This window comes from Pteronotus mesoamericanus, unplaced genomic scaffold, assembly GCF_021234165.1.
Source record: "Pteronotus mesoamericanus isolate MK-2021 breed Mesoamerican mustached bat unplaced genomic scaffold, CSHL_Meso_final contig_57, whole genome shotgun sequence".
Lineage (NCBI taxonomy): Eukaryota > Metazoa > Chordata > Mammalia > Chiroptera > Mormoopidae > Pteronotus > Pteronotus mesoamericanus.
The window spans coordinates 991387-1116431 of NW_026555203.1; the positions used below are offsets into that span (position 1 = coordinate 991387).

At 41.2% G+C, this 125045-nt stretch overlaps 2 protein-coding genes, 1 non-coding gene and 2 pseudogenes across 3 annotated transcripts; 2 read left to right on the forward strand and 3 right to left on the reverse strand.

Moving 5' to 3' along the window:
- The first annotated feature begins 10912 nt into the window (after window positions 1-10912).
- Window positions 10913-11350, forward strand: LOC129076161 (40S ribosomal protein S15-like; annotated as a pseudogene).
- A 16310-nt stretch (window positions 11351-27660) lies between these two features.
- Window positions 27661-30317, reverse strand: ZCCHC12 (zinc finger CCHC-type containing 12). Its single transcript, XM_054580349.1, has 3 exons — window positions 30189-30317; window positions 29956-30013; window positions 27661-29224 (listed from the first exon to the last, which is right to left on the reverse strand). The coding sequence occupies exon 3, from the start codon at window positions 29129-29131 to the stop codon at window positions 27923-27925; it is 1209 nt and encodes a 402-aa protein (XP_054436324.1). The 5' UTR covers window positions 29132-29224; window positions 29956-30013; window positions 30189-30317; the 3' UTR covers window positions 27661-27922.
- A 29401-nt stretch (window positions 30318-59718) lies between these two features.
- LOC129076136 (60S ribosomal protein L34-like) lies at window positions 59719-60066 on the forward strand (annotated as a pseudogene).
- A 3304-nt stretch (window positions 60067-63370) lies between these two features.
- On the reverse strand, window positions 63371-118287 carry IL13RA1 (interleukin 13 receptor subunit alpha 1). Its single transcript, XM_054580326.1, has 11 exons — window positions 118157-118287; window positions 112882-113021; window positions 105179-105317; window positions 103001-103121; window positions 91753-91940; window positions 89380-89531; window positions 83033-83080; window positions 82599-82731; window positions 77513-77609; window positions 71950-72034; window positions 63371-64760 (listed from the first exon to the last, which is right to left on the reverse strand). The coding sequence occupies exons 1-11, from the start codon at window positions 118233-118235 to the stop codon at window positions 64668-64670; spliced, it is 1275 nt and encodes a 424-aa protein (XP_054436301.1). The 5' UTR covers window positions 118236-118287; the 3' UTR covers window positions 63371-64667.
- LOC129076170 (U6 spliceosomal RNA) lies at window positions 103418-103523 on the reverse strand. Its single transcript, XR_008529725.1, has one exon. It is a non-coding gene; the product is annotated as a U6 spliceosomal RNA (small nuclear RNA).
- Window positions 118288-125045: the final 6758 nt, after the last annotated feature.

The window sequence follows — 125045 nt, forward strand, 5'->3', positions numbered from 1 at the left end:
GGCCCTATTTCTTTGTCTCAGCACACCTGTTACATTGTAAGGGGTGGAGCCTTAGGTATTCACCAGGGTGGGGCAACCCACTTTGCTGCATTGAGGTGCTGTATGTGGGGGAGGAGTCAGAGAGGGAACAATGCTGCTTGCTAGCTTGCTTTCGCCCCTCTTTCCATCACTTCCCTCACTTCCCTCACTTCCCACAAGCGGATTGTGCCCTTCCAGGTGCTAATTCCCAGGTGGGTGAGCTTGTGTATGCTCTAGGATCCCATGGGCCTCTCCAATGGACTCTCCTATGAGACAGGGAGTTTCTCCTGCCACTGCAATCCCCACAGATTTTTACAACCAGACGTTTTGAGGTTTTATTTCCCTGTGCTGAAACCCTGGGTTAGGTGGTTCATCTCGCTCCCTAGTTGTTCCTCCTGGCTTATCTGCATGCGAATATGAGACCATCTGGTCCGCCAGCCACCACCTCACCTACCCCGGTCCACCAGCCACCGCCTTGCAGCACGTCCTCTCTGCCCCATCTACCCGTCTCCACCCCTCTTACCAGTCTGGATGAATGTTTCTTCTTTAACTCCTTGGTTGTTGGACTTCCATGCAGTTTGACTTTCTGGCAGCTCTGGTTGTTTTTTGTTTTTAAATTTATTGTTATCCTTTTGGTTGTGCAAGGAAGTGAAGTATATCTACTTATGCCTCCATCTTGGCTGGAACCAGCCCAAACTGTGGATCAGCTATTTTGTACCCATTACCTTAGAGAGAACTTCACAGCAAAAGAGTAGACTTCTGGCCCTGGGGAGGGACAGACCTGATGTTTGATTCCAGCTCCATCTCTTATTAGCTGCATGATCTTAGGCAAGTTACTATTACCTTGTGTGACTCAGCATCCTGGTCTGTAAAATAGTGATAGTGAAATGGCACATATTAGTGGGAGCAGTTGTGAAAGACCATAATAAGTTGTGAGTTCTAGTCTGAGATGAAATGTTACAGCTGGGGATCCCTATATCCATCTCTTCAGGATGAGGTGTGAGATCCAGCCCCACTCTCTCTGCCCCTTGTTATCCTTCACCTGAAGTCCCTGGTAGTGACAGGATTTCAGAGTTACCTGGATTGTAAAGGACCCCTCAGACCTCAGTCCCACCTCCTTCGAACTACACACTTGGGAGTCTCTGTGTCCTTCTGAGATCAACTTCCCTTGCCCTTAGCTCCTAAATGTTGCTCAGGGAAGTGGTTTGGGAGGGGGTTGATTGACTGGTACTAAACTATCTGAAAGCATAAGGGTGTCTTTGACAAGCGGGGCAAGAAGACAGTCCCTGGGGACACACAAAACCAGGAGATATCCACCTCAGCATTCTATAAGTGCTCCCTTATCATTTCATAATTGTCACCATCATCACTGTTAAACTCTCAGGTATTTTTGAATTCGCTCCTGTTCCTGTCAAGGGCCAGTCTTGATGTAACTCCTAGAGCCAGACTGTCACATCATCAGATAAACACTAAATAAGCACTTTCTGAATGACATAAACAACACTTAATTTTTCCCCACCCTCTGTAGCAGAGTAATGCATCCTAGCAGAGTAATACTAGCTACCATTTCTTCAGAGCCTGCAATGGACCAGACCTGTGCTAATCACTCATACACGGAGCACATCTGGGAGAAGCAGATGTGAATTCACATGCCTCAGTTTCCTCATATGTCATATGTGGATAATAATGCCTACATCATAGAGTGCTGTAAACATATGAGAACTAAGATGTGTAAGAAGCCTCAGCTTCTCACCATGGAGTCTGACCTCTGGCTCCACCACTAACTAGCTACATCCTCATCTGAAATATGTGCTAATAGTAATACCTATCTTATAGGGTTGATATGATTAAATTAGCTAATGCAATTAAAGGAGTTGGTACAGGATGCCTGGTTGTAATTTTTATTTTTATTACTATTATTGGAGGATCAGGAAAAGGAAGAAGATTCAGCAAAAGAGACTGAGAAGTGGGCACCAAAAAGGTCAGGGAGTAGGTTATATGAGAGAACAGTGTCATGGAAACAAAGGGAAAAGAATTTCAGAAAGGAGAGAGATGGAATGTAAGAGGGCACTTAGAAGCCAGATTTTCCTGGCAAAAGAATAGTGTTCATGTTAATAACCAATGAAGATGAAAGCAGAAAGGAAAAAAAAATAAACACATAGTTTGAAATGAAGCCTTTTTTAGGCTAACCCCATTAGTCTGACCTGAATGCCCAGGTATTGCTTCCATGTCTTCTAATTAGGGAGAACACATATTTCTTGAGTAAGGGAAAAGCCTGTGCCACATACAAAAAAAATAAAATGTCAGGTTACATCAGGTTGGTGAAAAAAAAATTTAGACTCTCAAATTCACACAACAGGGAGGATGATGAGGAGGGAAGAAACGTGGTGAATCACAGAACAGGTTTTCCAAGGAGTGATTTATACTGGAGCTCCAGGCTAACACCAGTAAAAAGAAGGGCAGTGGTATGGACAGAAATTCTTTATTTTTTAAATTTTATCTTTCTATTCTACCTGGTGCCAGAAACAGAATAAACCATGTCTTTGGGCAAATACTCAACAAGTATTTATAGAGTAAAATTGAGAAAAGATGAGCAGGAAGTGGAATGATATTCAAATCTGGACTAGATGAGGGATGTGGATACCTGCAAAGGGTAGATTAAGGGAGGGAAAGAGAGAAATTAGGGGTTAAATCTTATGTGAGCTGGGAAGTGTTGGGGGCCCAGGTGGCAGCCAGAGTGCACCTGCCTCTTGCTTAGGGATCATGGAGGGATCTCCTTTGGCTATGGAGAGATAGAGGTTGCTGCCAAGGTCCCAGAGGTGCCCCAAGACATGCAAGGAGTGGCCTTCTCAATTCTTTGCTGTTGGCTAGTTCTCAGCTCAAGGGTCCAATGCAGAAGGGCCCTACCAGCCTCCTTCTGACATTGAGGATTAAGGAGCCTGAAGCTTAAGGCAAACAGGGAATGTTGGGGCAGGGAGGTGTGATGGCAGAGCACAGAGGCAGAGCATCCACCCCCCTCCACCAATAGATGAGTGAGGCTGGGGGTGGGGAGGGAGGAAGAAGTAGTAAGGTCAGATCGTGGGGTCACTGATGGAGCAGAAGCAAGAAGCCAGGGAGGAGCTGAGGAGCTGTTTCTGGAAAGAAAAACTCAAGGCAGTTTCTGGGCATGGCAGCCCAGATAAGCCTGCACCGGCTTCTGCCCTGGCTGGGTGGTTCAGCTGGGTCAAGCATTGTTCCCATGCACCAAGGTTGTGGATTTGATCCCAGGTAGGGGCACATACAGGAATACAGGTGGGTGTGTGGATAAGTGGAGGAATAAATCGGTTTCTCTTTCTATCTTTCTCTGTTTATCTCCCTCTCTTCCTCTCCCTTCCTCCCTCTTTCCCGTTCTCTGTCTCTCTCAAATCAATAAAATAAAATTATTTCAAGAAAGCCTGCACTGGCTTCTTAAAGTGCCTGTGCATGGCCCATCAGCTGCTAGCATAATTAGAACGCCAATACTTCTTCCTGGGCCTCTCAACTTGTGCCATTCATGATAAATATAGTCCATAGTTCTGTTTGAAACCCTGGAATCTTCAGTTCCTACGAAGCTTCCTGGCCCTGTCAATCTACATGTGATTTTTGCAGGTCATTGTGACCTTAACTGCTCTCCCCTTACCCACACAGTGCTGTGCTTCTCCTGTGAGGCATCATCTCCCACTGCTGCACACTCTGTCCTCTCAGCTCTGTGGAGCACTGATTTCCTGCCTGACAAACTCCTTCAGATCCTCAGGTTAGTACATTCAATTTCTTCATACTCTGTGCCTTAAATGCAATCATCCCACACCCTCCAGCTTTGTACTGCTCACTGAAAAGGGACTTGCACACCTACAAGAGATATAGGAACCCTTGGGGCCTGAGGTCACATATGTCCTTTTTGTTAGACATCAGGAGAGGGAACAGGGCAGGTTGTGGAATGTTCTCTCTCTTCCCTCTTCCCCCATGAATGCCCTCCACTCTGCTCAAATGATTTGGCTTACTGGGTTTTCAAGATGGTGGAGGAGTGAATGGAAGTCACATTGACCTCCTCTCAGGCCAATCTGGAATTACACCTAAATTGTGGAGAAATCACCCAGAACATCAACTGAACAATAGCAAGGGAAAAGCCTTATAACCTCAGACAGACAGAAGAATCAGCTTTAGCACAACCTGACTGATCAGGCTGGCTTGTGAAGGCTGGCTGGGCACCCATGGGTGGCAGCCCAGAGGGATATTTAAACAGCAAGTTATATCCCCCTGAGAAGAGTGGGGTCTAAACCATAAGCAAAGATCCCCAGCCTACAGCACAAGAGCCCAAAAAGTACATAGATAACAGCCAGCTGTGAAAAGCAACAGGGCTGTTCTCTGTCAGAGATGAGCAGCTAGAGACGAAGAGAGCTTTTTAAAAGCCCAATGCATACATTTTTATTTGCATCCACTTACCCTAGGCCCCAACAAAGGCAGGGGCAGAGTGGGCTAGAGATGCCTGAGGAGAAACTGGGGAAGGAAGCTTTGGGGAGAGAACTGAGGGAATAGCCAGTGGGATAATGGTGCTGACTCATCCCCCATGCAGCAGCAGCCATCTTGCTCTGGCAGAACACTCCCCTGAGCAGCAACAACATAAGAGGAAACAGAAGCCCTGCCCCCAGGAAGGACTCTGTTCTGGCCCTGAGGTGTTTCGGCCTGACTGCTGAGTGCAGAGTAGCAGCCACAGATAGTAGATCCCTAGATAAAAGCAGCAAAGAGTGAACTACAGACATTTGAGGAGAAACTGGAGATGGAGGCTTTGGGGAGAGAACTGAGAAAGTAGCCGACGGGATCCCAGCAGTGAGTCATCCCCCATACGGTAGCAGCCATCTGACTCAGGCAGACAGCTCCCCTGAGCAGCAGCAGAGTGAGAGAAAACAACAACCCTGACACAAGCTGGGACTCTGCTCTGGTCCTGTGGTCCCTAAGGCTGACTGCTGAGTACAGAATGACTAGATTAATAACTGAAGGAGACAGCTACAGACAATAGATTCCTGGAAGTATCAAACAGACTGCCTAAGGTCAGATGGGGTCAATATCTGACATCATCAGAGGCAGATCCAGAAACCAAAAACAGTGGTAAATACTAGAGGCTACTGAGACGAAGTCCACTGTGGTCTTCTCCATGATTTGCAATATTTTCTTTACTACATAGCTTTTTAACATCCATTTTGAGTTCATCAAGTTTGTGCATATTAAGTCATTAGATTTTATAGTAATAGTTTATTTCTCTCCTTTTTTATACTAGTCTTAATCTCTCTACAGCCTTGCTAATACTGGTTCATTTGATAGTGGGATTGCAGGGGAGTTATTTTTGTGGATGTGGGTTTGTTTCCTGGGCTTTGTAGTTTTGTTCTGGCAGCACCAGCACAAAAACACACAAGACGTGGTGGACCGAGTGACCCTCAGTCTACCAGCTGGAGGGTAGGATCCACCAAAGAATGACCAAAAAAACAATCAAAACCCAATTACTTCCAGAGAGCCAACATAAATGTCATAAAAGGCACCCAAAGAGCAGCAAGTTCAGGAGATGCAGGAGACCGCACCACTTAATCTCACAGGTCTTCTACCATAGAAGTTCACACCACAAAGTAAGGAAGGCAAGCCAGATCAATTTAAGAAGCAGAATCAAAAAAGAATTCTCCCAAATATTGGGAAGACAAAGAAACACCCCCCAATCAAAGGGAAAGTAAGAAAACCCAGAAAGAGAACTAAATGAAATAGAGGCAAGTAAGCTTTCAGATAATGAGTTTAAAACAACAGTTATAAGGAAACTCACTGAGCTCAGGGAGCTCAGAAACAATTACCAAAAACTACAGGGAAACTACAAGGAACTTACTGCAAACTATATCAGCATTAAAAAGGACATAGAAACTGTCAAGAAGAGAAAAGAGGAAATGTGGAATACAATTTCTGAATTGAAGAATATAGCTGAAGGAATCAAAAGCAGGCTAGATGAAGCTGAGCACCAAATCAGCAAGCTGGTGGACAAGGTAGAAAAAAGCTCCCAGAAAGAGCAAGAAAATGAAAAAAGACTAAAAAATAATGAAGGAGCATTTAGGGAAATGCAGGACACGCTGAAACATAAAAATATATGTATAATAGGGATACAAGAAGGAGAAGAAGGAGAACAACCGATAGAGAACCTGTTTGAAAAGGGATTGTTGGAAAACTTCCCTAATTGGAGGACAGAAAAAGACACACATAGTCCAGGAAACACAGAGGGTCCCATTCAAGAGGAACCCCATGAGGTCCACTCCAAGACACATCATCATTAAAATGGCAAATATCAAAGACAAAAAGAGAATCTTAAAGACAGCAAGGGAGAAACAGGTAGTAACATACAAGGAAGCCCTGATACAGTTAGCATCTGACTTCTGAACAGAAACACTACAAGACAGAAGGGAATGGCTAGAAATAGTCTACGAAATGAAAAGCAAAGGCCTGCAACCAAGACTGCTCTACCCAGCAAGGCTCTCAATTAAAATGGAAGGCTAAATAAGGAGTTTCCCAGACAAAAGAAGGCTAAAAAATACACCTCCACCAAATCAGCACTGCGAGATATACTAAAGGGACTGCTTTGAGAAGATAAAGAAAAAAAGTAAGAAACAGAGGAACACAGGTACAAAGGGAAAAAATGGATAAGTAACTATGAATAATAACTTTAAACATAAATGGATTAAATGCTCCAATGAAAAGACATAAGGTAGCTGAATGGATTAGAAAATATAACCTGTACATATGCTGCCTACAAGAGACCCACCTCAGAAAAAGGACCTACACAGACTGAAAGTAAAGGGATGGAAAGTAATATTCCAAGAAAATGGACCAAAAAAACATACTTTTTTTTTGGACAGCAATACTTATACCAGACAAAATAGATTTCAAAGCAAAGGCCATAAAAAGGAACACAGAATGACACTTCATAATATTCAAAGGGAAAATCCATCAAGAAGACATTAACATTGTAAACTTATATGGACCCAACATAGGCGCACCCAAGTATATAAGGAAAATCTTGGAGGACTTCATGAAAGATAGACAGCAATGCACTGATAGTAGGGGATTTTAACACCCTACTGTCAAAAATGGATAGATCTTCCAAACAAAGTATCAACCGGGATACTGTGGAACTGAACGATGCATTAGATCAAATGGACTTAACTGATGTATATAGAACATTTCATCCCAAAGAAGCAAAATACACATTCTTTTCAAGTGCACATGGAACATTTTAAAAGACAGACCACATGATAGGACACAAAACAAGCCTCAAAAAACTTAAGAAAATTGAAAACATGTCAAGCATTTTCTAGGACTACAACAGCTTGAAACTAGAAACCAACCTCAAGAGAAAAACGCAAAATCATTCATGGAGGAGAGAAAGTCCATCAGCTGCTCATAGGACATGTCAAGCAGCTGGTCGAGGTCCACCCCGCAGTAGGTGAACTTGCAGAAGGTCTGCTGCTTCTTCTGCTCCACTTCTGCCATCCTGTCGGTTCTTCGGAAAGGACCTATTCATAATTTTTTATCTTTTCCTTAGGTAAGTCCCTTTAAAATTTCATTTAATGAGGGCTTGGTGATGATGAACTCCTTTAACTTTACCTTATCTGGGAAGCACTTTATCTGCTCTTCCATTATAAATAATAGCTTTGCTGGATAGAGTAATCTTGGATGTAGGTCCTTGCCTTTCATGACTTTGAATACTTCTTTCCAGCCCTTTCTTGCCTACAAGGTTTCTTTTGAGAAATCAGCTGGTAGTCTTATGGATACTCCTTTGTAGGTAACTCCTGTCAAAATGGATCAGATCAAATGGAGTTTGACCTGGTTTTATCCACATGCAAATATGGGAACGCCCAGTCTGCCAGCTGCCGCCTTGCCTGCCTGGTACTCCAGCCACCACCTTGCTGCACATCCTCTCTACCTTGGCTTCCCATCTCTGACCCTTCTACCAGTCCGGATGAGCATTTTTCTTTAACTCCTTGGTTGTCAGACTTCCAAATATCCTCCTGAACTTGCTGCTCTTTGGGTGCCTTTTATGCCACTTATGTTGGCTCTCTGGAAGTAATTGGGTTTTGATTGTTGTTTGGTCATTATTTGGTGGGTCCTACCCTCCAGCTGGTTTGATCCAGGGCTCCCTTGTATGTTACTTCATGGACTCATGAAGACCGAATAGCATGCTATTAAACAATGAATAGGTCAATAATGAAATCAAGGAAGAAATCAAAAACTTACTGGAAACAAATGAAAAGAGACACACAACAGTCCAAAACCTATTGGACACAGTGAAGGCAGTCTTGAGAGGGAAATTCATAGTAATACAGGCCTACCTAAAAAAGATAGAAACAGTTCAAATAAACGCCCTAACCCTACATCTTCAAAAGCTGGAGAAACAACAACAAACAAAGCCGAGAAAAAGTAGAAGAAAGGAAATAATCAAGGTCAGAACAGAATTAACCAACATAGAGACGAAAAGAACAATTCAAAGGATCAACCAATCCAGGAGCTTATTCTTTGAAAAGATAAATAAAATTGACAAGCCTTTAAGCAGACTCATCAAGAAAAAAAGGGAGAGGACCTGAATGAATAACATCAGAAATGAAAGAAAAGAAATTCCAACTGATACCACAGAAATACAAAGGATTGTAAGAATTTACTATGAACAATTATATGCCAAGAAATTTGAAACCCTGAGTGAAATGGACAAATTTCTAGAACAATAAAACCTTCCAACACTGAATGAAGAAGAAGCAGAAAGCCTGAACAGACCAATAATAGCTGGTGAAATGAAATCCGTAATCAAAAAACTCCAGAACACAAATGCCCTTGAACAGATGGTTTCACAGGAGAATTTTACAAAACATTTAACTAAGAGCTAGTTCCCTCCCCTGTCCTTCTCAGATATTCCAAGAAATCCAAGAAAAGGGAAGACTCCCAAACTCTTTTTATGAGGCCAGCATCATCCTAATCCCAAGACCACATAAAGACACAACAGAAAAGGAAACTACAGGACAATATCACTGATGAACATAGACGCTAAAATCCTCAGCAAAATATTGGCAAACTACATCCAGCAATACATTAGAAAGATAATCCATCATGACCAAGTGGGATTCATCCCAGGGATGCAAGGATAGTTCAATATTCACAAATCAATAAGCGTAATACTTTACATAAACAAAAGGAAAGACAAAAATTATCAATAGATGCGGAAAAAGCATTTGATAAGGTAAAGCATCCAGTTATGATATAAACATTCAGTAAAGGGGGAGTAAAGAGGGCATACCTCAGGAACTTCTGGCCAAGACAGAGGCATAGTTAGATACACTTTGTCTCCTTGCACAAGCAAAAGAAAGAAATTTAAAGAAAAAAAAAGGACTGCCAGAAAATGGAATTGCATGGAAGTCTGACAACCAAGGAGTTAAAGAAAAATGCCCATCCAGACTGGTAGAAGGGTCAGAGATGGGAAGCCAAGGTAGAGAAGACGTGCAGCAAGGTGGTGGCTGGAGTACCAGGCAGGCAAGGCGGCTGCTGGCAGACTGGGCATTCCCATATTTGCATGTGGATAAACTGGAGGAACAGCTGGAGATTCAGATAGAACGTGCAACCCAGGGTTCCAGTGCAGGAAAAGAAAGCCTCAAAACCTCTAGAGGTAAAAACAGGTGGGGGATGCAGTAGCACCAGAAACTCCCAGCCTCACAGGAGAGTCCACTGAAGAGACCCACAGGGTCCTGGAATGTACACAAACCCACCCACCCATGAATCAGCACTAGAAGTGCCCAATTTGCTTGCAGGTATCAGGGGAAGTGACTCAAAGCTGACCAAGAGCCAAGCAAATGGCATTGCTCCCTCTTGGACCTCTGCCCTACATACAATGTCACAATGCAACGACCTGGGTTGCCCCACCCTGGCGAATACCTAAGGCTCCACCCATTCCAACATAAGAGGTGCTCTGAGACAAAGATATATGGCCCAAGTGAAAGAACAGATCAAACTCCAAGAAAAGAACTAAGTGATGAACAGATAAGCAACATATCAGATGCATTATTCAAAACACTGGTAATCTGAATGCTCACTAAATTGGTTGAGCATGGTCCCAAAATGGAGGAAAAGGTGAAGGCTATGCAAAGTGAAATAAAGAAAAATATACAGAGAACCAACAGTAAGGGAAGGAAACCAGAATTCAAATCAACAATTGGGAGCCGAAGGAAGAAATAAACATTCAACTAAAATAGAATGAAGAAACAAGAATTCAAAAAAATGAGGAGAGGCTTAAGAACCTCTGGGACAACTTTAAACAATCCAATACCTGAATCACAGCGGTGCCAGAAGGAGAAGAGGAAGAGCAAGAAATTGAAAACTTATTTAAAAAATTATGAAGGAGAACTTCCCTAATCTGGCGAAGGAAATGGACTTCCAAGAGATCCAGGAAGCTCAGAGAGTCCCAAAGAAGTCGAACCCAAGGAAGCACACACCAAGGCACATCATCATTAGGTTACCCAAGAATAAAGATAAGGAGAGAATCTTAAAAGCAGGAAGAGGAAAAGAGACAGTTACCTACAAAGGAGTTCCCATAAGACTACCAGCTGATTTCTCAAAAGAAACCTTGTAGGCAAGAAGGGGCTGGAAAGAAGTATTCAAAGTCATGAAAGGCAAGGACCTACATCCAAGATTACTCTATCCAGCAAAGCTATTATTTATAATGGAAGGGCAGATAAAGTGCTTCCCAGATAAGGTAAAGTTAAAGGAGTTCATCATCACCAAGCCCTTATTAAATGAAATTTTAAAGGGACTTACCAAAGAAAAAGATAAAAAATTATGAATAGGTCCTTTCCAAAGAACCGACAGGATGGCAGAAGTGGAGCAGCAGAAGAAGCAGACCTTCTGCAAGTTCACCTACTGCGGGGTGGACCTTGACCAGCTGCTTGACATGTTCTATGAGCAGCTGATGCAGCTCTACAGTGCCAGGCAGCAGCAGCAGCTGAACCGCGACCTGCAGAGGAAGCAGCACTTGCTGCTAAAGCGTCTGCGCAAGGCCAAGAAGGAGGCACAGCCCATCTGCAGACGCATCTGCAGGACATGATCATTCTGCCGGAGATGGTGGGCAACATGGTGAGCGTGTACAATGGCAAGACCTTCAACCAGGTGGAGATCAAGCCCGAGATGATTGGCCACTACCTGGGGGAGTTCTCCATCACCTACAAGCCAGTGAAGCATGGCCGGTCGGGCATTGGGGCCACCCACTCCTCCCCCTTCATCTCTCTCAAGTAGCCAATAAAAGCACATACTGACTTAGTTTGAAAAAAAATTATGAATAGTAAAATAACAACAAACTCACAACTATCAACAAATGAACCTAAAAAAAACAGAAACAAAAACAAACTAAGCAAACAACTCAAACAGGAACAGAATTATAGAAACAGAGATCAGAGGGGAAGGAGAGGGGTAAGAATGGGGAAAAACATACAGGAAATAAGCAGCATAAACGGTAGCTTCAAAACAGGCAGGGGGAGGTTAAGAATAGTATATGAAATAGAAAAGCCAAAGAACTTATATGTATGACCCATGGATATGAACTAAGTAGGAGGAATGCTGGTGGGTGGGGCAGTGCAGGGTGGAGCAAAATAAAGGGGAGAAAAAATGGGACAACTGTAATAGTACAATCAATAAAATATATATTTTTTTAAAACAGGGGCATACCTCAACATAGTACAGGCCATATATGAAAAACCTACAGCCAACATCATACTCAATGGGCAAACACTAAAAGCTTCCCCACTAAGATCAGGAACAAGACAAGGTTGTCCGCTTTCACCACTTCTATTCAACATAGAATTGGAAGTCCTAGCCACAGCGATCAGATAAGGAAAAGAAATAAAGGCACCCAAATTGAAAGGAGGAAATAAAACTGTCATTATTTGCAGATGACATAATATCATACACAGAAAGCCCTATAGACACCACCAATAAACTGCTCGACCTAATAACGGAATTTGGGAAAACAGTGGAAAACAAAGTCAGTATTCAGAAATCAAAGACATTTTTGTACATTAATAATGAAATATCAGAAACAGAAATTGAAAAGTAAATCCCACTTACTACAGCAACAAGAAAAACAAAGTACCTAGGAATAAACTTAACCAAGGAGGCAAAAGACCTGTACACAGAAAACTATACAACACTGAAGAAAGAAATTAAGGAAGACACAAATAAATAGAAGCATATGCTGTGTTCATGGATTGGAAGAATTAACATCATCAAAATGTCCATACTACCCCAAGCAATTTACAGATTTAACACAATCCCTATTAATATACCAATGACGTATTTCACAGATATAGATCAAACATTTCAAAAATTTATATGGAACTATAAATGACCCTGAATAGTTGCAGCAATTTTGAGAAAGAAGAACAAAGTAGGAGGGATCACAGTACCTGACATCAAACTATATTACAGGGCCATTGTAATAAAAACAGTCCGGTACTGGCATAAGAACAGACACATAGATCATAGAACAGAATAGAGAGCCCAGAAATAAACCCATGTCTCTATTGTCACTTAATATTCAACAAAGGGGGCAGAAGCATAAAATGGAATAAAAATAGGTTCTACAACAAATGGTTCTGGGAGAGCTGGAGAGCTACATGCAAAAAAATGAAATTTGAGCACCAACTTACACCATACACAAAAATAAACGAGATGAATAAAAGACTTAAATATAAATCGTGACACCATAAAAGTCCTAGAGGAGAACATAGGCAGGAAACTCTCAGATATTCCATGCAGCAATATTTTTACTGATATGTTCCCTAGGGCAAGGGACATAAAGGAAAGAATAAAGAAATGGGGCTTCATCAAAATAAGAAGCTTCTGCATGGCTAAAGAAAACATCAGCAAAATGAAAAGGGAGCCAACCATATAGGAAAGTATATTTGCCAATGATACCTTGTACAAGGGTTTGATCTCCAAAATATATAAAGAACTCACCTGACTCCACTCCAAGAATAGAAACAATCCAATTAAAAAATGGGCAAAGGACCTGAACACTTCTCCAAGGAGGACATACACAGGGCCCAGAGACATATGAAAAGATGCTCATCATCACTAGCCATCAGAGAAATGCAAATTAAAACCACAGTGAGATGACCACTTCACACTTGTCAGAATGGCCACCATAAACAAATCAAGAAACAAGTGCTGGTGAGGTTGTGGAGAAAAGGGAACCCTAATGCTCTGTTGGTGGGAATGCAGACTGGCGCAGCCACTGTGGGCAACAGTTTGGGTTTTCCTCTGAAAGCTAAAAATAGAACTGCCTTTTGACCCAGCAATTCCACTGCTGGGATTATACCCAACGAATCCCAAAACACCCATTCAAAAGAACCTATGCATCTCAATGTTCATAGCAGCACAATTTACAATAGCCGAGTGCTGGAAGCTACCTAAGTGCCCATCAATTAATGAGTGGATCAAAAACCTATGGTACATTTACACAATGGAATACTATGCAGCAGAAAGAAAGAACTACTACCCTTCACAACAACATGGATGGAACTGGAGAGCATTATGCTAAGCGAAATAAGCCAGGAGGTGAAAGACAAATACCATATGATCTCACCTATAAGTGGAACTTAATCAAGAAAACAAGCAAACAGGAAAAATATAACCAGCAACATTGAAAGAAAAAACAAACCGACAGTATTGAGAGGGGAGATGGGAGGAGGTAACAGGGAAAAGAAGGAGAATGGTCAAGTTATGGAACATGTATAAAGGAACTATAGACAAAGGCAAAATGGGAAAGGATTGAGGGTCAGAGATGGAGGTGGGTGGGGCAGGGGAAAGTGTTGGTGGGAAAATAGAGACAAATGTATTTGCACAATTAAAAAAAAGGTTTTTTAAATAAAAAAAGAATGCTCAAGTTAGAGGTCTACTGGCTTGAACAAAACTCCTGTAGTCTGACTGCTAAAATAAAACTCACAATTTATTTTTTTTAAATGATGTGGCTTTCTTGTGTTCTTTTATGCATCCTGGCCACTAGTTTGCTATTCATCCCTCCCCAACTATTCTCAATTTTCAGATTGGTGTGGGTTTGAATTGGATTCCTTAGCTGTCTATGTCCTCTGTGGAAGAAAAGGGGCCACATGCTAAACTTGACAAGCTCTGAGGAGTCCTGCATGGCAGCCATACAAACTCAGGGACCTAAAGTAACCACACAGGATGGTCTGAAATTAAAAATTTTCTAACTAAAAGCAGGTCATGGTGGACAGTCATTGTCCTAGGCTAGACTCTTCCCTGACAAGTCAATTTTTACCTTAATTGAGCCTGTCTATTGTCCTTTGCAGCTAAGAGAGCACATCTTTGGAATGTCAAGGTGACTTCCCTTTTGCAGACCCCTCCAGACACAACAATCACAGCAGAGCAGAGACCACAAATCCTCTTATCATTACCATCATGTTAATTGTTGACTGTTAACTATCTTGTACCCACATGTGTAACAAGTATGTGTCTAGCCAATCTCAGATGTTTCCCTGCTTTGCTTGCTCCCACCTCCCTAATCTATCACTAATAGACTTCATGTAACCCCCTTATGCCTCCTCTTTTGATTGTAATGTATAAAATAAGGTGCTAAAGTACCATTTTCTGGAGCATTTTCTCATTCTGAAAAGGTTTTGCTTTCTGGGAATTATTGTCCTTTTTACTCAAATAAACTCATAAAAATTCTTACAGGTCTGGACCTTTCTTATGTTCACACCAGTAGCACGTTGTAGGATCGTGCTTGAAAGGACAAAGTCAGCCCCATTTGCTATTGTGGCACCATTTTCCTAACAGGTCAATGGCCTTGTTAACATGACTGTCATTTTACTCTTCTGAGCTTATGCCCCCAGGTCTGGAAACTGCTAGAAATCAAGAACAGAACTAACTACTCCTTACAGCCGCAGGTGAAAGATAACATTGGAACAAAGTGCAGCCTCCTGTTACAATACCCCAACTGCCCAGGGGACACACAACAGCAACCCCCCACCTTTTTAAAAATCCAATTATAATCCAATAAAAACCCAAAGCCCTAACCCCTCGGGGCTGGTGCTTCTCTCCACACCTATTGTTTCTCTCCCTTGGGAAAATAAAAATAAAAACCCTTTACTCTCTGCATTTTTATCTCTTTGTGAATTTTTTAAAGGTTTTACTTATTTTTAGAGGGAGAGTAAAGGAATGAGAAAGAGAGGAAAAGAAACATCAATGTGTGGTTGCCTCTCTATGCCCCCAAGTGGGGACCTGGCCTGAAATCCAGGCATGTGCCCTGACTAGAAATCGAACTGGTGACCTTTTGGTTCACAGGCGAGCGTTCAATCCACTGAGCCACACCAGCCAGGGCTCTTTGTGAATTCTTTCACAGCCCACATCACTGACCACCCTAATATTTTGGTGGCCTATACGGGGACATTCTCTATTTCTCCCTCTCCCCACACCTCCTGAGACTTGTGACTAGGGGAGCAGTGAGCAGCGGAAGCTCAACTCAGGTTAACCCCCTAACTCTGTGTCTTTGAGGTTCAGAGAGAGGATTCTAATCCTTCTCTATCTCTCCAGACTCTGTGGGCAGCCTCCTCCTCACCCATCTTCACAGCCAGCCATCAGTAAGTCTCTCTGAATCTCAGGATGAAAATTTGCTATCGAAAGTGATAGCTTATCCCCTTGTCTCATTGTCGTAAACCCCAGTACTGGGTCTATCACTTCTGCAGGATTTAAGCTGGGAGGGACACCTCCAACCATCTCCTTGTTTGTTCAGCCTGCCCTCGGGGCCTGGTGACGCCTGGCTCTGAGGAAGAACCTTGTGTTGAGACTGCTCTCAGGCCCAAGGATGCTCAGCTCTGGCCACAAATCTCTAGGTTGTTTGAGTTGGTGGCTCCACCTAAAACTACCCCCCTCAGTTCTCATCCCTGAGATACCCTTCCCTTTTCTTTTTCATAGTTCTCACAATGGGCAATTCCTTCTCTTCTCCCTACTTCTCCTCAGATCTCCCTCCCTGCCCCTTGTTCAGATTGGGTTTCTCCCGGCCATACTCATTCAAGCTGTCTCTTTCAAGAACCTCTTAAGCCTGCGACCCAGTTCCTTCTTTGTGAGGTTGCTTGATCAGAGGGCATTATTCAGGTCCAGGCTCCATTTTCAATGTCAGACCTCTCCCAAATTGAGGTCAGACATGGCATTTTTTTTCTGCACAACCAGGTAAGTTTACAAAAGAGTTTGAATATCTTTCTCCTATGACCTCTCCTGGAGAGATAATCATATTATCTTTTATATGTGTACCAATGCAAGAGAGGCCGTATTTGGGCCAAGGCACAGGAGTATGGGGACAACCTAAGTCAGAAGCAGCCTAATACTTATGCCCCTAGCACCACAGCCTTCCCTGACCAGGACCCCAATTGGAATTACCAAACTAATTCCCCTGACCACAGTAAACAGCATCACATGCTCTCCTGCCTCATAGAGGGAATGAAGTGATCCACTACTAAGCCTGTTAACTAGGGCAAGGTTAAAGAAATCACTCAGGGGCCAGGTCAGAATCCTGCTATTTCCTTTCTAGGCTCTTTGAGGCTTTTCGCCTCTACATTAACCTAGACCCCGATTCTAGGAAGGGTCAGTCTATCCTAGTGATGCGCTTCATCTCCCAGTCAGCCCTGGACATTTGGTGCAAACTCCAAAAGCTAGAAAACAGCCCTCAGACCTCACAATCAGAGCTAGTTGATCTGGCTCTCCAAGTCTTTAACAATTGTAATAAGGACAGACAAGAGGAGAAAAGGGAGCAGGATCGACAAGGATCCCAAGAGCAAAAATAGGTTTTCCAAATGGTAGCCTCAGCAATTGAGGAGGTTCTACAAGGAGGGACTTATCCAGAGCCCCCGATGCAGCACTAAGGACAGCCATTAGTGGCACCAGGGCCTGGAATCTGCTTCAACTATGAACAAAATTGTCACTGGAGCAGAGTGGCCTGAGAAAAAGCAGCAGCCATGGGAACCATGCCCACGTTGCAAAAATGTGGGGCACTGGAAGAAGGATCGCCCTCTCCTCAAGGAAGGAGATCAAACTCCCCTTCCAGAACCAGCAGGTGCTCCTAGAGGGGCTCCCTCCATACACACAGACCTCCTGGGCCTCCTCCAGACATCAGACTAACGGGTCCCAGCACTGAACCAGGCTCCACTTCGCACCATCAAATTGGTTGAGCCTCAAGTGACTCTCTCCATTGCAGCAAAACTCTCAGGACTTCCATCGCGCATACATCTCTCCAGACTCAAACCCACTGACCCTCTAAGAACTCTCCAGAGGAAGAACTGCCTGAGGACTCCATACTTCCCTCCTATGCCTGCCAGCCAATTTCGGACACCAAGCTCCAATTCACCAAAGTCCAGCTGGTGGACACATGAGCACCAGAAATTATCTGACATGATCAGATACTACTGGGTAATTCCCCTTCTTTTACAACTCAGTGCCAGTTCCAGTAAGAGATCTGTGTCCTTGCTTGGAATCCTAGCTTTACTTCTCCTGATTATCTCTTCCTTGGGAAATGCTCTCTTGCAGCATCCTTACCTACTTACAGTCCAGGAGACTGTAGTGTTTTTAAACAATAAGACTACTCAGCCCTACAAGAACTGTTGAATCTATGCCAACACCTCTCCTAAAGCAGGACTAGTAGCAATTCTTATCCCTCCTCCAGCATGTAACCAATTAGAGACCCACCCAGTCCTCACCTATTTCAGTAGACCCAGATGCACTGTAATGAAAAAGTCAAGCCCATGGTAGACCACATACTTCTCAATCACCTACACCAACAGGCCCATTATAATCTCTGAGGACCAATATTCTCCTCTGTAGATCTCTTTAGCCAAGCACCCCTCTGCCTAACAGAGGAGACTAGACTAGGACCATCCGTTGGTCAGATCTCCTTCTAACATATCTAAGAGCTGCGGTCACTCCTTTACCCTATCTTCTTCTTGGACATGGGTCTCCTTAGATTCTACTTCCTCAAATAGCCTTACCTATTACTCTGCCCCTCACTTTTACAAAATCTATATTCCCAAACCCCCTAATATAACTACCACAAGGAGACAAGCTAGTTATTTTGGGACTACTATTTGCCTGGACCCCCAGAACAACTGCCCCTGCAAATACCATAACTCCTGGTTCCAACCACACAGCAAAGGACAAACTGATAACTGTAAAAAGTTGTTTTGCTATTGGCTGGGACTCCACTATCCTTCCTTCAACTGAGCCTTCAATTTCTCTTCTATTTCAATTCACACTGCATGCTTACCCCCACTGGTGGGAACGGCTCTAGCTACCACCTATGAGGGCATTGAGGCATCCAGGAAAGGATTACCCAAGCCCTACTTCAATATCACAATTGATACTTGCCTAAACTCAAAAATCACACCTACTACTTCTGCAGGGATAAAGCCGATCTCTGCTTACCTGCTAATTGGACAGGCACTTGCACTCTCGCTTATATTATTCCCAAGCTCACCCTTATTAACTACAGCGTACCTCTCCCCTTATACTCCCAAACCACAAGAGTCAAAAGAGGGGCCTTAGCTATAATCATCATAATTGGCATTCTAGCTGGAGTAAGAACTGGCATTGGAGGCCTTTTAAACTCCATTTGTATGGCCCAGTGACTATCCTTAGAAATAACTCAACAGGTTATTGATGTAGCCAACCAAATTAATACCCTATAAGAACAAATCACTTCCCTAGCAAGAGTAGTCCTATAGAATAAGTGGGCCCTAGACTTCCTATCAGCTAACTGGGGAGGGACCTGTGCTATGCTTAATGAGGATTGTTTGTTTGTTTGTTTGTTTGTTTGTTTTTTGTTAACCAATCTGGAAAAATACAAAATAATCTAAGAAATATCATTGACAAAGCCAATACATTCTATAAAGAAGGGAGCAGAGGACAATTTGACTGATGGGACTGTAAAACCAACATCTGGTCCCAGTTTTCTTGGTTGACTCCTTTCCTAAGTCCTCTCACAACTTTTCTCTTTATTGTCACTATCGGGCCTTGTCTCCTAAGATATCTTATGTGTTTCATCCAACAAAGCATCCAAGCTATAGGAGACTTCTTTCGCAAATGACACCCGGCTACAGCTCTTGCCTTTTGGGCTGTCCAGTCCAACCCTCTCCCTCTTAATGACCCACACCCAGAGCCACAGGCAGGGACAACTCTACATCCATAATCCTCAGGAAGTAGTTCCAGAAGAGGAGACCTTTGTCCTTACTCCTAAGAACAAGAATGGGTCCAGGTCATTAAGAATAAATCCATTTTAAAACCAGAAGGGATAATGAAAGGACAAAGCCAACCCCATTTGCTATCGTGGCACCATTTGCCAAGCAGGCCTATGACCTTGTTTATCATGACTGCCATTTTACTCTTCTGAGTTTATGCCCCCAGGTCTGGAAATTACTGGAAAGCAAGAACAGAACTAACCACTCCCTACAGCCACAGGCAAAAGATAACATTGGAACAAACTGTAGCCTCTGTTACAATGCCTCCAACAGCCCAGGGGCCACACAACAACAACCCCCACTTTTTTTAAATCCAGTTATAATCCAATAAACACCCAAAGCCGTAACCCCTTGGGGCTGGTGTTTCTCTCCACACTTATCCCTTTCCCTCCCTTGGGAAAGCAAAAATAAAAACCCTTACTCTCTGCACTTTCTTGTCTTCGTGAATCCCTTCACAGCCCATGTCAGTAACCACACTAACAGTGCTGGACATGGCTCCTTCAACCCCTAAAATGGAAGGCTGTCCGGAGAGCCCCTGATGAGAAGGAATGTGTTTTGTTTTGGAAATAGATTGTAATTCCCTCCTTATCCCCTTTTGGGAGAGGCTTCTTGTCCTGTGTGACTGCTTCTTGACCTTTCCTCTCTGCATGTACACAATAAGGTAATGTAGTTTAGAGTCATATGGAAGACATGTGCCCCCTTTTTCCGGGACCCCTTAAAACAAGTCTCGGACTCAGGGAGGTGCAGTCCTGTTTTGCCAATCTGCCACCAGCGGTGCTCCCTGTAGTGTAAGTCATAAAGCTTATGTCTACTCTATCCAGTCCTCCTTGTGGTTTTTTTCAGCTTATCCAAATGAGCAGTTGAGATCCCTGGACTGACTCAACATCTTGTGTTACCATTGGCTTAGTCAGCAGGACTCAGATACCCTGAAAACTCCCCAAGTTGTGTTGACTGTGGGCAATGTTATGCTTAGTAGGGGAATGCTGGGAAGAATCCCAGGCTGGCCAGCAAATTCAATGTGGCACGAGGTGGCAAACTTTCTTGATTCATGGGGACCACCACAGGATTTGGGGGATGCCCCTGAAACTCCTGGTTGCCTCCTACAAGCCTCACAGCATGTGGGAGAGTGATGTGCCCTAGGGGAAAAAAAAAAGACTTCCACCATGTTGCCGCTGCTGTGGACTGGTTAATGTTGGCAGTCCTACAGACAGAGGCAGAGGCGCATGCTGTCCATTTAGAAGAACCAAAACTGGAAAGGGACATGCATCTCCTACTGACGGACAATAAGGACACCCTAGGGAGACAATTAGAACACGCCAGTGAGCAATTACAGGACCTGGCATGGCATTTTGCCTGGGCACAGGGACAGTGACCAGCACTCATCCGTATACGGGTGATCATGGCACAGTCTGACTGGAATCCTCACAAGTGGGATCTTACAGCTGAAAGTGAAAGTGACTCAGATGAGGAGATCATAGTAGATGAGGGCAGGGAAGCCATAGAAGTAGAAGAAGAGAAACTTATAGCTCATCCAATTATGATTCAGAAGGTTAAGACCCAACAACTACGGGCACTGCAGGGCTCTCCAGTAACACCTCCCCAGCAGACCTCGCACACTACAATGTGTCCCTACATCCCTGCCAAGCTAGTAGAACTGCCTGTTAAGTTCAGAGATAAATGGTCCAAATCCATCATGGGGTGGCTGTTGTGGCTGTGGGATATAGGGGCTGATGGCATTTTGCTTACGGGAGATGAATTAAAACATATGTCTTCTGTCACCACCCATCCCTCTTTGGGATAAAGAATTCACAGGGCTGGATCCCAAGCCAGTCACAGAATTACCCTCTTTAAGTGGCTAATGGATGGTTGCAGGGCAGCATGGCCTAATGAGGGGGATCTACCCTCCTCTAACCCACGCTGGACCAGTTTACTGGAATTCCAGCAGTTCATCCAGGACCAAGGCATGTGACACAACATCTATAACCCATGGTCCAATGAGCCAGATATGGAAAGAGTTACCACAGGAATGAGGGACTGGATTGTGCAAACAGCACTCCCAGCTTACATCGGCACCCTGATACCTATTTTGTCCCCCAAGGTGGGAAATTTTGTACAAGAATTGGCACACAGAGTGGCCAGCCTAGGGGAAGTAGCTACTGAGACAAAAGAAATAAGACAGGTAGAAAAGGACAGTGAAGGAAAAAAGGGAGAGAATCTAACTGTGAAATAAATGTAAGAAGAAAAGTCCAGTGAAAGTAACCCACAAACAACTATGGAATGATCTCATAAAGGCTGGGGTAGATAAAGATAAGATAGACAAGAAGCCTAACCACATTCTTGTAAGCCTGGGGCAGCAACTGAAACCTGAGCAACAGTTCCAGCCCATATCATCAACTCTCTGAACATTGGAATGGGCAGTGCCAACTAGACTGGTCCCATTGGCGACCCCAGCGCTGACTCTCTGTTTGGCTGACTTTATGGCAGCCCTGTTTGTGGAGTTGCTTTTGGCCCATCCAGAGGCCAAATCCATAGGGAGGGGTCTTTGCATAGAGGGATGGCTGAGGGATCTGCTTATAGAGGCCCAGTGGGGACCAGAGGCCACATGTAGAACTTGCTATTTACTGGTCCCCAAAGAAGGTATAAAGAGTGTTGGCTTTAGTTGATACTGGTGCAGAATGTTCTCTTATTTATGGTAACCCAGAGAGATTTAGGGGGCCCATAACTGCCATTGATGGCTACAGAGGACAGTCCATTCAAGTGAGGGCTATAACACTGGGTCTTGGAATAGGGCATTTACCACCATGCCCCTATGAGATGTACATTTCCCCCATCACTGAGTGTATCCTAGGAATTGATATTCTAGCTGGTATGCACCTACAGACTACCATGGGGGAGTTTCGCCTCTGAATATGGGTTGTGAAGGCTGTTTTGAGGGGACATGCCAGATACCCCCATGTCATGTCCCACTCCCCATGGAATAGTGGCCACCAAACAATACCACCCTCTGGGTGGCTATAAGGAGATTTGGGAGACCATAGAAGAATTGGCTAAGGTGAACATCATCAGGCTGTCCCACAGCCCCTACAGCTCACCTGTGTGGCCCGTCCAAAGCAGGATGGAACTTGGTGCATGACTGTAGATAATAGAGAACTAAATAAGGTGATTCCCCTCTCTTTGCAGCTGTGCCAAACATAGCCTGCTAGACCAGCTCAGCCATGAGCTGGGCACATATACTATTATGTATTATATTTAACTGATGGCTTTTTCTCCATTGATGTTGATCCTGAAAGCTAGAACCAGTTTGCCTTCACCTGGGAAGGCCACCAGTGGACGTTTACTGTTCTTCCTCAGGGTTACCTGCACAGCCCTACTGTTTGCCACAGCCTTGTAGCTGAAGACTTAGCTGTATGGACTGTACCATTCTCTGTGAAATTGTACCATTACATCAACGATATGCTGACCTCTGATCCTCTTACAGACTTAGAGCATGCCATGCCTCAGCTGTTGGTTCACCTCCAAGGTCAAGGATGGGGAGTCAATTCCAACAAAATCCATGGACCTGGATTGTCTTTCAAATTCTTGGGTGCTGTTTGATCGGGTAAGACAAAGGTGATGTCTACTGCCATGACAGATAATATCCAGGATCTCCCCATCCCACAGAAGCTGAAGCAATTACAAGAATTTTTAGGATTGTTGGGGGTAATGGAAGGTTCTTATATCACACTTAGATCAGCCAGTGCAGCCTCTTGATCACCTCACACACAAAGGAACCACCTGGGATTGGGGGGGGGAAAGCATGACCAGGCCTTTAAGGCTGCTAAGCAAGTGGTGAAGACCGTACAAGCAGCGGGGGTCATAGATCAACCTCAGTCATGTGATTTAGATGTCCACGTCACCCCTGAGGGCTATGTCTGTGGTCTCTTGCAAGACAAGGGCCTGCCAAGGTGTCAATTGGCCTCTGGCCCCAGCTCTGGAAGGGCGCAGAGGCTCAATACAGCCCAATAGAACAAGTGCATGCTGTTTACCAGGCTATCCTGGCTACTGAAACCATTACCAGGTCAGCTGAGGTTCCAGTACATACCACCTATCCCATTGCTGGGTGGGTATAGGACATGGTAAACTAATCCAGAGTGGCCACTCTGACTAAATAGAGTGCATATCTCCAACAAGGAAGCAAACTAGCCGTGAGCCCTCTGAGACAAGGATTGCCACAGCTCCTGGGTCCAGTTACTTACCAAGACATGGTCATGGAGGTCCCCGCTCCTCTTCCCAGGCCTGGGCCTACTATTAAAGAGGGACAAGCCCTTGTGCCTGAGGATGGCTCCTGGTAGGACCAGCCACCCACCTGGAGGGCGGTGGCCTACCAGCTCAGCACGGACAGCATATGGATGGAAGACAGCTCAGGACAAAGTAGTCAATGGGCTGAATTGAAAGCTTTCTGAATAGTCATAACCCAAGAACCTGGGCTGGTAACCATCTGCACAGGCAGCTGGGCAGTACAAGTGGACCGACCTTGTGGCTGCCCTGTTGGCAGCAAGATAATTAGCAAGTGGCTCAAAAACCCCTGTGGGAACAGGACTGATGGAAGGACATTTGTGAACATAGACTGGAAAAAGCAATAATGCTTTATTATGTCAACAGACACCAACCTCTCCACAGCCCTGGCAATGCCGAGGCCAATGACCTGGCACACATCTGCTGTTCGGAAGAGGCTCCAGCAGAAGACACAGCTGAGTGGCTCCACCAAAAGATGCACCATGTGGGACAGAAGACTTTATGGGAAGTGGTAAAAGCTTGGGGCCCACCGCTCCGTTACTCTGATGTAGTCACGGCCTGTCAGCAATGCACCGTCTGTGCAGAGAAGCACCGTCGCTGGCTGCCCCAAGATATGGGTGGCCTGTGATGGGGCAACACCCCACTGGCAGGGCAACTACACTGGCCCCCTGCCACTATCTGAAAGTTCACGCTATTCCCTGATGTGTGTGCACAAGACTACTGGCTTACTGCAAGCATGACCATGCCAGCGGGCCACACAATGAGCCGCCACCTGAGCCCTAAAACAGTTCTGTGCTGCCAATGGGACCCCAGATGTCATTGAAAGTGACCAAGACACACATTTCACAGGACATCAAGTACAAGAAAGGGCAGATGCCCTCAATATAGATTATAGAGTCCATCTGCCATACACCCCCACTGGAGCTGGCCTCACTGAAAGGTACAACGGCCTCTTGAAAGGTGCCCTAAAGACTGACTCTGGCTCATTCCCGGGGTAGACAACTCGCCTGTCCGACTGTCTGTGGACCTTGAACAAATGGCCTAGGGTAAGACAAGCATCTCCTGTCACCCTGCTCACTAAACCTTGGGTGGCACCTATCCACCTACAATTAAGTACACAGGAGCCTCTGCTTTGCCCTGGGCTGGGAAGACAAAATAACATGCTCTTGCCAGCACCCCATGACACACCCCCAGGGAAATGCACCCTCACATGGCCCTGGCAAGCACAGGTAGAGTCCCGCTGGTGTTCCTTGGTGGCCCCTTGCGGGGAGGGACTTGTCATGGGGTTGCTGCTGGAACCCATGGTAACTGCCTCTTGGCCCCTTTCCCTTGTTTGTTACAACACACAGCAGACCTCAGTTCCTAAGGGAACTTATATAGCCTCAGTCTGGCAGGTACACATACCTCCCTTGGCCCTTCAAGTGCAGGAGGCCCTTAGCCTAGGGCCAAATAGGGCATGGTACCAACAGCAGAGCATCCTCCGGTCAGTGTAACTATATTAACTAAAAGCTGGACTGTGGCATGTGTGTTGCCAGACCACCCAGACCTACCTTTATCAGTTCCTATTAAACATCTCTCTTATTACCCTTAGACTCCACTCTGGAAACTCCTTTCTCAGTGGGCCAATATGCTAGCAGCCGTCAACAACCATTCTGATTGTTGGGTCTGCACTGAATGTCCCACTGCTGCCTCTGCCAGCCTCCCATGGTGGATCCACCCTGCGAACCAGGCACGCTGGGACTGGCTGCAAAGCTGGAAAGCTCCTGAGCCCCTCTTTGAGCAGATGCATGAGGTGTTCTCCCTCATGAAAGAACAGGCCAACCACACCAAACCATGGCTTTCGTATGCAGTTTGGGATGGTGTGGGGTGGCTGTCAGCATTACAGGCAGAGGTGCGACAACCCATGTCCATATGCATTTAACGCAGAAATGGTACTGTAAATGGGGCTGTTCAGCTCATGGGGGTGGATGCCAGCAGCCCTATGCAAGAATATAATGGTAATGACAGGTACAGACCACTGGGGATGGTCTACTAGCCTCCTCTGGCCTGTCCCATGGGGAGCCCTGTGGGCCTGTGGCCAATATGGTTGGCCTTACCTCCCATTTAATAGGACTGAGCATTGCACCTGGGGAGAACCATACATCCCAGGGCGAGTGTTAAATACTCTTCCAAGTGTCCCTTGAAACTGGGACTCATTTCAGGTGCGCTATCAAGTCAAGTGCTCTGACTGGTGCTTCTACCCCCTAGCCATTGTGTCCCCCTGCAGGTACTATTCTAACCCATGAAGCCATTAAGGACTTAGCAAATCACACTGCAATAGCCATTAATCATACCAGACACACTATAGCCCTGGTTTCTGATGAGGTAACTCAAATGAGGAAAGCTGTGCCACAGAATAGAATGGCATTAGACTTACTCACCGCTGCCCAGGGGGGTACCTGTGCCATTCTGCACACTGAGTGTTGCGTATCCCTGATAATTCTCAGAGTGTATCCCAAGCCTTAGCATTCCTGGGAGCTGAGATTAATCATATACCTGCCATGACCTCTGACCCTCTTATAACTTGACAGTATTCTCTAGGTTCTTGGTGGTGTTCCCTTCCCCTAGGTTTCTTTAGGTTTTGTCTTGTATTGCTGGTCTTGGGCTGTAGCCTTTACTGCATTTGTGGTATGTGGATACAGTATGAAAACATGCTCACCACACAGGTTCCCTATCAGAAGAATGTAACATGAAGAATGTGAAGTGGAGGAGCAATGTTGGGGTGGGGTGTGGGATCATGCTAGACATGGCTCCCCCAACTCCCATAACGGAAGGCTGGCCAGAAGGCCCGTGACCAGAAGGAAAGTGTATTCCTTTGGAAATGGATTGTAATTCCCCTCCTTATCTCCTTTTGGGAGAGGTTTCTTATCCTATGTGACTGCTTCTTGACCCTTTCTCTCTGCACGTACACACTGAGGTCATGTAGTTTAGAGTCATATGGAAGACACATGCCTCTCTTTTTGTCTGGGACCCCTTAAAACAAGTCTCAGACTCAAGGAGGTGTGGTCCTGCTTTTTCGATCTGCGGCCATCTGTGCTCCTTGTGAGTAATAAAGGCTATGTCGGCTCCATCCAGTCTTCTTTGTGGGGTTTTTTTGCTTATCCAAATGAGGAGTCGAGATCCCTGGACTCGGCTTCCTGTGTTACACATGTAGCTTTAGGGCTTATGGGGTGAGGCTCCAGTGCTGTTGGCTGAGCCTCTGGTGCTGGGCTCCTATGAGCAGTTGCTCTCTATTTTCTTTAACTGGGGATTGGGGAGAGGGTAGTTTCAGCCCACAAGAAATATTCCTGGTTGTGATCACAATGTTATCTAGAAGCAGCAACAATAATCTAAGAAATCGACCAAAAGGAGAGAGTTGCTCCTCCCCAAAAGGACCAGGAATGGAGCCTCTGGACTCACCATATTGAGCTGTGACCGCAGCACCAGGGTCCCCAGCCATTAGACCCCTCTGGATATATTACAGAAGAAAGCACTGAGCATTGTCAACTAGTGTGTGCCATAGCTTAGTTCATAGTTTGGGTGACCTAAGTGACAAGTCAGCTGTAGTATGGGGCTCTGTCCATTTTACTTAGGGAAATATTTCAGCCTGTTTCTTCTTCACTTTTCCTCACCTGCAAAATCAGATTGCTAAAAACCCCACCTCTGGGCACAATACCACCCTTTTATAGGTTTTTTTAAACCATATTTCTTATTCCCTTTTCCTTTATTTCTTAAAATAATGCCACAGAGACATTAAAATAGATGCTGATATATATTTATTAGCATAGAAAGAAGCCCACAACATAAATTGTTTGGTGAAAAAATACAGACTATAGAACAGCACTTATATTTGAACATTTTTATCTATACATATATATCTATTTGAGTACATCAGTATAGGGAAACATCTAGAAGGATATTCATCAAAGGGTTAACAATGGTCATATAAGGGTGGAAAGTTTGGAGTAATTTGTACTGTACTTTTTGTATATTTTTATTGTTTGAAGATTTAACAATGAATTATACCACTTTCACACAGAGAATAAAGCCATCAAGGAAATGTGCACACACGAAAAATAGACCCTTAGGCAGCAGAGGTGGGGAGCAAGAAAAGACAGAGGACAGGCCATCTTCCTCCACTGTGCTGGTATCCAAGACCTTTGCTCCTCCACCCTAAAAGAAAGCTACTTTGTGGATTAATTCATGCAATTAGAGGCACTGCCTCCCCCAGTTCTGCCATCACTGGACTCTGAATATAGCTAAGAGTTCATTTAAAGCTGGGGTCAAGCACCTCACTGCAACTCAGAAGGGTCATCGTGTTCATCAGGAGCCTCTCTTGACCCCTCCTGCTCTGTATGTGTCAGCTCCTGCAGGGTGATTATCAGATTCTCAAACATCTGGGCCTTGTTACTCTCATTGTCACAGGTTTCCTTCGAGTGACCCTCCTCACCACAACATGAACAACAGATTGTGTATTTTCGCTTCCTGGCTCTACGCACATCCCCAGGACCATCATTCTTATGCCCAGAACCACCACTGGTGGAAGGAGATTGAGCCTGGGAACTGTTGGGGGAATCAATGACTAGCACTTGATCCCGAGGTTTGGCCCTGCCTCTGGGGGGAGGAGAACCTGAGAATGAAAGTGGAGGGTCCTGAGACTCAACCAGGATCACATCCTCATCTGAGTCATCCAGGGTGTCATCTATCTCTATCACGTTGCAGTCAGCACTGCCAATCACTATCCGTAGGGAGCCCTGAAATGCCACTGGGCTCGTTGCCCTCTCCACCATTGACTCAGATCTCCTGGCCCGCTTCCGTTTAATAAAAGTGTCATCCCAATCCTCTTCTTCCCTTATCATTCTGATTAACTCCAGGAAATTGGGAAGATGCTCCTGATCATTTGCATACATCCTGAGAAGATGCTTCAGCCTGTAGCGCAGGTCCCCATTCAGCTCAGCTCCTAAAAGGAACTGGTGCAGGCGAGTCTGGTTTGCATCTTTCTCAGCTATGATCCCTGCTTGAATAGCGTTCTGGAGCTGCACCTCTAAACGGATCACATAAAGAGAGGCTTTCTCCCCTTGTGCCTGCAGAGTGTTTAAAAATTTACCATGAGCAGTCACACTGTTTTCAGACTCCCCAAACACTAATTTCATTGCGTGCAAGAAATCTGCCACACTTAGGTTGGGGTTGGCTGCCTGGAGCAAACGCATGACTTCCCTGGCTGGGCCCCTAAGAGTTTTCAGCAAGCGCTTGAGCTTTTCCTCCTCAGACATATTCCAATCTGGCAGGACCCCATTGACCTGGTTGAGCCAGTTTTCAAAGGTTTCTTCCCCCTGGGCTGGTACCACCCTCCCCGAGAACAACTTCATGTTTCTCTCTGCCATGTTGTCCATCAAAGGACCAAGACTCGTCCTCAGGGACCTCAGCATAGTGTGAGCCCACGGTGGCAAGGGTGTGTTCTGCCGCCGGGTATTACCCATGCGTGCAAAGATGCTAGTCATGACGAACGATGATCGGGTATCTGAATATTAACAAGATGTGCTTTGTGCAAAAGCCTAATCTGCAGGCGTGCCTTCCTCCTATCTCAGTAAGAACTGTAAAAAAGAAAAAATAACGAGGGGGGATTAAGGAACTAATAAGTCTGCAGCTTTTTTCTCTCCCTTCCTGAATATTCTGCAGTACATTTTATATCTGCCTACTACCCTAAAAATACCCTCCAGGAGACTAGCAGTTACAATCTCATGGAGCCAACCCGTGTCTCCTTGTTAGCAGGGAGCTTTTGACAGCCACATCCATCCTTCCAGTCCTTCAAGAGGAACAGCAATTGTTGCTTCTAATTCTAAGTGTAATAGTGTATAGACCTTATGCTGAGCTCTCAAAATAGAGCACAGTGGTCACAGATTTGTGGGAGTAAATAAGATCTCATTAACCTCATGGTCTCTGATCTCGACCACCCCCCTTCTTAAAGTATCTCTCTGCCACCCGCCCCCCATCTCTTAGCTCTCAGATTCTTATATGAGCTCAGGGACAAGCGCACCCCTTTATTTCACTACCAGCCTCTGCAACTGGTGGCCGCCGTGAGAAAGTTGTCCACCGGGGGTCATTGATCCCGGACCTCCGGGCGTCAAGACTGCGCCACCGCGGAGGGTGGGGCAGGGAAAGGAAGGGTCAGAAAAATTCCCATCTTTCATCCTGTTCCCTCGCTCCCTCCCCACCCCTCGCTGCCCTCGTTGTAGCCAAACGGAAAATCCCCTCTCCCACCTTATGAATACAAGCCAAAGCGACCCTGTCCCATCACATTTCCCCCAGAAAATCGTCAGCCTACCTGCTCTGCAATCAGCCGCACAGAATTCAGGTTCGCATTTGGCTTTGATGGCTTGCCACTGAGAAAAGGAATAGGAGTTGGACACGCACACCTACATATTCCTCCCCAGGAAGAGATGAGGGGATGCAAAGGGGTTCAAGACAGACAGCTTGTGATTCTCTCCCAGCTCCAGCCCCTTGCCTCCCCCGCCCCGCAAAGGAACTCCCTTCTCAATCCAGGCAAATCCTACTCACTCAGCAGCATCCAGTGGCACCCCACCTCCTCACTCAGCGCAGCCGGGCCACAGGAGTGCTTCTTGCCCCCTGCCTCGGAGTTCTCGATTTTCCAAGCGGGGAGCCGCCCAGTCCTGGTGGGGCCTCCCCTCCTCTCTCCACGCCGGGCAATCGCACACTCTTTCTTTACCTATGTTCCGCGGGTGGGCAGCAGACGCTCCCACGTGACATCTGTGTGTGCCGCCTTCGGCCTACGCGACCCCAAAGGGAAAATGATGGGCACCTCCTCCGCCACTAAGCGACCCGGGGTTGCAGGGACTGAGCTGCTCTGCACCGCAGCCCAGCTAGGGGGAGCCGAATCCAAGCAGCAAGGTTCCCACGGCAGCCTGGCTGCTTTTATCCTCTGTCCACTGAGACAAAAGAGCGTGACGCCCGGCCCGGCGTGGCCAATGAAAGAGGCTGGGGCGGGGTGGCTCCTCGTACAGCCTCAGGCCGAGGCAAATTATACACGAGGATCTGGATGGGGGGGGGGGGCAGTTCTACAGGACGTCAAGTGCAGCTTGGTTGAACCACCTGGGAGATTTTGCAACTCTTCCCTTCTCCTTCTCCTTCTCTCTTGGCTCAGCTCCACACCTTTGAGGTCAAGTGTTTTAAGCACGTGGGTGGGATCGAAAGCAAATAAATTATAAAAGTACTTCCCCTTTGTATAGTGGAAAGAGAGGGGAATAAATAATATGAGCACTGTCTTTGTGCAAATAGGTTTGTACAGACATTTCTCACTGTGAAGAAGGTGACAGTATGTCCATTTAACAGAGAAGGGACTTAGGCACCCAGGCTGTTGATTACTCACTAAACTGCAAGAATTCTAAGCAAGTTCTGTGCAAGGCTGGTTGCTTCAGAATCATTTTGGGGAGCCTGTAGGAAATGTAGATTCCTGGGCCCTGGCCAGTGTGCCTCAGTTGGTTGGGTATCCTCAGGCAAAGCAAAAGGTCACTGGTTTGATTCCCAGTCAGAGTCCATGCCTCAGTTGCAGGCCTGGTCCCCGGTTGGGCCGTGTGCAATTTGTTTCTCACATCAATATTTCTTTCACTCTCTTTTTCCTTACCTTCCTCTCTTTCTAAATAAATAAATAAAACCTTTTTTAAAAGAAGAAATGCAGATTCTTGGGCCTGGCCTCTGAAGCATCCTGATTTAGGAATAGGGCTGAGACTGTGATTTTAGATTTTAGATTTTTAACCAGCACTATAGTTGATCTTGATGTGTAGAGAAGATGGTAAGTAAATGTACCTGCCTCCGATGTATCTGTTCAGAGCATATCTGTAGTGAAATGCATCTCCAGAGCAGATGTTCTTACCTGGGTCCATGATCTTCCTGATATTGTATGGAAAAAGTTTGTACTATGTAGGAGGCTAACTAATGGCCACCCAAATATATCAAGTCCTAAATCTTGGAACCTGCAGATGTTATCTTATAAAGTAAAACAGTCTTAGCAGATGTGGTTATACTAAGGATCTTGACATGGGGAGATCATCCTGCATTATCTAAGTGGGCCCTAAATCCAATCATAAGTGTCATAAGAGAGCTGAAAATAGAAAACTGACATGCAGAAAAGGAGAAAGGAATATGAAGACAGAAGCAGAGATTGGAGTGTGTGACCACAAGCACAGGAATACTGGCAGTCACTGGAAACTGAGAGGCAAGGAACAAAGTACAGCCCTCTTCACACCTTGAATTCAACCCAGAGAATCTAGTATTGAACTTCTGGTCTCTATAACTATGAAAGAATAATTTTTTCTTGTTTTCAGCCAGCAAGTTTGTGGTAATTTGTCACTGCAGCCATAGAAAACTAATACAGACTGTATTTTTCTGAATCCATAGATTTGTAGGGTTTTTTTGGTAAAGATTTTCTTTATTTATTTTTAGAAAGAGGAGAAGGGATGGAGAAAGAGAGGGAGAGAAACAGTGATGTACAAGAGATACATCGATCAGTTGCCTCTTGTGTGCCCCCAACTGGGGACCTGGCCTGCAACCCAGGCATGTGCCCTGACTGGGAATTGAACTGATGACTTTTCAGTTCACAGGTCAGCACTCAATCCACTGAGCCACGCCAGCCAGGGCAGGTTTGTAGATTTTTAAGTGGGCCAGTGGCCCAGCAATGGTTAAAAACCACTCCCCTAAAATCTTTCTTCATTAATATCTTCCTCCTTCAATTTGTACTTGAGTGTGAGAAATGAAACACAATTTGACTAGAGCTCTGAACCACAGCTCTCTGCCATGACATAGCACTTCCATTTCCTGGTTCAAGGGTAAGTTGCTAAGGGGGTTCTTCTTTGAGCTATGGGAGGGACTTCACCTGTGCTGGACTTGGCATTATTGGCCCCGGAGAAGGAGCAACTCCATGAAAACAGTATGGAGAGCTAACTAGAGTGAATGGAGAGTGAAGCCAGTGGTTCCTTGTTTTAGCTCGGGCTACCATGACAAAGTGCCACGAAAAGGGTGGCTTAAACAACAGGAATGACTTTTCTCACAGTTTTGGAGGCTAGAAGTCCAGTTAAAGGTGCCTACAGGATTGGTTTCTCCTGAAGCCTCTCTCCTTGGCTTGCAGATGGCCACACTCTTGCTGCCTCTTCACAGGGTCATTCCTCTGTGTGCCCACTCTTGATATCTAAATTTCCTCTTCTTACACAGACCCCAGTCACATTGGATTAGGACTCACCCCAACAGCCTCATTTTCACTTAGTCAACTCTTAAAAGGCCCTATTCCCAAATACAGTCACATTTTTAGGTAGTGGGTGTTAAGGCTTCCACATACGAGCTTTGAGGGACACGGTTCATCCCATAACACTCAATTTTCCCTTACTTCTGATTCTGGGAAAGAATCTCTTCTTTCCCTCGTGTGGAGTATGGCTAGGGGGTTCTGTGGCTTTGGGGTGGGGCAACGAGTCAGGGTGGTAGTGTCATGCACTTGACAAGTGGATTGCCCAAGTGCAAAGTTGTTGCTGTTACCTATCCTTGAATGCTGGTGCTCAGAAACAAGTGAACAATCTGATGCCCTTCAGCCTGCCAAATAGATCGCTTGATCCTTTCTGCTTTATTTCCAACACCAGTACTTAGAACCCTTAGTTGATCCAAACTTGAAGATGAATCACCTCCCACCTCATGATTATTAATGGAACAGTGTGGTGGTGGTGGTGGTAGTGGAGGATGGAAGATGGTAGAGGCAGAGAAAAGCCAGTTTAGTCATCTTGGCTAAGTTTAGTCAGGGGTGATGCTGGCAGTGGCTTAAGGGTTACTTTCAGACTCTTCCTTCGACTGGCCAGTACTATGACATCTGACCCTGGCCTCTAAGCAGATTCTTGTTCCGAATTTATATGGCTTCATCACCAAATCAGGTGATCTGCAGTTGGACCAGGTAGCATTAAAAACAAAACAAACAAAAAAAAAAAACAAAGACTAACCCTGTCATCTGTGGCTCAGTGGGTTGGGAATCATCCCACAAAGTGAAAGGCCACAAGTTCAATTACCAGTCAGGTCACATGCATGGGTCTCAGGCCAGGACCCCAGTTGGGGGTGTGTGAGAGGCAACCAACTGATCTTTCTCTTGCACAATCAATGTTTTTCTCCATTTCTTTCTCCCTCCCTTCCCCTATTTCTAAAACAAAATAAATAAAATCTTTAAAAAACAAACAAACAAAGACTAGACTGTAGAGCTCTGACAAAAAAAAAAAGATTTTTGTATCGAGTGCCTGGATTGGGTCATTAGGTCAAAGGGAGGGTCTCTCCATGCAAGGCTGGGAGCAACATTTGCTAAGCTGGCTCCAGTTGGATATTGAGAATCCCTTATCTCTTGCCTCATGTGTAAGAGTGTAGGGGGACACTTCCGATTGCAAAGATTCAGGCACTGGTGGTTCTAAGGAGAACCACATTTTATTTTCCAATTGCAAAAGCATAAACCTTAAAAACCTAAAGTTTAGGAGCTAAAGCTTTCAGTGGAAAAACAAATAGCTACCTTTAGTTGGCTTCCTCCAATGTGCCAGGAATTTTCCATTTGTTATCTCATTTAAGCATCTCCAGAATCCCTAATAAAATAAATACTGTTCTCTTACCAATGGAGCTGAGGGCATTCAGGCACTTCATATTATGGCTTTGGCTCATCGGAAGTCAGAGCCTGGATGGGCATGCTTACAGGAGACCCTGCCCACACAAAGCTGAGATCACAAGGGTGACATCTTTTATGAAAATATTCAACAGGAGAGTGAGATACAGATATTTTAGACAAACAAAATTAAGAGGATTTGCCATCAACAGAGTGAACTAATGGAAATTCTAAAGGATGTGCCTCAGGAGGAAAATGATCTTAGAAGAACGAAAAGCTGAAAGGAAAGGAGCAAGGAAGGTAATGGTACATGAGCAATGTAAGTGAACATTGATGGAAGAAGGAATGATAAAAACATACATTCTGGGCTTTTTTAAAAGATTTTATTTATTTATTTTTAGAGAGGGGAATGTAGGAAGAGAGAGAGAGAAATATCAGCGTGTTGTTGCCTCTCAAGCACCCCCTACTGGGGACCTGGCCCACAACCCAGGCATGTGTCCTGACTGGGAATCGAACCAGCAGCCCTTTGGTTCACAGGCTGGCACTCAATCCACTGAGCCATACCAACCATTGTCATATTTCTGTTTTTAAAAAATAAGAGTAAGGTATTGTACAATAAGAAAAGACTTTAGGAACGGTGTGAATGGAGTTGAACTTTTCTAAGGGCTTTCTATCATATCTAAAGTAATCTGGGTATTTATTAAATTTACACTTTGATAAGGAGGATACAGATGAGTCGATGGTATAAAGGTGAAGAGAGGTAAATCAGACAAATATTATATGTGATAGAAAACTTGTACAGCTGTATTCATATCAGACAACATACACTAAAAAGCAAAAGCATTATTAGAGATATAGAAGGTCATTTCATAATGATAAAAGGTTCAATTTCCAGAAATAACTTTATACTTATAACATTACCTCAAAATATATAAAGGAAAAATTAACTTATTAAAAGAAGAAATAAACAAACATGTAATCAGAATGGGAAGTCTTAAGCACATCTCTTTCAGTAGCTGATCTGAAATGTCTCTAAGGATACAGAATTTTTGAACAATATGATTAATAACTTGAGCTAACACCCAATGTATAGAACACTGCAACCAACAACTACAGAATACATGTACCGAACATTTATAAAATTTGACCATGTACTAGGTCAAAAAGCAAGTCTCAACATTTTTAAAAAATTGAAATCTAATCACAATGCAAATAAGTTACAGATCAATAACAAAAAAAAAAAAAAGCTCTTGCTGGTGTGGCTCAGTTGGTTGGAGCATTGTTCTTGTACACTGAAAGGCTGGGAGTTTAATTCCCGATCAGGGCATATACCTAGGTTTTGGGTTCAATCCTTGGCAGGACACAATGAGAGGCAGCTGATCGATGTTTCTCCTCACATCTCTCTCTCTTTCTCTCTAAAATCAATAAACATTTTTTAAAATTTTAAGAAGACAAACAACAAGATAAACACAAGGAAATTAGGAAAACAGGAAATCATAAAGATAGGAACAGAAATTAATGAAATAGAAAACAATAAAAATAAGTCAAGAACTTCTTCTCTTGACATTTTTATTCAAAATTATTGGTACATTTACACAATGGAATACTACGCAGCAGAAACAAAAAAAAGAACTACTACACGTCGGGACAGCATGGATGGAACTAGAGAGCACTATGCTAAGCGAAATAAGCCAGGGGGAGAAAGACAAATACCAAGTGATCTCACCTATAAGCGGAACCTAACCAACAATACAAAGTTGCAAGGAAAATAAGACCAGCAACACGGAAAGGAAAAGAAACCAACAGAGACAAGAGGGAAGGAAGGAGGGGTGGGTGGGGGGAAAAGGAAGGGAAGGGGCAAGTCGAGGAACATATAGCAAGGATTCAAGGACAAAACCAAAATGGGGAAGGATTGAGGGAGGGAGAGGAGGTAGGGGGAAGGGGAAAGTGGTGGGGGGAAGGCAGAGACATAAGTATTTGGAAAAATAAATTAATTAATTTTTAAAAAAAGAAAAATAAAAAAATTATGTTGGGGACTCTAACCAGGGAAATTAAGCAAGAAAAATAAACAAACAGTATCTAGGTTGGAAAGAGAGAAGTAAAACTATCTCTATTTGTAGATGACATGATTTTGCATACAGAAAATTCTAAGAAAATCACTACAAAGTGCTAGAATGAATAAATTTGTTCAGTATGATTGTAAGGTACAAGATTTATATACAAAAATCCAAAATTGAAACAATCCAAAAATGAAATTAAGAAAACAATTCCACTTACAAAAGCATCAAAAAATAAAGTATGTATGAATAAATTTTTAAAAAGAAGTACAAGACTCCTACATTGAATACCATCAAAAATTGTTGAAAGAAATTAAAGATCTAAATAAGTGGAAAGATATTTCATCATCCTGGATTGGAAGACATAGTATTTCTAAGATAGTGATCTACAGATTGAGTTTATGAATGCAGTGTAATCCCTATCATAATCTCAATTGGCTTCTTAGTAAAAATTGACAAAATGGTGTAAAGTTCATGTGGAAATACAGGGGATCAAGAATAGCCAAAACAATCTTGAAAAATAACAAAGTTTGAAGAGTCACACTTCCCACTTTCAAAACATAAAAGACGACAGAATCAATACCGGTATTGGTTGGAATAGAATAGAATTAAGAGTCCAGAAATAAACCCATACATTTATGGTCAGTTGATTTTTGCCAGGGTGACAAGATCATTTAATGGGGAGAAAGTATAATTTATGCAACAAATGGGGCAGGGGCAACTGTATATCCACATACAAAATAATGAAGCTAGATTCCCCACCTCATACAAAAATGAGTACAAAATAGATTGTAGACCTAAATCTAAGAACTAAAATTATAAAACTCTTAGAAGAAATTATAGAAGTAAATATTTGTGACCTTGAGGTAGGCAGAGCCTCCTATGGCACCAAAGCACAAGCAACAAAAGAAAACATAGGTAAATTATACTTTAAAGTTTAAAACTTTTGTGCATCAAAGAACACTGTCAAGAAAGGGAATGAACACTGTCAATCCACAGAATGAGAGAAAATATGTGCAAGTCATTTATCTTGCAAGAAATTTGCATGTAGAATATATAAAGTATTTTACAACTCTCTAATAAAAAGACATATAACCCAATTTACAAATGGGCAAAGGATCTGAACAGGCATTTCTCCAGGGAAGATATGCAAATGAACAATAAACACATGATAAGATGCACAACATCATTAACCATCAGAGAAATGCAAAACAAAACATGAGATACCACTTTATACCTACTAAGATGTCTATAATTTAAAAAAAAACAGACAATAACAAGTGTTGGAAAGGATATGGAGAAATTGGAATCTCAAATATTGCTGATGGGAGTATAAAAAGTTGCAACTGCTTTGGAAAACAGTCTGAAATTTTCTCAAACGGTTAAATACAGAATTACCATATCATATAATAATCCCAATCCTAAATGAATACCCAGGATAATGAAAACAAATATCCATGCAAAAACTTGTACACAAATGTTTATAGCAGCATTATTAGAAATAGCCAAAAAGTAGAAACAACCTAAATGTCCATCAACTGATGGACAGATAAAAGGAAGTACTGATTTGTGCTACAGCATGGATGAACCTTGGAAACATTATGCTAAGTGAAAGAATCTAGTTACAAAAGACTGCATATTGTATGAGTCTGTTTATATAAAATGTTAAAACTAGTCAAATCCACAGAGACAGAAAGTGGATTAATGGTTGCCAGGGGCTGGGGAAAAGGGGATGACTGCTAATGAGTACAAGATTTCTTCTTGAGGTAATAAAAATGTTCTAAAATTAATTGTGATGATGATTGTACAACTTGGAATATATTTTAAAATCCACCGAATTGTATGCCTTAAAAAGATGAATTTTATGGATGTATATTGTATCACAATAAAGTTGTTTTTTAAAAAAATACTTCTGATATAGACCCATTTATATAAAGCTCAAATATAGTTGAGATTATACTACATTGTTCAAACATGCATACAAAGTTGATAAAGCTAAAAGAAAACAAGGAAATATTACCATAAAAGTCAGGAGACTGGTTATCCTGAAGGTGAGGGAGGAGTTTGGACTGAAAGAGACCTACGCAGGGCTTTCATGGTGCCCCAGTGTTTTATTTCTGATCATGACTAATGGTAACATGGGTGTTTTTTTTCTAGTATTTGTTAAAATGTACATACATGCTTTATGCACATTTCTATACATATGTTCTGTTTTCACGAAGTGAAAAAATTTAATAGTGGAAAGCAGGGGAAGGGACTAGTCAGAGAACATGTATGAATGACCCATGGACATGGACAATGGTGTGGGGATTGACCATGGGAGTGGGGGGATGGGCTGAGGGGGGACAAAGGAGGAAAAATTGAGACAACTGTAATAGAATAACAATTTAAAAAGAAATGATGAAGTAAACTCACTCACTTGAGTTTATGTAGACTACACTGCATTGGAAAAATGTTGGAGTGAGCCAGGCTATTTATTCCAGATATTTTAAAAAGAGAGTTGCTAAATTAAGTGTCCATGAGATTAAAAGAGGGAGTAGGGTTGGAGAGGGAGAAGGGTAGACAGGGATGGAGATTTGACTTTCCTAAAAGTAGTACTTCTTTGGTTGGTTTACCAAAGCACTAAAAATGGGATAATATTAGAGACAATATGAGGTTATAATATTTTTCTTTGCATTTTTTAGCAAGACAAATTTATTCTTCAAAAATGGTATACTGTTAGAACTAATAACTTTGTATCAGTGCAGTATATTTTGTATTAAAATAAAATATTATAGTTGAAATCATTTAATATATAGTTATGTTGCTTTAAATATTCTTATTATTCAGAGGGACCTTACCATGGAGTTCCAAAATAGTACCACTTAACAAAAATTGTTTTTTAAAAAATAATTATAATTAAAATAAATTGCCCAATTTTTATATCTTACTAAAAACCTCTTTGGAAAATATTACTTTTGGACTGGTGTGTAAGATTATAAGTAGTTGTTCACTTAATGTTGTGTTAGCATTACTTAATTTCTTTAAAAATGTTTATGTGGCCTTTTTTTGCTGGTTATACATTTCATAAAGTATGTTTGATATTTGGCCCTGTCAACCAATATTAAGAGTAACCACTTCTGCTTCTGACCAAGATGGAGGCATAGGTAGATAAGCTTTGCTTCCTCGCAGATCCAAAAAAGAAGGATAATAGCCAATTTAAAAACAAAAAGCAACCAGAACTGCCAGAAAATCAAACTGTATGGAAGTCCAACAAAAAGAGTTAAATAAGAAATATTCATCCAGACTGGTTGGAGGGGCGGAGACAGGAATCTGGTGGGGTGAGGACATGTAACAAGGTGGCAGCTGGCAGACCAGGGCAGGCAAGGTGGTGGCTGGTAGACTGGGTAGTCCCACATTCATGTGTGGATAAGCCTGGAGGAACAATTGGGGAACAAGTGAAACCATGCAACTCAGGGCTCCGCTGCAGGGAAACTGAAGCCTCAAAACCTTTGGCTGTAAAATTCTGTGGGGATTGTGGCAGTGGGAGAAACTCCCAGTCTCATAAGATAGCCTGCTGGAGGGACCCACAGGATTCTAGAACATACACAAACCCACCCTCCCAGGAATCAACACCAGAAGGGTACAATCTCCTTGTGGGAAGTGAGGGAAGTGATGGAAAGTGGGGCAAGAGCAAAGCATGTGGCACTGTTCCCTCTCTGACCCCTCCCCCATATACAGCACCACAATGCAGCAACGTGGGTTGCCCTGCCCTGGCAAATACCTAAGGCTCCGCCCCTTACAATGTAACAGGTGCACCGAGACAAAGAAATACGGACCAAATGAAAGAACAGATCAAAACTCCAGATAAAGAACTAAGCGATGAGGAGATAGCCAACCTATCAGATGCAGAGTTCAAAACACTGGTAATCTGGATGCTCACAGAAATGATTGAGTATGATCTCAAAATAGAGGAAGAAATGAAGACTATGCAAAATGAAATAAGAATAATATACAGGGAACCAACGGTGAAGGGAAAGAAATTGGGACTCAAATCAATGATTTGGAGCAGAAGGAAGAAATAAACATTCAACCAGAATAGAATGAAGAAACAAGAATTTAAAAACATGAAGAGAGGTTTAGGAGCCCCTGGGACAACTTTAAACGTTCCAACATCTGAATCGTAGGGATTCCAGAAGGAGAAGAGGAAGAGCAAGAAATTGAAAACTTATTTGAAAAAATAATGAAGGAGAACTTTCCCAATCTGATGAAGGAACTAGACATGCAAGTCCAGGAAGCTCAGAGTGTCTCAAAGAAGTTGGACACAAGGAGGAACACACCAACACACATCATAATTACATTACCTAAGAATAAAGATAAGGGGAGAATCTTAAAAGCAGCAAGAGAAAAGGAGACAGTTACCTATAAACTAGTTCCTATAAGACTATCAGCTGATTTCTCAACAGAAACCCTACAGGCAAGAAGGGGCTGGAAAGAAGTATTCAAAGTCATGAAAAGCAGGGACCTACAACCTAGACTACTCTATCCAGCAGAGCTATCGTTTAGAATGGGAGGGCAGATAAAGTGCTTCCCAGACAAGGTAAAGCTAAAGGAGTTCATCGTCATCAAGCCCTTATTATATGAAATGTTAAAGGCACTTATCTAAGAAAGAGAAGATTAAAAATATGAACAGTAAAATGACAACAAAGTCACAACTATCGATAACTGAATATAAAAAAACAAAAACAAACTAAGCAAACAAGCAGAACAGGAACAGAATCATAGATATGGAGATCACATGGAGGGTATCAGCAGGGATGGGGAGGCGCGAGAATAAGGGTAAAGGTACAGGGAATAAGAAGCATAATTGGTAGGCACAAAGTAGACAGGGAGGGTGAAGAATAATATAGGAAATAGAGAAGCAAAAGAACTTATTTGTACGGCCTATGGACATGAACTAAGGAGGAGGGGATGCTGCGGGGAGAGGGGTGCAGAGCGGAGAGTATAAAGGGGAGAAAAAATGGGACAACTGTAACCACATAATCAATAAAATATACTTTAAAAAAGAAAAAAAAACGAGTAACCACTTCCATATGTGTCATCGGTATTTGACTCTTTGATAATATAAATTCACACTTTGACTCTCTGGGAGAGATGAATAAATGTTGGATCCCTAGTCAAAATTATAGTTGCCACATTCTTCTGCCTCAGTATTGCACTCATTAGAACTAAATGAAAATGATGTGTTTTATAATTAAAAGCTATGTTTTATACTTTTAAAAAGATGGAGTAATAGTGGTGAAGTACACAGGCTTGGCAGCCCAACCAAGCAGGTTTGAATTCTGCATCCACCAATTAGTTCTTAGTTTCTTAATCCTCCTGTGCCTCAGTTTCCTCATCTTTAAACAGAGTTTATAATCACATCTAGCTCAAATGTTATTGTGAAGATTAAAAGAAACAATCCTTGTAAAGTCTTGAGAATCATTTTTGACACATAAGTGCTAAATAACTATCATCTGTTATTATTTCTCCCTACAGCTTTTTATAAGGTACATCAAATTAATTTTCAGTCCCTCTTTTATGTCTGTTATTGCCCTATTTTCCATTTGTGTAGGTACAAGTAAATATTAAAATAGCATTTTTAAGCATCTACATTTTTCATTTTTCACTCTTTCAGACTGGTTCTGTCTCCTCAGTTAGCTTGAAGAAGGTTGAAAGAGATAAACACTCATTGAATGTTCCATGTGCTAGGCATTGTCAGATGCTTTACATATGCCAACTCCCTTAATTCCCAAACCTATCCTGTGGATTGCTACATTTAACAGAAAGTGAGATTCAGAGAGGTTAAGTAAGAAGCCTAAAGTTGCACAGCTTGGAAGAAGTGAGGTGATGTTTGACTAAAGGTCCATCTAAATCCAAAGCCCTTGCACTTCCCACTGCACTGTGTTGGCATGGAGCTGAACATAACCATTAATCCACAGGGGTTCAAAATAATTTTGAAAACAAACACTGTTTTATTAAGTCATTTATGTCTTAAGATGGAAAAACATATCCAAAAGCCTGGGTACTTTGTATCCTGGTTAAGTTCATGCAGTGCAAGTGTACCATTACAGAGCAAACCTAAATCTCTTGTGGTCTTTAAATAGATGTCCCTAGAAGTTGCTTTAATTGCAACAATCTAGCAGTCTGGTGAAATCTCCAGAATATAGTAGTAGGATTTTTAGGGAAATGTTTTACCAACAGGAGAGCACAGGCCACCAAATCAGTGTCAAACTTCTTATGAGAGACTTGGCAGCCAATATAGGTATTTCACCAGTTCTTCTTGCTCTGCCCCAGGTCTCCAAACATAGGAGAGCACTCACCCAGACCACCATCATAGAGCAGCCCAGCTAAATGTGCAACCACACCTGCACAGCTGCAACACCTCAGGAAATAAAGACTAGTCCCTCCCTGCTAGTCTGAATTGACTGAGGTGACTGAGGCCCGAGTAGCCCTTCGGGATATATTTACTGTGAAATCACAGGGCTGAGCGCTTGGAAAAATCCCTGCTGACTGGCTGATTGATTGGACTACTGCAGCAGAAACCGTATCTAGAAGGAGGAGGGTGGAGTACAGAGGCAGAAAGCAGGTCCACTTGGCAGCAATCATGAAAAGGATAGCTGCCATTCATGGAGTGCTTACTTACTACGTTCTCAGAACTAGGCCTTTACATGCACACATTCAGCTTGATCTTCAAAGATTTAATGGCTATTTTTCTTGGGAAAAAAATACATGTTGATGGCTCTGAACCTTAAGATTTCTCATCTAGGCTGTAAGGCAAATCCTCCTACAGAAACTGGCATGGTTCTTGTTAGAGTTTCTGTTCCCAGGATTATTCTAGGTCCCACTCAAACCCAACCTCAAAACTGTGTGGCAAGGGGCCCGACTGCCATAGCCGTGCCATCAGGCATGGCTGTGATTGATGTGGGCAGGAGTGCGGGCAGGTGAGAAGCTGTGGTCTGGTTCCTAAGGCAGTCCTGAACATTCTGAGAGGTCAGCTAAGGACTCCTACTGCTGATTGATTCTAACCTGCATGCACCAAGGCACTGAGGCTATTCTATTTCTTTCACAATTACATTGCTGGGACACAGCAGCTGTCATTAAAATCCAGGTAATCTCTTTTCAATGCTCTGTGATATTAAGGGAGCAGATGGAACAATTTGTCAAATGCTTGTCCAAAGCTGCCCACCTGGGGCCCACGAATCCTTCCCCTCAGCCAACACGTTTTCCATAAAATATTGGTAATGTCTCTGGCTCACTGCCCTATGCATCCTTACAACCTTAGATGCTGGGGTCTTTTGCTGGATTTAGAATCTTATGGCAGGCTTTCTCATACCACCCACCCCCATTCTTTCATTGTAATTCCACCGCAGAAAGAACTATTTGTGGAATAATTTGATGACTTCTGGTCTACATGCCCCCAAGTTCCATGAAAGCAGATGGAATGGACTTACTATCTTCTCTGCAGATATTGATATATTCTCAATGCCTGGCACGAAGCATATGCTCAATAAATATTTCCAAGGAATGAAAGAATGAATGAACGTATGAATGAGTGAAAGGGAAAAATAGAATCAGATAAATGTGGTAATTGTTCTCAAGCCTTTGAAAAGTTGTCATATGAAAGAGAAGATTTTGTAATTACTTTTTTATTTTGAAATAATTTCAGTTTTTTTTAAAGATTTAATTTATTTACTTTTTGGAGAGAGGGAAAGGGAGCTGGAAAGAGAAGCAGAGAAACACCAATGTGTGAGCAATACATAGATCAGTTGCCTCTTGCATGCCCCCAGGGGGGAACCTGGCCCGCAACCCAGACATATGCCCTGACTGGAATCAAACCGGTGACTTTTCAGTTCGTAGGCCTGTGCTCAATCCACTGAGCCATACCAACCAGGGCTGAAATAATTTCAAATTTACAGAATAGTTACAAGAATTCTACAAAGAATTCTCATATACCATTTATCCAGATCCCACCAATTTTAAATATTTTGGCATTTGTGTTATCACTGTCTCTGTCACTACTTACATATTAATGTTCACTTTTTTCTGAACTATGTGTAGGTATCTTGCCTACATCATGACACTTTTCTCTTTAATATTTCACACATAATTTCCAAGGACAAGGTCAATCTCATGGATAACCACAGTACAATTATAAAATTAAGGAAGTTTGACAGTGATACACTAGTGTAGTCTACAGTCCTTATTCCAATTTTGCCAATTGTAAGGGAAGACTTTTTTGTTCTCTTTGGTTTCTCAGGGCAGACAGAAGATCAATAGGTGATCCACAGATGCCACATATGAGGAATATGATTTTGAGCTATACGATGTAAAGGTTGTTCTAAAAATTAGAATTTTCTACCAATGAATGAAATGACCTTTCTCCAAAAATAGAGAACTCCCTGTTTCTGGAGGTATTTGGGTAGAGACTAGATTACCTGTTAAGAATGAAGGAAGAGGAAGTCCCTTGGACATGAGCTATTATGAACATGAGCTACATAATAACCTTTTCTCTGTGTGTACTTCTGCAAACCAGGTGACTTAACTGCAATGTACTGAGCTTAATTCTTTTTCACTTACCATTTCTAATGTCAGAGTCGGCCCTTTGTGTAGTTGGAGTAACCAGCCTCTTCCCTGGCATGGAATTGAAGCAACCTCAATGTTCCATCAGCCTGTAAGTATTTCCTCTGACATGTTTTAGAAACAGGTCAGCCCTGAAATAATACTAACTGTTTTATGTACTTATTATGGGCCAGGAACTGATTTAAATGCTTTGCAAGTGTTAACTCACTATGTCTTCAAAAACCCTAGGATGTAGTTATTATTATTATCCTTATTTTACCAATGAGGAATCTGAAGATTTTGATATGTTGATTTGGTTCAGGTCCAACTTGTTAGGATATTTAAGACATTATGTTCCAGTTGAAGTGAATGTATATGAAGATTTTAAAAACTGATTCAATTCTTAAAAAGGAAAATAAAGAGTAAGGAAACCAAAACCTAGTATTTCAAGGCTTTAAGAAAATTAGTATTTCTTTCTCTATTTATATCTATTCTTTCCAAAAAGGGCAGTCTGATCTGGAGTTATTTTTCAGTTCTGTATTTCTACGCATTCTGATTTTTTATTGTTATTGTAGTAATTGTTATTTTTATTTAAGATACATACTTTTATCCCTGGCTGAGTAGCTCATTTGGGTACAGAGTGTCATCCTGATACACCAAGGTTGCAATTTCAATCCCCGGTCAGGGCACATACAAGAATCAACCCATGAATGTATCAATAATAAGTGGAACACCAAATAGATGGAAGAGATGGAAGCTCACTCTTTCTTCCTCTCTCTCTCTCTTTCTCTCTTTCTTTTTTCTTTCTCTCTCTCTATCTCATATCAATATTTTTTTTTAAAGACACATAGTTTTCACTTTAATGGATGTGCCAATTCAGGATTAAGTATTCTCCTACAGGCAGGCTGTGTAAAGCTGTTGAATCTCACTACTACACTGTCAGTGTAGAAGACAAAGAAACCTGGAGGATGGATCCTTTTTTCTCCAACCTTGTGGCTTTCATAATTTTCAGAGCAGTTAATTCCTAGCTAATTCCTACAAATCCTTCAAATTTGAGCTTAAATGCCACATCCTCAGAAAAGTTTTTGCTACCCTTCAAGACTAAGTCAGATTACCCTGTTAACCTGCTCTCACTGAGTCATACATAACCTTTACTTCATTGCAAGTATCACATTTCATATGATTGTTATTGTCTTTACAGTTAGACTATAATACATTTTTGAGGGGTCCCCATCTGTTTTTGCTCCCCAATATGTCCTTAGTATGTACTTAGCACACTGTAGCCACTCAATACATATTTGTTGAGTGAACAAAAATATGAAGATACAGTTCCTTTCCAGAAAAAGAGATTGACAAAGAAAATAGCAATGTGCTCTGGCTGGTGTGGTTCAGTGGATTGAGTGCTGGCCTGTGAACTAAAGGGTCGGTTTGATTCCCAGTCTAGGGCACATGCCTGGGTTGCAGGCCAGGTCCCCAGGAGGGGGCATGTAAGAGGCAACCACACATTGATGTTTCTCTCCCTCTCTTCAACTCTCTCTGAACAATAAATTTAAAAAATCTTTCTTAAAAAAGAAAGAAAACATCAGTAAGTGGTGCCTCTGGAAGCAAAGTGTAGGATATTATAATTTCAAAAGTCTGAGCTATCCAGTGACTAAGTCAAAATGAGGGATTGGTGCATCCAGCAGGGAGTTGTGCTTCAGGTCCGACCCATGCTCAGTAGCTGAAGGGCAACATGAGTAGCATGAAAGATCTCAATTCAGCACTATGATGTAGAGCTGACCAGAAGTTGTCTCTGTCAAGAGTTAAACTGTTCTAGAAAGAAAGGATACTACAGAATATGTGCACCCATGGTTTCCTTCATTGGGGAGAGAAAAATAGAGCTAGGCTAAAAAGAGTTCAAGGAAGAACTATAAAAGGCTTTTGAGAGGAGGGATCTTGTTAACTCCAAAATAATGTGTCATCTCACTAAGTGGATTTAACAATGTTGCCATTACATTTTTTACATGCAGCCCCCAGGTGGCAGCAGTGCATTACTCTTGAGTTGGAAGTTCCTAGTAAGTGCTTCACCTTGACAATGTCTCTCTTGCCACCCCATAACTGCCCTATAGTCAGCTTAGATTTGGGGGCTTCTTCACCCTGTGGTGAAGGCTTGTAATGGATCTTCTTCTGGGAGTGACTCCATTTGTCTTTTCCTGGTAGCTGGCTCCCACAACCCTGACTCTTGAAATTGCCCTTCTCTCATTATCATCCAAGTGCCTCCCAGTCCTATTGGAAATCATGACCCCAATGGTTCCCTTCAACAATCCATGGTTGACATATCCAAAACAGAATTCATATTTCTCATCCACCTCATCCCCACCTACCACTCAAACTTTGCTTCTCTATATCATCTTAAACATCTCCTACCCATTCATCAAGTCAAGGTGAAGCTACCTCTGAAATATTTCAGATCTGCACCATTCTCTCCAATTTGTCTGGCACAGGAGTTCCTTACCACCTCCTGACTAAGTTTCTGACCCCTCTGCTTAACTCCATCATCTTCCTTTCACAGTCCATCTTGCCACCACAATCTGCAGTTTTACTCAAACTCCTCCAAGGACAACAATGTTCCCTTCTGTTAATCTAGTCAGATTCTGCTCATACTTCAAGGTGCAGGTCCACTAGCACCATCTTCAAGAAAATTTTCTGGATCTCCCCTCAGCCCCAACACCCCTATCATTCTTTCCACTGCCTGTCTACAGCACTTTATTTGGATCTTTCACAAATCTAATTTTTGACATTCTGCCTTGCAGATTATTGATTATTTATAGGCATGAATATCTCCCTCTATCCCTCAGGTCAGGATGGCAATGTGTGGCACAAATGCTTGAAGTCATCTCCACCAGCACCCAATGAGAGACATCACTAATAGATCTTAGCTGTTTTCCTACTGAGCCCAAACTCAATCACAATTTCCTGTTTTTTAGGTTTTATTTATTTATCTTTAGAGAAGGGGAAGGTAGGGAAAAAGAGATGTAAAGAAATGTCGATGTGTGAGAGAAACATCGATCAGTTGCCTCTTGTATGCCTCCAACCAAGGACGTAGCCCATACCCCAGGTATGTGTCCTGACCAGGAATCGAACCGGCAACTTCTCAATTCTCATGCTGGCACTCAACCCACTGAGCCACACACAACAGTCAAGGCTCAAAATCCTTCATGAAAGAGTATGCCAGGCAGACCTAGTCCACAAGATGAAACAACTTTTTCATTCCTGCTCTGGACTACAAGAAACAATAAGACAGAAAACATGTCCTATCTTCTTTGAATCCATCACAGCTTCTTGCACATAATCTATACTCATTTAAAGGCTTCTTGAATGAATACATTAAAAAAGTAAAGTGCAATAGAGCAGATCCTGGCAGTACAAATGCCACTCCCAGACTCCAGTATATCCACTATATCTTGCTGGTGACAATCACATGGTGTATATCAATATTTCCCAATGGTATTATTCAAGGCAGCAACTTACCAAAAGCTGCATGACTAAGTGTATACTCAAGCAGGCTTAAGGAGCATATGTTTAACCTCACATAATATTTCTCAACCTAACATTCAGACTCATAAGCCCATTTTTTGGCCCTGTTTTCAAATTTTTAGTGCATTTGAAAATATCATAAAGGGGTTGCACCATTTGGGATTATTTAACAAATGGTGAAGTGCTCTGTCAGTTTCACATTTGCAATGTGCTAATGTTGATCTTTATCGTGAGGGGGGAAATGATATGACATAAAAATGCTTTGTACTACCATTTGCAAAAACATTCATAGACATATTAAAAGTTGACATCTGATTGTGTGTGTGTGCATGCGCAGGGCATTTTTCCCTAGGAAAACAATGTATTGTTTGTGTAAGAATTTTCAAATTTCAAGGCTAAACTTGACTTTTCACTTCTTCCAAAGTTGTCTTACTGTTCTTATAAAGAATTTCCTCAGTCCAATGAAATAATAAACTAATGTTTACCCAGAGCAATCTAGAAGAGTGGAAAAGCTGCTTTGTGGCAACAGGGTCATATTCATTAGCAATGTGGTGTGGTTTTCAGGGCCAAACAATTGTTTACTTCCAAGTCCTTGACCCTTTATATCACAAAGTATCAGTATCTAAAAATCTACCATGAGCCTCGCTAGATCCTAATTCCAACAAATTATAGAAGAAAAGCATTTATGAGACAATTGGGGAAATATGAACACTGGATTTTGATAATATTAAGTAATTATGTCAATTTTTAAAAGCGTGATATGGTATTGCAGTGTTTTTAAATAAAAAGGGCTCTTAGTTTTTAGCGATATATATTGAAGCATTTGTAGGTGAAATGATACAATGTTTGGTATTTGCTTCAAAATCATTCATTGTTTAGGGGGTAGAGAATGGGTGAAGATATAAATGAAACAAGACTGACCACATCTATAACATTGAAGCTGGATAATGGGTATGTGGTCAGTCATTCATTGCACAGTCTCTCTACTTTTATGTTTGAACTTTTCCATAATAAAATATTTTCCAAAGTCTACTACAAAAGTGGTTGCATGGTTTGGGGAAGCTTCTTGTAACGTGAATCTTATCCAAGTATAATAATCCACCAACATCATAGCTTTCTTTGGCCACGTTAGCAATGCTGAACTTGTCAAATGTGTCATGAGGAGGCCGAGGCCAAAGGGAAGAAGAAATGAGCCAGAGAAGTCCGAGAAGAGAGGGAGTCCAGAAAGTTCTGGAACATGGTCTCTGGCCAGAGTGGATAAGCCACTGCCAATCACTGAAAGAGCGTGCCTGGGGTTTGGTAGCAGCTAAAAGAAAGTGGTAGATTAGCAAGGGGGAAGGCATCGTGTGTGCACACATTGGTAGGGGGTAACAGGGATGCAGCTTGAATGGCAAAGCTGTTAAAGAAATTCATCTTTACCTCCTCTAAAGAGACATCATGGAGAGAAGACATCTAGAATTCATTCTTAGTCCAATTCTCAAGTCAATTAACTCATAAATCATTTTCTGTTTTGTCCGTATTTTCAAATCTACAAATCTTGGGTCAGCAGCTGTTTTTCTATATCTGCTTTCATTATCTATTTCACAACAAAAATTACCATTTTATTGATTGTCACTGTTAGACCTGAAGGGCCCTCTGTAGAGCACATAGTCATTTTTTCACAGGTGAGAAAAATGAAACTAAGGGGAAGGAATTGACTTGCCCAGCATCATACAGTGCAGACATATGGTAGGCACTTAAGGAATATTTGTTGAAAAACAAACAAGCAAGCAAGCAAAATATAACCAGAGACATGGAAATAAAGAACAAACTGACAGTAACCCCAGGGGTAGGGGGAGGGGGATAACAGTGGAAAGAATGGGGTCATCAAGGAACATGCGTAAAGGACCCATGGACAAAGCCAAAGGAGGGTAGGATTGAGGGTGGGAGGTGGGGTGGGTGGGACAGGGGGAAGTGGGGGCGGGAAAATGGAGACAACTGTACTTGAACAATTTTAAAAAATGACAAGAAACCCCACAAAATAAATAAAATAAAATAAAATTTGGAAAAAAAGAAAAGAAATACCTGTTGAATCCAGGATCGATACATGCTAGTATGACCCTACCAAGAAATTATAGCTGATATTAGATCTGATTGGTTGGTGCCCATGTTGTACAGTTTTAATATCACTCCTGGCTGGGGAAAAAAAAACAAATAGTGCTTGCTTTAGCAGCACATATACTAAAAAAAAAGAACAAATAAATAGAGACCTTCTTCCTCTATAATTCTAGTTCTGGTTTCCAAGGGGCCCTATGTGCAGGCAGAGCAGCTCTTGGCTTTGAAGCTCACAGCTAATCCAGGCCTCCTCTTGGGACTAAGATTTATCCATTAGTCTGTTCGCCTCCTCAGTGGCTCCACATACTTGCCAGCCTTATTTTGGGCTACATGGCATAATGTACATTAATCCTCATAAGTTAAAGTTTCACACTGCTCTCTTATCCTGAAAAGGAGCAGCTTACCAGCATTATTTTTCCATGAGTGAGGGAAGAGAGTGGATCTGTGTGTGTGTGTGTGTGTGTGTGTGTGTGTGTGTGTTTTATCCTGAAAACTAAAAAAAAAAAGAAAGAAAGAAAAAAATGACTTTGATTTTAAGTTTTTAGATGCATAAATAAAAGTTGCGATTCACATTCTAACATTCTAATATTGCTATCTCAATTTATACCATAACATTTTTACCTAAAAACAGTGCAATTGAAAATTATCATTTCCTTACAAATTCAGTACAAAGAAAGTTAATAGTATAATATAATATTGTAAAAGCTAGGTATACTGCTGCCACCAAGATTATTATTTTCACATAAGAAGGAAGAAGGAATTGTGTACAATTGCAGCTATCATTTATTTTTATTTTATTTTTAAAGACTTTATTTATTTTTAGAGAGCAGGGAAGGGAGGGAGAAAGAGAGGGAGAGAAACATCGATGTGCAAAAGAAACTTCACACTGATCGGTTGCCTTTAGCAGGCCCGCAGCCCAGACCTGTGCCCCGACTGGGAATCGAACTGGTGACCTTTTGGTTTATAGGACAGCACCCAATCTACTGAGTCACACCAGTCAGAGCCACAGCTATTATTTATTGAAGTTCACTTTACATGGTTTATTTCTATGATATCACACAATAACGCTATGAGGTAGGTCTTTTTATTACCATTTTACAGATAAGACTTGAGGCTCAAGTTAAGGAAAGTTAAGATCAAGTTAAGGAAACCTCCCACAAAGTAGAATCAAAAGAGAATGAAATGGAACATGAGAGAAAGATATGAAAATTAGAGAATCAGTCCAGGATATCCAGTATTCAGCTAATAGGAATTTGAAAATTAGAGAAAATAGAGAGGATAATATTATGTAAGAAATAATATAATGTCTTGAAAATAAAGGATGAGTTTTTAGTTTGAAAGATCTCACAAAAGCTCAGCACAGTAAATGGAAGAAAATGCACAAGACGGCATATCATTGTTAAATTTTAAAACACTATAGACCAAAAGAAAATCTTTAAAGCTGGCAGGAAAAAAAAAAGCTACATGCAGAAAACTGGAAATCAATAAGGAATCAGCCTTCTCACAAAGCAACACTAAAAGCAAGAACATATTGGAATAGTGTCTTCAAAATACTGAATGAAAATTATTGCTAGTTAGGAATTCTTCACCTAGTGAAAATTTAAACCATATGCGAAGATATATTTAGACACAGATGGTTTCATTAAAATTATCTCCAATTCAATCTTTCTAAGGAAGTTAGTGCAGGGCATCATCAAGCAAAACTACCGCATTAAAACAAGAAAGAGGAAAACATGAGATCTAGGAAAGAGAACCTAACACAGAAGAGAAGCAAGGGGAATTCCCAGGAAGACAGCTGGGTGGCAGGTCAAGCGGGCAATAATTTCAGAATGGATCAGGAGGGTGAGGGTTGTCTCCAAGGCAAAGAAATGGAACTCATAGTTTAACTCGTATATTTGACCATACTGAATGGAGTTTTATGGTTCTGTCAGAAAGTTTGGGGCTGATCTCATGACAGGTACATAGAAGAACAAATCAGGGAATATCAAGATGGCACAGGAGTGAGTGGAAGTCACACTGACCTCCTCCCAGGACCAACCTGGAATTCCAACTAAATTGGGGAGAAATCACCTGGAACACACAACTGAACAATAGCGAGGGAGGAGCCTTGTAGCCTTGGAGACAGAAGAATCGGCTTCAGTGCAATCTAACTGGTAAGGAGTGCGGTACAGACCTGAGAAGTTGGGGGGGGGCACCCACAGACGGAAGCACCAGAAGGATATTGAAATGGACAGTGGGATCCCCCTGAGAAGAGCGGGGTCTAAACCAAAAGCAGGGGATCTCTAGCCCACAGCACCAGAGCCCAAAAGGTACACAGAAAACAGCCAGCTGCAAAAAGCGGCAGGGTTGCTCTCTGCCAGAGACAGGCGGCTGGAGATGCAGAGAGCCGCTTAAAGGGCCAACGCATAAATTTTTATTTGCAGCCACTTACCCTGGTCTCCGGCAAAGGCGGGAGCACAGTGGGCTAGAGACGCCCGAGGAGAGACTGGGGAAGGAGGCTTTGGGGAGAGACCTGAGAGAGTAGCCGGTGGGATCTCGGTGCTGACTCATCCCCCATGTGGCAGCAGCCCTCATGCTCAGGCAGAGACCACTCCCCCTGAGTAGCACTAGCATCAAAGGACCCCATAGCTCCATCCCCAGGTGGGATTCCACCCAATCCTATGCCATCTAAGCTGCCTGCTGAGTGCAGAGTGGCAGCCACAGACTGTAGATCCCTTACTTAAGGAGGCACAGAGACGTCTAGCGACACTTGAGGAGAGACTGGGGACGGAGGCTGTGGGGCGAGAACGGAGAGAGTAGTCAGCAGGATCCCAGTGTGGACTCCTCCCCCATACGGCAACAGTGGGAGAGGACCCAATAACCCTGCCCCCAGGATGGACTCTGCCCTGCCCTGAGATGTCTAAGGTGGCCTGCTGAGTGCAGAGTGAATAGATTAACAGCTGAAGGAGACAGCCACAAACAGTAGATTCCTGGAAGTCTGGAACAGACTGTCTAAGTTCAGACAGTGTCAACATCTGACATTATCAGAGGCAGATCCAAAAAGTAAAAACAGCGGTCTCCAACCATAGAAGTTCACATCACAAAGTCAGGAAATCAAGACAGATCAATTCAAGAAGGAGAAGCAAAACAAAAGAGTCTCACAAATAATGGGAAGACAAAGAAATACGCCCCACTCGAAGCGAAAGGAGGAATCCCCACAAAGAGAACTAAATGAAATAGAGGCAAGTAAACTATCAGATACTGAGTTCCAAACAACGGTTCTAAGGAAGCTCAAGGAACTCAGTGAGCTCAGAGAGAATTACCAAAAACTACAGGGAAACTATGAGGAACTTACTGCAAACTATATCAGCATGAAAAAGGACCTAGAAACTATCAACAAAAGACAAGAGGAAATGAAGAATACCATTTCTGAATTGAAGGACACAGTAGAAGGAATCAAAAGCAGGCTAGATGAAGCTGAGGACCGAATCAGTGAGCTGGAGGACAAAGTAGAAGAAAGCTCCCAGAAAGAGCAAGAAAATGAAAACAGACTCAAGAAGAATGAAGAGGCATTGAGGGAAATGCAGAACAACCTGAAACGCTGAAATGTAATAATATCCATATAATAGGGATACCAGAAGGAGAAAAGGATGAGGAAGGGATACAGAACCTGTTTGAAAAAGTCATGATGGAAAACTTCCCCAACTGGAGGAGAGAAAAACTCACACAAGACCAGGAAGCACAGAGGGTCCCATTCAAGAGGAACCCCATGAGGCCCACTCCAAGACACATCATCATTAAAATGGCAAGTATCAAAGACAGAGAATCTTAAGGGCGGCAAGGGAGAAAGAGGTAGTAACATACAAGGGAGCCCCGATATGGCTAGCAGCTGACTTCTCAACAGAAACTCTGTAAGCCAGAAGAGACTGGCAAGAAATATTCCAAGGAATGAAAAGCAAAGGCCTGCAACCAAGACTACTCTACCCAGCAAGGCTCTCAATTAAAATGGAAGGTGAAATAAGGAGTTTCCCAGACAAAGGAAGGCTAAAAGACTACACCTCCACCAAACCAACACTGCAAAATATGTTAAAAGGACTGCTTTAAGATGAAGAAAAAGTTTCTATGAATACCCAGTTCCTTTCAGAGTTGCCAATACTTGATATTACCAATATTTTTAATACTCATTAATCTGATTGTGACAACGATGTTATTTTAATTGTTCCTTTACTATTTGTTGAAACTAAAGCTGTTTTAGTATATTTCTTGCCTATTTCTATTTTTTTAAAGGTTTAAATGACTTTTTGATATTCTTTATCCATTTATTGATTTAAGGTTTGTAGAACTCCGCCCCCCCCCAAAAAACCCTATTAACCATGTTTTAGATGTGTTGCAAATATTTTTCTATTCTATTCCTTGTCCTTTAACTTTTTTTGTATGTATATTACTATATAGTTAAATGTTTAATATAGTCATACTGTCAATATTTACTTTATAACTTCTGGGTTTGAATATTTTACTTCAGGTCATAAAAATTATTAGTTCTATTTTCTTCTAAAACTCCTTAGATTCTGCATATTGGTTTTTAACTCATCTGAATATTTCTTTTATAATGTGTGAAATTGGGCTCTATATGTGTTTTATTTCAAGTAATAGTGGTCCATGCACCTTATTTGTTGAATAAGCCTTATTTTACCCATTGATTTGAGATATCAACATAATCATATATTATATTGTTAGATACATACGTTTGTCTCTAGAATGCTCATTATATTTCGTTCATCTACTTGGTTATTTCTGTGCTGATGTCATGTTGCTGAGACTTTATAGCAGTTTTAAATTTTTTAAATATTTTATGATTAACTTTGACATCTAAAAAAATAAATAAAATCAATCTGCATTTAAGAAAGAAAGAGAGAGATGGAACTCCTACCTTTTGTGACAACATGGCTGGAACTGGAGAATATTAAGCTAAGTGAAATAAGCCAGTTGATCAAAGAAAAATACCATATGATCTCACATATTAATGGACTGTATTCAACAAAATAAACTAACGAGCAAAATAAACCACAGTCACAGAAACATGGAGCAGATCGAAAGTGTCCAGAGGGGATGGGGAAAGAGGACAATGGTGTAAAGAAGGGGAAGGGACTAGACAAAGAACACGTATGAATGACCCATGGACATGGAAAACAGAGTGGGAATTGACTGTGGGAGTAGGGGGTGGGGTGGGGTGGGTGGGAGGGTAAAGGTAAAAATTGATACAACTGTAATAAAAAAACATGATTTATAAATTAAAAAAATAAAATAAAAAATTTTTAAAAACAAAAAAAATTTCAATTTTAAAAAAGAGACTTCTGGTCAAGATGGTGGTATAGGTAAACATGGCTCACCTCCATGTGCAACCACATCAAAATTACAACTTAAATATAGATCAACCACCACTCAGAACCATCAGAAATCAAGTTGAATGAACATCTGACAACTACAGAATTAAAGAAGCCACATCCATCCAGGCTGGTAGGAGGGGCGGAGACATGGAATAGGCTGGTCCCACATCCACATGTGGTGGATAAAAATTCAGGAAGGATATCTTGGGAGCGAGAAGTCCCAGCCACACACCAGTCTCCCCAGCCCAGGGTTCCAGTGCCAGGAAGGTAAGTCCCCATAAACCAGCAAGGATTGAGTTAGTGGAAGAAACTTATGGAGTCCCAAGAAGTTCTTCTTAAAGAATCCACACAACTTAGACTCACTCCCTCTGAGCTCCAGCACCATGGTAGCAGCTTGATAACCACCAGTGCCATACAGGGAGAAGCTGAAGTGTCTGGCATTAGGAGAGAGCTGGGGACAGGTTTCTCCAAGACAAAGACCATTGTCCCTTTTCTGAACCCTCCACCCACAGAGCCACAGAGCCACAGAGCGTGCAGGCAGGTGCCATATCTGAGACTCCATCAACTTGGAGATACCTAGACTGGAGCAAACCTAACACTGTTTGCTCCACCCTGCAGATACCCAGGGACTCCATGACATCTGACATGGACCCACCCAAGCTGCTTTTCCATATGAATGGCTGGTCTTGGTTCATGCTTCACAACTTTCTAAATCCTCTCAAACCAGCAACAGCCAGCCTCAGTGAGCCCCAAGCCCCTGTACCTCTTGCAAAGTGGTCCCAGGCCCAGCACTTGCAGTGGCCATCTCAGATTGTTTTATTTTATAGCTCAGGGAGGGTGACCCCAGGCAAAATACAGGTGGGGATGACCTTGGCCTGCACCACCAGGGAAACTCCAGAGCCTGTGCACCCAGGGGACAGCTATAGACCAACTTGCCCCTACACAGCTGATTCTCCACAGAGGGCAGAGGTTGGTGGTCAGTGGTCACAGCCAGTCCATGAAGTTGACTGGCCTGGGTAAATCCCTCCCATTGATCTGGCAACAGCAACCAAGTCTCAACAACAAGAGGAGGGTATAATCAGCCCACACAAAGGATGCACCTCAAGTACCCAGCTTGGGTGATAGGGGAGGCTGTGCCACTGGACCCTACATAAACCACACTACCAAGATACAGAATCAAAGCAGCTTCTATATAATACATAGAAACAAACACAGGGAGGCTGCTAAAAAGAGGAGACAAAGAAACACGGCCCAAATGAAAGAACAGATCAAAACTCCAGAAAAAGAGCTAAACAAAATGGAGATAAGCAATCAATTAGATACAGAGTTCAAAACACTATTTATAAGGATGCTCAAGGAACTTAGTGAGGACCTCAACAACCTAAAAAAGACCCAGTCAGAAATGAGGGATACACTAATTGAAATAAAGAACAATTTACAGGGAAATAACAGTAGAGTGGATGAAGCCAAGAATCAAATCAATGATTTGGAACATAAGGAAGTGAAAAAACAAAAACAAAAACAACCAATCAGAACAAGAAGAAGAAAAAAAGAGTAACAACAACAACCAAAAAAAAAAGAAAAAAACAACAATGAGGATAATATAAGCAGCCTCTGGGTCAACTTCAAGAGGTCTGACACTCGCATCATATGGGTGCCAGAAGAAGAGAAAGAGGAAGAAATTGGAAATCTGTTTGAAAAAATAACGAAAGAAAACTTCCCTAATTTGGTGAAGGAAATAGACATGAAAGCCCAGGAAGCACAGAGTCCCAAACAAGAGGGATGCAAAGAAGCCGACTCCAAGACACATCATAATTAAAATGCCAAAGGTTAAAGATAAAGAGAAAATCTTCAAAGCAGCAAGAGAGAAGCAGTTAGTTACCTACAGAGGAATTCCTGTAAGATTGTCAGCTGATTTCTCAAAAGAAACTTTGCAGACTAGAAGGTATTGGCAAGAAATATACAAGGTCATGAAAAGCTGGGACTTACAGCCAAGATTGCTCTATCCAGCAAGCTAACATTTAGAATGGAAGGGCAGATAAAGAGCTTCCCATACAAGAAAAAACTAAAGGAGTTCATCATTACCAAACCACTATCATATGAAATGTTTGAGGGACTTACTAAAAAAAAGATAAAAACTATGAACAATAAAATGGCAATAAATACATATCTATCAACAATTGACTAACAGAAAATAAACTAAGCAAACAAGAGGAGCAGAGACAGAATCATGGATATGGAGAGCGTTTTGATGGTTGCCAGATGGGAGGGGGTGGGGGGGAATTGGGTGAAGAGGTGAGCGGATTAAGAAGCACAAACAGGTAGTTACAGAATAGCCATGGGGATGTAAAGTACAGTATAAGAAATGGAGTAGCCAAAGAACCTACACATGGCCCATGGACACGAACAATAATGTTGGGATTGTCTGAGGGAGTGGGTATGCTGGGTGGTGGGGGGCAAAGGGGAAAATTTTGGGACAACTGTAATAGCATAATCAATAAAATATATATTTTTTTTAAAAAGATCCTCTAAGAAAATAAAAGAAGTCTAGCACAGCATGATTGAATTTTCTGCTCAGGTTTTTATTAGGCCAAAATCATGGGGTTGGCAAGCTTGGGCTCCTGTCTAGAGGTATTGGACAAGTTCTGCTTCCAGGTTCAACTTTGTTGTTAGCAGGATCCAGTTCCTTCTAACACTTACTGCATGGCCTCATCTGTCCTTAAGCCAGCAACAGGACTTTAGCCCCTTTCCAAACTTGGACTCTGTCCTCCTCTTCTGCTTCCAGCCAGAGAAATTGCTTTGCTATTATGAACTCAAGTGATTAGATTGGGCCCACCCAGATAATTCAGGATAATCTCTCCATTTTAAGGACTGTAAACACTTGTAGCTCTGTAATATAGCTCTGATTGGTGTGGCTCAGTTGGTTGAGCATTGTCCACAAAGTAAAAGTTTGCAGGTTCAATTTCCACTCAGGCCACATGGTTTGCAGGTTCGGTCACATATGAGAAGGCATGTTTCTCAATCAATGTTTCTCTCCCTCTCTTCCCCTTTCCCTAAAAATAAATAAAATCTTTTTGGGGGAAAAAAAGGTCTGTAATACTAATCACACCTGCAAAGTCCCTTTTGCCATGTAGAGATATTATCACAGGTCCCAGGAATTAGAGTGAGGGCATCTTTTCTGGGAGAAGGGATCAGGGATAAGGAGGGGACAGCTGTTTTTATAAGACCTGTGGTACTGACTTTTTAAATTATGTACATGTTTTATTTTGATCAAAGAAAAACAAAAACATCAAATTCAATGAGCAAATTTGCAAGCATTGAAATCAAATGAAGTGTATTTTAGGTAATGTATCAAATGTAGTCATTATACACACAATCTACATAATACAAAGTCCTTTCTTGTGTTTCTAGGCAAAATGACCTAAAGTCTGCAAAGCTTGCTAAAAAAAATATTTTTTAGGTTCCACCCTGGCTGGGTCCTTGAGGAAATTCTGATTTGGATGGACCATAGCATTCATTCAGTGTATCAATTCCTTTTACTAAAGGACCTACTCTGGTTATTTTTGGCAGTTACTAATAGCTAGCTCCTTCCTGTATCAAGAATAGATAACTGTAAATAACATCTTGATTTTTTTTTGTATGTCAGAACAGAGCTAATCTAGTCCAACCTCCTCATTTTATAGATGCCCCAAGAGACGAAAGGAATTGCCCATTGTATTGCTATTATTTATAGCAAAGATCCTCACTTATACATGAGTTCCACAACTTATGGCCTTTGTTATGAGCCTTGGATAGGATAAGAAATCACTAAGTCTCAGGAATGGTGTCATTAGGTTTTCACAATGGTCCACCGTTTGACATACCTCTGGAGGCGGTCTTAAACACAGCCTCTAACAAAACCAGGCTGTCTCGAACCCCTGGCAATAGAATTATTTACCTTTATACCAAAAAGATCAGGAAAGCACCAAAATCTGCACATGTAGTGTGAACAGGCCAATTTCACAGAGTTCGTGCCATGAGGCCTAAAGTTCTAACGAGGTTGTCTAAAACAAAAACACATGTCAGCCAGGGCCTATGGTGGGCCCACAGGTACTAAATGTGTGCGTGACAGGATCAAGCGTGCTATCCTTATTGAGAAGCAGAAAATTGTTGTGAAAATATTGAAGTCACAAGCACAGTCAGAAAGCTAAATTTAAAAAAATGAAGCTCTTTTGAGCAATAAAAATAATTAAAGGCAAAAAAAATCACTAAGCCTAACATCTATCTGTATTTTACAGATGGGAAAGTGGACAGACAAGAAATACCTGCTCAAGGTCATTTGGAACGCCTAAATTCTAATCTACATTTCTTTCCTCTGAACAAAGTAGCCTTCTACTGACTAACCACCTCATACTAAGCCAAATCTTACTCATTTCTAAATTCCTAGTACCTAGCACATTGCCTGGCACATGAATGAACGAATGCACAAATGAATCTTAAGACACTGTAAAAAGCTCACTTTGTAATTAAATAATTTAAATTCCCAGTCTTCCAGTTGATAAGCAATAATGTGCAATGTTTATTCTTTAGGTAGTTGCCTCTTTAGGACAAACAAATGCATCACTGGCTGTGTTATGTAAGCTCTAAAGTTGGGGTGACTTGTTTTCCAATTGCGTCTCAATCGATTACTAGCTGTGTGATCTTGCATACATACACTGAACATCTTAGTCTGCTTCTTCACCTATAAAATGAATGTAATAATGCAACCTATCTCCTGGGACTCACATGAGGATTTAGTGAAATAACACATGTAACGGCACACAGTAGCCACTCAATAATTAGTAATCTTCTCTTTTTATATATTGGTCTATCTAATAAATGTTGAAAAGTAGAAGTGAAATATGTTCCTATTGCAATTGCTGATAAACTCAAAGTGTGGCCATTAGGAAAGAGGCCAAAGAACCTTCAGAATGAAATCATTTGGGGGATATAAAAATAGCTAGCACATCCAAATGTCAGCAAAACTCCTCCCTTGAAATAAAAGCATGGCAAGATTTAGCTGCAGTATTTATCCAAAAAATTTTTGTTGCTTGATCTAATCATTAGGGTTTCAAAGAGACAAGACTCTGGAAATCAATGTGCTTAGATCATTCTGGCTCTTTCCCCCTGAGATAAGGTGACCCTGTTTGTGGCTACAGGAATTTGTTTTCCATAGACCTCATACAGCTACACAACCCAAGGGTCTTCAGTTAAATGTTTTCTGTCATAATACTCAATGTGTTGACATGATAAAGGGCAAGATGACTTAAGAGGAGCAGCCTAGCCAGAGACCCCTCCCAGGTTAACTGTTAATCATTGCTTATCTGTTCCTGTAGCCCGTTTTCACATCCCTTCCCCCGCCTGGGTAGCACATCAATCTCATCAATCTCCCACCTGAATGCTAATCCCTTCCCCCACCTGGGAAGCCCATCCGTTTCCCGCCGGAATGCTAGGGCTTATAAACCCCTATCTAACCCCGATTCGGGGCTCAGAATTTGGAGACTGCCTCCTCTGAGCCCGCGCGTGTGAATAAAGGCTTACTCCGTTCCCTGAATCGTGTCTTGAGTCTGGCTTTCCGTAACAGACATACTAAGAATTAAAAGGTTTCCTGTTAAAAAACAAAACTATACTTACCTGGAAGTAGATTTCCAGAATCTTCTTGGATCATTCTAGATAATTAACAGGACTAACCTAACCAAGATCAGTACCCTCTGCACACATCCTGGGGTTTGGATCCTGTGAAGACGCAGAACCATTAACAAATGTGGTCTGACTCAACACAAATGAGAAAAAACCTGTAACATTCAAAACATTTTGCTGTCATTATAGAAAATATGAAGCTCTATCACCATCTCTTAAGAGGACAGGTATTGAGAACTGATTTTGTTAGTTTCAAATCTAACCTGGTAAATGTGATTAACTTATAACGAGGGGTTCCCCTTCATGTATACCATGACAGCTTCCTTAAGTATATTGTACTCTATTTTAAACAATATTAGAGAGGACTAGTTTTCTATTTCCCTTAATTAACACACTACAATGTATCAAATACTAACATTCCTTAGTGCATGGCCTTATCAGAAAACATAGCCATATTGAGAACATCAGGGAAGCTTATGATAAATGATTGATTATAAAATAGCTATCTTGGAACTTTTCACATTTATTCTTTTAATTCCCATTTTTTATGCCACCCATTCCTCACAGTGCTTTCCCCAAAATAAAACCAGAAGAAAACATTTGGGTGACATATAAAAAGACAATATTTATTTTATTCAAACTTTCCTATAAGAAGTCAAACACAATGATCCTTAGTTGAAGATACTACCAAAAATGTTAACATTGTTTCACATATCCCTTTAGTGCCCAGATGAAGAAAGACTTAACTCAATGCAAGAATAAGAATGAACTTTCTTACAGTAGGTTTACTTAGGTATACGGAGAAAAAAATTCTGTATAGGTTAGACATAAAATAGTAAATGAACCTACTAGTTTCCTACAGGTGATGAGACTCCCACTGATGTGCAGGGTGCGGGAAAAAGTAGGTTTGCAGTTGTGAGTATGAGAAACAGAATTTATTCTTGTATTATTTATTAATTATTGTATTGTTTTCCATATGGACAACTGTAAACCAACTTTCGCTCTACCCAGTACTAAAGCCTCCAAGAGCTCCCAAGACTTGGAGATCACTTTTCAACAATTGTAAAACAGCCATTGCTAGTTACTCCCATAACTCACTGCCCCCTTTTCCCTCAGCTATTTTACTGCTAAAAGAGGATGGAAACAAAATACAATCTCTCCACTGCCAGGATGCTTGAGAGTCAGCATCAGTAGTTCCTTGGGTAATAAGAATATCAAAGCACTCCTACCACTACAATTTAAATAAGGTAACAGGGAAAATGGCTTTGGGTGAGGTATTTCAGTGTTTTGCTTCCCAGAATTATAAACGACCTGGCAAGGAAGGAGTCTCATTCCTACAAAGGAAAAGTACTTTTTTTTTTTTTTTAGAGAACAGTAGAACAAAGTGGAACACCCATGTCTGTCTCCCAGCCTCAATCTGACCTCAAAATTAAAAGGCACAGGGAGGTAACACCTTGGCATCTACTCTTGCTCTGAACCTAAATTTTCTCAGAAAAGCCGGGGACACAGTGCTCCTCCTCTGCAGTGCAAGCAGGTTGCCACTTTTTCACAAACCTGTGAAGAGCAGGGATCTCTCATCTCCCTTCCCCTAACAGCAGGAATTATAATTAGTGCTATCTGATTAATACAAATGTGTGAATGTTTAGAGAACTGGTGATAACAAATTTGTCACGTTCCTACCAGTAATTTGAGTCCATGTGTATAAGGAGAGAAACACGGTGTGGAAGGGAGGGCATTATCATTTCCATACTATAAATTTGGAGCAAGTAGGAGTAGAGGGAATATATATGTTGTGGAGATGAGTGAGAATGGAACCCTAACATATGCAAAAAAAAATGCATACAAACGTTGGAGACTTGGATGCTGGTTATCTATATAAGACATAAAACCTACTAATAACTATTTGTGACAGTAAGGAAAAAGAGGAAAACAAAACTCCTTTTCTTATCAAGCAAAGAGCAAAGTTCTAAGTGAAGATAATATCTCCTTTGTATTTAGAACATACGTAAAGAAATAGTAAATGCTGAAAACCTTCAAATGAATGCAGACACATAGAAGTTACAAAATATGCAAGAAGTTGTCACTGTTTCTCAGTCTGCTCTCATTTTACCTGAGCTACAAATCACTCTCTGCTCCTCTAGGTGTTTTCAGCAGATTTCTATTCCAATATCTTTTGAAAGGTGTAAGACTACAATGAGGGAAAAGGCAAAGGGGAAATCAGGTGTGGGAACAAGGGAGTTGAAGGGTCTGAAAAATGACTGGTGGAAAAAAAAGAAAGTGGTTAAGAACTGAGGAGTCCCAACCAGATTGTCAACCTTTTGAGGGAGATGCCTCACTCCTGGGGACCTAGCACAATCTGGACACATAGTTAATACTTGATTTGAGTAGAGGAGGTGAAGAAAAAAACAATATATCATTACAGAATGCAGTGCTTCAAACTCTAATACCCAATACGTCATTCTGTCTCTGCGGCCCTTAAAAGCCTGCAATGGCTTTGAAAGGTCCTGGTAACAGAAGCTGCCTCTGCTTTGTCTGTGGGTGCCATCATTGTGGCCAACACTGATGTCTGGGCCTTTCAAAGCAGAGGAAAATGCTGCTGGAGGGATGATGATTCCAGACTCTTAAGTTTTAATAGCCACAAACATTACTTACTGGGATTCCAAACAATAGATAAGATTTTTTTTTTTCAATTCTGTTTGCTAGATCATCTCTGTGAATCAAGTTTGGCACTAACAGTTGCACCCAAAAATGAGTTCTCCCACAAATAAAATTTGCTGGTATTGTTTGACACAAGGGATACAAAGCAGGCACAGATCCCTCAGGCAGTTGTCACAATTCTTGATAAGATCAACTCTACTGTCATCACTTTTTTGCTCTGTCCATTAGTTTGTAACCTTCACAAAAGATGCCTGCTTTTATAATTCAATGAGAATAATTCCACTCTCTTCTCCAAAAGGCCCATTAGTTTTAGTTTTTCGGTGCATGACAACATAAAACCTGTGGCTCTTATGAGCTGCCTGTTCTTAAAGAGTCCAGTAGTTTCGTTTTCCATTTAACAAGTCCCCAGAAAACAAATGGAGAACAGGATGAATCTTTACAAAGTCAGGATGAAGGTTGAAATAAATTATCCCCATCACTGAGAGGTTCTCTTCAGGTTTTCTATTAGCACTACAGAGTCAGTTTCTTCTTTGGTTTGCTTCTCATAGATGTCATACTTCTTCCAGTGCTGAAGAAAGGGAAAAAAAAAAAACATACACAATGACTTTTCTAAATCATGTTCTTTCCCTGAGTACACAGAATCAATGCTTATTTTTAGCTTTGCGTGCATGGAACCATGAGTGTGTGTTGACTGTTACTTTTTTTTTTAAACCTAAGAATCTTCATCTATTTGAACAATTAATGAAACAAAACAATCAGGAATGAAACTTAAAGAGGGAAAAAGTATGGGATTGTTACGTGACATTGAATGGCTATCTTAAAAGATATACAAATTTGGCCCTGGCTGCTGAGGCTCAGCGGACTGAGTGCTGTCCTGTAAACCAAAGGGTCGCAGGTTCAATTCCCAGTCAGGGCACATGCCCGGGTTGCGGGCCAGGTCCTTAGTAGGGGGCGTGCGAGAGGCAACCACACATTGATGTTTCTCTCTTTCTCCCTCTCTTCCCCTCTCTCTAAAAATAAATAAAATCTTTTTAAAAAACCTAAAAGGATATACAAATTTGGACATCTCCAAACTTAAAAACAAAGTCTTCTGAAGAAGAATAAAAGGGTGGCATACATTTTTTACTTCAATTATTTTGACCTTTATTTTCTTACCATTCAAATTTGACCATTGCTCCACAGATATAATAGGTTCAAAAAGTCAGCTAGCATCTTAGTAAACTGTAACATTAAATGTCCCAAAAGTCATAGTGCAGTTAAAACTTTTGAAAGACCCTGTATTAACAATTTCATGTAACACCATTTGCTAGAACTGGGAATTATGCATAAGTTAAGCTCGCTTTGACCTCAATTTAAGTGTGTCTCTTACGGTGAGAGCAAATATCCTGGTCCTTGCGATCTCTACTTATTAATGAAGAAAAAGGGTAAAATCTGAGCTCAGTCCCCTCATCTGTACAAGAAAGTTGTTAGACTAAACCAAGGGTCAGCAAACTATGGTCTAAGGGCCAAAGCCCGCAGGTCACTTGTTTTTGTTAACAGTTTTATTGGAACACAGCCACACACACTTGTTTCTGTATTGTCTACAGCTGATTTCATGCTACAATAGCAAAGTTGCGTTGCTGTGACAGAAAATCACCTCAGAAATGAACACTAAGCTAGAAGGAATACAAGAGCAAATAAACACAAAAGATAATACCTTAAAAGAAACACAGGATGAAAAGGAGGACTTTTTCCCTCCTTTTCAAAAAGAAATGGTAGGCGATAAAAATTATTCAAGAGGATATGGCAAATATCAAAGACAGGCAAAGAAAACAAGAGAACAGAATAACTAAAATCAGTAAGTGAAGAAATTTTTACTGAACAATTTTTTAAAAATCTGAAACTACATACTGAAAGGGCACAATATAATACCTTGGAAAATTAACTCAGAATGACCAACAGCATTAAGACATATACCGGTAAAATGATTGGACTTTGAAAAATTGTTTTTTAAAAAGATCTTATTTATTTTTATAGAAAGGGGAAAGGAGGGAGAAAGAGAGAGATAAAAACATTAATGTGAGAGAGAAACATCTATTGGTCGCCTCTCATAGGCGACCAATACCAGGGACGGAGACTAAAACCCAGGCATATGCCCTGACCGGGAATCAAACCAGCGACTTCTCACTTCATGGGACAATGCCAACCAACTGAGCCACATTGGTCAAAGCAAAAAAAAAAAAAAATCTTCTGACAACCAGGCAAAAAACACCAAGTGTTTTAATATGGAAACAAAATTATATTGTCAGCAGACTTTGGCAACATTTTATGCTAGAAGAAAATGGAGGACACATTTAGGATACCCAAGGCAAGAATGTGTGAACATCAGATTTTATATCTAGCTAAAATGATTTCCAATTATTAATACAGTGAACTCCAACAATGTGTAACATTGTAGGAAATGTTGGCCCCATGAATGCTTCCTGAGAAAACTTTTAGAGCTTCAAACAACCAAAATGACCAGAGAGACATAAAAGACAGCTAGTAAGCATCAAATTCATATCCATGCAAATGAGGGCTGTAAGGGACACAATATATAATGGCCTTCTGCACTGACAATGTAGATACTGGAACTTTTAAAACAGTGAGAGGATGGTGGAGAACATAATGGAAAAATTACTCTTTTCAATAATCATTAAATATTACTTTATAGTTTGTCAGAAGTTCAAAAATTCCTTTAGTTTCACCTATTTGTTTCCCACCTGTTAAATTCAAATAAAATGAAATATGATTTATTCTTAGGTATTTTATTTTTCTTGTTGCTATAGCAAATAGGATTTTCCCCCTGATTTCTGTTTCTGACATTTTCTTGTTGACGTACAAAAATTCCTTCAATTTCTGAATACTGACTTTGTATTCTGATGCTTTGCCAAATTCACTTATTAGGTAGATGAAACACCAATTCAGAAGAACCTATGCACCCCAATGTTCACAGCAGCACAATTCCCAGTTTACAAGTGCTAGAAGCAACCTAAGTGCCCATCAGTAAATGAGTGGATTAAAAAACTATGGTACATTCACACAATGGAATACTACGCAGCAGAAAGAAAGAAAGAGCTGCTACCCTTCGCAGCAGCATGGATGGAACTGGAGAGCATCATGCTAAGCGAAATAAGCCAGGGGGCGAAAGACACATACCATGTGATCTCACCTATAAGTGGAACCTAAACAACAAAACAAACAAGCAAGCAAAATAGAACCAGGAACATTGAAATAAAGAACAAACTGACACTAACCAGAGGGGAGAGGAATAATGGGGGAAAGGAGGAAAAGGGTTGGGAAGGAACATGTATAAAGGACCCATGGACAAAGCCAAAGGACGGGTAGGATTGAGGGTGGGAGGTGGGGGTAGGTGGGGTGTGAGAAAGTGGTGGTGGGAAGATGGATACAATTGTACTTGAACAACAATTAAAAAAAGAAATATGAGCATTTTCTTAAAACATTTGATGTGATTGGTTAAAAGTGTAGAGAATCAGGATGCCTGGGTTCAGATCCCAGCTCTGACACTTGTTGATTAAGTTCGGATTCTCCCATTGCTATGTACTAGCAGTATTATACGTAATCCCCCTGGTGCCTCATTTTCTTCATCTGTATAATGGAGATAACACCTACTGCAGATGGAGACCAATTAATGAGTGAAGTGCCTCGAAAAGTGCCTAATACCTACTAAAAGTTCATTAAGTATGAACTATTACCATTATTGTCGGTATTACTATTATTCCATTTACCAATAAAAGTATTTTCATTTCTCTATGTTGTTCACCTAACATTAAATATGGTTATATCTGAGTGGTAGGATTAAGAGTGACTTTTATTTTTCTCTTTTGATTATCTGTATTTCTAATTTCTCAATAATAAATATATATTATTTTAAAAGAAAATGTCCTCTTTTTAAAAAATGTACCCTAAGCATTATACTTTCATTGGTTTCTGGTCATGCGACCTAGTGCTTAGCTGTGTCAGACAGGAAAAAGCAATCTGTTTCAGTGAGGTGAACACTGCAGCAGCAAAGGCTTGGGAGGATACATTCGTCTTCTTCAATTGCCTTTTTTCATTTCTAAAACTTGGATTCCTCTCATTTTCACTCTGATCAGCATCATGGCCTTTTCCTGAACACGGCTTCTATGACTACGGCTATGTGAGGTAAAAGGGACAAACGGAAAGGCTCTGACCTATTCTTCAATTTTGTAAATTATATGTCAGTCTAATTTTAAAGTTAGTTGCAGAAAAAAATAAATCCACAAAATTACGAGTTCACAATTCAATTCTCACACTGCTCATTCTTTAAACAAGGTAATCAACAATAGAATAATGGCCCAAGATGAAAAATATTACAGGTGAAAAAAAATCAGTGTTTAGGAGGCTAACACAACTGATTTTAGTTGTAAGTAATCTAAACCTAGAAAAATAGTGTGTTATATAGGCTTTTATATTGTAAAGAAATAAATTTCATAGTATAATGGAAGGAACATCAATTCTCAATTGAAGAATACTTTCAAGATTTTGTTATTTCTCACAGTGAATTTTCTATAGAAGTGTAGTGGGTTTCATGTACCTAAGCACCACGCAAAACACTGGTCAACTGATTACATGTCCCAGTCTTCTTCAGATCAACATGCACAATAAAAATTTGTACAATATAAATTGTAGGTCCCAATTCCTTAAAATCATTGAAGCTTCAAAAAAGAACTGCTGAATATGGTATCGAGGGGACTAATTTAGTATCATTTGATGTGGCTGATAATGCAACCCTTCACTTGAGGGAAAGAATAAAACATGTCTTCTATCTTTCTAGCAGAAACTATATTTCAGAACCAAAGAGTCCAGTTGATACCTGGAACCAGGGCTTTATAGAAAGTGCCAGCTTATAAATGTAGATTAAATGATAGATGAGAAAGAAAAATCATCATTACACAATCCCTAATGAAATTAGTGATTCAAGCAAGAATACCAACTGGCGTAAAAACATTAGCTGAAGAGTTGACAGGGCACTAACCTAACACCACACAAATTATTGTCAGGTGGCAAGGGGAAAAATAAGCATAGATGGCAGGAGGGTTCGATCTTAGCCTCACTAATAGTGGGACAGCTAGATATTATCTGTCTCTTGACAATTGGAAAAAGTTTAAATATGGACTAAGTATTAGATGATACTAAGAAATGAGTAATTCTTAAAGTGTGATCATGCTCTTTTGACCATATGGTATAACATTCTTAGTTTTTAAAGAGACATATTGAATTTTTAAAAATCAGCAATATTTGAAGTCAACTGCAAGCTAAAAAGCTGCTTTCCAATTAAGAATGCAAAACTGGCACAGTACTGAAAATAAAATTGGTTTCCAAGAAGCAGGGGAAGAATAGATAAATATTTTGTGGATGCAAAGGAGACGCAATCCCCTGTGTGTCCCCCTCCCCCGATATGGCCAGCAGCCCAATTACTCACAGAGAAAAGGCAGACAGCAAAGTAACAGGAAGAAATACTGTTGGCCAAAGTGTTACTACAGTGATGAACAAAACACTGTCAAAACACTAGAAACTTTAAGGAAAATTATGAAGAAGACTCAATTTATTTGTGGCCACACCTAAATAAGTTTTTTTAAGCTTGTATTTATTTTTAGAGAGGAGAAGGGAGGGAGAAAGAGAGGGAGAGAAACATCAATGTGTGGTTGCCTCTTGCGCGCCCCCTACTGGGGACCTGGCCCACAACCCCGACATGTGCCCAGACTGCGAATTGAACCAGCGAACCAGCAAGAGGCAATGCAACATAGTGGAAAGAGAGAACTCTGGAATTAGACAGTCCTGGGTCAAATCCCAACTACTAGCCTTACTGAGGCTCCATTTCCTTATCTGTAAAATGGTACTAACAGCACCTACACCACAGGGTGTTTGTGAGCATTCAGTAAGGGAATATAAGAAAAGCACTTAGTACACTGCCTGGTACATAGTAGACCTTTAATAGCTGGTTAGAGTTGTTTTTAGTGTACTTGCACAATCCCCAACCTCTGTGATCTATCACAGTAGCTGGTGAAATGAAGAAAGAGATGGGGGAGTAATCTGAAGGCAAATATCTATAACAATGATTTTCAAAGTCTGGTCCACATACCATCTTCCCAAGATTGGAATCATCTGTGGGCTCCTGACAAATATGCAGACTCCTGGGCCCCATCCCAGACTTGCTAAATCAGAATTTCTAGAGCTAAGGCCCAGGATTCTACGTTCTTACAAACATTCTAGGTGATAGCAACTCAACTAAAATTGAAGAACCACTGGTTGCCATATTCACCTCCGTTACCATGTACAATCTCCTCCTCAGACAGCTGACTTCTGGAGCTACCTTTACCTACCTGCCTAGCAGTGCCCTATCCCCTAGAGTCTGGCAAAGTTATTCACTGTCTGTCAGCATGACTTGGTGAAAAAGTGATCCAAATGAAGCGTCCTTGGCTAGCACATCAGCCTACCTGGCCTCCTTCCCTACCTACATATCATCTTTGCCATTGTGAATCACTCTTCATTACAAGAATTGTTTGGGGACTAAAGATAAATGGAAAATATTATCAGTAATAATGCAAATCACTAATACTTACTAAGGATTTATAATGTGCCAAGCACACTAAGTGGTTTTTACGTGTTAAAGAAATTTAATCCACATAACAACACTATGAGGCAAGTGTTACCATTACCTCTCATTTTACAAATGGGAAAACCGACGCACAAAAGGTTAAGGAAATTTCTTCAGGTCAAAGAGATAGTAAATGACACAGTAGAGATTTGAATCCAGATAATCTGACTCCAGAGCCCAGACTACTATGCTAAACTACTTCCCTTATTAACTGCTCTATGCCTGATATTAATAATTTGAGATATATAAAATAGTATTGAGATTTATTTTATTTAATGTCTTCTTTGTGTTTTTTGGGCCAATGTATTTATTAGAGAAACTTCAAACTCCTTTGTTCCCATAAGGTTTTAGGTTTTCCAGCCACAAATTCTGACATCAGAGATTGCAGCAAACCAACTATAACTGGAGTTCAGCTGTTATACATTCAGAGGCCAGCTTTCCAAGCAATAGCATGAACAAAATCTATTTCAATTGTTTACCCTATCTTTATAGCTCCCCAAATCAAGCTGTAAAAATTATTCCAAGAGTCATACACCTTGCCTATTCAGCTAGTTCCATATCAGAGGCTCTTCCCCCATATGTTAGGATCAAACATGTCCCCGACTCCAGAGAGAGAATGAAGCCAAGGGCTACGACAAAGTGTTCTGGAGACATTTCCAATCGGCTCTTCATTAATTTTTTAGATAAAATGTAATTCCAAATAAGCAATTTTGAAGTGTAATTCTGACACATGCTACAACATGAATGAACCTTGAAAACATGCTAAGTGGAAAAAGCCAGATACAAAAGGGCACACATATTGAAGGATTCCACTTATATGATGCACCTAGAATAGGCAAATTTAGAGAGACAGAAAGTAGAATAGTGGTTACCAGGGACTGGGGGTTATTGTTTAATAGGCACAGTTTCTGTTTGGGATGATGTAAAGTTCAAGAAAGAGTGATGACAGTTACACAACATTATAAATATACTTAATGCCATTGAACTGCACCCTTAAAATGGTAAATTCTATGTTATGTATATTTTACCAAACTTAAAACAGATCCCATAGTTAAAAAAAAAAACAAACAATTTTGAATCTCATGGAGTCAGTGCTCACCAGAGTATCATCATTCTGGTCTCCGAACATTTCTTTAAAAATCTTGCCAGGATCAGGAATTGGAGGGAATATAATGATCTTGAGCCTTTAAGAAAACAGAGACATTTTTGATCAAATCTTTCACTGCATAGAATGTCATACTTAAATATAGTCATGTTAAAAGAAGGCTTGGACAAAAGTTATGGTAAACAATACATCTTTTGTGATACAGCAGCTGTAAAAAAATTCCTTTTTTTAAAAAAATTCATTTATTGATTTTTTTTTGGAGAGAGAGGAAAGAGGGGAGAGAAAGAAAAAACATAGATTTGTTGTTACGTTTATTGATGAATTTGTTGGTTGCTTCTTGTATACACCCTCACTGGGATCGAACCTGCAACCTTGATGTATTGGGACAACACTCTAACCAACTGAGCTACTCTGTCAGGGCAAGAAATTTCTAAAACAAACTGAGAAATCAGTGTCCAAAGAGGATCAAGTGTGGGTGGAATAAAGGGACCTTCAGGATAAGCAGACTACCTACAACCTACTATTGAAAATTGTTTCCTGCTTTGAGATTTAATTGACAAATAAAAATAGTACATATTTGGGAGACTCAAGATGGCGGAAGAGTGAGTGGAAGTTGCACTGATCTCCCAGGACCAACCTGGAATTACAACTAAACTGGGGAGAAATCACCTGGAACAAAAAAACTGAACAAAAGTGAGGGAGGAGCCTTATAACCTCGGACAGACAGAAGAATCAGCTTTAGCACAACCTGACTGGTAATGAGTGTGGTAGAGACTTGAGAAAGCGGGCAGGGCGCACACGGGCAGCAGCTACAGAAGGACACTGAAACGACCAGCTGGACCCCCCCTGAGAAGAGCAGGGTCTAAATCATAAGCGGGGACTTCCAGCCTACAGCACTAGAGCCCAAAAAGTACACAGAGGTCAACCAACTGCAAAAAGTGGCAGGGTTGCTCTCTGCCACAGAGAGGCAGCTAGAGACACAAAGAGCCATTTAAAGGGCCAACACATAAATTTTTATTTGCAGCCACTTACCCTGGTCTCTGGCAAAAGTGGGGGCAGAACGGGCTAGAGACACTGGAGGAGAGATTGGGGAAAGAGACTTTGGGGAAAGAACTGAGAGAGTAGCTGGCCAGATCCCGGTGCTGACTCACCCCCATGCAGCAGCAGCCATCTTGCTCAGGCAGACCACTCCCCTGAGCAGCAACAGGGTGAGAGGACACAATACCCTACCCCCAGGAGGAACTCGGCCCTGGCCCGGTAGTGCTAAAGCCTGACTGCTGAGTACAGAGTGGCAGCCACAGATACTAGATCCCTGGCTAAAGGGGGTGCAGAGTGCTCTAGAGACACTTGAGGAGTGGCTGGAGATGGAGACTCTGGGGAGAGAACAAAGAGAGTAGCCAGCGGGATCCCGGTGCTGACTCGTCCCCATGCAGCAGCAGTCATCTGGCTCTGGCATACCACTCCCCTGAGCGGGAGCAGCGTGAGAGGACCTCATAACCCCACCCCCAGGAGGGACTCTGCCCACCCTGTGGTGTCTAAATTGGCCTGAAGAGTACAGAGTAACTAGATTAACAGCTGAAGGAGGCAGCCACAGACAATAGATTCCTGGAAGTCTTGAAGAGACTGCCTAAGATCAGACAGGGTCAACATCTGACAACATCAGAGGCAGATCCAGAAAGAAAAAACAGCAGCATCCTGCCATAGAAGTGCACACCACAAAGTCAGGAAGTAAAGACAGATCAATTTAAGAAGCAGAAGCAAAACAGAAGACTCTCACAAAAAATGGGAAGACAAAGAAACATCCCCCAATCAAAAGGAAAGGAGGAATCCCCAGAAAGAGACCTAAATGAAGTAGACGCAAGTCAACTATCAGATATTGAGTTCAAAACAACGATTCTAAGGAAGCTCAATGAGCTCAGTGAGCTCAGAGAGAATTACCAAAAACTACAGGGAAACTATGAGGAACTTACTGCAAACTATATCACCATGAAAAAGGACATAGAAACTATCAAAAAGACACAAGAGGAAATGAAGAATACAATTTCTGAACTGAAGAACACAGAAGAAAGAATCAAATGCAGGCTTGATGAAGCAGAGGGTCGGATCGGCGAGCTGGAGAATAAGGTATAAAAAACCTCCCAGAATGAGCAAGAAAATGAAAAAAGTCTCAAAAAGAATGAAAGGCATTTAGGGAAATGCAGGACAACCTGAAACGTAATAATATCCGGATAATAGGGATACCAGAAGGAGAAGAAGAGGAGCAAGGGATAGAGAACCTGTTTGAAAAAGTAATGATGGAAAACTTCCCTAGTTGGAGGAGAGAAAAAGTCTCACCCGTCCAGGAAGCATAAAGGGGGTCCCATTCAGGAGGAACCCCATGAGGCCCACTCCAGGACACATCATCATTAAAATGGCAAATTATCAAAGACAAACAGAGAATTCTAAATGCAGCAAGGGAGAAAGAGGTAGTAACATATAAGGGAGGCCCGATACAGCTAACAGCTGACTTCTCAACAGAAACACTACAAGCAAAAGGGAATGGCAAGAAATATTTCAAGGAATGAAAAGCAAAGACCCGCAATGAAGACTGCTCGACCCAGCAAGGCTCTCATTTACAATGGAAGGCAAAATAAGGCGTTTCCCAGACAAAAGGAGGCTAAAGGAATGCACCTCCAGCAAACCAACATTGCAAAACATGCTAAAGGGACTGCTTTAAGAAGATGAGGAAAAAGAGTCTATGAATACCCAGTTCTTTTCACAGTCACCAATACTTGATATTACCAATATTTTTAATACTTATTAATCTGATTGTGACAATGATGTGCTATTTTAATTGTTACTTGATAATTTGTTGAAACTAAACCTGTTTTTGTATATTCCTTGCCTATTTCTATTATTTTTTAAAAAGCTTTAAATGACTTTTTGGTATTCCTTTATCAATTTTTGACTAAATGTTTGTAGAATTTTTTCCCTAAAAACCCCCCAAAAAACTATTAACCCTTTCTTAGATGCGTGGCAAATACATTCCTATTCTATTACTTGTCCTTTAACTATTTTATATGTATATTACTGCATTGTCTCAAATGTTTAATATAGTCATATTGTCCATATTTTTGCTTTATAGCTTCTGGGTTTGAAAATATTATTTCGTATTTTCTCCTAAAACTCCTTAGATTTTACATATTGAGTTTTAACTCCCCTGAATATTTTGTGTATAATGTGAGAAATAGGGCTCTGTATTTGTTTTATTTCAAATACTAGTGGTCCATGCACTTTATTTGTTGATAAGCCTTATTTTCTCCATTGATTTGAAATATTAATTTAATCATATATTACATTGTTAGACAGATATATATGTTTGTCTCTAGAATGCTCACTTTATTTCACTGATCTACTTGATTATTTCTGTGCTGGTGTCATGTTGTTTTAATCACTGAGCTTTATAATGGATTTAAATTTTTTAATATTTTATAATGGATTTGACATTTAAAAAAATAAATAAATAAAATCAATCTGGTTTAAAAAGAGAAAGAAAGAAAAAAAATAGTACATATTGGCCCTGGCCAGCATGGCTCAGTTGGTTGGACGTCATCCCACAAAGCAAAAGGTCACTGGTTCGATTCCCTGTCAGGACACATGCCTTGGTTATGGGTTTGGTCCCTGGTTGTGGCGCATACAATAGGCAACAGATCAATGTTTCTCTGTCACTCTTTCTCTCGCTCCCTTCACCTCTCTCTAAAAATAAATAAAATCTTTTTAAAAATTGTACCTATTTGAAGTGCATGTACAATGCGATGTTTTGATATACATATACATTATGAAATGATCACCAGAATCAAACTAATTAACACATGCATCATCTCACATAGTTATGCTTGTGTGTGTGATACCCTATCATTTGATAATAATGCTTTAGTTACCATAGACCAGATGGGAGCTTGCTGTTTATAATTTTGAAAAAACTAATCTGAGAACATGGTACATTCCTCTTTTATTTTTCTTTTTGTCACTTCGCTCCTCTATTTTTACTCCACTTTGGTGGACTACACCATCTCCTAGGTCTCTGCACATTGGTATGCCCCTGGGTTCAGCCTTTTTCCTCTTTATCTCACTCTCTTCATGAGCACTTTCTTCCAGTCTTAGGGCTTTAAATACATTTACATGCCAAGGACTTCCAAAATTTTATCTCCATCCCAGACCTCTCTTAATCTCCAGATTCATGTATACAACAACCTATTTAACATTGCTACTTGAATATCTAATAGGTGTCTCACCTTTATATTTAAACCAGCTCTCCTCACAAATTTCTCTACCACAGTAAATAGCTCCAGCATTCACTCAGTTTGCTGAAGCCAAAAATCTAAGTTATGTTTGAATCCTCAATTTCCCCCACACATCCAGAGAAGCAGCCATCAGCTAGTACTACCAACTTTATCTTCAAAATCTATCTCACACTGGACCAGTTCTTACTACCTCCATTGCCAACCATCTAGTTCGGCTACTCTCATCTTTCCCCTCAAACACTGCAATACCTCCCCTTCTAAACTAATCTGCCTGCTTCCGTTCTTGCCTATTCTTCACTCAGCAACTATAGTGATCTTTCGTGACAGTAAACCAGATCACGTTCCTCTCCTGCTTAAAACTCTCCAATGTTTCCCCCTTATGCTTAGGATAAAATCTCAATCCCTGCCATGGCCTATATGATCCAACCCTGCCAATCTCTCCAGCCTCATCTCCTGTTGCTTTCTCTCTTGCACACTCTACTCCAACAAGACACATGAAGTTCACCCAGCCTCGGACACTTTGCACTTACTGTTCCCTTGCCCTAGAATACTCTTTCTCTGAATATCTAGCCTTTCTCCCTACTACCCCCACCAGTTTATACTCACTATGTGAAGTTGTATTTATGACTTGTTTTATATACACATATAATTTGTTTTATATATATGCGTATCCCTCCCACTACAATGTAGATAGGGACTTTTTACTGTTCACTGCTGTAATGCCAGCAATGAGGATGGTGGCTGGCACACAGATAGGCACTCAATAAAGGTAAGTATTTACTGAAGGAGCAAACGATAGTACCAGACAAGTCTCTATGGTGAGATAGAGAAAGGAAAACATTCTCAAGGAATAAATACTGTATATTATGGACAACTTGGTGAAGCTCTCATTCCTACAGCATTAAGTAGCAACCTGATTTGCATTCATACCAGACAGGTCATTTGGTGAGTAATGGTCTCCATTTCTAAAACTTCATTCCAACAGCTATCAACTAACTGTCAATAAATTAGGCATTTGAAAGAGTAGAGTGAACATAGGTCTTATCAATAATTTTAATCCCATGCAAAGGGAGCGGTGCATGAGCAGAGCCCTGGGAAACTAGTCTAACACTTCCCTTGCCAGAAAATGGGCATAATAATATTTCTTTGCCATTCCATAGTACTAAAAGCCAGTTATAATCCAGATGCTTTTAGTATACTGGGCAAACATGGAGTAATAACTTTAGCAACCAGGCTAGCAGAAACTGTCAAGCTTGCCTGAGCAGCTGCCTTACCTTTTTAGATAGAGCAGAAGGACTATGATTGCACCTGCAACAATGATCGGAATGATGAGTAGCATGGTTGTGTAGAGTGTGGGATTGGTCTTCTTACCTGGAAAACGAAGAGCAAACAGGAAGATATGAGAAATCAAATCCTTTTAAAAATAGACCAAGAAACAGCTCTCTTACAGACTAGTGAGGTCACAGATATTTCTGCCCTCTACCTCAATCTTTTCTCAAAAGCCTTCAATTACCTTATCTGCTGTTATCTTGTTATCTAAATACTGGGGGTGGGAGGAAGAGTCCGGCTCTGGTACCTAAAATTCCATTAATGAATAAACACCTTAAAAATTATCTGAAACCAAAATATCTTAACAAGCTTCGGACACTATTAGCAAAGATGTTATATTTGTTAAATACGTTATCTCATTAACAGTGATTATCTTTTCTAATTGGTTACTTAATACTATTAGTACACCTAAAATCGTCCTACCTACAACTACTACTACTAGTTTTTAAAAATAAAGATAGGCCTGCATTACTTTTTCTTAATATTTTATTTATTTTTAGAGAGGGAGAAAAGCGTCAATGTGTGGTTGCATTTCGCACACCCCTGCTGGGGACCTGGCCTGCAACCCAGGCATGTGCCCTGACTGGGAATTGAACTGGAGACCCTTTGGTTCACAGGCCGGCACTCAATCCACTGAGCCACACCAGCCAGAGCCCACTACTAGTATTCTTAACTGAGCACCTACTATATGTCTGATACAATACTAGATGCTTCTACATGCTTATATCTATGCTACAGAGATAGATAATATTGTCTCCTATTTATACAGATGAGAAGGATAAGGCTCAGAGCGGTTTACTAGCTTGTGCCTAAGACTTTAGGATGATGGAGCCAAGTCTCAAATCCAGCACTGTCCAATTTTAGTCTTTCATTAACTGCCTTGTTACACCTAACACATGAAATATCATATGTCTATTTATTTGCTTATCTTTTCCACTTCAGCATGAACATTTAGAAACCATCAAGGTCTAACATCATTGTTTTAGGCAGCCTCTAAAATAACCCCAAATGATCCCTGCCTCCTGATATTCACACTCTTGTGTAATTCCCTCCCCTTGAGAGTGGGCTGGACTAATTGGCTCATTTGTGAAGAAATGAATAGCAACAGTGATGAGATGTCATTTACAAGATCAACTTATAAAAGATTGTGGTTTCCATATTGCGTGTTCTCTCATACACTTTTTCTTGCTTGGATCACTCATTTGGGGGAGCCAGCTGCTGCTATGTCATGAGATAGCCCCTATGGGGAGATCCATGTGGCAAGGAACTAAGGGAGGTCTCTGTACTAATTTCCTAGAATTGCTGTAACGAATCACCATACCCTGGTTGGTTTAAAACAACAGAAATATATATTCTCACAGTTCTGGAGGCTAAAAGTCTAAAATGAAGGTATCAACAGGGACATGCTCCCTCTGAAGGCTCTAAAGAACTCCTCCTTGCCTGTTCCTAGGTTCTTCTGGTGGTTCCCAGAATCCTTAGCATTCTTTGGCTTGTAGCTGCATCACTCCAATCCCTGCCTCCATCCTTTATAGTCTTCTCCCCTGTGTGTCCATGTCTCTGTATTTCTGTGTATCCTCTCTTCTTCTTTTTTTAAATTATATTTTATTGATTATGCTATTACAGTTGTCCTGATTTTTACCCCTTTGCCTCCCTTCACCCAGCACCCCCTACTCCCTCAGGCAGTCTCCCCACCACTGTTCATGTCCATGGGTCATGCATATAAGCTCTTTGGCTACTCCATTTCCTATACTGTACTTTATACCCCCACAGATATCCTGTAACTACCTATGTACTTCTTAATCCCCTCACCTTTTCACCCATTCTCCCCTCCCCTCATTTGGCAACCTTCTAGTAACTAACTTCTTTTCTCTTGTTGCTTTTAAGAGTCTCTCCTTATCTTTAACCTTGGCATTTTAATTATGAAGTGTCTTGGAATGGGCCTCTTTGCATCCATCATAATTGGGACTCTCTGTGCTTCCCGGACTTGCATATCTATTTCCTTCACCAAATTGGGGGAGTTTTCTTTCACTATTTTTTCAAATAGATTTCTAATTTCTTGCTCTTTCTCCTCTTCTTCTGGTACCCCTATGGGTGAATGTTGGACCTCTTGAAGTTGTCCCAGAGGCTGCTTACACTACCCTAGTGTTTTTTTTTTTTTATTCTCGTTTCTTCTTGTTGCTCTGATTGGTTGTTTTTTCACTTGGCTTCATCTACTCTACTGTTGTTTCCCTCTAAATTGTTCTATATTTCAATTAGTGTATCCTTTGTTTCTGAATGGGTCTTTTTTATGCTTCTGAGGTCCTCAATAAGTTCCTTGAACATCTTTATAACCAGTATTTTGGACTCTGCATCTGACAGACTGCTTATCTCCATTTCATTTCACTCCTTTTCTGGAGTTTTGATCTGTTCTTTCATTTAGGCCATTTCTTTATCTCCTCACTTTCGCTGCCTTGACTCCCCATCTTGGTAGTGTGGCCTAATGTAGTAAGTGTCCTCTAGGGTTCAGTGGCACAGCCTCCCCTCTCACTGCAACTGGGTACTTGAGGTGCATCCTTTGTGTGGGCTGATTATACCCTCCTCTTGTTGTTGAGACTTGGTTGCTGTTGCCAGATCAATGGGAGGGATTTACCCAGGCCAGTCAGCTGCAAGGACTGGCTGTCACCACTGACCACCAACCTCCGCCCTCCGGGGAGGATCAGGCATGCAGAGGGAGAGTGGTGGTGCTCCCATGTGGTCTGTAGCTTCCACTGATTATATTGGCCCTGGGGTTTCCTGGGTGGTACAGATCAAGGTCAGCCTTTCACCTGTGTTTTGCCAGGACCACCCTGCCTGAGCTTTAAAGCAGTCTGAGGTGGCTGCTACTTGTGCTGGGCTTGAAGATTTCCAGGCAAATCAAACTGTGAATCTAATCTGGCTGCAACTAGGGCTCACTGAAGACAGCTGTTGCTTGTTTGATGGGATTTATAAGCCAAGACCAGCCATTCTTACGGAAAAGCAGTTTGGGTGGGCCCGTAAATTGGGTGGGGTAGAGCCTCTGGAGAATATCCTAGTGTCAAACAGGGTTAGCCAGGTTGTTGGAGTCTCAGATATGGCACTAGCTTACAAGCTCTGTGGGGGAAGGGTTTAGTAAAGGGACAATGGCCTCTGCTCATCTTGATAACAGACACTTCAGTTTCTCTCTGTACATCACTGGTGCCTTTCAAGCTGCTACCCCGGTGCTAGAGTTCAGAGAGAGTCTGAGTGAGTCCGTGCGTGCGTTCTTGAAGAGGAACTTTTTGGAGCTCCAAAAGTTTCTTCCTCAGACTCAATCCCTGCTCCTGGCTCATTTTTTGCAGCCAGAAGTTGTGGGGACTTATCTTCCTGGCTGTAGGACCCTGGGCTGGGGTCCTGGTGTGGGTCTGGGACTTCTCCCACCAAGATATCCCTCCCAAATTTTTATCCACGTAGGTGTGGGACCAGACTGTTCTGTGTCTGCGCACCTCCTATCAGTCTGTATGGATGTGGTTTAACTCTGTAGTTGTCAGACTTCCATTCAACTCCATTTCAGAGTTGCCACACTTCCATTCAGCTCTATTTCTGATATTCCTGAGCGGTGGTTGTTCTATATTTTAGTTGTATTTTTGATGTGGTGTGTGAAGAGGTGAGCCATGGCTGCCTACCCTGCCATCTTCCCTCTCTCCTTATGAGAATACTAGTCATTGAGTTTAGGGCCTACTCCAAGCCAGTATGACCTCATCTCTACTTGATTGTATCTGCAAAAACTCTTCCAAATAAGGTCTCATTCACAGGTACCAGGAGTTAGAACTTGGACATATCTTTTTGGGGGATACGATTGAGGCTCCCCAATGACCACATTAGTAGTGAGCTCAGAAGTGGACTATCCAGCCCTAGTCAAGCCTTCAGATCTCACTCTAGTCTTCACTGACAGCTCGACTGTAACCTCATGAGAGAATCTGAGCCAGAGGTACCTAGATAAGCTGTGCCCAGATTCCTAACACAAGAAATAAACTGAGATGATAAATATGTTTTTTTAAAGCCACCACATTTTGGGGTGATTTGTTATACAATAACAGATAACTAATACAACCACGTCTAGTGCATAGCTTGTTCAGTTTATCAATTAATAGGGAACTGATTACCTCAGCCACCTGTCTCTGACTGTTAGATAGCAGTTAGAAAGTCCTTAAGTTGCCCCATGGAGCTACAAGAAAGGCACAGAGCCTGCCTATTCCATCTGACAATATCTCAAATGTTAGAATTCATGAATCATAACTCTGCAAGCTTACTTCATCAACTGTTCCTCACTAAATTTTGAGATTCTTCAGCATCCCGATTACCTTTCAAGATAGATTCCAGTCTGTTGATTCGCCTCCTACAATGTGGTGCCCAGAATGAATACAGCACACTTCTGATGTTGTTGGGACACTGTGTCCCACTCTGAAGCACTCCCTTGTTTTAGGTGCTACTCTATCAGTGCTACCTATGACTGCATATGCCTTTATGGACACTTAGGGGTTGAGTGTCCAGTCACTTGGAATTTACAGTCAAATAAAACCCCATACTCCACCCTACAACACACATATTCATAAATCACAGGTGTTTTCAATCCAGTACTTGAGCCTGGCACATAGCTTGTTCAGCCTCTCGATTAATAAATGAAACTGATTTTTTCAAATCTAGATACAGGTTTATCCCTATTAAATGTCATAAAGGGCCATTGTTTTACTCTTGATTCTATCACCAGCATATAGATTAGTCTTCTAGCATTGTATAATCTGTAGATTTAATCATGCCTATCTTCTATATTTTTGTTCAGGTCATTAATAAAGATGGAGACAGGACAGAAGAGAAGGCCATTCAGATTGCGGATTTTCAAAGAACTATATATTGCAAATTTACCTTGTGTAATTTGACAGTAATGAAACAGAAAATGCATTTCAGATGTTATACTCTCTGGCTGACATCAAGAAGGCAGAACAGTCCTTCCTCCCCATCAGTGGTTTCAGTTTTAATGAAGTCCTATTCCCTTACCTATAGTCATCACTGGACTCCAATCACTCCAGAGTTTGTTATCCTCATAGCATAACTTATTTGTTTTGACTCTCATTCTGACTGTGTTCAAAGTATCAGGAAAAACACCAGGAACCGGGAAACAAATTGTACCCTTAGATATAAAGTAAAAAAAAAACAAAACAAAAAAAAACAAGAAATATTAACATTTTTTTCTTTCTCTGGCTCTTAATCCTAAATATAATTATTGACCACATTCTGTATATGATTAAAACTTGTATTGTAATCCAACTTATCTGACTTTACAACCCCTGAATAAAAACTGGCAATAACACAGGAGAACAAAGTAGTTCATTTTTCTCAAAGCAGTTCAAATTTAGGCTCTGCTCACGCTGCCCTACCCCCAGTTACTCTTATGAGTTTAAGCCCAAATAGCTAAAGTTGAATTTACTGACCTTCAGGTTTCCCTCAAATTCTGAATTATCACACATGGGTTCGTCAACCTAAAACATAAAAAAAAGAATAAATTGGAAATATTAAAAAGACCATGTTTTACATCATTTAACCATGTCTAAAAAGGTTTCCTTTATCCCATTAAAAGAGAACCAGCTGCAGTGAAAAGTGAATGGTTTTTAAATAAGTGGTGCTGGATCAATTACATATCCATATGGGGGAAAAAATTCTTGGCCCTACTTCACATTATTTACAAAGTCAATTCCAGACAGACTGCAGATTAAACGTAAAAGTTAAAATAAATGAACAAATAAATATGTAACTACAGCAAGATTTTACATGAAAACATAAAACACATTCATGACCGTGAAACAAAACAAATATGATTCCTTAAATAGAACCAAAATAATATTAACCATAAAGAAAAAAAATGTATAAAGCCATCTATATTAAAATTAAAAACTTCAGTTCATTGAAATATATCTTATTCAGGAAACAAAAAAGTTAAGGTATAAAGAGAAGATATTTGCAATTTATTACAAAGGACTTGCATATATATGATCTTTAGTATATGCTTACATTTATACATAATACACACATGTACATATATTCAAAAGCTCATAAGGAAAAGAGACAACCAAATAGAAAAACTGGAAAAAGACTTGAATAGGCATTTCACAAGAGGATATTCAAATTGCCAATAAACATAAAAAAGTGCTCAACTTCATTAGTCATCAGGGAAATGTAAATTAAATCCACAAGATAACAATACGCACACCTACCAGAAAACACCAAGTGGTTGGTGAGGATATGAAGGGTCTAGTAGCACTCTCAATTTCTGCTCTTAGTAGTGTAAATTGGCAAAACTACTTGGGAAAGCTGATATTATTTACAAGAGAGAATCAGATGTAACCCTACAACCCATATGTGCCCAACCAAAATGTAGGCACATGAACTCCAAGAGACAAGTATGAAAATGTTCATTAAAAACTCTACTCATAAAACCCCAAACTGTAAACTACCCAAATGTCCATCAATGGGAGAATGGATAAATTAAATGTGGTATATTGGCACAATAGAATGCGTACAATGAGAATAAACCATCTACACCTATGGGCAACATTATCAGTCAATCTCATAAATATAACACCGAATGAAAGAAGGCAGACACATAAAAAATAAATTATCTATAAGTCACTTATATAAAGTTTAAAAAGAGTCAATAAAACTAATCCATGGGGTTAGAAGTCAGGATAATAGTTGCCCTTTGGGAGAGGAGTGACCAAAAAGGGTCACAGGTAGGGCTTCTGGTATGCTAGTTATATTAGTGAAAAATCATTTGCAAAAATCACTTGTGAAAAATCATTGAACTGTATATAACAACTCGTGCAGTTTTTCTACAGAAAACTATTCATCAATTACAAGTTAAAAAAAGAAAAGAGGAATCATTGTCCCTTGTGGAGAGTATAACATATCAAAAATAACTGGGTTACAGAAAAGAAAGTATAATGTAAAATTTTACTCCACACAATTTAAGTTACTTGCTGTCTGATATAAGGAGAACAATCAGTTCCTGAAATGCAAATATTTCAAAATTGAGTAAAGAAATATTAAAATCTCTTGCTTAGTCTACTTCTGGCCAACGGGTACATGAAAAAACTGTTCAATATCACTAATCATCTGGGAAATGCAAATCAAAACCACAATGAGCTCTCATCCCAAACTGGTTAGAAGGGCTATCGCCAAAAAAATCAACAAATAAGAAGTGTTGTCAAGAATGTGGAGAAAAGGGGACCCTCATACATTGTTAGTGGGAATGTGAATTGGTGTAGCCACTATGAAAAGTAGTATGGAGTTTCCTCAAAATACTAAAAATAGGTCTACCATACAATCCAGCAATCCCACCTCTGTATATGTAGTCAAAGGAAATGAAATCAGAACCTCAAAGAGCTATATGCACCCCTATGTTCACTGCAGCATTATGCACCATAGCCAAGATGTGGAAGCAACCTAAATATCCATCAATGGATGAACAGATAAAGAAGAGGTGGCACATATATACCATGGAATATTATTCAGCCATGAAATAAGTAAAGAAGAAAAAGAGAAAGAAATCCTGCCATTTGCAATAACATGTATGACACTTGACAGCATTATGCTAACTGAAGTAAGCCAGAGAGAGAAAGACAAATACTGTATGATCTCACTTCTATGTAGAATCTAATAAAGTCAAATTCGAAGAAGGACAGAATAGAATGGTAGTTGCCGGAGGCTGGGAGATACAGAAAATGGGAAGATGTTGGTCAAAGGGTACAAAATTTCAATAATAAGTTCTGGAGACCTCATGTATAGCATGGTGATTATGGTTAATAATACTTTATTATATACTTGATATTTGCTAAGAGAATAGATTTTAAGTGTTCTCACCACACGAAAAAAAAGAAAAAAAAAGTAACTGTGATGTGATGGATCTTAATTAACTTGAGTGTGGATAACAATTCATAATGTATATGTCTATTGAATCATCATGTTGTACGCCTTAAAAATAATCACATTGTACAACCTAAATACATACAATTTTTACTTGTTAATCATAACCTCACTAAGCTGGAAAAAAATTGTGAACTTCTTTTCTTAAAATATTTTTTATTTTTCAATTACAGTAGACATACAATAGTATATTTGTTTCAGGTGTATAACATAGTGATTAGACATTCATATAAAAATAATTCAACTTCTATCAAAGAGATGTTTAAATATAGAACAAAGACCAGAACACACAGCTGTGATTTTTGGCATTCAATGTCATTCACTAAATGGTTCCTACCAGCATTTGTGAAGAGCTAAAAAGCCAACCGAATGATGAAGGGTCATCCTATCAATACTTCATATAGGTACAGAGAAAAAGCCACTCAGGGACTACTGTATCTCATTGCTGGCCATTTGGAATCAGAGACCTGCTGGGGAACCACAAGTGTCAACTACTACTTGAGGGATCAGGTTGCAGGCTGACGTCCCCCCTCCCTTAGACATCTCCCATATACATATGACTCCTATTTATATCAGCAAATCATTGTGTAAATTAAAGTCTCTGGGCTCTTGTTCAAATGTAAATTCTCTTGTGTTGTCTATCAGTTGCTCAGATACCTCTATGATAAAAAGAAAACAAAGGCACAGAGAATCAAGTAGATAGTTTGCAGGGATGTAGGTAGTCAAAGACAAGGCATTTCTTACTTTGTGAGTCTGTTATAAGCTACTTCTAACCACAACCCCTCCTAACTGTATCACCAAGCAAAATAATTCATCAAAAAGTCTTGAAAAAGAAAAAAAAAGGTCTAACCAGTGCAGCTCAAGATCAGGGAGCGCACAAAAAGCTGATGACATTCTAGGGGAGGAAGCAGCTGGTGAGCATCTGCTAGGAAAGAGTACATTAAACTCAAGTATGTAAACAGAGTTAATTCCACATAGATTATAGTTCTGTTTACATGAATAAATTCCATAGTATGTGTGTTCTCTTCCATTCAGAAGTTTGTAAAGAAGGTAATTCAACAAAAATTTATTAAGTGATAATTACACAAACGGTGTTATACTAAGTATTCTTGTCAAAGTTTAGTACATGAAGACCAACTTTTGAAGTCATATTTATTAGCTGTGTGGCCTGTAGTAAGCTACTTAACCTCTCTGAGCCTTAGTTTCTCAATAAAATGTAACCTATTTCATGAAATGTTATAAGCCACCATATAAAAAGTACACAAAAGAGCCCTGGCTGATGTGGCTCAGTGGACTGAGTGCCCGCCTGTGAGCCGAGGGGTTGTCGGTTCAATTCCCTATCAGGGAACATGCCTGGGTTGCAGGCTAGGTCCCCAGTAGGGGGCGCACAAGAGGCAACCACACTTTGATGTTTCTCTCCCTTTCCTTCTCCCTCCCTTCCCCTCTGTCTAAAGATAAATAAAATCTTTTTTTTAAAAAAAGAAGTACACAAAAGAGTATATTTGTAGCATAACATAAACACTTAATAAATGATGGCTGTTACTATTAAGGGGAAGTAGTAATGTGATCTCCAGTGGTTACGAACAAAACCTTTGAACGTAGACTTTTGCTGCAATCTTGACTCTACCACTTTCTAAAAATGTGATCTTAGGAGTAACCTCTGAGACTGAGTTTTCTCATCTGTAAAATGAGGGGGGAAACAGGATCTAGATCCTTGGGGTTAATGTAAGGACTTAATGAGACAATTCAAATAAAATGCTTATTAAAATACCTAGTACATACTAATTGCTCAATACATGTTAGCTGCTATTAATAGCAGGAACGGCCCAAAGTAAATAACACCTAACTCCTCCCTACAGGAGCTTATATTTTTAGTAGAGAAAAAAGGCCTACACATGTGATCGGGGTAACTAGCAGGGCATAATTCAGTGCCAAATGCATAATACAACGAGCATGTGTTGTCAGGATTTGACACAGGAGAGCAGTAAAGGCTGGGAGTAGTCAAGTAGATTTCAGCTTTCTGGGAGCTCACTTACATGCAAGCCACACTCCCTCCCCACTTGGAAGCCCTTTGCTTTTTCCTTTTGCAGTGTTGTATGGGGACACCCATTTCTGTTCTAGATAATTAGATATAGATACATCTAAATAAATAAATGTTATCTATTTCTGAAATAGATATATCTGCAAATGCCCAGAAAAGCTCTGCTCAGCTGTGGACCTGGTCACTCCCTCTGGAGTTATATCCTGTCAGCAGTGGCTTATTTTATTAAGTACAGATACTTAATAAGATACTCTTCAACTTATGATGGGGTTATATCCCAATAAACACCTCATAAGTTGAAAATATCCTAAGTCAAAAATACATTTAATACACCTAACCTACTGAGCATCAAAGGTTAGCCTAGTCTACCTTATACATGCTCAGAACACTTACATAGCAAAATCACCTAACACAAAGCCTATTTTATAATAAAGTGTTGACTATCTCATATAATTTATTGAATAGTGTACCAAAAGTGAAAAAAACAATGGATGGATGCTCATCATTAATGTACACAGCTAAAAGCCAAGTAAGCCTGAACGTTTGAAGCATTGAACTAAAAGTAATTACCCATGAGAGAGTATCATACTGCATATCACTAGTCCAGGAAAAAGATCAAAATTCAAAATTTAAAGTACAGTTTCTACTGAATGTGTATCGCTTTTTGCACCATCATTAGGTCAAACCATGGTAAGTTTGTATTTTGAAACTTTCATTATGAGCTAAAACAACTGAACCAAGGAATTTGCCAAGGCTTGAGGTGCTGGGCTTCCTTAAAAGCCAACATAAGAAATTTGGTTTCTAACATCTAAAACCCAAATGCATGCAGGGCCTGGGCAGGTGGCACACAAGTGAGTGGCAGCCTCTGTGGTCTCAAGGAACTACCTTACGGAAACTACGCTCCTCAAGTTCCACAATTTTAAATCTGGGCAAAAAAAAATCAAATTTATAAAAACAAACAAAACCCCACTTTGTTCGTGTTCCAAACAAAACCGTTGGAGGCCCAGTTTGTTTCCTCTACTCTAATGTGTAACAATGACAATGATGTCCTGAGGTTATGCCACATGCTGTTATGCCCAGTGCTCCAAAGGAACCTCTAATTAGCATGTTTTGTATTAGATTCTGAAGAGCAAAACCACAGATAATCCAACCAATACTGATGACTCAAATTTGAATACTTTAGTATTCAAACTCCAAGAAAACTGAATGGTCAACCAGAGCTGCCAAGTATCTACCTGATCTGACCTCAGCCTCCATTCTGTTTTTCACCCATGCCACATTCATTCCTGCTTCAGTCCTTGTACTAACTATGCTCTCCAACCCCAGATCTTCACATGGCCCAGCTGCTGCTCAGCACTCTGGTCTCATCTCAAATGTCATCATTTTGGATGACTATCCTACCTACTATTCCCTCAGGCCCTCCCATCACTCTACTACATCACCCCATTTAATTTTCTTTATAGCATCCACTCCCTGAAATTAGTTTGTTCATTTACATATTTATCCTCTAGTAGGTAAGGTAGGTAAGCCTCATAGAAAAAAAACGTGTTCATCAGGCATCATATACACATGGCAGGTGCATAATAAAAATTTTTGAGCAAATGAATTAATGTATGGCATGAACTTTTTGGTCAATGCTACCGTAAAACCTCAAAACTTCCACCATCCTATTTCAGACAAGAAGCTTCAGTATCATCATCATAATTATGTGACAAATCTAAACGCTATATTTCATTGATCTTTCAATGCGTTACACTTTAAGAAATTCAAGTGAAAGAAAAATATCCAAATAAAAGAATATCTAAAAAAGAAACTTACGGAGAAAATAAAATGTGTCTCAGGTTGGCTGTTATTGACTTCTACTTGATAAGATAAGCAAGTGCTAGCAAAATTCTGTGGATTCTTCCCTAGCACATGTAAGACACCATGTTGGAAGAAGAGACTTTTAATATGTGGAGGATCCGGTTGCACTGAAAGATAGAAAACTACAAATTAGCTTCCAGAGTTTATTTTCATACAATACATATGTGGGTAGAGATAATGAAGGTCACAAAATTATATCCAATTAGGGATACTTTGAATGGCCTTACATGATCAGACATACAGTTCTAGATTTCTGATTAGGCACAATTAATATAAGAAGCTTATTTAAATCACCTAGTAAAATGGATCAAAGGGATATCTTTGGGTTTCTGGGCAGATGACATGGACTCTGACCTGAATCTGGTTAGAGCATGGCCAGGGTATAATCTGGACTTCCAGCTGCATCTTAAAGAAAATAAATGCTTGGCTCCAGATGTGCATTCATGTAATGAGTAAGAAGGACACCGGGTATAAGGAGTTTCTCCAGCTGTTGTCCATTTGTAACCAAAGACCACAATTTAAACACTAGCCCAGTCTCTGTCATATGCTACAACATGGATGAACCTCAAGGACATTATGCTAAGTGAAATAAGCCCATCACAAAAGAACAAGTACTATATGATTCCACTTATGAGGTATCTAAAGTATTGAAAATCATAGAAACATAAAGTAGGAAGGTGGTTACCCAGAGCAGGGGGAGAGGTGAGAGGGAAATAGTGTTTGGGGGCATCAAGTTTCAATTTCACAAGATGAAAAAGTTCTTGACGTCTGCTGCACAACAATGTGAATATATTTAACTGCTGAACAGTTCACTTAGAAGTGGATATGATGGTAAATTTAATGCTATGTGATTATAACCACAATTTAAAATAAAGTAAAAAACTAGCTTAGTCAATTTAGTTTTGGGGGAGTCAATTATGCATAAGACCATACGACAGAAGAGACTGGATAACTAACAGAAAACCTTAAGATACCACCCTCTAGCTGAGAAGGATGTCTCTTTATGTCACCACTAATCTCTAGGAAGAAAACTAGGGAAATGAACTTCAAAAGGTCTAACCTGCCAAGCAAGGGAGAGGACAGAGAAGGGCTTTGCTTCAGATTATCCCACTTGGCACGTTCCTATGATCTCACTCCCCTGACCTATAAACTAAGCTGCCTTTGTTTCACTATTAGAATACACTTCTGTGACTATCTGAAAGAGTGGTAAATAGTGCTCTGCTCACAGACTTGGGAGGTTTTGTCAATTCATGGTTATTTACCTATAAATTTTCTGTATACCACTAAGCCAGAATCTGAGCAACATGATGCTTACAGTAGTCTGCTTTAGAGATTTACAAAACACTTTCATACACCTCATATCACGTGGAACTTAGTACAGTTGACCCTTAAACAACAAAGGGGTTAAGGGAGTTGCCCACCCCTCAGTCAAAAATCAGCATATAACTTTTGACTCCTCAAAAACTTACGACTAATAGCCTACTGTTGACCAGAAGCCTGATATTATAAACAGCCAATTAATGCATATTTTGTATATGTATTATATACTATATTGTTATAATAAAGTAACCTAAATAAAATGTTATTAATAAAATCATAAGGAAGATAAAATAAATTTACAGTACTGTACAGATTTATTGAGAAAAAGAGACACGTGTAAGTGGACCCACACAGTTCAAACCCATGTTGTTCAAGGGTGAACTGTATAATCCTTTGAGATCAAGAGGGACTATGCATCCTGTTTTATAGATGAGGAAACACTTAAAGAGTGTCTATATGCCTTGTCCAAAGTGAAGGAGCTAGTACCTCAAGCCAATATTTTGTTTTCAAGTAGGAGGCTCTTTCTAACAGGTTAACACTCGGCTGCACTGGCTATTCTGACTGATCAGTGCCTGGACCACTCAGAATGTCAGATAATTTGAATATCACCCCTGATCACTCCACCTCCAGTCTAATCTTTTTAAAACTATGAAATACATTATTCAGGAACTATATTCGATCATATTTCTTCTGCAGCATCATAAGTAAAAGACCATATTGTAAGTAAAGACAGTAGATCTTAAGAGTCAGAGAGCCTGGGTTCTGATCTTGGTTCTAAAACTAACTCTTGCTTTCAGTGTCAGTGTACTGATAAGTATACAAGGTGAAAGCTATGTGGCATAGGTACTCAATAAAAATTAGAATTTCTAACCTTGCTTCTTTAAAAAAGATCAAAGAAAGGTATATAAACATAGCCTTTTTTCTGGAAAGACCTTAAAACCAAAATCTTTTTTTTTTATTATTTGTATTGATTATTCAAAAGAACAACAGAGGACTTCTCAAACTTACCATAAGAAGTTAAAGGCACTATATTGAAGGATGGTCTAATTTTTCCTGCATTATCCTTGACCATCACTTGAACACTGTGTTGGTCCAAACTGGAATCCTTTGGTTTAGTCAGAGTAAAAGAGCAAGTAATGTGTTGACCTTCTCTGTAGATGTTTTCACATTGAAGAATTTTTCCCAAGCTGCTGTGCCTACAAGGTAAAATGAGACAATCTTCTGCATTATTTTTAAAAAGGAACTCAAGAAACAATGGCAGAATTTTTTTAAATGACTGAAGATGTTCATGAAAAGCAATATTTGCAATATGGCAAGATAGCTTTTTCTAAAACCCTATTTTACATAGCTCCATTTCATACTCTAAGAAGAAATGAATGTTCCTTTTTGCTTAACATTGGTGCTTTCAATAGCTTTGGAAACTATAGGAGTACTGGTTCTTTTTCCTCTTCTGAATATAAGGTGTTATGAGGCCAGAATGAGAAGTTTTAGGCTTCTTGAAAACACCCCATCTGTTGAATTCCATGATTCTCCTCGGGTTCCTGTCTGCTTCTTCCTTGTTTTCTTGTCTTGTTCCTCTTGCTTCTCCTCAGAGGGCTCCCACCCAATCCACAGCCCTCTGCACATTCCCCTCTATTTCTTACTCCCTTACCTGTTCACCCTCAGCTTATTACTTCCACCCTTCAACTAGAATAGCTATGCTAGGGATGCCTAGTCCTGACCTCTCACTTTGGATCCAGTCCCAGATTTACAAGTGCTCCGTTTGAGTGTTCCACTCTTGCCTCAAACTCAGTATCCAAAACATATGCCCTTCTTCCCTGACAAACTGCCTTTTCTTCTAATGCTCCAAATTTCCACCAGTCAGAGCTCATTTACTCTGGGCTCCTCAATTACAGCCTTTGAAATCCCCTTCTGTCCCTCCTTTCTCTATATTCTATCACCAAAAATTGTTATTTCTTCCTTTGCAAAGCTTCTTGGATTCTCTCCTGTGACATTCCCTTTGCCTTTATCCCGTTTCATTTCCTAATCAGTTCAGGCTTCATTTCTTCTCCAGACTGACCTCTCATACCTTCTTTATTAGTTCCCTCTAATCATTGCTAGATCTATATTTCAGAGCAAACTGGCTTTCTAAGTGACTTACCTCACTGTGTGGCTTTAACTGTCTTCTATAACCAGTACCACTGGTACTTTATTTCCTGTGTCAAAAACCTGTACACATAACTTCTGTCAATGATCACCACACCTAGCATAGTGCAGGCAGACAGCATGTCCTCATGGCATTTTTTTGTCTAGGCTATTAAAGGATTCTCTTTGACAGAAGACATAGGTCAAGCCTCACATAATCAACCAAAATGGGAGCTGTGCAAAGATTCTGTAGAAGAGGGAAACAGTTTAAATAATGAAATAAGAGTAAAGAGTCCCAAACCATTGACCTGTTACCGCAGAATCATCTGTAGTCATTTAAAATGCAGATTCCTCTTCTGGTCAAAATGGTGGCACAAGTAAACATGGCTCGTCTCCTTGCAAAACCACATCAAAATTACAACTAAAATATAGAACGACCATCACTCAGAACCATCTGATATCAAGGTGAATGAAGTTTGGCAACTCCAAAATTAAAGAAACCACATCTATCCAGACTGGTAGGAAGGGCGGAGAAGCAAACGGGCTGGTCCCACAATCATGTGTGGTGGATAAAATTTCTGGAAGGATATTTTTGGAGCAAGGAGTCCCAGCCCCACACCAGGCCCCCCAGCCCAGGGTTCCAGTGCCAGGAAGATAAGTCCCCTGGTGATAAGAGCTCTGACTTCTGGCTACAAAAACCAGCTGAGATTGATTGAGTTGGTGGAAGAAACTGGTGGACCCCCAAGCAGTTCTCCTTAAAGAACCCACACATGGACTCACCTACTCAGATTTACTCCCTCTAAGCTCCAGCACTGGGGTAGCTGCTTGCAAGGCACCAGTGGCACACACGGAGGAACTGGTGTGTCTGGCATCAAGGTGAGAGCCAGGCGACACCTTTCTCCCAGGCAGAAAGACGGACAGAGGCCACTGTCCCTTTTCTGAGCCCTCTACCCACAGAGCCACAGAGCCACAGAGCCACCAGGCTGGTATCATATATGAGCTTCCATCAACCTGGCTAATACTGTTTGCCCCACCCTGGAGATCCACTGAGACTCCATCCCACCCAACTTAAGAGACCACCCAAGCTATTAACAGTGACTTTTCCATACGAACGGCTGGCCTTGGCTCAGCTTCACAACTTCCTAAATCCTCTCAAACAAGCAATAGCTAGCCTCAGTGAGCCCCCAGCCTCTGGACCCCTGGCTAAGTGGCCCCAGACCTGGCACTAGGAGCAGCTGGCCTAGGTTCACAGCTTGGCTTCTCCTGGGTATCTCCAAGCCTAGCACAAGTAGCAGCCATCTCGGATTGCTTTATAGCTCAAGCAGGGTGGCCCCCAGAAAAACACAGGAAGGGGCTGACCTTGGCCTACGCCACCTGGGAAACCCCAGAGCCTGTGCATCCCGTGGACAGCTAGCTACACACCACTCTGCCCCTGCACAGCTAATTCTCCACAAAAGGTTGAGATTGGTGGTCGGCGGTTACAGCCAATCCTTGCAGCTGACTGGCCTGGGTAAATTCCTCCCATTGATCTGCCATCAGCAATCAAGGCTCATCTACAAGAGGACAGTGTACTCAGCCCACACAAAGGGCGCACCTAAAGTACTCAGCTTGGGTGATAGAGGCTGTGCCACTGGACCCAACAGGACACCCACTACATTAAGCCACACTACCAAGATAGGGAGTCAAAGTAGCTCTACCTAATACATAGAAACAAACACAGGGAGTCTGCCAAAAGGAGGAGACGAAGAACCACAGCCCAAATGAAAGAACAGACAAAAACTCCAGAAGAAGAACTAAGTGAAATGGAGATAAGCACTCTATCAGATACAGAGTTCAAAATACTGGTTATATGGATGCTCAAGGAACTGAGTGAGGACCTCAACAGCCTAAGAAAGACCCAGTCAGAAACGTCTGAAGGATACATTAATTGAAATAAAGAACAATTTACAGGGAAACCACAGTAGAGTAGGTGATGCCGAGAATCAAATCAATGATTTGGAACATTAAGGAAGCAATGTTCCTTAATGTGTGTCTTTTCACTCACTCACACACACACACACACACACACACACACACACACACAATCACAACAACAAGAAAAAAGAATGCAAAAAAACAAGGATAGTATAAGCAGCTTCTGGGGCAACTTCAAGCATTCCAATATTTGCCTAATAGGGGCGCCAGAAGGAAAAGAGAAAGAACAGGAAATGGGCAATCTATTTGAAAAAATAATAAAAGGAAACTTCCTTAATTTGGTGAAGGAAATAGACATGCAAGTCCAGGAAGCACAGAAAGTCCTGAAACAGATGGATGCAAAGAGGCCCATTCCAAGACACATCATACTTAAAATGCCAAAGTTTAGGGACAAAGACAGACTCTTAAAAGCAGCAAGAGAAAAGAAATTATTTACCCAAAGGGAAGTTCCCATAAAACTGTCATCTTATTTCTCAAAAGAAACTTTGCAGGCCGGAAGGAATGGCAAGAAATAGAAAGTCATGGAAAGTAGGGACTTACAGCCAAGATTGCTCTCTCCAGAAAAGCTATCATTTAGAATGGATGGGCAGATAAAGAGCTTCCCAGAGAAGAAAAAACTAAAGGAGTTCATCATCACCAAATCACTATCATATGAAATGTTCAAGGGACTTATTTAAGAAAAAGAAGATGACCAAAACTATGAACAATAAAATGGCAATAAATACAAACCTAACAATTGAATCTAAAAAATAAACTAAGCAAACAAGAAGAACAGAGACAGAATCATGGATACGCAGAACATTTTGACGGCTGCCAGGTGGGAGGGGGTGGGGGGGTATGGGGGACGAGGAGAGGGGATTAAGAAGTCCAAATAGGTAGTCACAGAGTAGCCACAGGGGTGTAAAGTACAGTCTAAGGAATGGAGTAGCCACAGAACTTACATGCATGGCCCATGGACATGGATGATGGTGGGGGGACTGCCTGAGGGAGTGGGGGCACTGGGTAGAGGGTGGCAAAGGGGGAAAAATTGGGACAACTGTAATAGCATAAATAACAAAATATAATTGAAAATAAAGTGTAAAAACATGCAGATTCCTTAAACCTTTTCCTAGAGGATCCTCCTTAGAAGGCTTTGTCCTGAGACTAGGACTCAGTATTCTGACAGCAATTCTCCAGGGTATTCTGCTGCAAATCATGTTTTATAAAACTCAGATCTACTCCCATAAGTAAAGTCAACTAACAAAGGAGCAAAAGCAATACCAGGGAGCAAAGATAGTCTTTTCAACAAATGATGCCAGAACATCTAGATATCCACATGCAAAATAATGAATCTAGTCACAGACCCTACACTCTTCTCAAAACTAAACTCACAATGGATCACAGATCTATATGCAAAATGTAAAACTATACAACACCAAGGTGATAACGCAAAAGAAAACCTCGATGAATGCAGGTATGACAATGATTTTTTACATACAACACCAAAGGTATGATCTATTAAAAAAATAATGCCCTGCTGTGGCTGGTGTGGCTCAGTGGATTGAGCACCAGCCTGCAAAGCAAAGAGTCGCTGGTTCAGTTCCCAGTCAGGGCACATGTCTGGGATGCGGGCCAGGTCACCAGTTGGAAGTGTGCAAGAGGCAACCACACATTGATGTCTCTCTCCTCCTCTTTCTCCCTCCCATCCCCTCTCTCTAAAGATAAATAAAATCTTAAAAAAAAATAATGTCCTGGCTGGTGTGGCTTAGTTGGTTGGAGCACTATCCCATAAAATGAAAGGATGCGGATTTGATCCCTGGTTAGGGCACATTCCTAGGTTACGGTTTCAATCCCCCTAGTTGGGGGTGCATACCAGAGGCAACCAATCGATGTTTCTTTCTCACATCAATGTTTCTCTCTCTTCTCCTCTCTTTAAAAAGAAGCAATGAAAAACTGTCTTCAAGTATTTAAAAAACAAAAATAATAAGCTAGACTTCATTAAAATTAAAAAACTTCTGCTCTGCAAAAGACAGTATCAAGAGAATAAGAAAAGAAGCCACAGACTGGGAGAAAATATTTGCAAGAGACACACAGGATAAAGGACTCTTATCCAAAATACACACACACAAAAAAAAAACTCTTAAAACTCAATAAGACAACAAACAGTCCAACTAAAAATATGGGCCAAAAACCTTCAGACACTTCACCAAAGATATAAGATAGTAAATAAGAATATGAAAAGATGTCCCACATGTCATCAGGGAATTGCAAATTAAAGCAACAAGATATAACTAATCCTATCAAAATGGCCAAAATCCAGAATGCTGACACCACATGGAGCAAGAGGAACTCTCATTCATTGCTGGTGGAAATACAAAATGGTACGGTCACTTTGGAAGTTAGTTTGGCAATTTCTTACAAAATTGAACATACTCTTAACATATGACCCAGGAATCACACTCCTTAGTATTTACTTAAAGGAGTTGAAAACTTACATGCACACAAAATCCTGCACAGAAATGTTTATAGCAGCCTTATTTGTCAGTGCTAGAGCTTGAAAACAACCAATATATCCTTCAGTAGGTTGAACTGTGGTACATCCAGAAAATGGGACATTATATAGCCCTAAAAAGAAATGAGCTATCAAGCCATGAAAAGACCTGGGGGAACCTTAAGTGCATATTACTAATTGAAAAAAGCCAGTCTGAAAAGGCTACATATTATATGATTACAACTATGTAACATTTTGGAAAAGGCAAACTCTGGAGACAGCAAAAAGATCAGTGGTTGATCAGTGGTTGAGGGAAGGGATGAACAGGCAGAAAACAAAGGATTATTAGGGCAGTGAAACTACTGTGCAAGACCCTACAATTGTGAATACATGTCATTATACATGTTTCCAAACTCGTAGAATGTATAATAGCAAGAGTGAACCCTAAGATAAAATATGGACTTTGAGTGATAATGATGTGTCAGCGTAGGTTCACCATTGGTACAAACATAGCACTCTAGTGGGAGATGTTGATAATGAGGGAGGTTATACATGTGTGGGGGTGGGACATATATGGAAAATTTCTGTACATTCCTCTCAATTTTGTTGTAAACCTAAAACTACTACTTAAAAATAAAGTCTTTAAAACAAGAAAACTTCAAATCTAATATATTTAATCCTTCAAAGGCTCTGCAAAGAAATGCTTCAATATAGAAAAATGCTCTTGTTCCTTAAAAAATAGTACCTAAGGCTTTTCTCCTAGTTGTAGGCCCCAGCGGTTCATGAATAAAAACAGCCTTTTAAAAAACTATCTGTCCTAGCTAGTTTTTAGATCACACAGGCCTGGAATGTTTTCCATCCACAGCCAGAAACAGAAACCGAAGACACATGACATTTTTGTTATATAACTAAAGCAAACTATGTTGAAAATTATTTTTGTTTCAAATAATGAAGGAACTCCTCTAATGGGAAATCTTTGAGATTCCTTTGTCAATTTTGTACCCTGAATATTTCACATATTCTCACAGACCCCAGATATGTAATTTAGAAAAAAATAAGAAAACAGAAAATATTGGTTTTGAATAAATAACTTTTGGGGTCTTCTTGCGAAAGACCAGATGATAACCTAAGATAGAAGGCATTCAGTTACTTCATATTAAAAATCACACACAACCCTGGCCATGTGGCTCGGATGGTTGGAGTGTTGTCCCATACACCAAAAGGCTCAGGGTTTGATCCCTAGTTGGGGTGCATACAGGGTCAGGGCAACCAATCAATGTTTCTCTCTCTCTCTCTCTCTCTCTCTCTCTCTCTCTCTCTCTCTCTCTCTCTCTCTCCCCCCCCCTCAAATTGGTAAAAACATATCCTTGGGTGAAAATTTAAAAAAAAAATTTCACACTGAAATCCTCCATAGACTCACACTGCAGACATAATGAGGAGGAGGAGGAAAGGGATGAATGAAAGACTATATCCCCAACTCTGAAGATGATTAATCTGGTAAGAAATTCCCTAAAATTCATTGGCATGGCTAGTATGTGGCTATTAAGGTCAGGCTCCTTCAGTGCCATACTCTCCATCCCAAGCCACAAGTCAGTGTCCTGGGTCTTGAAAATGACACTACATTTTCGGATTAGGGATTAGGGAAACAGTCTAGCAGTTTGACATGATTTAAACTGGTACCTAAATCAATGCCAAGTGCTTGGTAATGAATGAGCCATGAGTCTCTCTCTTCTGTGGTTTTGATTAGAAAGAATCTCTCTAGGGAGAGCAAAGGAGGAGGAAGTATGGGCTAGGTGCTAATCCTGTGAGGTGGGGGAAGAGGCCAGCAATGTGTACTGGCTATATCTGCAAGGGAGTAGGATTAATAATAAAAATAATAGTTATCATATATGAAGTGCTTACTGTATACATATTAGCAGTTAGGCACAGCTCTAAACATTTTTCATACAATAGCAGACCTCACAACAACCTTAAGAAGTAATAATATTATTACTACCCCCATTTTACAGATTATGAAACTGAGTCTCAGACAGAAGGCACTTGCCCCAAATCACACTTGCTAGTAAGGAAGAGAACCAAGACTTGAACCGGAAAACAGTAAGTTACAGGAGAGTGAGGGCAGAAGATATAGAATCTGTAACAGCACTGCCCAACACAATTTTCTGGGGTTACGGAAATGTTCTATATCAATGGTAACACTGAAGCCACTAGCCACGTGTGAAATTGGGTAGTAAGACTGAGCAACTAAAGTTTTAATTTGCTTTTATTGTAATTAATTTAAATTAAAACATAAAGGGTCACACATAGCTAGTGGCTCCTATATTGAACAGCACAGGTATAGCAAGAGTACACGCTGATGAACAACTCCAGGAATGTGTATGACAGGAAGTGCTATCCCTGATCCCTGTCTCCTGGGGTGCCAGTGAACCACCACTCCCTTGGGATGACTTCTTGAGACACCTCCAATGATGGGAGATTGTGTCCTGCACTTTCATCAACTGAGGGCTGAAAGGCAACCCAAGCACCGCCTGCTGTCAGCTTTGGCAAGAGACTGCATGAACCCAGAAGTAGAATACTTTTTCCAATTGGTTGGTCTAGTTCTTTTTTAATATCTTCACCCAGGAGGGCAATCATTTTGCAATTTGCTCTAAGACTTGGTTTGTGCTAGGATATGACCCAAGGCACTTCCCTATTTTTCTTATAAGAAATTCAAGGACAAGGCCACCATCTATCTCCAGTGTCACCCCAATTGCTATATCTGGGTTACTTTCCTGCATAGTTTGCCATGGAATAAGCCAGTTTTAAGATGTCTTCCCTTCGTTTCCCTGCGCCCTCTATAGACAGAGACTGTTTAAAGGTCTCCCCTGTGATGTTAATAACGACTCCAGAGAAAGGAAGGGGAGTTAATAGCATAATAAACGCAGAATGTTACCAACTTTTAAGGTCTCTTTAAAGCCTGTAATAATAGCTCTCTCCAGGCTCACTGCAACATCATGAGACCCAGGCTACTTCTTCTGAAGTTTCGTTCTCTGGCCCTTTCACTAGCATTTCCTTAGAGAATGAGATATATGCAATCCTCCTCTCTTTTTGGTCCTGAACTATAATATTCCTGTGTTGTTTATCCCTCCTAAGTCCTCACTCTAGTCTCGAATATTCTCTCTCTTCGGATGCTACCTACAAAACATTAAAAAAACTTATATACAGAGCATCTACCATGTGTCAGGCACAGGAGAAAACAAGACAGTTCCTGCTCTCAAGGGAGACCGCAGTCTGGGAAGGGCTACCACTAAGTAAACAGGAAATGACAACACTGCCGAGTACTATGAGACAGAAAAGTGCAAGGTGCTCTGGGACATGATGATGATGGGACACACATATCTAGACTTGAGAGGTCAAGGAAGGCTTTGTAGAGAGAAAGTAATGTCTGAAGTAAGATAAGGACAAATAAGACGTATCCAGGAGAGAGGGCAAGACACAGGCTGTGAGGACATACAGAATGGTTCCACTATTCTGCTGGAATTCCATCATTCTGTTTGAGCATTTGAAGAGTCAAGTTTGAGGAACTGAAAGAAGTTCAGTGTGGGCTGAGTAGCAGAGTGCAAGAGGGGAGGGGCTGTCTGGCTTCCCCAGCAGGGCTTTTCATCTTTGCCAGAAGTATATGAAACCTCAGGTAACTTTGGAGGTTCTGTTCAAAAAGTTATGTGACTTTCGCATTCTATTCCATGATCTAGCCATGAGTGTTTTAATATACCAAAAATACATCTCATCAAGTCATCGGGCAAAATGGACACTCCAGGATGAAAGGCCATGTTTATCTTATAGCTTCAGAAGTCCTGGGCATGGTTTCTGAACACCATTCAATGTGAAGCAATTTGAATGAACGATAGAAAGAGGGGCAAGGCCGCGTGACTAGCAGATTGCCAATGCTAATTCTCCCATTTCCCCTCCTTGACATCATACTGACTAAACATCCCCATTCCTCAGAACGCTCCTCCCCAAATACCACCTATGCTGTTGACCTTCATCAAAGCCTCCCAGTCTCCCCTGCCACCACCCTAAGCTCCACACTAGCTTCTCATGAGTTTGTCTAGACCTCTGCAACAGTCTTCACCTTCACTCTTTTTTTTTTCTTTTTATATAGGTAATTGTGTGGACACTGTCTACCTCTTTACATTTTAAGCTTTAGGAACAGACACATGTTTCTCATCTCAGCTGCCCGTTCAGTGCTTTACTCACAATGTGTGCTAATTAAAGTTTTATTGAATTGAATTGATTGACCTGATCAGTTCATCCTTGTCTTTTTGCTAATAATTCTAGGCTCTAAAGAAAAGGAAATGATTAAAAATTTATTTAGAAATTTAACAGATTTTGTAGCTATAGTCACAAATATCAAACATTAGCTATTGTGTGGAGAACTAAATTAGTTTTTAACCCTGGGCAGGATACAATTTTCCTTTTTAAAGGTAGACACCAATGATTTATACAATGCTGGTGGGAATGTAAAACAGTATAGCCATTCTAGAAAACAGTTTGGCAGTTTGTTATAAAACTAAATACAAAATTACCATGAGACCTAACAACTGTATTCTTGGGCATTTATTCCAGAGAAACAAAAAGTTATGTCCATAAATATTGACAGCAGCTTCATGCAAAATGGCAAAAGATTAGAAACAACGACTCTGGCCGAGTGGCTCAGTTGGCTGGAGTGCTGTCCAGACACCAAAAGGTTGCAGGTTCCATCCCCAATTGGGGCCCATACAGGAGGCAGCCAGTCAATGTTTCTCTCTCACATCAGTGTTTCTTTCTCTCCATCTCTCTCTCTCTCTCTCTCTCTCTCTCTCTCTCTCTTAAATCAGTGAATATATCCTCAGGTGAAGATTTTAAAAAATAACAGTAACAAAAAAATAACAATAAAAAATTAGAAACAATCAACATATACTTCAGTAAATTAATGCTTAAATGAACTGGTACATCCATATCATGGAATACCACTCAGAAATGAAAAGGAATAAACTATTAATACACACAACAACTTGGATAGACCTCAAGGGTATTATATAAAGTTTTTTTAAAGTCTGCCTCAAGCAGTTATATGCTGTATGATTCCATTCCAGTAACATTCTTAAAATGACAAAATTATAGAGGTGAACAGATAAGTGGTTGTCAGAGGTTAGAGACTGGAGGGTGAGCGGTGCAGGGGGAGGGGGTGCCGAGGGGGAGGTGGGTAGGGTTATAAAAGGGAAACTCGAGGAATCCTTGTGGTAATGGAATTGTTCTATATCAACACATGTGATAAAATTGCATAGAACTACACATACACACACAAATGAATGCATTAATAACTTGTAAACATTGAAAAAGTTTAGTAGATTGTACCAACACCAAGTTTCTGGTTTTGATATCATCCTCTAGCTATACAGAACATTACCACTGGGAGAAGCTGGGTGAAGGGAACACAGGATCTCCCTGTGCATTTTTTGTGACATCCTGTGGATGAATAATGATGTTTTAAAGGGTTTTTTAGCAGACACCAAAAGCAGATGCATTTTCCACTGCACCAAACTGCCCATCTTCCTGGGTGTATCGAAAATAGGCCATTCTTTTCATTTTTTAAAACTAGGTTAGAGCCAAAGACTCCCAATACCATCACAACAGTCGTTCCTCTGTAAGTCTTCTATCCAAACTTACCAGTAGTAGAGAGTATAGTTAGTGTCAGGACTTGTGTTCCTTCCAGGGAGCCAAGTACACTTCATATAGCTCAGGTTGTGCCAAACACATTGTAGCTCAGTCACAGCTGACTCGGGATCACCTAGAATACCCAGCAAAGAATTTAGGATCCTCCTTTCCTTATAAGGCAGACTAGCCAATCACTCTGGGGCATAGAGATAGTGGGGATGTTGCATGCTACTTTACCCAAATCAAAAATGCTCACAATTTTCTCTCTCACCTCCACATACTGAGAAAACATTTTTTTTTTTTTTTGGTCACTTAGGGATCCTAACTCTTATATCCCGAACTGGACAGTTGAAAGGTCAAATAATATTTTAATCATAAGAAATGACTATAGGATTCCTAAATGAATGTGAAAATATAAACAACCTCTGTATCTACCTACTTTTTTTCCACAAATTTGCATGTCATCCTTGCACAGAGGCTATGCTAACCTTCTCTGTATCATTCCAGTCTTAGTCTATGTGCTACCGAAGAGAACACTACCTACCTATCCTTAAAATAACAAGTTTATGAGCTTATAATTTATGTTCTTATCTTTTGTTCAATATTATCACATCTTGCTATAAACATTAAAGATTCTTCCTGAAAGCAATTAGGAAAAAGGTAAGCATAACATACCTCTCAGTAGTTGCCTATTGTGTGTTATAACTTTAGGAGCTTTAAACTCTTTATGATCTGAAATCTCCACTGTTAAAAAGTGTTTTGAGTTGAGGTGTCATGTCTCTATATTAAATGCCTCTGTTTAAAATGCAAACCTGTTATCCCCCAGGATCTTTGAAGTGGTATTGTACTGAGTCATCATCAACCATTTTACTGTCATAATACAATTTAGGATTTTTTTTTCAGATTATTTATTAAACTCCTAAAGAAATGAGAATAGGGGAGGCAAGTTGTTTTAAACCATGCTCCCACCCTCCAAATTTTATAATTTTACAATATTACTTCATATACCTTTTTATTGATTTGACAGAGAGTAACACTGATTTTGTTGTTCCACTTATTGATTCATTCCTTGGTTTATTCTTGTATGCGCTGTGATGGGGAATCAAACCCACAACCTTGGCACATCGGAATGACACTGTAACCGAGCTACCTGAGCAGGGCCACTTCATATACTTTTGATCAGTGCAAGAAAAGTAGACAGAATGGTCTGGAGAACATGTCACATAGTGCTAAGGTTTGGAGGTAGGAGATTGGCCGTGCACAACCAAGGGGCAACATAATATTAGTAATTAATAAGTACAGAATATGTACTCTTTGCCAGCAACTATTCTAAGCACCTCACGTATACTGACTTAAGTAATCCTTTCAACAGTCCTGGTAGGTAGGTACTATCATTATCTCCATTCTACCAATGAGGAAACTTAAAGGAGGAAGAGCTAAGTGATTTGCCCATGGTCGCACAACTAGAAACCGGCAGAGCTGAGTTTTAAAGTTGGACCTTTGGCTCTGGTAGTTCTGCTCTGAACCATTATGCACTACTACTGCATGCAACATAAAAGCCAAAAGGATACTGAGTGATGAGTGGGAAGGCAGCTGTGGGACAGCGATCAACCTGACTACTTGACAGCTTTTCCTAGGGCTAATCTTGAATTGGAGCCAGGCCAGCAGTTCATTTTTCTTTTTTAACATCCTTCCCCAAATATATCCTGTATTTCAAACTAAACTCCCTATAATGAGCAAGAGAGTACATATTTTCGGTTTTTTAAAGCACTGGACCTGGAATCTGAAGACCTACAGCAACTTACTCAGTTTCCTTATAAAATGGAAAGAGTAATGATAATATGTGCCTTGCTCACTTCACAAAATACGCTTATGAGGCTTGATTTAGAGAAACTGTGTGTGTGTGTGTGTGTGTGTGTGTGTGTGTATCTGTCTGTCTGTCTGTCATTTTCCAAATTAGTAAGTGCTATATAACTATTAGGTATTGTTATTCAAGGTTCTGTGAGCACCTGGAAAGCAGGACATCCTCATATTGATCGCTGTGTTGCTATTTCCTAGAACAAGTGCTTGGAACTTATTAGACTCAGCAAATTGTTTGCAACTGAATGCATTAATGAACACTGAACATAAGCATATGGATAATTTGGACTTATTCTCTATATATCAAGAGAAATTGCTTTCAGTTGTTACCTTCAGGGGGTGAGATACACTTTTCCACCAAAGTGCTAGGATTGTCACTTTCATTGGTGCTACACTGAGACCCCACTTGTAGACAAATCCTCTCGTTCAGGGGCACTTCTTTCGAACGATGAGTTTCTGGAGCAATTTTCTAAGGTTAGAAAATAAAAATAGTGATTGCTATAGCAAATACAGACAAATACACTTACATAATAAAACATTAGCATGCCCAGATGAATAAAAAATGGAGTTATCCAATGGTATAGATAAGTAATCTCAACCTGGGGTGATGTTGCCCCATCCCCCACCCTTGGGGACCTTTGGTAACGTCTAAGAACATTTTTGGTTGTCATGACATCAAGGGGGCTGCTACTGGCATTTAGTGGGTAGAGGACAAGGATGCTGCAAAACACCATACAATACACAGTACAGCCTTCCCTCCCCCCACAACAAAAATCATCCTGGACCAAATGTCAGTAGTGCCACAATTAAGAAACCCTGATACAGATAAAAGACAATGTCCCACTTTTTAAATGTATAAACATCATGACATTTACCCCTAAAACCTACCAAACTAAAACATCAACCATCTAAAAACAATTCTAAAGGAAACAAAAGGAAACAAAATAATACTGTCAAAATTCAGTTCCAAACAGATGCCATATGCCAACAATAACAAGGTGAAAAAAGACTTCTGCCCAAGTTATAGGTATAGGTAGATATGCTTTTCTTCCTTGCACAACCACAAGAAGGACAACAGCCAATTTAAAAACAAGAAACAACCAAAACTGCCAGAAAATCGAACTGTATGGAAGTCTGACAACCAAGGCGTTAAAAAAAAAAATTCATCCAGACCAGTAGGAGGGGTGGAGATGAGCAGCGGGGCAGAGAGGGCACCCGGCAAGGCAGCGGCTGGAGGTCCAGGCAGGCAGCGGCTGGTGGACCATGTAGTCACACATTTGCATGCGGATAAACCAGGAGGAACAGCTAGGGAGTGAGACAGACCGCGCAATCCAGGATTCCAGTGTGGGAAAAAGAAAGCCACCAAATCTCCGGAGATAAAAACCTGCGGGGGTTGCAGCAGCAGGAGAAACACCAAGCCTCACAGGAGAGTTTGATGGAGAGACCCACAGGGTCCTAGAACACGCACAAACCCATCCACGCAGCAATCAGCACTAGAAGGGCCCAATTTGCTTGTGGGTAGCGGGGGAAGTGACTCAAAGCCGGCTAAGAGCCAAGACAACGAAATATGGCCCAAATGAAAGAACAGATCAAAGTCCCCAAAATAGAACTAAGCAATGAACGATAGCCAACCTATCAGATGCACAGTTCAAAATGCTGGTAATCAGGATGCTCACAAAATGGAGGAAAAAGTGAAGACTATGCAAAGTGAAATAAAGAAAAATATACAGGGAACCAACAGTGAAGAAGAAAAGGAAACTTGGACTCAAATCAACGATTGGGAGCCGAAGGATGAAATAAACATTCAACTGGAACAGAATGAAGAAACAAGAATTCAAAAAATTGAGGAGAGGCTTAGGAACCTCTGGGACAACTTTAAACAATCCAACATCCGAATCACAGGAGTGCCAGAAGGAGAAGAGGAAGAGCAATAAATTGAACACTTATCTGAAAAAATAATTAAGAAGGACTTCATTATTCCCCAAGGAATATCTGGCCAAGGAAATAGACTTCCAGGAGATCCAGGAAGCTCAGAGAGTCACAAAGAAGTTGGACCCAAGGAAGGACACACCAAGGCACATCATCATTATATTACCCAAGATTATATATAAGGAGAGAAGCTTAAAAGCAGCAAGAGAAAAGGAGACAGTTACCTACAAAGGAGTTCTCATCAGACTATCAGCTGATTTCTCCAAAGAAACCTTGCAGGCAAGAAGGGGCTGGCAAGAAGTTTTCAAAGTCATGAAAGCCAAGGACCTACGACCAAGATCACTCTATCCAGCAAAGCTGTCATTGAGAATTGAAGGGCAGATAAAGTGCTTCCCAGGTAAGGTAAAGTTAAGGGAGTTCATCACCAAGTCCTTATTTTATTAAATGTTAAATGGACTTATCTAAGAAAAAGAAGATCAAAACTATGACCAGTAAAATGACAATAAAATCACAACTATCAACAGCTGAATCTAAAAAACAAAAACAAATCAAACTAAACAAACAACTAGAACCAGGAACAGAATCACAGAAATGGAGATCACATGGAACTTTAGCAGCAGGAAGGGGGAGAGGGGAGAATGGAGGAAAACGTATAGGGAGTAAGAACAAAAGAGACACGGGAAGGTTGAGAATAGTATAGGAAATGGAGAAGCCAGAGAACTTATATGCATGTCCCATGGCCATGGACTAAGGGGGAACAATGCTGGTGGGGGTGGGGTGTAAAGCCGAGGGGGATAAAAGGGAGGGAAAAAAATGGGACACACTGTAATAGCATAATCAATAAAATATACTTTAAAAAAAAAAAGACCAAGGTTAAAAAAAACTGCTCTAAGAATCTAGTCATCCTGGTCACCTCGAGGAGAGGAAGTAAAGAAACAGGGCCTTCAGGGCCAAACAGAGACTTCTTTAAACATCTTTCTGTATTGTTTGACCACTTTGTCTATCTTATATACCCATATAAATTTTAAGAGTTGATATATGCACTAAGTATACCACACTCTCATTCTGAAAAGTAGATAAGCTTTCTGGAACCACAGCAAGCCAACTTAAAGACAACATACAGACATAAATCAGAAATCTGATTATTATGATTTAGAATAATAAAATTAAAGGGCTCCTAAGAAAAATAACATCTCCCAAAGCGAGAGACGGAATAATTATGAATGGAGTTGCTTTTAATCAGAGCTCCAAGGAGTTTCCTGTTTTGCAATAGTTTCTGACTCAAGTTGGAGACAGCATTTCCTTTTACTTACGTGCCGATGGCCACGAAGGGAAAATTTGTCACAGCTACCTCTACTTACCACCCTAAGGCACTACTCTGCCATTTCTCATGCCTGCTGCCAGCTGAACATAAGGGCAACTGTGAGGTATTCCCAAAACCAGCACATAAGGATGCCCTCTGAGAAGTAGCTAGCAAATCAAGAATTCATGAACAATAGCAAGGACATGAAAAACAATCACTTTACAGGGATTGAACAGCTCTTAGTCCCAGAAAAGACCACCCTCTGAAAAGGGAGTTAGTTGGTCAGCCCTGGAAGATAAGAAAAAGAAATGTATACTAACAAAATTCTGGCTGGGAGACAAGAGGGTGGTTTAGTTCTGTGGTTTTAGGTCTGAGTTTTCTGTCCCACCAGCAAAGCTATGCTACCCTCGCTAGGGCCTCCGACTATTCTTAAGCAAGTACATTTTCACAACTAATTCCTAATTCCTTGCCAAGAAGCCTACTTATCATTTGGCTTTCCATACAATTCTACCAACAGGAATGGAACACACCAGTTAGGCCAAAAGAAGGTTATCTAGAAAATTTCACCTTTACAGTTTTCGTGGCAAAGTAAGGAAGTGGCCCTTGAGAGGTGAATGTGTGCTGAGGAAATAAGGTTTCTCAGCCTGTGCAGCTGAAAACCAGCCCCAGGATCATGGTAATCATGGCAGGAAAACTCGGAATGCAAATTGCACCAACCTAACAATTTTATTAAGCATAAGTCCTACACAGTATGGCCTCACTTAACATCATCAATCATTCTGTGACTTAGTTTTACCATAGGCTAATTGATGTAAGCGTTGAGTTTGTATGGCATCTCATTGATGTTACAACAAAATGATGTTGAACAAAACAACTTTATTGCAGGACTTCTTATGTACTCCTAAAGGAGCCACTCCCGCCCCAGGATCATTGATAATTCTTGTTAGGAAGCTGCATTTGCCCTTTGTAGATACCAGAACCAAATGTGCAGTCAAATGCCATAAATTAGAATCATCATGGAAAAATCTCAGTTTTATTAGAAATGTGTAATAAAACTCCCAGAGGGCTGTGGAGTTTTATTACACATTTTTATTATCATGGAATTTTTAATTGAAAAAATACTTTAGTACCTAAATTTGAACCTTATGTTTTGGGCATAGGAATGCTAAAATGGCTTAGAAAAGACAAGGTAGGGGGAAAGAAGCATTTTTCGGAAGTGTCTTTCAAAGCTCGAGGTAAATAATATTAAACTGGCATGAATAAAGTAGGAACCCAAATTGTCAATGACGGTCAAGTCAACCACACCTTTCTATCGGACAAGGAACTAAAGCCCTCCCAGCAGATTTTGATGAAGTCCGTGTGATAGCCCACATGACTTTCAGCTATAGTGACTCACTCTACTGGTAGCTAGCTGCAGTATGCCATGGTGCTCCACCCATCAGATATTCTGGCCTCCTCTCAAAATTTTATCAAAAACCAAGGCTAGAGTCCTGAACTGATCTCTTCCCCTTAGGACCAGTCGTAATCTTGCTGGATCAAACCATTCCCACTTGTAGATTCCTTTCTCAGCAGGAAAGGGGTGTCAGCTTGAGCTCTGCCTCTCTGGAAGCCTGCACAGAACCACCACCTTTTAATTTATTCACCTGGTGAGACTTACGTATCTCTTGGTGATGAAAGATATCTAAAATCTGACTCCACATCCTTCTTGCACTTGCCAGATTGAGAAACTATTACAGATTATTAAAACAGTGGTGGTGGACAACCAGTTACCTAATTTTCTTTATGTTTAAGAATTAATTATAAATCCTTGACTCACCTTAATGGCTCTCCAACCTTAAGACTAAAAATGAACTCATTTAGCAACTTGAGACTTTAAGACATTAAAATAAGCCACTTCACATGGAGGAGCTATCATAATGCAACTTCTTCAATATGCTTTCAAAGTATATAGGCACCCTAATTGTGTCTTATGATGTTAATGCTGAGTCCAAAGGACAGAAAGAGGAAAGGAAAATTACTCCTGCCATTCATGCTCAGCCTCAAGATTCTAACCTTCAATAGATCCAAACAAGAAGTACCCCGCAGCACTAATTGGAGGGAATAATCTATATTTATCATAAATGCAGGATTGACAGCCATCAACACTGTCAAATAGCTGGAATAAATGACTTTAAGCAAAGGTCACCCTGTATGGTCTCCATTTGGTCTCCTCAGGGGCAAAATGGAGGGAACAAAATTAAATGATAATATTACCTATAAAAGTGACAATTGCTTATGGTTCAACAATTATTATGGTTAATAATAGTAAAAGCTGCCCTGGCTGGTGTGGCTCAGTGGCTTGAGCACCAGCCTGCAAACGAAAGGATCACTGGTTCTATTTCCAGGTAGGGTGCTTGCCTGGGTTGTGGGCCAGGTCCCCAGTAGGGGGCGCATGAGAGGCAACCACACATTGATGTTTCTCTCCCCATTTCTCCCTCCCTCCCCTTCTGTCTAAAAATAAATAAATAAATAAATAAAATATTTAAAAAATTTTTAATAATAGTAAAAGCTAACAATTATTGAACACTAACTCTGTGCCAGATGCATTACAAACATCGTCTTCTTTTAATACACGTGCCCTTCATATGAAGTAGGTTCATTTGACACTTGAACAATGCAAGGCGGGGGAGGTTAGGAATACCAACCCTCATCTCCAGCAGTCTAAAATCCTGATATAACTTTTGACTTACAGTTGGCCCTTTGAATACACAGATTCAACCAACCATGGACTGAAAATAGTTTTTTCAATCCACACTTGGAAAACAGCAGTTGGGAATGCAAAAGTACTGTTTTTGATCTGCAGTTGGTTGAACACACAGAGGCAAACCTGGCACATATGAAGGGCCAACTGTATCTATTGAAAAAATCTGCATATAAGTGAGCCTGTGCAGTTCTGACCCGTGTTGTTCAAGGGTCAACAGTAGTAGCTGATCCCCCCAACCAGCCTTTTACAAACAAGAAAACGGAGCCTCAGAGAGGTTAAGTGATTTGCCCAAGATCACACAGCTGAAAGGGGAAGAGACAAAATTTTAAATCCAACTCTGATTCCACTGCCTCCTAAAGTTACTTTTTTATGTCTAAATTTCTGTAAGTATACTGAGAAATTAACCCAATTTCTAGGCTAGAATATCACCTGACTGGTCCTTGAGCATGGTTAACAGACTAAGGAATAGGAACCTGTTTGAAAAAGACTGACCTCTTCTCACAGTTGCGGGAGACTTAAGGGTCTTTCCCAGGATTTCAAGATCTGAACTACCAAAATTTGTTACTAAGACTCTGAAACGCCTAAAGCCCCTCCTTAGGAACAAGAGGAAGCCAACATTGTGAAAAGCAGAACTCTGACTACTCAAGTTTCACTGCTAGAAATGTTACAGGCTTCCGCATTTAGAGAAATTCTTTTAAAATGTAAATACTTTTGACCAGACTCTCAGTTAACACCTAAACTTTAATTAACACCTCAGCAAGAAAAGGTCCAGGAAAACAGATTAGCATATTTCCCTCAACAGAAAGAGCCTGTTCCATCCTCATTTTATTAAGCCTTTACATACATTATTTTCCATGTCCTGGCAAAACCTGGGAAGTGAGCAGATCCACACCTGATACGCAAGGAAACTGAGGCTCCAAGGGGCCTTTTCAATTGAAGTAATTTACCCCAGGCCACTGAGCTAGCGAAGTAGCACACCAGTTGGAACGTAGTTCTCCTGCCTCTCCCTGCCACCAAAATGCTTGAACTGGTGATTTCACAATTCACCACCTCAAAGTACTGTCACTAACAGCGACATCTCATTTGTCCTCCTCAAAATCCTGGACAAATTCAACCCCCAACATTCCCAACTCTCCCACCCCACACTGAAAGAAGGTATAAAGATATGACAGTTTTGAACAAATGATCTGATGCTTTGAAGAACCTGTCAATTAGAAGGGGCTACAAACCAATAAAGCCCAAGAGAAAATTCTGTTGAATAAGATTCATTTTTAAAAACCCTGAAATTATCCAGCCTTGTTAACAAAAATTCACTTAAATGCATCAACCTCGGCTGACTGGAGAGGCTGAAAATTCCTCTCATTTTTCCTCAGGCATCAGGAAACCTGGTCCACCCCACCTGCTGAGTTTATCTTTTTTTTTCTTTTTTCCTCTCCACTTGTCATTGAGCCCTTTGCTTTGCATCACAAAGCTCTTGTATAACTATCTGGACATGTGATTAGCAAGCTGGTGAATGTGAAAATTCCCTGACAAACTGAAAGTGTTATCTAGATACAAGGCAACACAGGAACCAATTTTAACGTAATTATTTATTGAGTGCCTAATAGATAAAGGTATCTAGTATCTCCTATCAGAGAATCTCAATTGCATTTGATTATTAAATAATTAGCAAATAATTTCATATGTTCAATTTTCTCAACAGTTGTTTCTGTGATTTTCCCAGTTAAAATTTAAACATAGCCCAAAATAAAATTCTCACCTTGAAATAAGATTAGACTTTGGCTTATTCCTTTTTTAAAATTTTTTATTCACTGATTGATTTTAGAGAGAGAGAGAGAGTGGAAGGGAGAGAGAGAGAAACGTCAATTAACTGTCCTACTTATTATGCATTCATTGGTTGATTCTTGTATGTGCCCTGACCGGACATCAAACCTGCAACTTTGGCATAGTGTTCCAACCATCTGAGCTACTCGGCCAGGGCAGAATTGGGCTTATTCTTGGCTCCAATTCATAGTGTTCATTTTACCTCATCAATTCTGTGTGTTCCAGAAAACTTACCTTATCCTGCTTGTTGCCAAAATGACTAAAATACCATAGACTACAATTCGGGCTGGCTCCCTCCGGAGGATTCCATGTCCATATTACTGTGCAGAGGTTTTCAACAGAAACGCTCAAATTCGTCACGGGTGGCTGAGTTTCTGTTGAAATCAAATCAAAGAAATAAATTTATCGACATCAGCCAGTGTTTGGGTAGTTCATTTAATTCACCCCTCCAAGTCCTAGATGCCAAGAATAATAAAACTGAGTAGAAATATCTAATATTTATTGATATCAGCACTCAGAACTTTCCACATATTCATCTGCTGAATCCTCACAACTTTATGAGCTAGGGACTATCAGCCTCATCTTAAGGATGAGGCAACAGAGATGCAGGGATGTTGAGTCACTTGTCCCATACCCCAGTGAATGACAGAGCTTACAGAAATTCGTGTGGCTCCAAGGCCACATTCTTAACTACTTGCTATACAAAGAAGAGTATGTTTTTAAGTTTTCCTTCTGCAGGGATTTGGGGTTCCCCACGCTTGGGATCGACGTCTCCCTCAATAAAGTCACTTCCATCTTAGCAGTTCTGCCAGTGAACTTAAGCAGCTCATCTGCTTGCTAATGTGATCTGACAATTGTTTTTGATAACTTTTCCAAAGAAGTACTGAGAAAGAAAAGATTCACAGCCCTTGCTATTCCCCTGGGGTCTGACACTAGACAGCTGAAACTGTACCTTTAATTAATCTGGAGAGGAAGAAGAGAGGAGAAACAGTGAACCAATATCTTAAAAATATGTTTTATTTTGAGAAAACCCAGCACTGTCTTCACTACTTACTGTATTATTTTGGACCCAGCTCTAAGATCAGGGAAAGGAGTTTTACTGCTTCTGCCAAATACAAGGAAATACTTTTGGGGGCGGTTATCATTTCAAACTTTCCTGAGAACTTCTCCTGACTCCAGGACTACCAAAGTCATCCCCCAGATACTGGATGAGGAGTGTACAGGAATGCTGTGTGCTACCTTTACAACCTTTCTGTATATCGAAACTTATTCCAAAATAAAGTTTATTAAACTAATTTTTAAAACCCCTCAAATTGTCTATAAAGTGGCAAACTTAATCGTTATTAAGGGCTACAGTTATATTAATTTGTCAATGAATAGTTATATTTCATATGCTATGCTAACACTTTGGAGTGCACTGGACCTCTTACACAATCCGCAATTACTTACAGAATTACTTTCCTCTTTAACGGAAATCCCATGTGCCCCCAAAATATCAACTCCACAGGCACTAGGTAGTTGGGATTTCCCCAACAGCCAATTTTATACATAGCAGCCTACAGAGGCCCTCGACTCAATACTCATCCCCTCTTTCCCGACTCCATTAGATTTTCAGCAAGGTAAACCAGAGGCCCAAACGTGGGAAGGACAGCTCACAGCAGGCCAAGTCCTTGTAGAAAGAGGGATTTCCTATCGCACTTCATTCTAACCCAGGTAGTGTGAGGGAGCACCAATGGCTCAGGCAACAGGATTTTAAATGATTACAGGAGTGTACAACTATTCCATTTTGGCCCTTCTAACATCTCATCCATGCTGTTTTTGAAGACAAATCATTTGTCAGGTACATAGCCTGTAATAAAAACTCGCTCCTACTGCAGACTACAATCTACTTTAAGATTATCTGCCTTATTTTGCAGGTTCCAGAGCCACAGTGCAGCAAACTTCCTAAAACAACCTTCCCACCTACCTCCCACTCCCACACAAACATTAAAGCCCTGATAATAAAAAATATTATGTGTTCACAGTTCACTTAAATCCGACTGCAATTTTCTAGTTTAAGACCTTTTTAAAGTCTACTTTTAACCTCCGTATTTTAATAGAATAATAGTCTGCCCTATTTCCAATCTCATAAATGGATTTAATTTTCCCCCCATCTGTTTTGAAGTGTCCTTTAGTCAGATCTCATTGTTTTGCATTTTAGGCTACTTGTGGATATCTGCCATCCTTATTTTTTTTTCCCTAATGGTTCCTTCCACTTCTGAGATTTTTCTACTTCCCCTCTACTTTAAAACACACACACATGCACACAGATACACAGAAACTGAAACTTCAAATACAATCTCAAAATGTTTAAACATATACGAATACATGTGTATGTGTGTATAATACACTCAGACATCTACATAAATAAGTGGAGACTATACTTCTTGCTCACATGTAGTAGGACACAGAATTTCAATATAGTGTAATGACTAAGAACATGGACTCTGGAGCCAGACTGCTTGCGTTCATATACCTGCCCTTTATGCATTTAATTTCACTCATTTCTTAGAAGCAGATCACCGACTTCAGAAAGCAAAGTGGGAAGGAGAGAGGGACTCAAGTAGCTCCCCCAACTAAACTTCAAACCTCAAGTGAGTCTGTGTGATCATCTAGCAAAATATCCTATTCTAATTAGGAATTAACACAATGCTCTTTCAAATAAGGCATGTTGCTTACCTAATAGTTTTGCATGTATATTTTGGGAAAAGTTAAGGATATCACAAGAATCAACCTCTTTCCATTTTTTCTTGCACCAACATCTCTGTCATCCTAATCACACTAATGTGTTCTGCTGGGCCCCGCAAGGCAGTCAGTCATGCTCCTGGACAGGAGATGTTCACAGCATAACTTTCTAGTGGACACCCTCAACCCTAGACTGCTGCATAGCTTCATACTCCAGTGATTCTCCTCACCCAGCTGAATCTCCCTACTCCCTTCTCCTCCAGTGTTATTCCCCTACTCTGGCCCCAACTCGGGGCCTTCAAGGGCAAATGAAGCACTTCTGCCTGGAATGATCTTGCCAATGCACCTCCTGCCAAGCCAGGCTCCTCGCTGATCACAAAAGAACACTCTTACCCTCTCACACACGGGTCTGCTCCTGTTACCCAAGGCTCCCCACCATGGGAATAACTTCCCCACCTATTCAAATTCCACTCACCCTGAAGGTCTAGCTCAAGTTTTACCGCTTCCAAGAAACTATCAGCCCTCACAGTTTCCCCTCTTCTGAGGGCCAACAGTACTTATTACTGTTTGGACCACACAATGTGGCAATTATAAAGCAAGTCTCCCATCTATGATCATTCCCTTCATAACAAGTGGCCAAGTACATACTTCCATGGGTTCCAACCAGTCCTGCCTTGCTACTCTGGAAGGCGCCCTGCTCCTCTCCCAACCAAGGACTCCCCTCACTCCTGAACAGAGAGAGAGGAACTGATACAGTGGTTAAGGCCTCTGAAATCGGGCTGCTGGAATTGGAAGCCTGGCTCCTCCACTCTACCAGCTGAGACTTCAAGCAAGGTTCTTCAATATGCTTCAGCTTTCTCATGTGCAAAATGGGACTAATAATAGCATCTACAGGATAGGCTTTGTATAAAGATTAAATAAAATAGTATAAGTGAAAAACTTAGAACACTGCCTGGCACAGCGCAAACACTATATAAATCCTAGTTGGTATTATTAATTCATGCCACAACGGGGGCTACCAATCTAAACAGACTAAACTAAGCTAGTAACCTAATCATTCTCTAAACTCTCAAGATTAGCGCTAGAAGAGCCCTTAGAACTTACACAGTTCAACCTCCAGCTTCCCCAGAAAACTGCTGCACAAGGAAGGGGAAATGACTAGCCCAAGGTCCCACAGCTGGGACCACTAAACTCAAGTCCCCTGACTAATTCTTTTTTTCCTTCATCAGACCTCAATGCAACTTCATCAGTATTTCCAATGGGGGGAAAAGTGACTGTATTCTAAGTAATCAAGTTAGAACTAAGTCGAGGTTTCTAGTATTGTCTAGAAGGTCAGCTGTTGTTTCAGGTGTGTGTGGGAGGGAGTCCATAGAAGGGAAGATGGTGGAGTAGCACTGCGAAAATCAGGAGAGAAATGAAATGGATAACCCTAGACAAGTCCTTTCTCTTCACTGGACAGCAGTTTCCCAAATAATGATGGGAATCGGGTCTCTCCAACAGAATTCGAGGCACCTGGGGGCCAAGGATGATACTGTACACACTCAGGTTCTAAGCAAACATACAGAGCCTGGCTGACTACTAAACAAAGCAGACACTTGAATAATTATTAACTGACAAATTTCAAACCTCTCTCAGGTGTCTATTCAAATATTCATCTTTTCAATGGGAACTCCATCCTCTTTACAATGGCAAACCTCTTCCCGGCTTTTGTTTTTCTAAATAGTAATTAGCACCATCTGACATACCTTTTACCCCTCCCTTATATCCACCCCCCAATAGCAGATAAGCTCCACAGGGCAGGGACTTGATCTGTTTTGCCAACCCCTGCATCCTCAGCTCCTAGACTGCCTGGCACAGACCAGACTCTGCATGTGTTTTGCTGACTGAATAAATAGAGGACGTCAAGGTTTCCTAATCATCATTTCAACTTACGTTTCAAAGCAATAGCGCTGGTGAACATGCAATAAGCAAATTGTGGGTGTTTCTGTCAATGTGATAATAAAAACCTATCAAATTTGGAGCTACTGTCATTGCCCAAAATGTCCAGAAGGCCATTCGTGCCAGGAGCTCTCCGTGAGGAAGTCATTGACCCCCAACTTTTCACATTAATTCTGACGTGTTAAATGAAAGTTGCTGCATAGGGTGAGGGGTATACGTAAACTCTCTGTAATTTCTTTGCAACTTTTCTGTCAATAGAAAATTATTCCAAAATATAAAGGTTATTAGAGGGGGGGAAGCATCCGCCCGGATGCTGCTAAGGGTCTGCGGTTCCCAACGGATTTCTGGGATGCCAGAGGAGGCCGTGCCGACACATCCTTTTCCTAGGAGGACGAGGATCTTTAGCGATTCCCTTCACTGGGCCCGGCTCGCCCGGATCTCTGTCGCCGTCCCCGCTGGATCCTGGCCCCCGATCCCCTCCTGGACTCATAGGCGACATTCGGGGTCCCGACCCGCCGACCTCCGAAACGGCAGGCATGTTTCGCTCCCGCGCCCCGACACCAGGCTCCTTGGCTTTTCCCGACGGCGCAGCGAAAGTGCGGCGGTGAGTCTCTGACCTCCCGCTCCACCGTCACCGCCTGGGATCGGGAAAGCCCGGGCGCCTCTTAGGTCCCCCACCTCGAAGCGGGCGCCGGAGGCTACCGTCGCTGAGCGCTGCGTGTCGAGAAAACAGACGCCGGCGCCCAGCCCCGTCGCGGCCCTCGGCCCCGCGGGGCCCTCGCCCGCCTCTCGGCCGCGCCCCACTTCTCCCCTCGTCCGCTGCCCCAGGACGGGGGACTTCACTCACCCGTGGGCGCAGCGACGCCACAGCTGGCGACGCAGAGGAGCAGAGCCCACAGCCCGCAGAGCCGCGCCGGCAGCTCCATGCAGCCCCTCGCCTCCGAGCCCCGCTGCCTGCCGCAGCCTCACCAGTCCCCGCCTCCTTCGCTCCCGCTCCCACTTCCCGGCTCCTCCGCCCTGGAGGCTGGGGCCGGCGCAGACGGGAAAGGCTGCCCCGCCCACCGGCCGCAGGTAACCCGGGCAGGCGAGCACGGGCGGGGGCGGGGCGTGGTGGCTCCCCAGCTCAGCAGCGCCGCGGTTGACCCCACAGCCTCCTGGACCTTCCGAAGTCTCCTTGCGGGCCAGACTTCCTTCACCTAGTTGGGGCCCAGCCCTAGTGCCTGCCGGTCGCCCTCCCCCGCGCGCCGAGACTCGCGTCGCCGCTGCGTGCCAACTTGCGGAGCCTCAGAGGTGCCAAGGACTGTGACCTCCTGCGCACTAGGGCAGGGCCATCTACGGGAAATAGACTTGGCCTAGGAGTCTAGAGAGGTGGCTTCCCATCGTTGGCCTCTGCGCCATTGTTTTCTAAACTGTAACTCCAGGGTTGGTAACCCCAGCCCAACTTCACAGGGTGGACTTGGAAGAGCACAGATGGGATTTGGTGGGAGTGACTTTGTGAAAATGACCAAAGGTATATTTGAATAATAGATAGTGTTGAGTGGGTGGAAAGGAAAGCACAACTCTAATTATGAGGTTTAGTGCCAAACTATATACTTTGGATTTTTAAAAGCATGCAACTTTCCTTATCTTTAAAAAAGTTCCGGGACACGCGTGGAGAAGAAAAAAAAAAGGAAAAAAAGAAGAAGAAGGAAAAAAAAGTATATTTTATTGATTATACTATTACAGTTGTCCCATTTTTTTCTCCCCTTCATTGCCCTCCTTGTTCTTGCCTTTGCCCTGCACTGCCCTCCCTTCAGCATCACCCACCCCTTAGTTCATGTCCATGGGTCGTACATATAAGTTCTTCGGTTTCCCATTTCCTATACTATTACAAACCTCCCCTGTGTATTTTGTACCTACCAGGTATGCTTCTTATTCCCTGTATCTTTTCCCCAATTCTCCCTCTTCCCCCTCCACGTGATCTCTGTTTCTGTAATTCTGTTCCTGTTCTAGTAGTTTGCTTAGTTTGTTTGTATGTCTGTTTTTTTTTAGGTTCAGTTGTTGATAGTTGTGAGTTTGTTGTCATTTTACTGTTCATAGTTTTCATCTTTTTCTTAGATAAGTCCCTTTAACATTTCCTATAATAAGGGCTTGGTAATAATGGACTCCTTTAGCTTTACCTTGTCTGGGAAGCACTTTATCTGCCCTTCCATTCTAAATGATGGCTTTGCTGGAGAGAGTCATCTTGGTTGTAGGTCCTTGCCTTTCATGACTTCGAATACTTCTTGCCAGCCCCTGCTTGCCCGCAAGGTTTCTTTTTGAGAAATCAGCTGATAGTCTTATGGGTACGCCTTTGGAGGTAACTCCCTCTTTTTCTCTTGCTGCTTTTAAGATTCTCTCCTTATCTTTAATCTTGGGTAACTTAATTATGATGTGCCTTGGTGTGTGTTTCCTTGGGTCCAATTTCTTTGTACTCTGAGCTTCCTGAATCTCCTAGAAGTCTTTTTCCTTCGCCAGATTGGGGAAGTCCTCCTTCATTATTTTTTCAGATAAATGTTCAATTCCTTGGTCTTCCTCTTCTCCTTCTGGCACCCCTGTGATTTGGATGTTGGAATGTTTAAAGTTGTCCCAGAGGTTCCTAAGCCTCTCCTCAATTTTTTGAATTCTTATTTCTTCAGTCCGTTCTAGTTGAACGTTTATTTCTTCCTTCTGCTCCTAATCGTTGATTTGAGTCCAAGTTTCCTTTTCTTTGCTGTTGGTTCCCTGTATATTTTTCTTTATTTCACTTTGCATAGCCTTCACTTTTTCCTCTATTTTGCAACCATACTCCACCTTTTATGTGAGCATCCTGATTACCAGTGTTTTGAACTGTGCATCTGATAGGTTGGCTATCTATTCATTGCTTAGTTCTGTTTTGGGGGCTTTGATCTGTTCTTTCCTTTGGGCCCTATTTCGTTGTCTTTGTGCACCTGTTACGTTGGAAGGGGCGGAGCCTTAGGTATTTGCCAGGGCAGGGCAACTCACATGACTATGTTGTGGCGCAGTCTTTTTAAAATTAATTAATTAAATATTTTAGAGAAGGGAAAGGAGGGAGAAAGAGAGGGAGAGAAACATCAATGTGTGGCTGCATCTCCCCCGCCCCCTACTGGGGACCTGGCCTGCAACCTAGGCATCTGCCCTACACTGAGAATCAAACCCGATCCTTTGGTTCACAGGCTGGTGCTGGATCCACTGAGCCACACCAGCTAGAGCTGTTGTGGTGCAGTATTGATGAATGTTTCTTCTTTAACCCCTTGGTTGTCAGACAATTCGATTTTCTAGCAGTTCTGGTTGTTTCTTGTTTTTAAATTTGTTGTCCTTCTTTTGGTTGTGCGAGAAGGCAAAGTGTATCTACATACACCTCCATCTTGGCCAGAAGTCCCTAACTTTCTACATGTATCTTTTTCATGGGTATGTATTCAGAGAATGGAAAGTAAGTCAGGATACACATTGAGTAGAGAAAGTAGGCCATTGAGGCTGGGGTGGGAGGAAAATAGGAACACTTTGTTCATTTCTTATTGCTATTATAACTAATTACCACAAATTTACTGCCTTAAAAGAACACAGTTTTATTACATTAGAGTTCTGGAGGTCAGAGGACTCACTGGGCTAAAATCAAGGCTTGGGCAGAGCAACCTGCATTCTGGAGGTTCTAAGGGAGAATCTGTTTCCTTGCTTTTTCCAGTTTCTAGAGACTGCCCACATTCTTTATCTTGTTGCTATAGTATTCAGACATGTACTTCCTTTGTCACATCTCCTTCTCTGACTTTGGCCCTCCTGCCTCCTTTTTTCATCTCTAAAACTCTTTTGATTAGATTGGTCCTACTAGATAATCCATGATAATTTCCCCATCTCAAAACCCTTGATTTAATCACATCTGCAAAGTGCCTTTTGTCATGTAAGGTCACACATTCACAGTTGTCTTGGATTAGGACATGGACATGGTCCACTTCCCAAAAAGAGTCATGTCTGGATGGATGAGACCCACTAATTGAGGTGTATTTTGGTTGAATTAAGCCAATGTATATACTTGATATCTGTTGCAAAAAAATATAGCAATAAAAATGCTGATAATACACGTAGCCCAGACCCTCTCTAAAGGGAATAGGGATGTTTAAACTGTCCAAAACAAAAACCTCACTCTTGGCCCTCAAATTCAATGAATATTTATTGTCCTTTCAGGAACTGTGGTAGATCATCATTAAAAGGAGGCCCTGACAACAAAAAGCTGCAACCAGTGCCAGGGGCTATTGTAAAGGCAAGAACAAGGAATTGTGGGGCAGAAAGAAGGGGCACCTTAGGGGATGGAATAGGCAAGGCAGGTTTCCAGGGTACAGGCCTGTGTTAGGCTAAATTTTGAGATATTGTGTCCTGAGGTTCAAGATTCATAATAAATCCTTGCCTGCAAATGTTACTGAATAAAATAATGTTTACGAAAACACTTTGTAAACTATCAAACCCTGTAGAACTGCAAAATTATTTCTCAGTTATTATTTCTTATAATGTAATTTCCCCTCCCCATCACCGCAGAAGTGCACAGCTGTTGACATTTGCCATAAACTTTATACAATAAGTTTATAATAATGTTTCCAAAACGATTATGTCATCTGCCCTTAAGAAGTCTCCAGTAAGAACAGGAGCCCCTGGGGACTGGCTGAGTGCCATTGGGCACATTGTCTGCATAGACTGAGGCAGTACTTAATGAAAGAACAGTAATGGCAGCAAATGATTAGGAAAATAAGAGTCAGGGCTTATTGTCATTAGCCTCCAAAAAAGATGCTGATAATTGTGAACAGTGTGAGCAAAAAGACAAAGCGTGGTGTAGTGGCTGCAGTAGTTCTGGCCTGCTGTCTGTGAGTAAGACAGTTCTAGTTAGTTCCACTTCCTCTGGACCATAAACATCACACGAGGTTTTGAAAAAAAATTTTTGAAGGAGATGGCAAGGATTAGGAATGCTGTTTCTTCAACATCAAACTTTTATTTGTCATTTCTATGTACTTTTACTCAATGAGCGTCTTGGGTGGAATTAGGCTACTGCCCTGATCTGCAGGAAGATGAAAATAGATGGAAGGCTTTCCAGGAACTGCAATAAACACAGAACTCTCATTTTGCCCTTGTGTAATCAAAGTCATGATGAGTCAACATCAAGTTTAACCCTTAACTCATTGAGCCCTGAGGACTTCGGTGTGAAACTACCATTCACCTTCATTTGTGCTTTAGTCTGAGGTGGCTGGAGTTCTGGGCTGACCTATGTACCTCAGCCCCTCTAGTTGGCTTTTTTGATCTTTCCCCTTCTCACTAAGGCTTTCTCTTTTTCTGTAAGTGGAGTTAGAACAAGGCACAAACAAGAAAATATCTGGGAGGAAAGAATAATGTCCCTCTTTCCAAAGTCAGGTTTTCTTCCAGCCAGTTAGGAGCACCCTCCTGAGTCCATAGAGGACACAGACACCAGCATAAACCAAGGGCCTAGCTAAGAATTCTGACTCATGTCCTGGCTGGTGTGGCTCAATGGATTGAGCACTGGCCTGTGACCAAAAGGGTCACTGGTTTAATTCCCAGTCAAGGCACATGCCTGGGTTGCAGGTCAGGTCTCCATTAGGGGGCATGCAAGAGGCAACCACACATTGATATTTCTCTCCCTCTCTTTCTCTCTCTCTTGTCTCTAAAAATTAAAAAAGAGAGTTCTGACTCCTTAGGCAAAAATCTCACAAAGGGTCTTCTACCTTTTATTAAGCAAAAACCGAACAGATCCTCACTGCCACTGCAAAGCAAAAAGGGAAGTAGCAAATAGGGAATTTCCCTCCTCTGACACTAGAGCGATGATTCCCAATGGGGGCGATTTTGCCTCCCCAGGGGACATTGGGCAATGGCTGGAGATATTTTTGGTGGTTGTAACTTGGGCTTGTGGGTATGCTACCAGCATCTACCGCATAGAAAGCCAGGGATGCTGCTAAACATCCTAATATGCACAGGCACATCCCCAACAACAAAGACTTATCCAGCTCAAAATGACAATAGTGCCAAAGGTGAGAAATCCTGAGCTAATGGCCTCTTTGTTATCTTTTGTAATTCACTCCTAGCAACCTATTGTCCTCATACCCACCAAAACTTCATGAAAGATTACTAAAAGTACTTATCCTTGACACCTCCTTTCTTTGTATGTAGTGTTCATAGTTTGTCCATCCCATCATCTAGTCATTCAGTCACTTACATCGAAAAACATCTATCTGCCCTGGCCAGTGTGGCTCAGTTGGTTGGAGCATGATCCCATAAACCGAAGGGTCACAGGTTCAATTCCCGGTCAGGAAACATACCTAGATTGTGGGTTCCAGGCAACAGATGGATGTTTGTCTCTCACATCAATGTTTTTCTCCCTCTCTCTCTCCCTCCCTTCCCCTCTCCCTAAAATTAGTGAGCATGTCCTCAGGTGAGGATAAAAAGGAAAAGAAAGACATCCTTCAGATCTCTTCTCCACCCTTCTCACCTCCACTGTTCTACTTGGGTCAATATTGCCTTTCTCATTTACTATCAATACAATCTTCAAGTCCATTTTCCCCAAGATAGATTTTCCAAATGTGCATATCTGATCATTTCAAACCCAGCTTAAATTTCTTAAGTGACCACCCCTTCCCTCAAAAGATACAAAAGGAATTCACAAGCCCTTTGCCCAGACTTGTTTCTTCATGGCCGATTTTCCTACTTCTTCCAGCTTCATCCGCAGCCAGGCTCCTGCAGTCACTTCGCACTCACACTCTGAGTCAGCTGGCTGCCTTTAGGCTGAATGTCCCTTGCAGGCAGTTTGGTTTGGCCATGTCATGTTTAAATTAATTTAGAGTTAGATGCCAAAACTGAAAAGAAAATCAGGAGATTTTGCATAACATACCAGATTTCCAGCTTCTCTAGAGAAATCTGAAGTTCTAGTAACATGAGACCAGTGTGCCAATAGTCAACAGGCGCTAAGCAGGGGTCAACACTTTAGCAATGGGGCACATGCTCCCTGGCCTGGCACTTAACTACTGGCCTGGCCCCCATTTGTAACCTCTGATATCTTCTCACTGGAAATCTTTTCTCTTGCTGTTCTCTTTGCTCAGAAAGCATTTTCATTCCTCAAATGTCTTTTTTTTTTTTTTACTTCTTTAACCTCTAAATGCAAAAATCTTTATTCTTCCTATATGTGTGCTCATAGTACTTGACAAATTCCTCTGCTGTAGCAAATAATACAGAGGTTCGCGTGCATGCCTATTTCTGCCACTGGACTCACGCTCCTGGAGGCCGGAGACTCTCTCCAAGATGACTTCAGGATTTCCACATAAAAGGGGCTTAGGGACAGTAATCTGATTGGAAGGACACCACCAGGGGGCTTGTCTTGAAGCTTTGTATGTACATCAAACCCATTGTTCTTACTTAGATTCTAAGTTTATTGAGGACAGTTTGAGGGAAGACACCATCTGTGACATACCGTGCCCTCCAAGTGCAGGTTTAATTGACTTGAAGGTTTTTGTTCTTCAGAAAGCGGTTTCTTCTACAAGTTGAGCTGAGCTCACTCAAGGAGTGATGATTGCATAGGAGGCCTGTGACAGGACCCTTTGGGTCTAGCCTGAGGCAGAGAAGCATGATGCTGAGTCAGTCTGAGTTAGGTTGCTTAGGTGCATTGACCTCTTGGTCTCTCAGCTATACAGCTGTTATTAAATTGACTCTTGAATTAAACAAAGCACTCC

Bases quoted from the DNA above. Each gene is read 5' to 3' on its own strand.
- ZCCHC12 (XM_054580349.1), bottom strand. From the start codon at position 29,131: ATGACTAGCATCTTTGCACGCATGGGTAATACCCGGCGGCAGAACACA.
- IL13RA1 (XM_054580326.1), bottom strand. From the start codon at position 118,235: ATGGAGCTGCCGGCGCGGCTCTGCGGGCTGTGGGCTCTGCTCCTCTGC. The intron at 113,022-118,156 runs GTGAGTGAAGTC...TGATTTCAACAG, and splicing joins TGGCGTCGCTGCGCCCACGG to AAACTCAGCCACCCGTGACG. The intron at 72,035-77,512 runs GTAAGGCAGCTG...GTTTTCTTAAAG, and splicing joins CTTCTGCTCTATCTAAAAAG to GCTCAAGATCATTATATTCC.